The 143,585-nt window shown below is 43.0% G+C and overlaps 7 protein-coding genes, 1 long non-coding RNA gene, 1 other non-coding gene and 2 pseudogenes across 12 annotated transcripts; 5 read left to right on the top strand and 6 right to left on the bottom strand.

Annotated features, from left to right (window-relative positions):
* Positions 1-28,263: 28,263 nt before the first annotated feature.
* Positions 28,264-37,628, bottom strand: LOC113007011 (uncharacterized). 2 transcript variants are annotated; one of them, XM_026143314.1, is made up of 5 exons: positions 37,584-37,628; positions 35,981-36,020; positions 32,687-35,714; positions 31,127-31,270; positions 28,264-28,937 (listed from the first exon to the last, which is right to left on the bottom strand). In XM_026143314.1, exons 3-5 carry the CDS (start codon positions 35,691-35,693, stop codon positions 28,819-28,821), a joined length of 3,270 nt encoding a protein of 1,089 aa, XP_025999099.1. In that variant the 5' UTR covers positions 35,694-35,714; positions 35,981-36,020; positions 37,584-37,628; the 3' UTR covers positions 28,264-28,818. The 2 variants fall into 2 exon arrangements, with proteins under 2 accessions (XP_025999099.1, XP_025999097.1); XM_026143312.1 differs by lacking the exon at positions 37,584-37,628 and adding an exon at positions 37,370-37,561.
* Positions 37,629-37,718: 90 nt separating this feature from the next.
* vsnl1a (visinin-like 1a) lies at positions 37,719-73,672 on the top strand. The gene is made up of 4 exons (XM_026143315.1): positions 37,719-38,000; positions 45,804-45,970; positions 69,525-69,740; positions 71,617-73,672. The coding sequence occupies exons 2-4, from the start codon at positions 45,809-45,811 to the stop codon at positions 71,812-71,814; spliced, it is 576 nt and encodes a 191-aa protein (XP_025999100.1). The 5' UTR covers positions 37,719-38,000; positions 45,804-45,808; the 3' UTR covers positions 71,815-73,672.
* On the bottom strand, positions 51,217-62,806 carry LOC113007013 (uncharacterized). 2 transcript variants are annotated; one of them, XR_003269838.1, is made up of 3 exons: positions 61,635-62,806; positions 53,224-55,913; positions 51,217-52,230 (listed from the first exon to the last, which is right to left on the bottom strand). It is a non-coding gene; the product is annotated as an uncharacterized LOC113007013 (long non-coding RNA). The 2 variants fall into 2 exon arrangements; XR_003269837.1 differs by lacking the exon at positions 61,635-62,806 and having other exon boundaries at positions 53,224-57,639.
* A 4,650-nt stretch (positions 73,673-78,322) lies between the features above and the next one.
* sf3b6 (splicing factor 3b, subunit 6) lies at positions 78,323-83,141 on the bottom strand. The gene is made up of 4 exons (XM_026143191.1): positions 82,965-83,141; positions 82,358-82,476; positions 79,463-79,601; positions 78,323-78,794 (listed from the first exon to the last, which is right to left on the bottom strand). Exons 1-4 carry the CDS (start codon positions 82,992-82,994, stop codon positions 78,705-78,707), a joined length of 378 nt encoding a protein of 125 aa, XP_025998976.1. The 5' UTR covers positions 82,995-83,141; the 3' UTR covers positions 78,323-78,704.
* A 2,828-nt stretch (positions 83,142-85,969) lies between these two features.
* LOC113037243 (tudor domain-containing protein 6-like) lies at positions 85,970-115,407 on the top strand. 2 transcript variants are annotated; one of them, XM_026194121.1, is made up of 16 exons: positions 85,970-86,292; positions 100,995-106,666; positions 106,910-106,989; positions 107,826-107,888; positions 107,967-108,021; positions 108,454-108,533; positions 108,719-108,773; positions 109,491-109,546; positions 110,092-110,155; positions 110,277-110,338; positions 110,951-111,005; positions 111,089-111,144; positions 111,230-111,293; positions 111,776-111,849; positions 113,271-113,325; positions 114,929-115,407. In XM_026194121.1, exons 2-15 carry the CDS (start codon positions 101,071-101,073, stop codon positions 113,313-113,315), a joined length of 6,405 nt encoding a protein of 2,134 aa, XP_026049906.1. In that variant the 5' UTR covers positions 85,970-86,292; positions 100,995-101,070; the 3' UTR covers positions 113,316-113,325; positions 114,929-115,407. The 2 variants fall into 2 exon arrangements, with proteins under 2 accessions (XP_026049906.1, XP_026049905.1); XM_026194120.1 differs by having other exon boundaries at positions 111,776-111,858.
* An 885-nt stretch (positions 115,408-116,292) lies between these two features.
* On the bottom strand, positions 116,293-123,204 carry LOC113037247 (platelet-activating factor acetylhydrolase-like; annotated as a pseudogene).
* Positions 123,205-123,751: 547 nt separating this feature from the next.
* Positions 123,752-132,122, top strand: LOC113037246 (integrator complex subunit 9-like; annotated as a pseudogene).
* A 1,999-nt stretch (positions 132,123-134,121) lies between these two features.
* On the bottom strand, positions 134,122-136,846 carry LOC113037245 (glutaredoxin-related protein 5, mitochondrial-like). Its single transcript, XM_026194124.1, has 2 exons — positions 136,431-136,846; positions 134,122-135,444 (listed from the first exon to the last, which is right to left on the bottom strand). Exons 1-2 carry the CDS (start codon positions 136,726-136,728, stop codon positions 135,272-135,274), a joined length of 471 nt encoding a protein of 156 aa, XP_026049909.1. The 5' UTR covers positions 136,729-136,846; the 3' UTR covers positions 134,122-135,271.
* A 28-nt stretch (positions 136,847-136,874) lies between these two features.
* On the top strand, positions 136,875-138,162 carry LOC113037244 (PRKR-interacting protein 1 homolog). The gene is made up of 2 exons (XM_026194122.1): positions 136,875-136,936; positions 137,092-138,162. The coding sequence occupies exon 2, from the start codon at positions 137,162-137,164 to the stop codon at positions 137,741-137,743; it is 582 nt and encodes a 193-aa protein (XP_026049907.1). The 5' UTR covers positions 136,875-136,936; positions 137,092-137,161; the 3' UTR covers positions 137,744-138,162.
* Positions 138,163-138,246: 84 nt separating this feature from the next.
* Positions 138,247-138,521, top strand: LOC113007208 (small Cajal body-specific RNA 13). The gene has a single exon (XR_003269886.1).
* Positions 138,522-139,323: 802 nt separating this feature from the next.
* Positions 139,324-140,766, bottom strand: LOC113007076 (high choriolytic enzyme 1-like). The gene has a single exon (XM_026143437.1). The coding sequence runs from the start codon at positions 140,640-140,642 to the stop codon at positions 139,845-139,847; it is 798 nt and encodes a 265-aa protein (XP_025999222.1). The 5' UTR covers positions 140,643-140,766; the 3' UTR covers positions 139,324-139,844.
* Positions 140,767-143,585: the final 2,819 nt, after the last annotated feature.

Genomic DNA, 143,585 nt, shown 5'->3' with positions numbered 1-143,585 from the left:
CATAGTTTCATCCTGTCAGAGATGATTTCAGTCCATTTAAAACTGAACCTGATGAGCTGCGATGGGTCTGGAGCCACAAAAAGACCAAATAAACGGTTTGCTTAATGCTAAGGATGCTTAAGCTTCAAAATGAATAGAACCAAAAACATTGCTATTAGGGGTGCAGCGATACACAAAATTCACGGTTCGGTTCGATACTTTGGTGTCACGGTTCGATATTTTTTCGATACAAAAAATGTTCATGCCTTTTTAATTTGTCATTTATTAAAATTATAAATATATATTTAACTCAAAAGTACAGTTTTTAAATTGAATGTTGCTGAAACAACAAAGTAATAAATAAATCTATCTGATGGAGAAATCTCTCATCTTTGAAAAAGAGAGTTTATTACAGAGAAATGGCTCTTTCCAAAATAAAAGCTCTACTATAGCTTCTTCTGGGCTATATTCTCAGCAGCATATTAAACATATCAGGTCCCCATAAGGAGAATCCTGTGCTAACGGCTGTAAATGACTCGGGTAAAGTTTGTAGCATGTGTGCTTGTTGTTTTGTCTGCTTCCACTTGTCTTTGCACTAGGATGCTGTCGGAGTAAATGTGCAGTCATATTCGTTGAGTTCCCACTAGTGCTGTCAGCGTTAATCTGAAATGACGTTAACGCCACAACACGGCAAATCTCCGTTAACGAGCTACCGCGGATCGCCCCGTGCATGGGGCTGGACGGCCAACACGTTAACGAGCTAACTGCGCTAACACACTAGCTCCTACCATGTAATTGAGCATTGCATGGCACATCCAACATACTGTTTTACTTTAGTCCATGACTCGCTTACCTTCAGGGTCATACGTCACATGAAAACCAAAATAATTCCAAAGACCAGATCTGAATGAGGGTGGGGGAGGTTCAATTTGCCATGTTGCAAGGAGAGCTTAGCTTCTGTCTCGCTAGCTTGCCCTGCGCTCAGTGAATCTGCGTTCGACTACTCCGCCTAGGCTGCACTGTCGAGCGCAGATCCACTGAGCGCTCAACACAGACAGCATCGTCAGAAGGAAAGTTGATCAAATAAATAAAAAATGTTGTATTGTTCCATACATATGCGTACCGAACCGAAAGCACTGTATGAACGGTTCAATATCGATACGAGTATCGTTGCACCCCTAATTGCTATGTGAGAAGAGTTTGATAGAAAGGAGCCAGGAAACAAGTTACCTCTGACTCTTCCGCCTCGACTTCTGGCCGAAGATCAAACCCTAAAGATTCCAGGTGATTGTGTTTCTTTAGCTCTGAGCTGACTGACAAGTCTCTTCAGGTCCAAAGGGGATGATGGGAGAGAGTGAGGAGGAGAGAGGAAGCAGCAGAGGGACAGATCAATGGTTAGTCGACCCTGACAAAAAGATCAAGGGCTGACCTCTGAGTACAAGATGACTATCTGGGCAGAACAAGAGTGAAGCAAGGGTGAGAGGGAAAAGGCTGACAAGGCTCTGTAGACACTGCAGTCTTCCCAGTGGTGCCTTGGGCTAAAGGGGAAACACTTCTATGTTCTAGATCCTTTCATAATGATTTCATTAAATGTCAGCAATATGATGGGAGAAGACGTCACAGCAGCCAGTATGTCTCCGAAACGTTTCAAAAGATCTCATTGCCTGCAAGTTTTCCAATTTTCCACCTGTTTGATTAACAAGTGATGAGGTTTAAATTTAAAGTACTTGATCAGGACCTGTTTATCAGGCTCTTTGCTCTTTTTAGCAATTTAGATTAATTCGTATCATAGAAACATGCAAAATAATCTAAATAAAAACTGATAGGGATATGAAAGGTAGTGAAGCAATATATTTATTTAAACAGTTACAGAATATTTTCAACATTTTTTTAGGAGGGTTAGTACTGTCACTCTCCTGGGTTTCAATCCCCAAACCAGCTATAATCCAAAGACCGACGTCTCAGGTTAATTAGTCATTACAGTGGTTTGCAAAAGTATTGGGCCCCTTGAACTTTTCCACATTTTGTCACATTACAGCCACAAACATGAATCAATGTTATTGGAATTCCAGGTGAAAGACCAACACAAAGTGGTGCACACGTGAGAAGTGGAACCAAAATCATTCATGATTCCAAACATTTGTTACAAATAAATAACTGCAAAGTGGGGTGTGTGTAATTATTCAGCCCCTGAGTCAACACTTTGTAGAACCACCTTTTGCTGCAGTTCCAGCTGCCAGTCTTTTAGGGTCCGTCTCTACCAGCTTTGCACATCTACAGACTGAAATCTTTGCCCATTCTTCTTTGCAAAACAGCTCCAGCTCAGTCAGATTAGATGGACAGCGTTTGTGAACAGCAGTTTTCAGATCTTGCCACAGATTCTGGATTGGATTTAGATCTGGACTTTGACTGGGCCAGTCTAACACATGGATATGTTTTGTTTTAAACCATCCCATCGTTGCCCTGGCTTTATGTTTAGGGTCGTTGTCCTGCTGGAAGGTGAACCTCCGCCCCAGTCTCAAGTCTTTTGCAGACTCCAAGAGGTTTTCTTCCAAGATTGTCCTGTATTTGGCTCCATCCATCTTCCCATCAACTCAGACCAGCTTCCCTGTCCCTGCTGAAGAGAAGCCCCCCCAGAGCATGATGCTGCCACCACCATATCTGACAGTGGGGATGGTTCAGAGTGATGTGCAGTGTTAGTTTTCCACACATAGCGTTTTGCATTTTGGTCTCATCTGACCAGAGCAGCTTCTTCCACATGTTTGCTGTGTCCCCACATGGCTTGTGGCAAACTGCAAACGGGACTTCTTCTGGTTTTCTGTTAACAATGGCGTTCTTCTTGCCGCTCTTCCATAAAGGCCAACTTTGTGCAGTGCACGACTAATAGTTGTCCTGTGGACAGATTCCCCCACCTGAGCTGTAGATCTCTGCAGCTCGTCCAGAGTCACCATGGGCCTCTTGGCTGCATTTCTGATCAGCTGCTTGTTCGGCCTGTGAGTTTAGGTGGACGGCCTTGTCTTGGTAGCTTTACAGTTGTGCCATACTCCTTCCATTTCTGAATGATGGCTTGAACAGTGCTCCGTGGGATGTTCAAGGCTTGGGAAATCTTTTTGTAGCCTCAGCCTGCTTTAAATTTCTCAATAACTTTATCCCTGACCTGTCTGCTGTGTTCTTTGGACTTCATGGTGTTGTTGCTCCCAATATTCTCTTAGACAACCTCTGAGGCCGTCACAGAGCAGCTGTAGTTGTACTGACATTAGGTTACACACAGGTGCACTCTATTTAGTCATTAGCACTCATCAGGCAACGTCTATGGGCAACTGACTGCACTCAGACCAAAGGGGGCTGAATAATTACGCACACCCCACTTTGCAGTTATTTATTTGTAAAAAATGTTTGGAATCATGTCTGATTTTCATTCCCCTTCTCACGTGTGCACCACTTTGTGTTGGTCTGTCACCTGGAATTCCAATAACATTGGATCATGTTTGTGGCTGTAATGTGACAAAATGTGGGAAAGTTCAAGGGGGCCGAATACTTTTGCAAGCCACTGTATAAATTGGCTGTAGGTACACATGATTGTGTCTCTTTGTGGTATCCCTACAACAGATTGGCAACCCGTCCAGTGTACCCTGCCTCTTACACTGAGAGCTGGGATATGCATTGGAAGAGTATAAAGAAAACGAATGGATCCTTTCCTATAATGACAGCCTGCAGTGATAACGTCCACAACCTGTAGCTACAAGTGAGACAAGGGGGGGTTTGGTTCTTATGTAGCACTTTGCCACTTGAGCACTCGTTTTGCTTTTTCTAACACATATATGTTCATGCTCTGTTTCTATCGAACATGCTCGCTCTGACGAATGCATCAAGAGCAACTCAAAGTTGTTGCCCAAGGATGCTTTGGCATTGAGACTGGAGCAGCCCGGGATCAAACCCCCAACCTTCCAACCTGCTTTCCTCCCTGAGCCACAACCGCAGCAGTTTCTCCAAATGCTGCAGGTCAGCACTTTAAAATGTTGATATTACCTCACAGAAGAGAAACGAAGACATGTTTGAGCTCGTCTGATGTGCAAACATCTCCCGACGTTTGGATGGCACATTTCCCCTCTTGGTTGATGCAAACGAAAAACTCTCTCTCTCCTTTTCTCTGTGACTCCTAAGCCCTCTCACTCATCCTCTGTGACTGTTTAAAAGGTTCCTGCTCACCACTCAAGGAGCTTTTCAGAGGTTAACAGCACACTGCCCGTCCTCCCCCTCCATCACTAAATAATTTAACCAGCACTCGACGAGCTCATCGGTTAAATCTGGTCGGGGGACAAATCTGACACAACACGCTCATCCTTGACCTCCACAGAAAGTGAAATCTAGACCCTCACGTGGACGACTGATGGGAATCACTTTTAATCCATATGACCAGGGATCACTGCTTTGCTGTTTCTCCACGTTTACCTGAGTGACAGTTGAAACACGCACCTCAGGGCATGCTCCAGCCAATCCTTATCTCCAAGGCGCCTGAGCCTGCACATCGCTGTGCTGCAGCAGCATAACTTCATTAAAGTCTCATTGTGTCTTGGAGCAGGCTTGACGGGAGCTCTAAGCTGCCCGTCTGCGAGCCACCGCTGACTTCAAGAACAAGCGTTCCACTCTCTTCTCACCCTCAGATCCTTGCTTCCTCCTTCCTCACTTCTTCGCTGGTCAGACTGAGCGCTTGTTAAATAACACGAGGGCCCCTCGAGATTTGCTGATAAGCCTGTTGTTGAGCGGATGGACCAGAAGAATCCCTTACTCACTTGTAGCTGTCTCTCCTGGTTTTTCAGCTGCCACTGAGACTCAGGAGAGAACTGTAACAAGTGCATGAGGCAGGCCGTTCATACTGAGAGAGCATATGTGCTGAGCCCTTTTTTGTCTTTAGAAACATTTCTGTCTTATTGCATTTATCTGATGCTTCTATTTACAGCGACTTTCACTGAGTGCATTATTACCTGCAGCTTTTTCTGCTTCCCAGCACTCGGTCAATCTGTCGATGGACTTGAAAGGATCCTTTGGTAAATGCAATCTGGAATCAATTGGACTTGCTTGTGGTTGGATTTGTATCAGAGGATTTATAAAGCTGCTCACTCTCTCTCTGTTTGCCTTTGTTTCAGCTGCAGAATATCTGAGTCAACAGCAGCTCGCGGCAGATTTTCGGCTCAAAGCAGAAGGGCATCCTAGCCCAGCCATATTTCAGCAAACAGTTTTATGAAATCACGTTTATTGTTTGCAGAAATTCTGAACCAGGTGTCAGTGTTTTTCCCAGCTGAGTGTTTTTGTTTGACTTGCTTCGAGCTTCTTAAGCTGCAGTAAGTCGTGGATCAAGAGACCCACTGCTCTATTTTTGACTGTTCAGAAACGGTGCTCGCTGCATATACTTTCACCTGGTGTCTGCAGAATATTAGATGTCAGTTAAACTAATAAAATACATGTTTGCATGGAACGAACTAGTTTTACTTTATTTATTGATGAAAAAACACATTTTCATTTGTTTAGTTTTTTCAAATATGGTATTTAGAACACATACAAACTAAAATAAAGACCTTTCTGAAAAACTGGCAAAACAATAAATTTTGCCATTTTTGAATGTTTAACCCTCTGAACTCTTGGTGATGACCCAACGCCAGACCCAAGCAATCAAAACACTTCTGTTGCACCGTCTCGTGTCGTATCGTTCGGTTCTCTCTGGTGTTGCACTGCTTTTTGCAATTTTTACACACTTTGTACTTTATGCAGTCCTGTGTTGATCGTTACATGTAGCACCGTGGTCCTGGAGGACCGTCGTCTCGTCTCACTGTGTCTCACTGTGTACTGTCCCACTGCACATGGCTGGAATGACAATAAAGCCACTTGACTTGAGACCACAGGGCTCTGGTAAAAGTTATCTTAAGGTTTCCACCTATGGTAACTCAGAACAGGGAGTGCAGAATTATTAGGCAAATGAGTATTTTGTCCACATCATCCTCTTCATGCATGTTGTCTTACTCCAAGCTGTATAGGCTCGAAAGCCTACTACCAATTAAGCATATTAGGTGATGTGCATCTCTGTAATGAGAAGGGGTGTGGTCTAATGACATCAACACCCTATATCAGGTGTGCATAATTATTAGGCAACTTCCTTTCCTTTGGCAAAATGGGTCAAAAGAAGGACTTGACAGGCTCAGAAAAGTCAAAAATAGTGAGATATCTTGCAGAGGGATGCAGCAGTCTCAAAATTGCAAAGCTTCTGAAGCGTGATCATCGAACAATCAAGCGTTTCATTCAAAATGGTCAACAGGGTCGCAAGAAGCGTGTGGAAAAACCAAGGCGCAAAATAACTGCCCATGAACTGAGAAAAGTCAAGCGTGCAGCTGCCAAGATGCCACTTGCCACCAGTTTGGCCATATTTCAGAGCTGCAACATCACTGGAGTGCCCAAAAGCACAAGGTGTGCAATACTCAGAGACATGGCCAAGGTAAGAAAGGCTGAAAGACGACCACCACTGAACAAGACACACAAGCTGAAACGTCAAGACTGGGCCAAGAAATATCTCAAGACTGGTTTTTCTAAGGTTTTATGGACTGATGAAATGAGAGTGAGTCTTGATGGGCCAGATGGATGGGCCCGTGGCTGGATTGGTAAAGGGCAGAGAGCTCCAGTCCCACTCAGACGCCAGCAAGGTGGAGGTGGAGTACTGGTTTGGGCTGGTATCATCAAAGATGAGCTTGTGGGGCCTTTTCGGGTTGAGGATGGAGTCAAGCTCAACTCCCAGTCCTACTGCCAGTTTCTGGAAGACACCTTCTTCAAGCAGTGGTACAGGAAGAAGTCTGCATCCTTCAAGAAAAACATGATTTTCATGCAGGACAATGCTCCATCACACGCGTCCAAGTACTCCACAGCGTGGCTGGCAAGAAAGGGTATAAAAGAAGAAAAACTAATGACATGGCCTCCTTGTTCACCTGATCTGAACCCCATTGAGAACCTGTGGTCCATCATCAAATGTGAGATTTACAAGGAGGGAAAACAGTACACCTCTCTGAACAGTGTCTGGGAGGCTGTGGTTGCTGCTGCACGCAATGTTGATGGTGAACAGATCAAAACACTGACAGAATCCATGGATGGCAGGCTTTTGAGTGTCCTTGCAAAGAAAGGTGGCTATATTGGTCGCTGATTTGTTTTTGTTTTGTTTTTGAATGTCAGAAATGTATATTTGTGAATGTGGAGATGTTATATTGGTTTCACTGGTAAAAATAAATAATTGAAATGGGTATATATTTGTTTGTTGTTAAGTTGCCTAATAATTATGCACAGTAATAGTCACCTGCACACACAGATATCCCCCTAAAATAGCTCAAACTAAAAACAAACTAAAAACTACTTCCACAAACATTCAGCTTTGATATTAATGAGTTTTTTGGGTTCATTGAGAACATGGTTGTTGTTCAATAATAACATTATTCCTCAGAAATACAACTTGCCTAATAATTCTGCACTCCCTGTAGTAATGAAGTACAAACAGACAGGCACATGTCAGTGTTGGCCCAATCCTTTTCTAATCCAAAGCCTAACTCGTACTTTCCACTAAAGGGGATCTCATTCACGTCACATGGTTCATGTTTAGGCCACGTAAACCCCACTGGGGCTTTTTAAAGCTCAGACACAAAAAACCCCAATATTGTTCTCGGGGGTTTTCTGCTATAAATATCCACAAAGATTTCTTTTTGGAAAAACGCAGTGACTCCTGTGAGTGTCCATGCAGAATACAGGTGGAGCATGCTTAACCCTCATGCAAACTTACCTCACAAATGAGATTAGCTTCATTATGTGTCAGAATCGTCTGCTAGCTCTGCCTACACGTTTGGAGATTAACATTATTGATAGTATTGATTGCTGATTTAATTTGTCACAGACAAACAAAAAGCATGTTTCTCCTTTCAAGCCAAGACATCCGGGAATCTGCTGCATTATTTTTTGACTATTTTAAAGGATGTTCTGACATCGTTAGGAAGCTGATTTGTTAATTCTAAGGATGTCGCTTTAAATTAAGCGCTCCATACAACAGCTCCAGTATACGGCGGTCCTGAGGGGGCGAAAGCACAAAAAACACAACAGAAGTGTTATTACGAGACGATAATGTGACGGAACAGCAGCAGAAGTGACCAATAGAAACCAAAGCATGGCGAGGACGCTGAGCCATGCTTAACAGAAGGTTTAATCACATGAGTGATATGGTAGTCGAATACCCCGAGCTGCACCTTTAAAGAAGACACAAGCAAAACACAACAATGCCAACGGGGCTTCCTGGAAGTCCCACAGTTCATTAGAAACTCAGTCCATAAACGGCCGGTTTACTCTGGTCACCAAAATATGAAAATGATTATAATTACAAGTGATTATCCTGAGCCCTCATTAGCTGGAGTGGTTTCTGTGAACCACATCCTATTAAATTCATCCAGCTGAAATTAAAGACAGTCCCACAGGAAGTTTCGACTTCAGAGACAAACAGGCCAAATAAGCAACAAACCGCAGCGAGCTCATTTGGATGCGGCCGCTTATTAGGTGGGGAAATAAGCATCGAGCTGCGCTAACTTCTCTGTTTGTTTTCACCGAAAGCAGGTGAGAAGGAGAGTAATACCGCGGGAGATGGACAGGAAGCGATAAATAGAAGGCAGTTATTTAAAGGGTGTGATGTGCTGGTGGGTGGATGGAGATCTGTCACCTCGTGGTTATTCAGCATCCAAACGAGCGAATTCTCAGGCAGCGGCGGCGACACGCAGAAGGAGCCAGTGTCATCTTCCTGTGGGAGGCGAGGAAAGAAAGAGGGAGAAAGCCGAGATGGGAGGTGGCGAGGCACGTGGCCTGTTACCATAGCGATGAGTCTCAAGTCAACCTGCAGATTTTTTTATTTCTTTCGTTTCCACATGAAAACTCCTCTCTCCTCCTTTCACTTACGAAACTTTGCGATCCTCCACCTCTCAGCCACTTTGGGAAGGTGGAATTATTCTGCCAAATAACCCAACGGCGCTCTGAGATCTGCTGTTTACTGTAGCCCGACAGCCAGATAACGCTTAGTCATGACGCTCATTTATATTCATGCTGCTGTAACTTATGCTCAGAGACACAAAGCAGGATCCGTTTGGAGAGGCTCGTGTTTTTGTGTGAAACGCGATATGCGTTGCGTAACGCGCCTTGATGTGTCTGACACACGCGCACGCACGCGCACACGCGCTGAGGGCGGCTGTGATTTATGGCGGTGAAAAATTGATGCTGATGTTTAGTAGATGAAAGAGTAGCGCAGGTGTGCAGGAACAGAGGAGAGAGAGGGACGCTGTGGGAACAGCTTCTGTCACTGTGCTGAATACTGCTCATCAGGACATGCGCAGGTCTGAACGCGTATACAGCAAAATAATTCCTATTTATAAACGTGGCGTTCAAATAAAACTAGTGTTGCTTGTTGAAACGCAGCGCTGCTGCTTCTCCACATGGAAACAACAAGAACGAGGCGACAGGGATGCAGTCCGTGTTTAATCAAACAAGCGTCCGGTTTTATTTTTAGCACTTATGAGTTCAGGATGTTTGTAATGCTTGGCCTCACATTCCAAGGGTCAGTCATGGATTTGTTGCATCACACTGACCCTCCTGGCAACCATTAGCTGGCTTTAACAGAGCTATTGATCAGCAGCATGAAATCTAATAATGTTCTCTGAGGCAATCACATCAGCTGGGTCTGTATAACGAAGTCTGGGGAGATTGCGTGATCTCCGTGGGTCTGTGTGGTTTCTCTCCAGGTAGCCGGGCTTCCCCCCAAATGCAAAGGCATGTGTGTCCAGTTAATTCTTAATCGGTTGTGGTTAATGATGAGAAAGTGTTAAAATGTGACTTGTTAAGACCTCAGTTACACCCGCCGGTGCTCATCTGGCAACCACCTGTCACAAATAACAAGCGTGTATTCAGGAGGAATTAGGAAGAATTGGGAATCTTGGAAGTCGTCCTTTTAGAAAGTGTGTGTCTTCATGCAAAATGTTAAATAAGCAGTATGTTGAGTTTATACTGCCTTAGTCAAGGTAATAAGAGCATCCTGCCCACAGCAGAGCAGAAACATACTGCACAGCAGAGATGCTGAGATAATGGATGGTAACGAATTTTAATAGGCGGCTGTCGTGGAGAAGCCACGCAGGAGACTCAGATGCTGTGACAGCCACAGGAAGCAGCCCAGTCCTCGCGGGAACACCGAGAGAAGTTGGAAGCAGCTGGAGTTGAGTGAGATCCAGCTGTTAGCTGTGGTGGCTCAGCATTCAGCATTTCGAGTTGGCAGCCAGCCCCACAGCAGTGTGGTCACTGAGGTAATCTGCTAGAGACCAGCAGCCTCCAACAACCACCTCCCAGCTGCTCAGGCAACACCTTTTTCCCTGGATACCAGAGGTTGCCATGGGGTCACCGACTGTGTGACTGAGTGGTCAGTAAGGCTATAAAAGCAAGTATGTTACAGCACACATATTTGGGTTTTAGTGCGGTTTTGAGGGATTCGGCAAAATATTCCCTGAAACAGTGAGTTACAGTCATTTTACTCAGAGCGCCCTCAGGGACGTATATACATGCTGTGGTTTTTAATCATCCTCGGCAAAATATCCTTTACAGACGACTGAAGTCTGGAAAACATAAACATCAAAAATGAAATAGTTTCCATCTTTTAATGCTTTGCCATTCACTGGCTCAAGACTCAGGGCAACGATGGAAACAATAATCATAACTCTCTAAGTGGAGAAATAACAAACGGGACTGCAAAGTTAACATGAAACAAGCCTTTATTGTGCTGCTCCAACAAGAACAGGAGAAACCAACAAACACAGAAAGGACAAAGGCTGGGGCCATGATTACAGATGAGAAACAGGAAGGAGAGGAACAGGTAATAAAGACAATCGAGGATCAGGAGAAGACAAGTAGTGGAAGTAAAACTGCCATGGACACAGCAGAAGACTAAGCTTCAGAGTAAAACAACCAGAGACCAACCTGCATACTAACACTCACGAGGACGAACAGAACAAGAAGGTAAAAGCGACCTGAAAGCCAACATTTAATTCACGGGTCCTTTCACTGCCGCTAAGCTCAGCTGACTGACTCGGCCTCACAGACTCTTTCACTTCTCTGCCTCCAAAAGCTCGCAGATCAGATTCATGAAGCACCTGAGGCGACTTCTGTTGTGATTTGGATCTATAGAAATAAAATTGAATTCAGTGGTTTGTGTCCTGAGATGCTGAATGTCATCAGCTTTCCTTCTAGTGGCCTGGTCAAAGTAACACCAGGATCCAAGGTTGCTCTTTGCTGACACGACCAGTTTGTTTCCTTCGCCGGTCACTTGTTTTAATGTTGCTGCTGATCAGCGTAGAATCAATAACTGAATAAAGGGCCTTAATGTCTGCTTACATGTTAACTGCCACACCAGTACGCTTCTAAAATCTAATATAATTATAAGAACTATATAGATATACAGTAGAAGGGGTTGGACATATTGGACTGTAAACGTTGCATTATAGAAACTAACCTTTGTTATTTACAGTTTTTGCCCGTTGCTTGAACACTATAAACCCATGCCTAGACTAAAGTAACACAACTTGAAGCTTTTGTTACCATACCTCAAACACATGTACCCCTACCTTAAACAAAAGCGCTGCTTTGCACCCCAGTTCCAATTATGCAACACACCTACTCCTTTATGCAACACACATGGTCCTGCATGCTACACTCTATTTCATACATAAGACACTTCGTTCACAAAATGAAATCTCAGGGTGCCATTCGGAAAACACATGTATCCAAAATACAAAACACATCGGGTAATTGCAACCACTCAAATACACACCTGAAGGCACTTACTTGCAAAACCAAACACCAATTAGCCAACTACAAAAAGCCCTCAGCGTAGCCATTTCAAGAACTTTGCAAGCATGGATGGAGGGAGAGCAAGAGGAAGAGGAAGAGGAGGAGGAGGCCGAAGAGGCCATGCACGGACCCATATTTCTGATGAAATAAGAGCAACTTTGGTGGACCATGTCATCAACCACGGCCTGACTATGAGGGAAGCTGGGCAGAGAGTCCACCCACATCTAAGCCGCTTCACAGTGGCATCTGTAATACGAACATTCCGACTAGAAAACAGGTCTGTCTTCACCTCCATACCTTCTGCTCTACTCAGATGGTTTTATAGCACTGTTCTACAGTATATCACATTACCATATCAAGTGTACGGGGTGCTAATGCTCCTTTTGCAGCCAAAGTGGCTGATTCCTTATATTGAAGTGCAGTGTTGTACAGTGGATGATACAGTACGTACAGTAAAGTACTGTAAGAAAAATAAGCAAACCGATGACAGTATGTGGTTGTATTTCTCTAGAATGACTCGAAGACCTTCTGGGGGAGGACGGCAACGCCTGTTCACACAACAGCAGGAACTTGCCGTTGTGGACCTAGTGAGGGCAGACAATGCCATCCGTCTCCACCAGCTACGACGGAAAATACTTGCAGACAGGCGAGTGTTCAGCAACATAGACCATGTGAGCATCACCACCATCAGACGCATCTTGGGTAAACACAGCATCACCATGAAGCAGCTCTACAGAGTCCCATTCGAGAGGAACAGTGACAGGGTCAAAGGACTTCGAGCTGAATATGTACAGGTACGTGTAACTGTCCCTTACATTTACAATAGAGTATTGGTGAAGTCCAGTAGCAGCTGAATATGTACCATATCAGTACCACATGGATCCATTCTGAGAGCTACACAGGTACCTGTGTGATGGGGTGAGGGTGCTGTATGTGTAGCACTGTAGTACAGTGACATGTTCCCCTTTTTTTCAGAGAATCTTGGCCATGGATGGAGCTGCACAGCCTCATGAATTCATTTTCATTGATGAAGCTGGATTCGACCTGAGCAAAACAAGATGAAGGGGTCGTAATGTAATTGGCCAAAGGGCAATTGTGCACGTCCCAGGGCAGCGCGGGGGAAATATCACATTATGTGCCGCCATATGCCTTCGAGGGCTTCTGCACCATCATGCAATACTAGGTCCATACAATAGCCAACACATACTCACATTTCTAGATGCTCTCCATGATATAGTTGTACAGAACAGAGCAGATCAGCCCAGGTTTGTGGTGATATGGGATAATGTCAGTTTCCATCGGGCTGCTCTGGTCCAGGCCTGGTTCTCCAACCACAATCAATTTGAAGTGGTATACTTGCCCCCTTACTCACCATTTTTAAACCCTATAGAGGAATTTTTTTCGGCTTGGAGATGGCGTGTATATGACCGCCAACTACATGCCTGCATGCCTCTTCTGCAGGCAATGGAACAGGCCTGCGGTGACATTCAGGTGACAGCGATCCATGGATGGTTTCGACATGCAAGAGGATATTTTCCCCGGTGCCTAGCGGGAGAGGACATTGCTTGCGATGTTGATGAGGTCCTGTGGCCAGACCCCAACAGACGGCGGGATCCATGAGCCCACTTATGCACAATTGTCATGGTTTTTTGTGTTTACAGTATAGTGTTTTTTCTATTGCAGTATTATTGTGTTGTTGTTGTTTTTTTTGCTTTATCTGAATTCATGGTACTGCAATGTACAACATTGGGTAGGTCTATTTGCGTTTTTGGTTGTTTGGAAATGTGTCTCCTGTAAATGTGCCTTCTGAATAAACAATGGAAATCAAGGACTGCAGTGTTTTATGTACAGCAGACTAGTGTGTTCCCCCTGATCTGTAAGTGTTTGCATATGACGCAAGTATGTGTCATTTTGTCAACAGAGTTACATTTTGACAAAGGACTGTCAGGTTTTGACAGCAGAGTTTAGGTTTTGGGAGTAGAGTTTCAATTTGGCACAGATGTGACTGGTATATTTCCCAGTGTTGTGTCATGTGTACTTGTGTGTACAGTTTTGGCACAGAGAGCAGAGTTTTGCAAAATGTGTTCAAGCAGTGGGCAAAAACTGTAAATACATAGAATTTAAGAAAAGATCAAACTTCCCAGTGAAATTGTATTTTTCATAAATCTGTGTTCCACAGTGGAGAGCAGTGCCTGTACCCCAACTCTGAAAGTGAAAACTGCAGGACGGAGAAGGAAAGGTACTTTGTTCAATCATGGATGGACCTGCTGCTTAATGCACACATCTAATCAGCCAATCACATGGCAGCGACTCAAAGCCTGCAGACATGGTACAGACGACCTGCTGAAGTCACCATGTGAGAAAAGCGTCAATCATCTCAAACTGGATTCTTGAACATTACAGTGTTCACTCCAATCAAATGACCTCCACAGTCACCAGATTTCAGTCCAACAGAGCCGCTTTGGCATCTGGTGGAGTGGGAGATTTGGGTGATGCTATCATATCCATGAACCCATGAATCCATGAATCCATGCTCAAAAGAATTAAGGCAGTTCTGCAGCATCGGGAGGTGAAAGTGACCAGTGAGTGTGTACGTATTGCATGTATGTATATGCATAAAATTTGATATCCATGCACATCAAACAATATTCCTTCTACAAATTCAAACAGCTGATTGAGATTATTTCCATTAGTATCACCGTATTCGAGGCCCAGCAGCCTTCCAGGTCTCACTTGCTCCCCATCCCTCGCTCATCCTTCGAATGGAAAACCAAAAGATGAGATCACCAAAGGCACCAAACGTGACTGTAACTCTGTGAGAACTCATACAGCTGTGAAAGTTGATGCAATATTATATAATCATCAGTTTTCTTATCTGATGCACTCTGTACGAAATGTTGCAAATACGCTTTGTTTGGACGACAGTTCCAGTTTTCAGGGTTGATGCACTTTCTTTGAACACCAGTTTATTTGTGCGTGTGTGTGTGTGTGTGTGTGTGTGTGCGTGTGTGTGCGTGTGTGTGTGTGTGTGTGCGTGTGTGTGTGTGTGTGTGTGTGTGTGTGTGTGTGTGTGTGTGTGTGTGTGTGTGTGTGTGTGTGTGTGTGTGCGTGTGTGTGTGTGTGTGTGCGTGTGTGTGTGTGTGTGTGTGTGTGTGCGTGTGTGTGTGTGTGTGTGTGTGTGCGTGTGTGTGTGTGTGTGTGTGTGTGTGAGGAGAAGGCTGGGTTTCACAGTAACAAACACTTCATAGATTCCTGTGATTTGCTTTGCTGCATTGCAGCAGTGGTTCTTCTCCGAATAGGAGGGAGAGTTGAAAAAAGCTCCACAGCTGTCTAAACCTCACTTCACGTCCTGGACTTAAAGCGTGACACACTGCTTTATAACCTGTTGTTCTCATTGTGAAGAACTGTTGAGAAGATCCAGGACTCGTTTGTGTCTTGCTCCGACTCTCTATCTATTAACTCTGACGTCCTCGTATCTTTTTAAGGTCCCTCTGTCGAATCCATAATACTTTGAAATTCCTCCGATCTCTCCATCATTTCATTCGAAACACTAATGGCATTATTTTCCCAGGCGTTGCATTTTCTCTGACCAGATCAAAGCTATTTATTAGCCTCTGTGCCAACACAGACATCAGTTCCAAAACATCAATATCATACTGTGAGAGGTGCTGCCTGCCTCGTGATGCTTCGGACAGATTTGCCAATCTTCTGTTTTTCTCTGTGGTAAATCAGCTAATCTCTACAGAGATGTGCAAGACAGCTGAGTGAAGAGGTGCGATGCTGGCTCACAGTATTGACAAACAGTCCAGCAGAGGTAAAACCTTTTCGCACAGCAGTGCAGTCGTAATGATGGGGCACTTTGCAGGAGGCTGTGTTGATGGCAGCGAGAGAGAGGGGGGTGAAAAGTAAAGCAGAGCTCTTTATTCTATTTTTAAGGCCAGTGGACAAAACGATTCCCTGTTTTAATGAATAGCTGTGCAGACTGGGTTGGATTAACATGATTTTCTTTATATTTCTGCTTCCAAGGAGCCAGATTTTCTTGGACTTTTGTTAAAGTGGTCTTCGGGAATACGTCTCGTGACTTGGCTGCTTCTTCAAGCATGTTCAGTCTGGTCCTTGTATCCAAACATTTCCAAAGGAATGTTTTTTATTTGTTAGGCGACTTATCGCTGAGTTATGAATCATTCAAGGAGAACAAATAACAGATAAGTTGTCAAAGAAGCGATTGTATTGTTTTAAATTGTATCTTTAGCCACTTTGTTACCAGCAGCCTGTTGTTTCGTTTGTCAAAGCTACAAAAAGCCAAAGATGAGAGTGTGACAGGCTTAAAACAGCACTGTTGTGCCAACAAGCCGAAAATGTAAAAACTTCAAAACACATCTCAACCCCCCCCCCGACAGAGGACTTGAGGGATGCATTTGGCTTTTAGTTGATTCGTCTACACTTTGCTGAAGCCTCATCAGAAATGCTGTTAGTGGATGGTGTCTGTCAAGAAGCCGTTCTCAGGAAAGGAACACGGGGAGAAAAGGGTGACGTGTCGGAGCTCAGCTAAATGTTGGAGATCTTAAAACTGATGGAAACATGAAAGCAGAAACACACCATCAGAATTTGATGCGATGCCATCTTCATTTTCCAGCATGACACTGATCTCAAACACGAGCAGAGCAGTAAAGTCGTACCTCGATTGAAAAAGACTACGTGGAGTAATTTGTTTGGTAATATGTGGTTATTCAAACTGTGTTTTTCCCTTATATGTGTTGTATTTCTGTGTTTGTTTGCACCTGTTTCCCATTTTTCCAGCACAATGTAAAGGCATGAGGGGCTTTTGAGACTTTTCCACAGTATTGTTGTTAGCATGGTAGCATCACAGCTACTTAATTTCTCTTCAGCTCCATAATCACAGACGTCAGGATGGTATTTATCCTGTAAGATGCCAGACTGTCTCCTAGTTGATTATGACCCCAAAATAGTTAATTCACCTACAGTTCTGTACTTCACACTGTACCAACCCATTGGATTCAGCATGTCTTCATGTTGAACCAGAGGGATCAGTCTGTACTTTGTACACATCAAAAGAGGATGATACAAACGCAGCAGCAGAAAAAAGATCAAAACCACTCAACACTTTCTGAAACAGTCGTCGTGATGCAGCAGAGCGCCCTGTCATTAAGTTGGACTCAAGACGCTGCCAGTTAGAGCAGCTCAGACCCTTTGGGGGTATCGTGAAATAGCCTGGCTGTATAGCAGAGGAGTATTTCCCAGTGGCCTTGCCCAAGAGAAGAAGAGTTTGTCCCCCAAATAAAAGGCTAAATCGGTTTCTGCAGAAGCCAGTGATAACACTTCAGATATAAATTGTGTCAAATCATCCACTCTGCATAGATTTATCCTTGGAGGCCCATGAAAATATCTCACTGGCATCATCAGAGCGCCTCGACTGACGCGGTGACACAGCAGCAATGTTCCTGTTCCTCCATCAGTCATTTCCACCTCTCTGTACCGCCTCATCTGTCTCCGCGCTGCCAACAATCACCTGACAGTTTACTCTGAAGCATTGCAGCAGCCTGTACATTCATCGAGCAGCAGAGTCCAGCGGTGTTTGGTCATGGCTGATGTGCAACAGCGCCCTGGAGATCAATGATCAGTGTAGTGAAGCAGTGAATCAGGGGCTTTGTGTGGAATGAGAATTCGCCTGCAGGATCGATCCACTATAAACAGTTTCACCGCCAGCTGAGATAAATACACCTTATTAAGTATCGAAGAAGAACGCTGCATCCGGGACCGCACACAGCAAAACAGAGCAACAGATGCAGTATCAAAGATCAGATGTGCCGCTGCGTCTCTTTGTTGCATTCACCTCAGCACCTCTGCATAAGCGCTGCTGTTACTGAAAACAACTATTGTTTAACGTGACCCAGACGTGACCCAGACGGCGTCAGCTTCTGCTGTCAGTCGCCCCGTTTAGACTCAGACATTTCGACTGATGCGTGTCCCTTCAGGTTTAGAGTTTCTTACACTTGTGTTTTTTCGTACATACGCCATCATTTGGGGGGTTTTGCTCTGTTTACTGACAGAAACATTCTGCCTCTGACTGCATTTTCACAGCATTTTGTGTTGTCAATAGACGGAGAGGACAGCTGCTTTTAATGACATAACGATGGCTTGTATGGTAGCAGTGAACACAAACTGCACCAGGAAGGAACTGGTGTTTTTCCCACTGCTGGGTTTACTGGTTAACGTGCTTATGTGGATTTGGCTTTGCACTAAACCATTTGATCATATCATGTGAGCTCTGACGCACGGCCTCATGTACCCAGTGCACAGTGTGCCTGCATAACCACAGTATCAAACATGGGTTTATTGGGATTCGCCATTCATCATTTTCCCTAGTGACATTTTCCACTTCACGTCTTCAATGAGTTTTACAAAAGGATTCCTCCCAGCTGCATATACGCAAAAGAAATCTCCAATGTCGTGCTCTGCTTTCCCATCTTTCTCCTTCAAACCAGTGGGAGCGGTCCACCATATCTGTCAGTATTTTGCGTTTATTATGTTTTGGTTTCATTTTGCATCATGGATTGTTTTCTTGTTCTCTTGTTGTGCTGATGATGATGATGATGATGATGATGTTTATTATTAGAGTTTCATGTTTCTGTTTATCCATGTTTTAGGAATTGTGGTCTCATGTATTGTTTGAGTTTCATGTATTATTTTCTGTCTGCCTCTCTGTGTCGAGTCCGTGTCTTTGAGTAGTGTTTCATGTTTCCTGTTTTATTGTGAAAGTCTTTGTCTTGTGTTAGTATGTGCAGCTTTGTTCCCCTGTCTCGTCAGCCCTGATCTCTCCCAGCTGTGTCTCCCTCCTGTTGCCCATTCCCTCATTACTACCCTGTGTATATAAGCCCTGTGTGTTCCTGTGCTCGGTGTCGCGTCGCACCCTCAGATTATACCTGTGTGTTTTTGGTTTCTGCATTCACGGCATGTTTAGTTTTCATGTCAGCAATAAAGCCGAGGTTTTGAATTACAATTCTGTGTTCGAGTCCTGTGCTTGGATCCTCCTCTCCGCCTGCCCGCACACAGAGCCCTGACAATATCCAGGAAACCACGGCCTCAGCCTTGGACGTGCTGATTCACACCACAGCCACCTAACAGCCAGGTCATGTTTCGGTGAAGCCAACAGAACGACATATCTGCAATAAGCAGGGATGTACTTCTGAGGTTCCCACATCACAAACCCTTTATTATCCAGCTCTTGATATCCAGCTATGCTTTGATATCTTATGCATGAATATCATAAAGAGAACTGGAGACGAGGGACCACCTTGGAAAAGTCCAACACCCCCTTTGAAGATGATGATGCTCGACTTTGTGCAAAGGATGTAGATACAGCCGATGAGCCGATGGCTCATTATGATCGCCCTGCTGGGTGTAAGACTTCTCCAACACCACAAAACACATGTAAGTGGGATGGTCACACACGTATGACGTACTCCAGGAGTCCTGTAAGAGTAAAGATTCAGATCTGGTCCACTGGTCAGACTAGATTAAAAGATCAGATGTATCACGCCACAACCAGTAAAACTGGTCAAAGTGCAACAACGATGGACTTTGTGAAATCCAAATTCCACATTTGTTTCATGATCTGATTTTTTTTAGCATTTTGTGAAAATCGTGGACATTTTTCTAATTTATTAAACGGAAACTTGAAAACTGATTTACAGTCGGTCACCAAATACACGCGGCTGCTTCTGTGTCTCAGACAAACCCAGCACGAATGACGCAACCTGCTCAGCGTCATCAGAGATCGTCTTTAAAATGAAAACGATAATGATGCTTGATGTGTGACCTACTTCTGTATAAACACACATGAATTAATGCTCATATATTTAGAATTTAGATGAATTACTGTAATTTCCACACAGGCCTCTGTGATGGTCACAAGCACAGAGTGCCCACATCATTCACCCGAAATGAGGTGTGTGCGTGGCATATTTATGAGGCAAAGCCATTCAAAGACGATCCACTTGGAAAAATAATGTTTCACAGTGTCTGAAGAGAAAAATCATAAATCTGATCAAAAGCTGAGAAGAAAAGGACATGTCTTCTGTCTTTTCCTCGCACCCCTAAGCTCCCGCCTAGCAGCATCCCCTCGCTGCTGAACCGAGCAACAGAACCACAATAAACAGATTAACTGTCATTTGACCGCTGAAGTGAAAAGTCAGCCGTGAAATAGTCGATAGTAATGTTTTGGAAATGTTCGTTGCACGCAGTGTGTCAGATCCAAACAGCTGGCACGACAGCTTTAAAAAATGCGTGCTTTATGTTGCAGTCTGTGCAGAAGATGCAAAGCTAGATTAGAAAGAATTCACTTCTACGGCGGTCATTCTGCAGGAAACACGCCGACTCTGCAGGATGTGCCCTGACTTCTTACTTCTGGCTTCCCTTTTAATTTCATTTAACATTAGCAGCTTATTAAAGTAGTTGATGCTTTTAAACAGATTAACGGCACAAACTGCAGTCATCTAAGATGAGGGAACGAATTCTCCTGCTCGTCCCTGCAGATTAATGCCCTCTCCCATCACGCCTGTGGGGTTAGCTAAGAAGCTGACAGCGATTAGTCACTGGGTGCGGTGAATTTATGACAGCCCCTCATTTTCATGTCAGCTCAGTGACTGTGCTTCAGCACCAACACTCTGAATATTTTCTTATTCAATCAGCCCAATGAGAACATGTTATGAAATCTGTGTTGATTTTGCAGACCTTGTTTGCCAGTCAGAGGCACGATTTCCTTCTTGCGCTCTCAGTTCTTGGTGTATAAGCGTGTGAATACTTTCATTTTTGCATATCTGAATAGCAATGCATGAAATGTAGCTTGAAACCTAAACACTGGAGACAGCTGGGATACAAAAGGCCAGTGTTCACAGTGTGGGTGGACTAAAATGGTACTGCGGTATGTACGTAATGAAGTACCATAATGGAATTATGAGAGATTTTGGCACTTGTTAATTCAGGCCATTACTAAATGGCCCCACCTACGTTCTTTTAGCTGATAGGCCCTGGCCCTAATTCAGCCACCACACACTCATCTGGACTTTGCCTCTCTAAAATAACCATCCGCCTCATCACTCAGCAGCAGGTTTTACCAATGCCCACAACAGCACTTGTAGTTATGGACCCTAATGATGATTTACTGTATGGCTGTCCAAAACTCTGTGAAATGACTCATAATGCTGTCTTTTTAAAAACACCTCTGAGGTGCAGTCTATGACCTACCAGCAGTTACAGCTGAGCTGTAAGTAAATCTGAGGAAGAAGCTGGAAAAGTGAAGACTGAAATATTGGGTTTAAAAGCAGGTAAGTAAGTGAAATCTACGAATAATAAATAAAGAAATGCAAGATTGGAAGTTTTGCTGTAATAGATCTTCCTAAGCTGCCTTGGGGATGATGCTTGTGAGTGGTTTAATATGTATGCAACGATATCTGATAATTACATCCTGAGTAAATGAAGCTGACAGCTCGGTATCCAGAACCCTCACTGGGCTCATCCTCATCCTGGACCCTCGGCTCCACAAGCTCGGCCTGAGCGAGCGCATGGGTCCTCGTGTGGGTCCAAAACCTGCAGGAAGAGCTGTGGGAGTCCAGTGCCTTGACATTCGTGCAGCAGTCAAAAGCTGAAGGCTTTGGCAGTCTGATGCCCAGCTGACCCAACTGGCTTCATGGAACATCATTAGAAAATGAGGAGCGAGGAACACCGGGTGGGTTTTACCCTCTAAAGCATCCAGTTTACATGTGTTGTGTGGACTTGGAGAAGGCAGTCAGCTGCATCCTTTCAGATGTCCTGTGGGGATATTTTAGGAGGACAGAATGTCGGACCTGTGGTCACGGATTCTGTTCATCATTTTTAGAGACAGAATGATCGTTTCTCTTAAGATACAATCTTCTTCCCTCAGTTACCCTCCAAGATCAGCGGCTATCTTATGTTGACAGGAGTCTCCTGTAACCTGGCCCTGGATTGGGATTGATGGATGGATCCACAATGTGATTATCACAGTGACTACAGCTCATAAAAGTGTGCCCCTAAAGGACTTCTGGAACAAGCTGACCGCACTGTCCCCGTGTTAGAGCAGAGTTTCACAAAATGCCTTCTTTGTAAATCTATGTCAAGCAGCAGTGACCGAGGTGGCGAGCTCCCAGCAAGCTTTGAGAAAACTTTTCTCTTTACCACAAAACAATGTAGACTTTCACAATTTCATTATGATTTAAGATGAAACTCTTTGTCAATTTACGGTTAACCTGAACAATCCCAAAACATTAACGTTTCCACCAGATGAGCTTGGTTTAAGTCTCACAGCATGGAAGATGGAGCCAACACAAACCTTACAATATGGATTTGGTCTCAGAACTGCCACGGCTTTCTTTACAAAAACATTCGTCTTAGACGTCACAGCTGTGAGCAGCCGGAGAGGAAACTCAAAGCAGAAACTACCAGCCAGAGGAAGTGCAGTGGCATTTTGAATGTTCACAGAGCCACGTTGTTGACCATGCTGTTTGCAAACCTTAAATAAAATGTCAGGACAACTGCCCCATTTGGCAACTCATCCCTCCTCCACCGTGGGTCGAGCTGATCTGCGCTCTGCAGTGAATCAGCGACGAACCTGTTTATTAGACCGACGCTGCTGTTTGTCGCACTCGGACGAGTCTCCCGTCCGGTCAACGCCAATTTAATCAGAGCTTTTCAGAGGCGGCGAAACAATAACGCAGCGCCGTGTCATAACAGCAGACTGTGAAATCCTCTTATTGTGCTTTCTCTCGGCCTGCTACGCTTCATCCCGTTCCACACCAAACACAGATTACAGTGCTGAGAGACTGTGTGAAGACACTTTTCACCAATATTGCACGTTCACTTTTGATTTAGCAGCTTTGAGCTTATGAAACGTCCACTGAACACTGTTTGTGTCCCGGTCTACTCCCAGGTGACATCGCATCAGGTTCAAAATGAAGAGCAGCACACTTTTATTAAAAGTAACCATCACGTGAAATTTCTACAATCAAAATCACTTTCATGCTACTACAGTCCAGCAGTGAATTGCAGTAGAGTGCATTACTGCTGGTGCAAGCGTGTGAATGAGCATGGATCCAGATGACACATGTTAGAAACATACTCTGCTGTAAACAAGCTTTTAATAATAATAATGGATTGGATTTATAAAGCGCTTTACAATACCACTATTCATTCACTCACTGGTGGAGGCAGCTACAGGTGTAGCCACAGCTGCCCTGGGGCAGACTGACAGAAGCGAGGCTGCCATATCGCGCCATCGGCCCCTCTGGCCAACACCAGTAGGGTAAAGTGTCTTGCCCAAGGACACAACGACCAGGACAGAGAGCCCGGGGATCGAACTGGCGACCTTCCGGTTACAGATGCGATTCCCACCCCCCTGAGCCACGGTGGAACCAGTGTCTTCATATAAAGGTAAAAAGAATAAGATGCTACACTTTCCTGGAGAATCCTTAATTGCATATTTAGTGCTCCCATTTTGCTTATGTCCTGGCCCAAAGAAAAAGTCGAAATTGAAAGCCGCCTCATAACTGCTCTTGCTAGCTGATGAAATATTGAACACATATCAGCTGATTCCTCATTAATTATCGCCTAAATTTCCAGTAATAAGCTTTCTAAGTATAGGCCTTGGTAGTTCTTCCTACGCAGTGGAGTCACGTAGATGATTCAAAGGGCATAAAGCAAGGGAGGAAACACGTCTACTCTGCATCTTCAGGGTCTCTCCGTGTACATAATAACATTACTTGGACCCTCATGCTGGGATAATGCCGTCCTCCATTCTGCCAATGAAATAAACAAATGTGTGCATGTCTAATCCCTTTCATTTTAGTGGTGGGGACGAAATTAACAAACACAGGATTAAATCCCTGCCAGGTTTCACTTCTTGTATTGTTTTACATCTCGGGTCCTCGCGTTGCTAGGAGCTCATAATTTGTGCTAAGTGAAATATACAATGAAGCTTTTGATATGGGGGAGGAGTCATTTTGTAAGAACATGAAAAGAAAAAAGTGATAAATTCTGGCTTCACTGGAGCCTTTGAAGTCTTTTTACTGTTTCTAAAGCTGGGATGTTTCTTTCATGCTACATGGAGAAGAAGCAGATAAGCATTTAAAGAAACCTTGTATCACATCCAACATAAAAGGGAAAGGAAAGCTCTGCTGTTTGAGTTATTTTATTCAGAAGAAGAAATCCAAGTTTGAAACTTCGTCCCACTTGAGCTGTTTCTAAGTCTGTTCATTATTCCCAGTTAGTATTACTGGGTAGCTAGAACACTGACAGAGGTGGTAGTGTTACACATAATTACACATCTTTATCATTGTGCAAAGCATTGCACTAATCATGACAGTGTTTTTAATCTAAAACATTAGTCATTTAGGTCTTTTTAGTCAGATGAAACGACAGCTGTGGTTAGCAGATTGGTAGGGATGGAGTCAACCCAAGACGTCGAGGAAGCTTCGGATTCCTCCACGACAAGCGGCGCCTTAAATCCTCTCAGCTATTAAAGGACTAAACCATTATTTACTCACAGGTGAGCTCACCAAATTCTTTTTCGTTTGAAAACGCATCGTTTTCTCTCCGTTTTGGCCTCCCGTCCACACTGAGACGTAGCGTCAGTGTGGACAGTGAAAACGATGAGTTTCTAAAACGACGACACATGTCAGTCATATGATGCAGTCATGTGACCAATTAACCCAAGATAGCAGAGTGGTTTTGTTTCGTTTCACGTAAATGGCCTCCTTGACTCGGCGCTTCCATCCTCAGAGTCCAGGCCTGACGAGGTGGCTCTTCTGTGTTGTGCCATCCGCCTGTTTGGTTTCCCCGATGCATAAATGCTGGCAATCTTCTTGGCATTTACCAGCAGAGACTATGTTACTCCGTTTGTGCTGCGGGACCGGATTCTTGGGGTGAACCAATATTTTTTGCACAGCATGTTTTGGGGTTTGAAAGCCCGAACCACTGATCGTCAGTGGTGCTAGTTTCAGCAGAATCAACTTTTTGGGATATGCATTTGACCGTTTTCTAATAATTGTTAAATATTTTATATTTTAATCTTACATCTCAGCACCATCATGAACAAAAAAATCCATGTAGAGAAATTCCCCACACTCCCTTAACCCATGGCCTATCCTGGGACCTGGTCTCCCGACCCAGGGGAAGCATTTCCCCAAACACCCTGAGAGGACACTGCAAACATGTAAGTAATCACATTTCAACAAGAAACTTCTTTACACCAACACTTTTTCCTCAAGACTTTACACACAAACATCTGTCTTGTTTTTGCTAACCAGTAGACCTTATTTGCTCCCAGTAAACATTTTTTCCTCCACACTTCCTAATGAGGAGCAGCTGTGCAGGTCCTAGAACAAAAGGCCTACTCGCTAATTATTATTAATTAGATCATTCATAAATACCCAATAAATATTCAATAAATAATTAAACTTCTTGTATGCAAATGGTCATATATATATATATATATATGTATATATATAGAGAGAGGGAGAGATAGATATGTACATATGTATATATAATGTAAGTGCTGTACCAGTTACCACAATGAAAATACATATGTAAGGGAGACCTCTTCATTACAGAGCTACTGACTGGGGATATTTACAGGTGGTGGGAAAAACTAGTATTCCATATAGTCCTGCTTAGAATAACATCCATCCATCCATTCGCTTCTGCTTCTCCTTTTCAGGGTTGCGGGGGGCGCTGGAGCCTATCCCAGCTGTCTTAGGGCGAGAGGCGGGGTACACCCTGGACAGGTCGCCAGTCTGTCGCAGGGCTAACACACAGGGACAGACAACCAACCGCACTCACATTCACACCTGTGGGCAATTTAGATCAATTAACCTATGCTTAGAATACGTGGAAGACAGATGGTTAATTGATTAGCCAACTGTAACTGTACTTGGTTGTCAAACTAACACTTGAGTGTGGAGGCATTTTATATTATTTGGACAAAAGTACCAGGCTACATATAGATTACAACTACAGAACCTGGATGGCCATGGAAATCCATGCTACTTACCTTGGTTAAGTTTTTATACTAATGTTAATGCCAGCTCGGATAGCGAGGAGAGAGAACCTCACAAACCGATTTATCGCAACAGCATCATCCTATTACAGTATCATGCAGACTCTGTCAGCTCTTTGGAACAACCTGTTCTTCTACAGCTGTAAAAGCAGACATAGGACTTTATGCACATGTGACAATGAGACTGAAAATACCTGCATTCAAAGTTTACATGTGTCACATCTCCATATGATCTTAATCTGTGTGGACTGCTCTCTGCCTGCTAGGCTTTATTTGTTTAAATGAATTCTACATACACATAAAAAGCTAGTATTTGAAGCACATTAAGTCATTTTACCCTCATTATTTTCATTTTAATCCATGTCCTCATTACCATGTGATTAGTGATTACTCTTTTAAAAAAGCAGCAAATGCAGAATCAAATTTTCAAACTGCTTTCGCAGAAACTCTGACACAGCCAGCAGATATAGCACCACTACTGCGTATTTCAGCAATTTAAAGGACATTTAAAATCAAGTTCTTGTGCAATTTTACAAACACGTACACAAAATATATAGCAGGCAAAAGTCGTTCTAGACTTTGTATCTCAATCTCTCCCCACAAGAACAGCACAGAAACATTTGTAAAGATCTGAGAACAGAGACACAGTTACTGGAACCGTTGGTGACCACAGATAACAAGCTAAGGCTGACCAGTATTCTTACTGGATACCATTATGCATCACAAGTGCATCACTTTGCCAAATGTGTTTTACAAAGTGTGAATGTGTTTCATTTCTTAATAAATAATAAAATCATCTTAATAAAGTTAATAAAGCTACTTATTCACAAGGAGTCATCGCAGCGGGTCGCTCAGACAACTTCCTGTCAAAGCACCCAATCTGCAAAAAGAGTTCCTGAGATCTACACACTGAGAGCAGTGTAAGAGTTCGTGCACTTCTGTTTCTATGTATGGTAAGTATAGTTCATCAACTGGAAAACTGTCTGGAATGAACTTCTCATCCCCATTATGTGCAAAAAAGGCTCATCATTCCTTTATTCAGAAATGTGACCATTATGTAACAGTTGCTAACACACGCGACTGCACGTCTAGTTAAGTGTTACTAAAACATGACGATTACAGGCTGGTGTGTAATCAATAAGAAATGATTAAAGATGAAATAGCAGCAGTTGGAGATGGAAATATGGTATCATTAAACACAATGATGGAACATTAAGCTATTAGAATAATCGCTATTGATAAATGAATAATGTATTAAGAAATTAGCAGTTTGTAGGAGTCATAAAAAAAATCTGTCATTAAAAAGAAAGTGAGCTGAAAATGTCTCCGAGAGGGGAAATATCCACACGAAGAAAGGAGCGGCAACAAATCAGCAAACTGGGCAAACATGGCGCAGACACAACTAGCACTGACAAAATCATTACCAACAAACCCAAAAGGAGAGAAATCTAATTCTACACCCACAGCCTTCACAGACTGGGCCTGATTAAAAAGGCAGATTGAATGTTTAGCGTCTGAATCCAATTATTTTTGGAAAGCCATGCCGTGGCATTGTTTCTCTTTGATTTGTACTTGCCCGTCTGCCAGCTGAGGCACCTTGCTCACTGAGACAAAGAAAAGTTCCACCGTTTCGATTCTGAGATGTGATGAAAACATTAAATAAAAAATCTCGTTCCAAAATCTCGAAAAACAGGCGTGAATACAACACTGCTCAAACTGGGGGACACCAGTTAATAAAAGGACCAAATGGAGCCAATTTGAAGAGAAATGTCCTGATTACGAAACAAAATGTGTCATGTGACTTGTACTTTTTCATGTGTCTCCTGTTTAAAAAGAACTTGTAATATGTATAAAATTCTGACATAATAATGGCAATGCTATGATACAAATCCCCAATGTGGAGCAAACTCCTCCAATTTTAATAAAATGTCTGAATTGAGAATAAAAACAGTCCCATTCACTTTACAAACGAGGAGCTGTGAATGTAAGCGAACCTTAAAAGCACTTCTGATACTGTTGCTAGAACTTAAACTGAGGTGTCCCTTCCACTGCCTGCAGCCAGCATAACCACTGCTGACTCAGAGTTCAGATCAGCTCAGCTCAGTTCTGAAAGAGGAGCTTACATTGTTTTAAGACTAGAAGGTTTTAAATACACGAGTGGAGTAAATTTGTATTCATTTCATTAATATTTGCTGGTATTTTGTGCTTCAGTAGTTTGTCTGAAAGCTGCTTGAGGACGCTACAGTCGCCCAGCTGCTGAGAAAAAGTAAACGTAAAGAATGTAACGCAAGAAAAAGCAACAATCTGATCAAGTTTTTAATAACACTGCAGGAAACTGCCACTAATGATGGAATAACATTAAAACAAGGAAAACTGCACAAGAGATCAGAGTTTTCCAACAGATACAGCCACGCATAGTGTGGACATCAGAAACATATTTGAATAAATAAAGCAGTTTCAGTACTGAACTCCAGCTAACAGGACAACAGTAACAGCAGAATGCAAAGATAACACACCACACCCATACAGCTAGAAAGAAGCAGATAAATACAGTATATCAATAAGTTAATAAATACATAAAGATCTAAATGTTTTGCCATTAAAAACCTGAATATTTTTCCGGCTTAGACAATGTGGAGAAATACTAAGAACGGATCCTTGTCAGGATATTTTATGGACCCAAACATCTTTGGATAACGGGGGAACTAAAATGTACGGAAACCTCAACAACTCAGGAAAAGATAACAGGAACGCTGTAAATCCGATAATAACCCTCGAGGTCGTGAACACTGCATCACAAAGCTTCACACGAGGTTGTTTACACTCGCACACCTCACCCTTGATTGCATGTCCAACGCTCACTTATAGGGGCGGGGCCGGTGCAGGTGTTTGGTCTTGGCTCTCTTTGAAAGTCCAACCCGGATCGGCCGTGCACATGTTTTCAGCGGCTCTAGTCTCCTGGGCTGCTCAGGGGCTCCTGCACACAACACACACCATAAACACATCCTTGGTGACTCATGTGTCTTCTGTCTCAGAGCGTGACACTATATGCAGTCCATTTCCTACTAAACATTCTGCTCTCTATATTTTTAAAAGTTCAATCACTCCTAACCAGCTATTCCTGCACCTTCCTGTTTCTCTATGGCTCCAGAGAGGTGTGTGTGTGTGACGAGTCAACAAGACATTTAATGTTCTCTGCCTGCGTTAGCTGGCACCAGAAATACTAATCAGTAAAACAGATAGTATTTGATTAACATGCAAAGACATTTACCTGTAGGTGTTACTACCTGGCTATCCTACATTAGCTGTGCCACTCTGTCTTTGAATTAAACAAATTAGGTGAAATGTAAGACATGTGACAGCTGCATGTGTTAAAGTAAATTGGCATATAACTACACAACATAACCACATTGTGCAGCTGCATGTGGACATTAAAATGCAAGAAAACAGGCTGCTTCCCCAAGTGCTGCTAATGTTGGCCACAATCATCAACCTGAGATGACACTGTGTGCGTGTTTGCAGTATTATACACAGCAAAAATAAGAGCCACACATTTCATATACTAACGCTGAAAAGATTAACATGACAGAGTAGCGCTGCTATTAGACTTATTCTGTCCTGCATAGGGCTGTGCGATATGACCAAAATCTCAGGTCCCGATATCAGACATCTATCGTCCCGGTAACGATATAAATCACAAAAATGTAACATTTTTCTGTAAATTCTGTGAATCTCGGGCAGCTCGACTTGCGTGAAGTGTTTCCAGCTGCGCGTCCTTTACCCGGAGTCGAGTGTTTTAACGATGCATGAAAATACATTTTTAGACATAAGTTGTAACGGCCGCCGTTTTCTTTGTGAGTATTTATTACACGGCGTGCTGCGGGGAAAAGCCTGCTCTAACGTTTGAGTCTAAGCTTTATTTTTTAGCACCTGACGGCTCTTTTTTTACTTCTCATCCGTAAATACTCTGCATCTTTCACGTGATTCAGTTTATTTTGAAAAGTCTCAACAGGATCTTGAGCTTTATTGTGAAAGGTTTATGTGGAACATAAACAAGCAGACATGCGAAGGCGTTACCGTCGCTGTTGCTAACAACAACGCATAAAAACAGGCGCTTGTCCGTCCGTAGTGCGGTTCTATTAAATATAAGAGAAAGAGAGAACTTTAAGAAATGAATACAGCCACTACAATGACCATCAGAACCATGTAAAAATATTGCCGTAAACAGTTTTTGTGACACCACGAAACAAACGATAGCGTAAAATGAAACGATAGATGTTTTTATATCGTTATATCGAACAGCCCTAGTCCTGCATACAGAAAACGAGAAAACATTGCATCTCCAGAAAGGCAGGTGGTAAGATTCCTCTCCTGTTTAAACACTCAGAGGCACACTTGGGGTTATAAATGCAGTACAAACCCATTCTGTTCAAATGTCTATTTTTGACAAAGCGATTAGTCTAAAATATTACTGAATGAGCTACACTATTCCCCTCTGGCCCCTCTTTAAATCCTGGAAAAAATATGAATCCCATCCCAAGTGTTTTATCCATGAGCTGTTTTTAAGTATAAGCTCAGCCTTTACATATAACTCACTGTGGCTCAGTTGTTCCATAAGAGTCAAACACATAAAGGATGGAGACCACACTTCCTGTTTGTGCTCCATCTCCCGGGGCTCTGAAAGCAGCATATTGACAGGCAGAGAAGAAGCACTCGCTAATTCTGTCCTACTGTATTTGCTGCTCTGTTTACCCTTCAGCCCATGTTTCTGCATTCGTGGAGCGTGTTATCGTTCCACCGCAGCATATTGTGGAAGGGGAGGGAACATTAATGAGAGTACGCTGTGTCAGGTTGAAATGACAAATCAATAAAAGTAATTATATTTCCACAGTGAATTAACCCAGCTGACCTTTTAATCACCCGCTGCTCTGTAAAAACACTGTTAACTGAAAACAATGGAATAAAAGAGCACTTAACTCTAATTAAACAACTCTCATGAAATGTTTTTTTCAAGCCTGTCATTTTTCCTTCTGACGTTTTCAACCATGTTATTTATGTTAATCACAGAGACACTTTGTTGCTCCTTTTCTTCATAAATATATTCATCTTTGTTGTGTATTTCTTTTTAACAGAGGCCAGAAATATTGAATTAAATCAGCTGTGAACCTCTGTGTTTCTCTGCAACAGGAGCTTCCCGGCACAGGTGTCCGCTAAGAGGCACTTCCTGCTCTCTGTCACTACTGACAGCAGTCCGAGAAACCACCGGATCACCTTCACACATGTCCAGGCTGTGGTCCTCGGCAACATCATCTAAAAATTTGAAAACAATAAACAGAAAACAATATATTTTTCCACTGAGCAGTCAAAATCAGAACAAACTGGCAGAATTATCAGGATATCCAAGAAGAATCAGTTGAGCTCCTAATTGAACCAATATATAGTTATATACAGTGGATTATGGACAGTATATACATGATGAAAGTCATCCATTGGTTTATAAAGCACTGTTAGGAAGCCTCTTGACCACTGTCACCTTTATCTGTTGAAAGTAACTTTAGGAAGGATGACTGAGAACCCTTGCTTCATTTTTCAGACGCTGGACTGAAACAGCTGAAGTTCATCAAACTTTTAATTCCATGTGAGTCAGTTCTACTTATTATTTTTGATAATGTTAACTATTTTGCATATCAAGTACCAGCTAATTTAAAAATATAATTTAATTTGCTTTATTTGCTTAAATTATATGACAGACATCTTTGGAAGCTTTTGATTCCTGGGGTCAATCTGACCCAAACGTAAAAGATATTAGTTTTTAGTTTTTGATATAACAGCTGGGATGATTTAACTTAAATGGAGTAAAAATAAAATTTGCTTGTCTTTTATCAATTTTTCAGGTTCTTGCACTTATATCATGAACCAAGTTTAACAAATTGTTTTGGATTTTATTTCGCTTTGGGGTTTTTTTTTGGTTGCTTTTACATCTTTTTGTAACATTACATAAAAACTAAGGTACAATAATGAATGCTATCATGTCATAGTCTGACCACAGAGTCTAATCATCTCTGTTAGTCATGAGAAACAAATACGTGTATTTCTGCAAACTATTCATTGATGATTTATTCGTCTGAGCATGCTAGCTTGGATTTGGACATCTAAATAAGGACAGTGTACATGAGGGCTGTCACAGTACTAGAACTTCAAACGTAATACCGATACCCAGGAAACTACTCGTCACTTGAAAAACAACTAAGAGGCTCTTATTATTGACCACAGCTGTGAGGTGGTCCTTTAATAACATGAGATGACTAATGTGGTTATTTAACTGCTAACAGTTCAGTGGGTGACATTAAAGTATGCACTCGTAAGGTTAACGTTGTAGTAACAGGAACTTTACTGACCTCTTTAATACTTCACAAAGTGTTTTTCAGTGTTTTGAAAGTCAGTAACAGGAAGTGCCGTGTGCCTGTCTGGGTGAAGTTAGGTCAACTGGAGGAGGTGAAGACAGCACTGCTGGTATTGATGCAGTTGCAAATTAATGCATACACTTAAATAGAATTTTAAGTATCGATTAGAGCTTAAGTATTAGTATTTTTAACAACCCTAGTTTAAACTGTGCAGCTGAAGTATCTTATTTGAACAGTCAATGGAAATGCCTGGGGTGCTTACTGCTGTATCTCACGGGCGCTGTCAGTATTACTGTGTTTGCTCTATCCTACGTATAACTACCTGATGCAGCGCCTCTGTGGCGTCCCACGTCTGGACTGGTGAGACACTCTGTCCGTTCTGAAGCGCTGCCTTCCAAGACTTTAGTTCTGTCAGTGCACTGCTCAGGCGAGATGAAGTTTGCTTTGCAGTCGCTTTCAAAGTCATTTCTACTGATCTCAAAAAACAAATTCAGCTCTTTCAAGACCGAGTCGAACTGGTTTTTTATTTCAAACTCAGCACAGCTGTTCACACCAGAGGCAGGGCTGTCACTCTCAGCGGAAACAGTAGGGGACATTAACTCTGGGTTTAATTCACCCTGAATGCGCTCAGAGGAATCACGGACCGATTCACAGTTAGGCTCTCGCTCGGGCCATTCGAGAGCAATGGCATCTGCTCCTAAGATGAAGTTTGGGAGTTCATTACAGGCAGAATCGCTGCTAAGAAGCCTGTTTGCCATGTTCTCAGTGATACACTCCTCCTCTTCTGGTATCCTCTCACGCATGTTGCTTTCTGCCACTGACATAAAGTGGTATAGCAGCTGCCCAGGCGAGCTGACGAGGACAGGGATGTTGCCCACTCCAGTGGCGTCATCATCATCTAGTGAGAGTTGGATCTTTTCGAAAGTGTCAAACCCCTCCGGCACTAGGTTACAGAGAGCAGATGGCAATGGGGAAAATCTGTCAATGCAGTTTATGGAAGTGGGATTACTGTGAGCCTTCTGTGAATGGCTTAAATTGCCCTGACACGGTACGACTGCATCGCTTGTTGAAGGCAAACTGAAGGCTGAAAAGTCAGCTTTATTTTCAGCTTTGTCTTGGCAATCAGAGACACAACTAAGCTTGTGTTCTTGTCCATCTTCGCTTCCCAAGGGCAATGTGCTCCACTCTGTCCATTCATCAGCGCCATCACCAGATGACAGTTGAGTCACGTCTGCTTTGTGGTCATTTTGCTGCTGAACATAATCCTCAGATTGCACCAGTGTTGCTGAGTTTTCAGGCCCATCAGTTTTCATTTCGTCTCCAACTTCTGTCATGGAAATATCAGCACTGAATGGTTGGTCAGACAAACGCTCGAGCTTGCTTCTTTGTTCAGTTTCAGTGAGCTTTAATTCACTGTCCCATTCATGTGCTTCACCCTCGCTGCATTCTGCCTTGCAATCACAAGTAAGTAGTTCAGTTGTGTTATCCTTGTGCTGTCCATTCTGCAGTAGCGGTTTTTCCTCCAACTCCACTGTCCTCTTCGGGTTCATATAGTCATTCATCTCCAATTCTTTCACAAAACAGATTTCTTTGCTTTCTTTTATCACAGCTGTCATGTCCACGCTGTCAATTTCTCTCTGTGAATGTTCGACTTCCGACGTCTCCAGGGGGTCAAGCCTGACAGAAAAACAGCTGGAGCGACTCTGCTCTTTGAACTCGTGTCCCATGGAACCGTGGCTTCCTTGTATTGCATGATCCCCAGGAGGGAGAGGCTTTGTAGGGCTCCTGCTGAACCTGGATTTCCATTGACAGTCACATTCAGTGAAAGTCTTGTGCGTTTCATTGGTGGTGACGGAAGAAGACTGTAGTCCTGCCTGACAGAAGTCATCGTTTGCACCTTCCTGATGCCATGTCCTGCTTTCATTATTAAAGCACTCTGTCCGGTCGGGACATGAAACCTTTTCTGATGTCCTCATGTGGGAATGGAGTGGAAGAGGCATTTCCATCTTGTCGACTTCTACTGATGGAGATAATTTGGGACCTGCGGCGCTTGCTGAGTTACAGCAGTTTTCTTCAGCTTCCCTGTCAGTTTCACTACAGATCGCAGGGTCAATTACATGGAAAGGGCCTTCATCATTATCTCCTTCAGCCGGCTCTTGACTGATTCTAGCCGGCAACGTAGTCACTGTTGTGTGATCAGCTGTTTCACTCTGAGCTTTGGCTATTATCTTGCAAGCACCATCCGCTCTTTTTTCCCCACAGAGGTCATCAACATCGAGATTCGGGCTCTCATTTGCAGGATTTCTTTCTAACATCACATCATGAGAAAGAATTGATCCTTCACCGCATACAGCAGCAAAAAGGATGAGGGCTTTCTTATTAACTTGGCCTTCTGTTTTCCCATCACAGACAGAAACATTTTCCTTCTCACAGAACTGTAATCCTGAATCATTTTTTTCCTTTTTCCCAGCTTCTACCAAGTTCCCAGAGGGCTCTTCTACAGGGTCTGAACAGAGTGGTTTAGAATCTGCATAATCACTGGAAGATCTCTTACTCTCACTCTCTTCCTTAGTGAAAACAATATACTCATTAAACTCAGGTTCAGTCCTCTTCTGAGTCGTCTCTACAACTTCAGCAAATTGGCTCCTTGTGCTACAGTAACCTACGTCACAGACTGACTCTTTATTAGTACAATTAGGCTGACATCTGACCTCTTCATTTCTCGTCTGCATTTCATTGACATTTTTTTGTACCTGTCTCCCATATTTTTCATTTCCAGTGGAAGGACTGCAACCACCAGGGGTTTGATCTTTAATGGATGTCCCTGGTAGCCTGCCATCAGAATGACTGGATGTGTTAGTACTGGCTATGGTGGCAGACTCTCCTAATGAACCATCTGTATCATCTGACTGGTAAAAGCTGAGTTTGTCTGTTTCAGTAACTGGAAGCTGCTCCTCTTTCCCCAGGAGTAGGTAGCTCTCAGTGGGAATAAAACACACTTTAGATGATTCCACGTGTGTACTCTTATTGTATGAAGTCACCTCAGTATTAGGACTGACGTCAGACTTAGTGTCTTGTGGTCGCTCCTGAGATTTCTCATCTTCCAAACATTCAAATGTGCTAATCAGGCCTTCGGTTTTCTGCAGGGTACTTGCTGATGATGGGAAATGATTAGTTTTCCTAAATGTCAAAAGCTCTGGAAAGTCGAACTTGCTTAACCCACTGTGGTCATTCATCACTCTACACTCAGGTCTGGATCGTTTTGGGGAGGGTGGTGACGTGAGCTCCCTCTCTGTTTGTGAGATGTCATCATCTTGTGGGACTTTCATGTTCTCATCGAATTATAAAACCTAAAAAAAAGCCCACCACAGTGTGAGCTCTGCATCTGGAAGCTACACAGCTCAAATCCGAGTGTTACTCGTCAAATAAGCAATCATGTCCAGAATGTTGCTAATACAAAACTTACTGTTGGCAAATAACATTTTTAGGAAGAAAAAACACGATGCAGAGGCTGGATTACAAAGGCATCATTATAACAATGCTGGTGAACAATGAGCTACTTCATCATGTACAAGAGTGCACATTTCATTACACAACAGCACGTGCAGCATCTCACCTTATGACTCCAATCACATGGAAGTAATCCCCCAACAATCCTTTAAAGAAACAAAAGATAATATTGTGTTATTCTAGTATCAAGTACTGATGTGGTTTCTGACCATACCTGACGGTTACACACTATACACCTCAGTACCAGTACTTTGTGTACAATGAGCATGATAAGCCTCTTTTTATAAGATATTTTGACTGATCAAATAACATATTAACGAGTTTTACTAGCATCTTTTACATCAGCTCCCACAGCAACTGAGCCATGACCCTATAACCTAAAACAGAAACAGCTGAGTGGAAGTCAGTCAGCATTCATTTCATGATTTGTGCTCCTAACATCTCAAACTGCTGCCATTACCCACACAAAAGACAGAAGGAAGAATTTCAAGACAACAGGGTGCCTGGCATATCCTGTCACACATAAATGCTGTAACGGTCTACTACATGATATATACACTATATGGAGAGTATTGGGTCACATCCCTTAACGTTTGAATTCACGTGTTTTCAGTCCCATTGAAACAGGTGTATAAAACCAAGCACATAACCGTGCAGTCTGCCTTTATAAACATTTTTTAAAGAATGGATTGTCCTAAAGAGCTCAATGATTTCAGGTATGCTACTGTAATAGAATATCATCATTGCAACAAGCCAGTTTGTGATATTCTAATCAGCTGTGAGTAGAATTAATCCAAACTCAAAGCATTTAGACACCACAGCAGCTCAGCCACAAATGGCACACCAGCTAAACTTGGAGCAGGGCTGCTGAGGTGTATAGTGTGTCAAGGTCACTAAAGCTCTGCTGACTCAATTTTCTGTAAAGCTCCATTAACATCAGCACAAAACTATGCACCAGGAGCTTCATGACAGCTGCTGTAGGTGTAGCTTGTAGCTGGCTTAGTAAAACAACCACAAAAGAAATTCTCCAAAGACGGAAAACAGGTGTAGATGTTAATCACCACTGTCGTGAACAACGATCAAAAAACTAAAGAATGCCACGATGAAATATTTCATTACTGTACTCATGCTACTATAACAAGGTAGTGTCCTGTAGCTAGCAAAGGTAAAAAGAGACTTAGGTTTGCTAGCTGTTAGCCTTCATTTAGCCTTTACTTTCTAGCCATTGCAACAGAACTAACAGTTCATACAAAGTGCCTGCCTCTTCAGAGATCCCTAAATTACTCTTTAAAGTCACTTGTAATAGTGTAACTTGGTTTTTGTATGTTAGGCTTTATAGAGGTAATATTTACAAGTGAAGCTAGCTGGCTTCTCACTAGCTTAGTTCGTGATATTGCTATAATAATGAAAGAAAGACTGCGACTTTGTTTTACACTGTAAGCTACACTGACTCTCTAGATGCTGAGAGTTACGTTTTTTGCCCCACATTTGTTACCTTCTGAAGGAAAGCTTTTTCACCAGGCTGCTGTATTTACAATCGCTGGCCAACTGATGTCCCACATTTGGCGCGAAACTAACAGGGCTGATTAATATGACGTAACTAAGGCTTTAGCTAACATAAAGTCAACACCATCGATATTAGCCTCTGCTCTTTAACACATTGAAATGTGTATTTCTGACACTGGAAGGCAAAGAAAGGTTTGTATTACTTCACAAAATATTATTGGGGACACAAACGCTGGTGTTTGTCTGCTCCTCGCTGCCTTTATTGTCTGTATCGGTGATCCACAGCCACAGGCTGGCAGCGGGAGCGAGGCAGACGCACACTGCGCGCTCTCTCAGTATCTGTCTCCTCCTCTCAGCACATCAGCAGCAGTTTGTGTTGCGCAGCATCATCCTACGGACCTGCACAGCTTCCTCTCTGTAAAAGCCCGACTTCTCCCCAGCATTAAACTAAAATTAAATAAATCCAACAACCCAAAAGGCACCGCTAATCTTCAGCTCGACAGAAGAGCATTTCTTGCTGTTTGCCGTGCTCGCAGGTGTTTTCTTTCTCTTTTCTTTCTTTTGGACCACTCCAGACACCAGACCGGACTCCACACTCGTTGACTCCACACTCTCGCAAGGTAGGATGAAGGCTTTGCGTAAAATCTTGACAGATGCAGGAAAATCTAATTATTATTGTACTGCTCGGCATCATCTCAGTTTATATTTATTTATATTTATATCAGCATGATGCAACTCAGTGCGTCATCCTTTCGGTATCATAAGGCTAATGTATCGATGTATTGTGGTTGAAGTCCATTTTAATAAGGACACACACACACACACACATATATATATATATATATCAGTACAGCCTTCTGATCATATCGCATTAGATAAACATGGTTGTTTCTTACCTGGGTTTACTCTTGCTGCTTACGCACACACACACACACACACACACACACACACACACACACACACACACACACACACACACACACACACACACACAAGGCTTGTGGATTTAACAACAAAAGTGAGGAGAGCGAGGCTGTTCTGTGTAACAGTGGGGACTGTGTGAAATTTGACGATTTGTACTTGTGACTTGCGTGGGGTGGGCTGCTATGACATGGCACCGTGTGGTGTGATGTGCTGTAGTTTGTCACTGGTGCTGATGTTGCGCAAGGTGTGTGTGTGTGTGTGTGTGTGTGCGTGCGTGCGTGCGTGCGTGCGTGCGTGCGTGCGTGCGTGTGTGTGTGTGTGTGTGTGTGTGTGTGTGTGTGTGTGTGTGCGTGCAAGAAGAAGACGGGGTGTGGTGTGTGTCCTTAACCCCAATCATCCTCAGTGGGAAGCGCCTGGTTGTTGTTTTTTTTCTTTTGCAAATCAATCTTGCATGACCACATCACATCCACCAGCCCCATCCAATCATTGCTGCCCCCCCCCCCCCCCCTCTCTACAGACACACATTAATCTCTCCTGTAATATTTGCCCAAATTAAAGCCTCAGATTGCTTTGCTCCTATCCTTGCTCGTCTTAGCCCGGACTCTGCCCGCCTCTCAAGGTCATCCATGTTGGCAAATGATGGCAAAGGGATAGTGTTATGTAACAGCCCACAGCCTGGCTCTGGGGCAGGTCTGTTGTGTCAGACCATACCTGTGTGCTGATGTGTAATTACATGATGTGTAATTACTATCTGTTGAACCCTCAGTGGACTGTGAGACAAAGGGCTATGACTCAGGTTTGGAGTCAGCATGGCGCTCTGCTCTGCATCGCACTGCAGAGTGACCCCTCGTCCCAGACTCAGCCCCACTCAACTCTCTTGCTAAAACAAACCACTGGCTGATGATGCACTAGCTGCCCCCCTTGGCCCTTTGTAGATGTGATTAACCGCCTCAATACATTACAGTGCATATAACTAAGTGTCATCAGGCGTATTTCTTTGGGGGGGGTGTCTCCAGTCACCTCCCTGATTGCTTTCCTTGCCTTCATCCCATTTCTTGCAGTGCGCCTTCTCTCTGGTGTTGACAGTGTAACAAAGTAAGAATGGAAACGAGTTTAGTCATTATTGCATTTGTTAGCCGAGAGGCGACGTTCATGTAAAAAGATACTTTTGATTCCATTTCTCATTTTATTGCAATTCAGTAAACATCAACAACAGGGGGAAGGTGACAGGGAGTTACCGGGCTCGTAGGCAGCTCGCAAGAATGACAGTCAGTGGAACAGCAATGTTTTCAGATACACAGACCATGTGGGTTGCTTTGATACAGCCGATAAATACGTCACTCAAATCATCAGCTGCAGACATAAATGAAAGGTCTCAGAAAAAATGCTTTTAAAAAATGTGTAGGTTGAATAGGTTTTGAAATTGTGCCACCTGCCATGTTGCCTCGCGCGTCACTCTAAAGGCTGTGCAGGTTTTATATGAAGCGAGATGGGGTGGGAGGTATCAAGACGATGTGTGACTTGTCATTTTCACTCCTTGAGAAAGGATATATTTGCATTCTCTTATAAAAACACGATATTCATTTATAAGTCCAACTGAGGGTGTAACAGTGTGTGTGCGCGCTCGGTGTACATGCAGTTTTTATTCAGCCGAGAAGGTGTCGACATGTTTGCCTTGCCAGAAGAAAAAATTCTAAAAAGCTGTTGGCAATGATAATATATCAATTATATTTCTGAGATCTATGTGTTAACTCGAACTACACATGGAGTTAATGCTGTAAATGGTCTCACTGCACCAGCATATGCATCGGTCAGCCGTGTTAAACTGTGAGCACCAAGCTTGTCTTGGACGTCTCCTGTCCCAGTGTTGTTAAAGCTGAACATCCTTCTGCTGACTTTGAAGCCCGTCAGCCTTTTTTCTGATGTTACACAACATTTAAGTGTCTCAGCTGTTTCAGTAAAAATTACAGTCATTTACTTCCAGAAACCCAAGAGCCGCACCATGAAGCTGAGCCCATGAATTTTGCGTACCCCCCCTCCTGAAGGCTCAGCTATAGCACCGTGTGCTGTAAAGCTGGATCCTAGCAGCACGCTGGCACACTGCAGATGCAGATTCAGCCCTTGTTCAATGACTGGTGAGAGCAACACTTGCATTGTGATGCGACGCTATTGTTAAGCAGGTTTTGAATGTTTTAGAGGAGAATTACCATTAACAGCGCAGAAGATGTTTGTGTCTTTTATCAAAAGTGCATTCAGTCCCTGGAGGTTCTGACGGGTAGCGTGCGCTGCCGCAGCGCTGCATATGCTGCTGCTTGCTCTTACTGTGCTCAGGGTGCTTTGAGATGTTCCTCAAATGTTTATGAGCTCCATTATCTTTGGGATGCAAAGTGCACTACAATTCATTCTCAATCAGCGAGCGTCTGTGACAGACCTGCGCTCCTAAACACATAAGTAATGCCTTCGTACATGCACACGTGCTTTATAAATACAAATGCATTTACTTTGTCTCTCTGTCACACAGTCACTTACTCACATATGCACTGACAGTAAGTGAGACCGTCTTCTGCTCACATCTCTTCCAGGGCACGGTGGCCTCCTGCTGCACTCAGGCTCCTCAGTTTCACTGCAACACTGAGGAGCTTTAACCTGCTGCTGCCCGTTACAGGGAAACGCTCGTTTACAGTCAATGTTTCACATCAAGCCTGTGCTACTTACCTTAAAGGGACCCTCGTTTCTACACATTTTTACTCTTGGACTAAAAATTGCTTTGTATGATTCACAGTTCCGAATATTTATTTATGCGCCTCATAAACAGAAAGCTTGAACAGCAGGTGGGAGGGGCTTGTTTCCTTAGAACGGCCTTATTAGTGATAATTGCTCTCAGTGACATCATACAGAGCCGAGCGTAGATTATCTTCAATATGAGCCAAATGCCTGAGCACTCGTACATACGCCAACGTCGTTATTTTCAATTTTTTTAATCAGCCATGTGCTGATGTTTCCTTTTCTCTTTTTTCTCATTTGTAATTAAAAAACATTTTCACAAAGGAGCCTTATTTCATAATATAGCAGCGCGGTAGCTGTATAGCTGATTCACTTCTGTTGAATAATTGCAATTGCTGCCAAAAATCTTAGAAAGCCAGTTTAGTAGATTCTCACACTGACAGCACAGTGGAAGGATGACAGGCTGAGTTATGAATGAGGAAACTGTTCAGCTGCTTCTTTACAGAATGAGCTGAAAGCATTTAGGATGCCCAGCAGGTCACAGTAACACAGGCGTGCTTTTCTGCGCTCTTCAAAAGCTACTGTTTGAAGGATGCAAGGTTTGTTTTTAACTGAACATTTTTGAGTGTTCAGGTTGTATAATCTGTGTTATAACTACAAGCCAAGTACGTCTGCATTTACAGGTCATGGCTGGTGTAATCAGTGAGATGTTATTCTGCTGTAGCTTTATGTCCCAAAGCTCAGGTAATGATTAGCTCCAATAATATCCATGTATCTGAGTGTCTGGTTAATTTGTTGGTTTGAATGAATGAAGATGATTAAAACAAATTATGAACACACTGATGACACGCAGCAGTCCTGCCGCAGCTCCTCCCTCTGCGTTGTTCTTGTTCAGTGAGCAGCACACAGTAGTGGTGGGATGCGTCCAGTGTACTGCATCTGTTGCATCTGTTGCATCTGTTGGGCTGCTGTGATATCAGGGTTTTTCTGGAGTTTTTGGCTCCCTGAAAAGTCAGATCCAAAGTAAAATTGGAAACATTAAACAAAATCTTTAGTACATTTTCTAAAAGCAGTTTTTCTGTTTGTTTGTTTTTCTTTGAACAGTTTGGCTCATTTCAGCTTCATTTCGTTTTCTTTCACGAGGCAGTTGTTTGAGTGGATATGTGTTCGTGGTATGTGTGGCTTAGAGTCTGACTGATATCAGGTGATTGATCTGTTTTTCTTCTGATCGTGTTTTTAAAAAGTAACTAAGGAATAAAGTAACTAATTAGTTTTGAAAATAAGTAATCATTAAAGTAATAGGATTATTTTCTTGGAGACGTAATCACTAATTAGTAACTAATTACTATTTTCAGGTAAACTGACCAACTGTTTATAGCTAACTGTTGTATTTGTGACGTTCAGACTGAGGAAGTTGCAGAGTGCCCCCTGCTGGACAAACTGTGCAACGTCAACACCTAATATGGTTGAAGGGTGTTTCTCCTTTCTCTTCTTTACTGTTTAATTTTCATTTATCGACCGTTATATATTCTGACACTGATGAGTGATCAGCAAACAGCTATAACAACAGCCTGTTGCTAATATTGGCCTGCTGATAAATCAGTCAGGCTCTAGTACAACTAAATTGAGTGCCGTAGGAGTACTGGACTCGCGAAAGTCGCTAAGTGTAAATTACTCTACACGATGAGCACTTGTTATCTTAGCACAAAGGTTTTAGGCCAGCAGTAGAAGGATACAACATTGGTATTAAAGTTGATACCAGCGCTAGCTAGCTAACAGTTGCAGAGTTTACTCAGGCTTGCAGGCCAGCCCACAGTGTTAATGTTAAATTAGCGTATTTACTGTAGAGTAATTTCACTATGTGTGCACAGACACATGAAACTTTGGTAAGTGCATTCGGGTTCGTTCACAGCTTGCTGTTAAACATCATATACACACAGTAAACATGCAGAATACATAGTTAGTGTAACGCTGTGTCCACAGCAGCAGTTTACTTGTTGTGCGTCACATTGAAGCTAACGGTTGGTCATGAGCAGACATTCCAAGCTCGAAAGCAGCATCCTGCAATTTCATCCCCGGTCCTTCCCTCAGAGTTGGGAAAAGTTCGCATTACGTCCTCACCGTGACTGTCGTTGTCTTTCTACAGTCTCTTACTGAGCATTAGGAAAAAGCTCAGACATTCTCCATCTGTATTCTCCTCTCTCTTCGTTCCTCTCTGCTTCCATCTTTGTCCCAGTTTTGGCTGGATTCCCACCTCCACCTCCCATCAGGTATTGAAGCTAATGGCTCTGTGTCACACTGTTTCTCTGATTTAATTGGATTTTTGTTCACTGTTATCAAAATTTCATATTTTCAGTACAGTCTGTGTCATAGTGCACCTGCAGCACTTTCATTCATTATGAGTTCATTTATTTGTTGAAATTTCCATGTAGCTTGCAGACAACGTGGTATCACACTTAGTCATTGCATAACTCAAATTTCCGTTTGGTAAACCGTCCCTGTGAACTCGGGTCACGCTGAGCCGAGCTGGAAAAACCTTTTGAAATTGGCTTTCAGGACAAAGTATATCTATCTCCCGTAGAGAGATTTTGGTGCAGGGAGTGTCTGAGCTGTTGAAAAGTCTGCTTCATGCGGTCTTCATGAACTGAAGAACTTTTCATTTTTCCCCATTTGCTAAGAATAACTTTTCTGATCTGATGTGTGGCTTTTTCCACTGTTGGAGTTCTCCATCAACAATCCTGCAGATAGATTAGATGAAGCAACTGAGATGTCCACACACACACACACACACACACACACACACACACACACACACACACACACACACACACACACACACACACACACACACACACCATCCGTATCATTTCACGATGTATTATAATAGCCTGACCTGTGGTTCAGGGCTCATAAAAAAGAGCTGCTCTGCTCTTCATCATAGTGAAACAATACAAACCTATTTTAAACTTCTAGGAAGACGTTTGAGTGAAATGGAGTTTGCTGATAACTAGATGGGACTGAAACTCTTTCATGTTTGTGACCATATTAACCAAAATGTTATCACTTTCAAATACCATAAAAATGCGTTTTTCTCCTTATTATATTTTCCCGTTACGATACAGTGTCACGTATGGCTGCAGGTAGCACTGCACGCTTCAGATCGCTGCTTATGTGTTTGTTTTAATTTGGGGGTTCACATGTAAAAACTCTTTGAGCTTGGGGAGCTGACATCTCTCTGACTCACAGCTGTTATGCTTCATTTCACCTCCTCGTGGCCGACCGAGCACCTTTCGTAGCCCTTTATTGACTTTGCTTTTGTGAACAGTGCTGCTTCATGAAATGAAGGTCTTGCTCTGCTGCTGCCCTCTCTTCTGTTCAGCGAGTGAGCAGCAGGGCTTCAAACATCGGGGCGGGCGCCACTGCTGTGGAAAAGCTCCACCGTATAACCTGGCAGCTAGTTAGCGAGTGCTTGCAGATATGTCAGCGTCTTCCATATAAACTTGTCTTCTAGCAGCCAAGAAGGTTTTTGGATCTGCAACAAGGGTATAGCAGCGGTGCACTGGGACAAAATCAGCTCCAATAGATGATCAATAAGCAAACTTGGCAACTGTAAACTTGTTAATTTAATAACTTCTCACAGTGCGCGGCTGCTGTTTGGCAGATGTGAGAGGATCTTTAACACAGGGACACTTTTCTAAACCAGTCCCTGCGCTGCCTCTGCCACACAGTCACAGTGTAACCCTGCCAATACAAACAATCATCTTTCTAAAGTTTGAGCTCTTTTGATTTTCTCCACATATTGAAGCCTCGACATGCCAAGAAAGGTGCTCACGCAGAGACACACGTCACACTGTTGCTGCCTCACGTGCTCCCTGGTTTTTGAGCTGAAGAGATCTAATAAAACATCTCAGGAGAGCGAGCGGAAATGTTCCAAAACTCGAAACCATCTTTTTCACATTAGGATAATTATGAGTTGGTTAATGCGCTAATCAAGGCCATAAAGTGGCAGCATCAGCATCACGCAGATGCAGGCAGCTCGATGCAGGAGAGGCGGCTGGGGGGCAGACGGAGAAATTAAGGCACTTTAAAGCAAAACATGCTTGAGTGTTTCAGTGGGTCACAGTCACAGTGGGTTAACTACTTTAGGAGCCTAACATGTCATTGGGACCCTTTCCAAAAGCCAGAGATTCATTTTTAGGATTTTAGGATGAGATTCTCTCTGTTTAGGAGGAACTAAAGGCCAGAACAGGAAATGTGGTTAAAGGTTTAACTGGAAGAACAAGATTTTAATGTAACGTGGTCTTAAAAATAATTCAAAGAAGGACAGGACAGGCACACACCTACGTAAAAAAGATTTTATATGTTGTTTCCCTAGACTGGTAGTCCGCACACATTGTAGTCGTCTAGGATGATTTTCTTATTTATGCTAATCTGGGCTAATCTTCTTTAATGAATGTAATTCAGAAGCTCTGATGATTTCAGTGGTTGAGTTTTCCTTTAAAAACAAAGTAAACAAAAGTGGGCCAAGCAGCTGCTCAAAGGCAGCGAGTCTGACAAACTGACCCTGTTGTCCAAGAGGTGCAAACAGCATTTCACTCCATTTGTTTCAAAGCTTATTTTTAGACGCAGCTCTGCTGTCGACTTCTCTGCTTTCCGATGAATCGCTCTCCAGACTTTTCCTGCAGATTCACACAAGGAGACGTTCTTCTCTGTGCTCTGTATTAATTTAAAGATGCTGTGTGCCCCTCCCCCTTTTTGTGCTTTGCTTGTCACAGGAAAAATGGGGAAACAGAACAGCAAGCTGACCCCTGAAGTGATGGAGGATCTGGTGAAGAACACGGAGTTTAACGAGCACGAGCTGAAGCAGTGGTACAAGGGATTCCTGAAGGACTGTCCCACCGGCCGGCTCAACCTGGAGGAGTTCCAGCAGCTCTACGTCAAGGTGAGGCTCCACTGGCTCACTTTCATTGTGATGGACTGCACACGTGTTATGTGCTACTACACGACACACTGACTCTCCTGTAGCTCAGCGAGCAGGCGTTCACAGAGCAGCTGTTGGTGTGGCTGCTAACAGCGAGGGCAGATTACAGTAGAGGGACGTGACGCTGTGTGAACTGGATGAGGAGAATAAAGAGGCAGCGGCACAGTTTGCTGCAGAGAGTGACGCTCGACTCGCTGTGTGAAGAAGAACCAACGATTTCAGCCAACAGGCTTAATCGTCTTAAAACATCTGAAATATTTAACACATATTTTCACCTATGAATGCTGCAATTACACTTCGGTTGCAGTTCACTGGAGGGTTGATGACATAAACCAGTTATAAAACTGCTATTTCTAATCATCCCGACGACACCACAAAGCTTCTGGTTAACATTACCAGGCGAGAGGAAACAACAGAAGTGAGAAGAGGAGAAGGAAGGGGAGGATCCGTGCGGTCTAAATACCGCCGGCTGTTGTTTCCACAAATCAGAGACAGCTAAAGACAAACTGGATTTAAGAAATGGGAGAGTTGGGAAACGTTAGGTGCTCCCCTGCTTGGCAGTAAACCATCCGCTGTCTCCTCTGAGACCAGTTCAGTGAGCTCGGGAGTTCCCCCACAAAGACCAGTAATAAACCAAAGACCAGTAAATACACTTTGTTTTTGTGTTTTTGTCAGTCGAGGCGAAACAAACCTGGATAAAAAAAACTACATCATGAAGTTACAGTTGCTTGAATATGTTGGACCAGAAACAGCTGATGACAGAAGCAACGCTCTCAAACGCTCCTCCTCTCAGCCGCCGGGGCCCCGCCCACTCTCACCGCCTCACCTCTGTGAACTCTGCGTCTTCGTATTGATGCACGTTTTGTTTCGCCGTGTTTTCCTCCGCGGTCACGTTAAGTTCGGGTTCAAGTTGAAAATCAGAACACGGTCCAGCCGTGTGATGTCACGTCGTGGTACAGGAGGGTTGTATCATATTTATAACACAAAAAAACAAGCAAACAAACTATTTAAGTGTCATATACAAGCAAACAATAAGCTCGTGTGCTGATTTTAGCATTTTCATACATCTCAGGGTAGTTTTGAAACTGAAGGAACAAGCTGTGATGAAAAATGAAGCTACACGAACCTGCAGAGTTTACTTAGTGTTTTGAGCCCTTATGACAACACAAATGTATTACATACAGCTGGATCTTACTGGGCACTTCATCCAGCCCAGTTTAACCAGTCCAGTTAATGAGTAATTCTATCTGATGGGAACCTTAAAACATAAAACTCCCCAAAAAGTTTATTTTTGTGTTCTTGAGCTGAATACGTGCTTCGTATGCAGCAGCAGGAACATCTGGAGACCAGAAGCAGTATGAAGCTTTATAAAGGTGGAGCTCACTGAATCGAATCAGCATCATCAGCTTAAATCTAAATAGATGTGTGCTACCCTTGATGTAACCTAACATGATGTCCACCACAGATGCTCTGCACCAGCACAGCACATTACTGTAAACTCCACCACAGTGCTGCAGGCTAATCGCTTTAGCTGCACACACTCCCCAGTTTTTTCCGGCAATCTTTGGATAACAAAACGTTAATATACTTCGGTTTGCACGGCAGGATGTTTCCCGCTGTGAGAAAGCATCACCTCAGCAGCACAGCTTCTCAAAAGCCTCAAAAATGAGGCTTTGCACACAAGCTTTACGTTTCCAGTCCTTACCTTTGAATATCACCTCCGTCTTTTTCTTTTCTCTCCCTGGGAAAGAGCAGCTGGACCTGCAGCTAGCAGACACACTGTGCCACAGACTGTACACGTATGTATGTTTGCTGATATTTGTGGTAGCGCAACCGAAACATATAGACATCTGCATCCAAAACGCTGTTCTGGATCATCCCGGCTCACCTCGACCCCTCAGCGTGGCTCCATAGACGATGCATCGATGATGTGTTTTTTCCCAGCGGCGTGTGGAGGGTCTTCTGTGTAACAAGCCTGTTTTTGAAAACTCGGGGACGTGAACAGTAGAGATATTTGTGTAAAAAGCACAAATACTCAAGAATAGTACAGATACATGAAAATTCTACTGAAGTACAAAGTAATTGTGCATCTTCACCTTGGCCAGAAGTCGCCGTCATTAGTTGGAGATAAAGTATTTTTTTATTTTATTAGCGGGACCACGCCTCCAAATGCTCCTTCCAGCTCTCATCTACACATGTTCCCCCTCAGTTCTACAAGCTGTTTGTTCTCGTTTTCGTGCTCCACCCTCCCTCCCACTTCTATTTAGTACATGGGGCTCTGCTGGGCCGGGAGCCGCCGCAGTCCCCTTTGAGGCGTTCCCCAAACCGCAGCTCAGCTCGTACGTTTAGCTACTAAAACGCTGTCAAACCTAAAATGAGGACGTGAGCCCAGCGAGTGAATTTCTATTTAAGCTATTTAAGCTTGCCAAATTCCACCTTCATACGAGCTCTACGCTTGTAGCATCATAGCTCGTGTAACAGGAGCTAATATGTTTGGCTTAATCCACAAAGATCAGGCGTGATCACCGCCTTCCCACAGAGAAAACAGACATCAGTCTGGGAGGAGCTTCTCTGAGGGGAAATATTTTCCTTGCTGCTATGCTAGCGGTGTGGATTTTCAGGTTTCCCCACACACTAAATCGGACTTTGAGTCCTGTGCTCACCGGATCTGGTCTGAAATGACCAAAGTTTCCTGTCACAGGCTGGATTTTCTAAAGATTGAAGAGTCTAACGCCTTCCCAGATCAGCCTTATCGTCGAAGGCTTCTTTTAGTCCACCAGTCCCAGCTCTGAATACAGGAAAGTTGACTGGGTGCCTTTGGTTCGGTTTAGCAGAGATTTAGCATGCGAGCAGGTTTGCAGTATAATGACAGTAAAACTACCAGCAGTCAGAGAAGTAGGGTGGGCTGATATTGTGGCATCAGTGTTAGTCATTAAAGATGTGTTAATTTTAAAACCACTATGATGTGCACTTAGTGAGTTTTCCCACAGTTGGTGTGAGCAGGGCTGATTGGAGGCTCACTTGAGTGTACTCTGAATCGCCACAAGAACCACTGAGGCAAATTACGCTGCCATTAAAAACCCTTCTGGGTTTGAGCCGGCATGCTGCCACGTTCCCATTCGCCTCTTTTGTATCTGGGCAGAAAACCATCGTAGAGGCTGATATCAGAGATGATATCACAGATGATTACCTTCTAATGCTAATATCCCACCGTATCGCATTACCTCTGACCCAGCAGTGCGAATTTATCCCCTGATTTCTTCATTTAGTCTTACAAAACAAGGATGAACGCATGATGATCCAAGAACAAACAAACTGCAATAAAATAGCAAAAAGTGGCTAAAAATATCAACTTTAACAATTATTCTCTATTAGCAGGAGTGCTGCTACTGACAGGAAAAGGAAGGTTTTCATGACTCGAAGTGATCCAGCAGATCTAAACTTATTTATTCACACGTGTGGCAGATCATAAGCAGTCCCGGCAGCTCCCTGTGAGAGGAGCAGCCACTTCTGAATCGCACAGCCCTAAAAACACTGAGTACATGAAAGTGCAGCCGAGTGCTTCCGTACTATCTTGCTGTTACATCAGGCTTATCTCAGCATCTCGTCCTCGTTCACTGCGTGTTTTAACTTTAGTTCTCATGGAAGAAAGCACTCTGAGCCAGAGTAAGAAGCTTTCATCAGGAGTACCAGGAAATGCTTCTTAACCTGAGGGAGTTACCGTTATGTAAGACACGCCTTGCCAGTGAGGTCATCGGCGCACTTCCTCTAAATGCCGTCGGAAGTCATGCATCAGCTGAGACCAGCTGTTATAAAGAAAAGAACTGAGGAAGAAAACATTGGAGATGAGTGAAGGTATTCTTGGAGAAAAGAACCCGAACAAAGAACGTCTGTCAGGGCCAGAAATGACATTTTCCATTTGGATCAGTTGTTCCATTAAAGTCTCCTGAAAGGCACCGAAAATCTTTTAAAATGACGGCGCAGAAATAACCCGAGCTGCTGAAGGACGGAAACAGGCACAAAAGAAACCCACGGAAAAAGAAAGAAGCCTCTTTACCTCTCAGTGCGACAGAGGAACAGTTTGGGGCAACGTGGCCCCCGTTTAAAGGGTCCTGCAGGCTTTGGGGGTAAAATGCTGTTATTATTATTACTGCATCGTATTGTGTTTCCAGGCAACAGAGTATCAGCGGTACGGCTGTATTTAAATCCAGAGGGCTGATAAGTGTGGGAAAACAGGGCCGCACATTAACAGGACAGATTGTTCCTGGGTGGCTCGTGGTGGGTGGGAGTGCTGGGGTGGGGGGGTCATGTGTTTAGCAGGAGGGGGGCGGGACAGCATGTTTGCGTTGGCTGAAAGCGAGAAGCAGAGAGGGGCAGAGATGAGAAAAGTAAAAGCAAGCGAAAGGAAGCCCGCGTGCATTATTTATTAGTCATTAGGCCTCGTTGGAGTCGAGCTTCCTACGTTTACAAGCAGGAGACATCCTGCCCGTCCCCACACGGGCCTGCGACAGCCGTCCACAAGCCCTCCCTGTCAGGGTGCTAAACACTCGGCTGCCAGCCTGGAGGTAATGCACTGTTTTGGTTGGACACGCACTTTGTCTCTCGCTCTTGTAGGAGGATGCAGGCACTGCGATAGAGCGCAGGTGCAGAGTGTCAGCTGGAAATAACAGTGTCTGTGTGTGAGGGCACACGTGTGGCGAGTCAGTATTCCTCTGTACATGTTAACGCTGTGATTGCTCCCTCTGCTTATTAGATTTGATTGGAGCTGGAGGGTTATGAACGAGCTGCATTATCATTAGAGAACGTCTCATTAAATGTGCTGAATTATGCTTCTTTGAAGCCGTCGCTTTTATACGTTTGAAAGATAGGAAATCACATTGAGTCACGTTTAGATTTTAGATTGTAAAATTGGATGAAATGTCCAAATGATAATGGCACAATGCAAATGTGCATTAGTGCGGTAAATGAAATGGAATTTATCCATTTAAATGGAGTTTATATGAAGAGTGAATGAAGTCAGAGTTATTCAGAAAACACCCACTATGTTAATCCACAAACCAACTGCTTGTGGATTAAATAAAAGGGAACCTTCTTCTGATTGGCAGAAAGTTTGAACCACAGGTGGTGACTAAGCTTCTATTTGGCTGAAATGACCGTATTAGGGTTATCCTGTCTGTGTGATGTCATACAGAGCCAACAGTATGGAGGACTGTCTAACACAAAGCGTTTAGATTGTAGCTCGCAGGGATTCAGTACAAGCATCCAGCACTGTAACAATATACATGACAGAAAACAGGGAAACCATCATATGTTCTCTTATATCCACATATTTGATCTTTCTTATAAATCACACTCGCTAGGATGATGTGAAACTGAGGCTGGTTGTTTTCTGTACGTAAAAGTTAGTTTAGCTGTAAGGAAAAGTTTACCCAACAACGTGCAGCCATTGGAGGCCAGTTGTAAAGGCAACTATAGGAAAGCATTTTTATAATGTGAGTCATTGCCACAGTAAACACATTCTGTCAGCTGTTCATTTCATGACTTATTAAATTCAACATGATGTTTAGTTTGTTCCAGTTGCAGCCAAGCAGGACACAAAGCAGAGTCTGAGTCACAAAGAGCCGGAGATCATACGGAGCCTGTGGAATCCACAGATCCTGTCAAACTGTCCCAGGTCGCTGAAATGACTCGTTGCAGCCATCGCGTCCCAGCGGATCTTCACGTTTAGCGGCACTGCCAACACCAGACAGCGACATAAAAATTGATCGCAGGCTTCTGTGCCAACTCGCACTCGAGTGCGTCCATGCCACAGTGTGTGAAATTTGTTATCCATGACATGCCAGCTGCTCCGTGAGCCATTTGTAACAGGATAATGACACTCGCAGAAACAAAGAGGTGATAGATTTTTGTCACTGCAAAATTTTTTGTTTTTGTGCTTGAAGCATGCACACACACATGCACACACACACACATGCACACACACATGCACACACATGCACAGAAATGCGCACGTTTAACAGTGATCCAAACACTTGCAAAACAGGATTCATACCTTCTTGGTGTTGTGTGTCTGTGTGTTATTGTGTTGTTTGCCAAGTAACATCCAGTGAGCATCAATAGACTTATTGTGATAAGGCAGCATCAGTATAATGGCCTTCATTGTGGTTTCTGCTGCAAACAGAAACTCTGTCTTTTCCCTTCCAGTCGTCTGTGGCTGACTCCTGCATTAAAACAGCAAAAAGACAGAAAGCGAAACCAGTTTGAGTGTTTGCTAAATGCATTTAACGAGGTCCTCATAATCCCTAAAACCAGGGAAATATACACGGAGACATCATACGTGTGCTTTGTGGCTGCGCGGGAGGCGATTGATGCATTGTTGTAACGCTGGCCCACGCTCAGCCAGATGCTGACCTGAATATGCAGCAGATGTATGGATGGATTCTGCTCAGTCGCGTCACGCTTTCATAGCCTCAAGGCTTTTCCTGTCGACGGGTGTGATGCGCGCGCATGTGTGTTTGTGTGCACCGTTCAGCAGACTGCGAGGCTCCCCGTGTTCCCCACAAACAGACAGAAAGACGGATCGGAGGGCTGAATGCGAGGAAGGTAAATGGAGTGACAGAAGGACACTGACATCATCTGGCCAACAGCCCGTCTCTGCGAGGAAACATATGTCCCCTAATCACAGGAGACAAAGACTGAAACGACCGTGCTGCAGCCTCAGATTGACATGGAAAATTAGCTATAGGAGATCGTTTGGCATAGATGTGACAGCGCACACTTGTACAAAAACAAATAAAAGTCTTGGGCGTATACATATTTAATAATTCTGTGACAGCCAAGCAGCTTGGAGCTGAGAGATCTCTGTACTGCACAACAAAATGTGAATATTTTAAGAGGCTGCTACATCACTAATTGTTGGGATGTGTCAGCGTGGACCAGTATCAACCTTAGTCACAGTGAAGATTTTTTGTTTTTCTAGCTACAAAAATGGAAAATAAATGACACAAAAACAAATCACCACGTTTTGGACGAAGGGTGCAAAATCAGGAACAACCAAAATGGAAACAGTAATCCAGCTACTGATAGGCAGTAACTCGTTAGAGTGGGTGATGGTGGATATTAACACATTGGATTTTAATCAGACAATTTGGAATTTCATTAAATAATTGAAAATAATAATAATGATAATTAGACTTGACTGTGACGATGCTTACCAGTGTCTCTCTGTCTGGCTGCAAACAGCTCGGGGAAGCACTATCTACTCGCTGTGCCACAAACTGTAGACAACGGCACACAGCTGTGTAGCGTAGGCTCAATGCACTGCTGCTGCTGCTGCTGCTGCAAGGAGAAAGCAGTGCATGATTTAGCCTGCTGTGATTACCCATACATAACTCACTAAGTAACTCTTTAAGACACCCCATGAGGAGACGGTGCAGCCCACACCCATCGCAGTGTTGCAAACAAACTATTTAAGATTTACATCTACACAGGACGGCCCGGTGAAGGCCACACCAGATGCAAAAGGCAAAGCCGTCTGCCAGACGCAATCCTGGCCTCAAGTCCTGCAACAGAGCCAGCCGCTATGGTCTGACCGCAAAACACTAGGCTGACCATTTAGATGTAGGCTGTCGCTGAGGGGCACCCGGCACCTGCTACCCGAAAGAGGGTCTGGCTGCGCATTCAAGCTGTAAAACCAGGCGACCGCTGCACAAATGAGAGGAAGGCTCCCCTCAACAAGCCCCACGATGTGGCCACCCTTCGAGTCGAGTGCACCCACGCTCCAGAAACTCCTGAAGACACTTACGCCTGCCGAATGGCCTCCACGACCCAGCGGGACAACAGCAACTTAGACAGGGCTCTGCCCAGGATTCGGGAATGGAAGGTGACAAACAGCTGGTCTGTCCTGCTAATCGGCCCGATACGCCTGACGTACGCCACCAAAGCACACACAGGGCAGCCTGGCACCGAGCCGCCTCCGCGCCCTGAGTGCGAGCTGTCCGAGGCTCAGCGGGGACAGTAATCCAGGACTGGGCCGCAGGACCACCGCTTTCCCATCCAGCAACTACCTGCAGCAATCCCGACAGAGCATGGAGTTCACAACAAGGCTGTTTTCTGGTCCAGTTACTTAATGAAATAATCAATAGAATACTCGATTACTAAAATAATCAAACGCTGCAGCCCTACACACTTGTACAGGCTTTTGTGTAACGGTTCATAATGTCGTCTTTGTGTTTTGTCTTTTATTTGCACGTGTTACATTTTTACGGATCGTTCTCGCGCTATTTTCTGTAAATTCTTTGATGTTCTGTTATTCTGGTTTAGAAAGATTGAAAAAATGTGTTACTATAATTTTACTGTAAAATAATAAATGTAACAAAACGATACACGGAGCAGGACAACACCAAAGCTCTTACAGCCCCTCGAACATGCACAAAGAATATCAAATTATTATAATTTCCTATTTGATTCCCATGTCGATTCCTGCCATTCTCCCTCCTTCCTTTCTGCATCTTCCCCTTTGTTATTTCCTCCATCTTTGCCCACTTCCTCTCTCACCTCCCTTCCAAGGAGGCTTGTGGCTGCCATGCACTAAAAATAGCTTTTGTCATCTCAGAAGCGCTCATGCCATTCTCCATCGTTGTCACAACAAAGCGCACACACACACAGTGCTGAATGCTACACACTGCGGCTCCTGAAAGGCAGAGATTCCATCGACAGCATGAAATACTTCGTGTCGACTTCAGTTCACGAGTTGCACAAATATAGAAACAATCCCGATGCTCTCGAAGCTGCTCAGGAACTGCGAAGCAGACAAATGACGATGATAAACTGGAGACTAAATGACTCACTCATTATGAACACGAGTAGTTTACAATGTTTGGAAAGCACACAGGGAGGAGAATCTGACACTGAGTAAGCAGACTGTAATTTTCACAAAGACAAACAGTGGTTTCTACACCGCGAGTCCTTCAGAACAGAAAATTGGTGTTAATTGCTCCGAGTGTTGCAGATCAGATGCACTAGAAGCTGTAGAGCTGTAACGGACACGTGAATGTGCTTGCAGAGGCACGTCGAAACAGAGAGAGCGAAAAGGCCGACGCACAGATGGCGACTCGGAATAATGAATTGCTTTTAAGCCTTCCGACTGCTCTCTGGCCTCTTTGCGGCGCCTCGGTCCGGACTGTAAAAATGTAATTGAATTATTCAGTAACTTTGAGGGCACCTCACTGCTGCTGCTGAGGTGTGGGAGCAAGAGAAGAGGAAGTAAGTGAGGGCCTTTAGATGCACAGAGAGCGATAATGGGGTCCGTTCAGCAGGGGAAATTATATTCAGACTGAGCCGCACACTGGCACATCCTCTATCACAGACGAGTGGTGAACAAGGCTATTAGTGTCACGGTGCAGGCTAAATCCCGCCGTGGCAGCCAGAGTGACCTTCAGCTGGTTAACAAGAGTGCAAACCACCATGTCAGCAAGCTCCACCCAAGAGAGAGACGCCGCAGCCCCATCGTTCTGACCCCTGACTTTCATGTGGAAGAAGTCAAGATTTTATACACACATATTATATTTACCAGTTTTCAAAAGGCATGCACATTCTCAAACACATGGACCTTTAAAAATAGGATAAGATGTGCATCGTGAGCTTTTCAGGCTTTAAAACTGTTCAAGAAAAAATATAATTATTGTTGGAGAGGATCTATTACACTCACGTCTACCTCTATGCTTGGACTTGGACTCAGTGAAATCCAGGTTTATCCTGATGACCCCCTCACAAACACAAATCCTGCACTCACTGTGGTGCTGTAGAACCTGCTGTTCGAGTCCACTGTTTCAGATTTTACTCACTGCCATCTTTTTATCTGTCCTCGCTGACCCAGCTGTCCAGTCTGGTTTACTTGTCATGACTGCAAGAGAGAAACTATCGTCAGACCGTTACAAAAGTGAAGCCATTACAGCGATGAGACCTTTGTTCTGTCACAAAATGATCCCAACCACACAACAGCTCGTGTCATGCTTCAGTTTGTGCCATAATTGCATCGATATGATTTGAGCAGTAAGATAAACACATTAGTAAATTGGTGGTTATGCAGTGAGGGTCTCTCAATCAGCAGCATCTGAATTTCCTTCCCCGTGGGTATGCCATGTCAGATAATAAAGCCAACAGATTCCCAGAATGAAGTTTGTTTTTCCAAAAGCATTTAATTATGGAGGCAAATCTGGACCAATTCAAACTGCTGTGACTGACGTGATAAGTGCTGCAGAACATCACGTATAAGCACCCATAAAGCCTACGCCTCAGTACTTACATAGAACGTGACATATAGCCTAGCCTACATGTGGCCACTATGCATCAGTAAGTGCGTTAGCTTCTCTTTTAGTCTGAAGAATTGGAGAAAGTTTAGATATTTATGTCCCTGAGCTGTAAAGTAAGACTTTATAATGACGATGATAATAATCAACAGACTTGGATATAAAACATGAATACAACTGCAGAATTATAAAGGGATCTGCTATGTTTTTCCAGATTCTCTGTACTGTTCTGATGGTAGGTACGCAAACTGATCAACGTGTCAGATACTGAGGCCGATGTAAGTACGCCTATGAGCCAAACAAGTTATGTCACGTATGATGTCAGGTAGAGCAGATCAGGCATACACCTGCTCCACAGTGTAAGGTGAATAAGGATTCATTTGAACCATTGTCATGCAAAGCTACTGTAGTGGAGCGCGTGTGATGTCTGTACGCTTTTGAAATATCAGAACTGCGCACATGCACTCAGGGGCTCTTCATTAGATACTCTTGGCTGGTACCAGGTTGGAAGCTCGTTTGTCTTCATTTTATATGGCACAGATTTAACAAGGTGCTGGAAACATTCCTTCGAGATCTTGGTCCATATTGAAATGACAGGATCACACTGTTGCTGCAGATTTGTTTGGTGCATGTGATGCAAATCTTCCGTTCCATCACATCCAACAACGGTGCTCTGCTGGATTGAGATCTGGTGACTGTGGAGGCCATTTGAACGAACTACAGTGAAGTACAGCGTCATGTTCAAGAAAGTGGAATGATCTCCTGGAAGCAGCCATCGGAAGATGTGGTCGTAAAGGGATGAACACGATCCGCAGCAATACTCAGGTAGGCTGTGGTGTTGAAATGATCCTCAGCTGGTACTGTGGGCCCAAAGTGTGCAAGGAAAATATCTCAACACTGTTACGCTACCTGCAGCAGCCTGCACCATTAATACAAGACAGGATGGACCCATGAAACGGCTTCATGTTGTTAAAATTCTGGCCTATGGGCAAGAGATGTTTGCAAAGGTGCTACCTTGTACCTCCATCTCAATACTCACCACGAGGATGGTGTGATGCATCACGGAGGACGCCTCGCCGCTCTTCCATGACTCCCAAAGTTGAGTCACGAGAGGTGGGAAGTTGTCATGCTCTGGGATTTTAGACCTGTGGTTTCTTACGAGGGCCGTGAGATTGTTACTGACCTGCAATCGTACTGTTGTAATGTTTACATCCACAGCAAGTGAAAAATACCAAGCGATACAACAAAGAGTCAGTTTGTTAGAAGTATAAGGGGCGATCGTGGCTCAAGAGTTTGAACTTGTAATCGGAAGGTTGCCGGTTCGAGCCCCTGCTTGGACAGTCTTGGTCGTTGTGTCCTTGGGCAAGACACTTCACCCGTTGCCTACTGGTGGTGGTCAGAGGGCCCGGTGGCGCCAGTGTCCGGCAGCCTCGCCTCTGTCAGTGCGCCCCAGGGTGGCTGTGGCTACAATGTAGCTGCCATCACCATCACCAATGGGTGGATGACTGGATGTGTAAAGCGCTATACAAATACAGGCCTTTTACCATTTATAAGGTTTGACATGTTGTGCAATCAGAGATGCTCTTCTGCATACCTCGGTTTGAGTTACTGTTGCCTGTTTCCCTCTGACCACTGACATCAACAAGGCATTTTTGCTGGACGTGTTGTCTTTGTTTTTTTCTGCCGGACAGACTAGTTACCCTCCGAGCAAACTCAGAGAGCAGGCAGGACGCCCGTACCTGTGAGAAGTGGATCGAGAGAGGAGAAGGTTGCTGCTGTTCATGTAATTGCGACACCACAGCACGCAACACATCAAATCAGAGCACTACTGATTACTTAAAATTAGAGCAGTCAGCTGGCAGCACTTCAGTGCGTGTAAGGCAGGTGCTCCTAAAGTAGGTTACAGACGTGTAGCCTCCAGAGTGCAGCTAGCTGTACGTTGGCATGCACCTCAGGGTGAGAACGAGCACACGTCAAAATTACATCCCTGACTTTTATAAATAGGCTCATACGGGGGAGATGATAGAAGCCATTAAGACATCGTGTGGGTGTGTTAGCCCTCTCTAAGTCAGATGGAAACAACACCGTGGCAGCAGAGGCGACAGAGCCGTGAACGTGCAGAGTCAGGACCGGGCTTTTCCATGTGTGCACGCACGCACAGACTCAAACATGACTGAGCAGTCATGAATAATGAATTCATGCTCGAGGAGGAAGAAGCCCAGGATGTTTGATGAGTCGTGTAAAATGGAAGCACAATGCAAGTAATGAAGCGTGCTGCAGACATCCAGAGAGAACTCAGAGGAGGTCGTGTGTTGTTGTTGTGTTGTTGTTGGGGCTTTTCCCCGTTGTGTGGTATTTCCTCACCGCCTCAAGTCCGGCCTTAAGAACAGGAACTTCTATGTGTCAATTAGCCAATTTTCATCACAAAATATAGAAATCACATGCGGGGTCCCCCAGGGCTCCGTCCTAGGGCCCCTCTTATTTAGCATTTACATGCTCCCGTTAAGCCAGATTATAACCACCAATAATATTAACTACCACAATTATGCAGACGATACTTAACTTTATATCTCAATGTCACCAGGTGATGTTGAACCTATCCAAATTAATAACTGGATGTCTCATAAGTTCCTTCAACTGAACAATAACAAAACTGAAGTACTTCTCTTTGGACCCAAAAAAGAGCGATTAAATATCAGTAATCAGCTCAAGCTGGTCCAACTAGAAACTACCGACCAGGCCAGAACTTTAGGTGTAATAATGGACTCAGACCTGAACCTCCAGGGCCACATCAAAGTCATAACAAAGTCAGCCTCCTATCACCTGAGGAACATTTCTAGGATTAAAGGACTGATGGCACAATTAGACCTAGAAAAACTCATCCATGCATTTATCTCCTTGATTACTGTAACAGTATCTTCACAGGTTTACCCAGAAAACCAATCAGACAACTGCAGCTGATCCAGAACGCTGCTGCTCGTGTTCTCACTAGAACCAAGAAAATAGAGCAAATTATTCCAGTTCTAAAGCCATTACACTAGCTCCCTGCAGCTCACAGAATAGACCTTAAAGTGCTTTTATTAGTTTATAAATGCTTGAATGGGTTAGCGCCAGAGTACATTAGGGATCTGCTGTCATGGTACAAACCATCCAGATCAGTCGGGTGCTCCAGCTCTCGTTTACTGACCGTCCCCAGAACCAGAACTAAACCTGGAGAAGCAGCTTTTAGTTTCTATGCCCCTCACATCTGGAACTATCAGGAGACTGCACAGCTGCAGAGACACTGAACTCTTTTAACTCTAAAATTAAAACTTACTTATTTAGACTTGCTTATGAGTAACTGATCCTATTATGGCTCTCTACCGGTTTGTTTTAATTTTTCATATAAATTATTGTCTTGATTATTGTTTTATTGTAAATGTTTTCTTGTATTTTACTTTTATAATGTTTCATGTTTTATTTTAATCATGTAACGCACCTTGAATTGCCTTGTGCTGAAAGTGTGCTACACCAATAAAATTGCCGTGCCTCTCCCCCTCCCTGCCTCTCCCCCTCCCTCCCTCTCAAACGCTATATCTCTTTCTTCCCTCGCCTCCTTTCTTCTTCTCGCCCCGGCTAAGCAGGAGAAGCTCGATCGTGAGCTTTTGTTTAAAAGACGCCTTCAAAAAAGCACAAGCTGCTGTGGATTTATCTGCCAAGCTCTTAAAAGACCATTTTAGACTCACCACTGGCAAAGGGAAGATAAAACAGTCGTCCTTTTATTTCTGCCCTGTTGTTCTGCTTCGCTTTGAACTACGTCACACGGAGCAGAGGGTAGCCCTCAGGTCCACCTGCCAAAGCTGGCAGTGACTCACTCCTGCACCTCTTACTAGCTTTTCTGTGTCTGATGAGAGACACGGAGGAATAATGGTGGATAAGACCGACTAATACACACACATATATGTATATCTGATATTTATGTATCAGAATGAAGAGTTTTAATCTGGATTATTGTTTAGGAATTTTGCTATGGAAGCAACATGATGCGTTTATTCATTCTTTCCTCGTTGCCAATAGCTGTTCTCCTCACTCGCTCCCTCGGGCATTAAATATGCTTCCACACCTCAACAGTGCCATCTGCTGTTGTGCTGTCATTTATGCTCCTAATGCAGAGTTGCTGCTGCCAGATGGGTGTTTTGTAACCACTGATAACCAGGGTTGGAGACAGGTTAGTGCCAAATTCCTCTCAATGCACAAGCAGCCCAGGAACGGGCTTTTCAGGCCGATTTCTGGACTGCAGCGGGACATCTCGCCAGCTTCTCAAAGCAGGCTTTCATATCGTTTGTATGTGGTGTCGTAACAGACACTGGTGGGACTGGTTTATGGCTCTGTGAAGTGGCTTCTCTTGCTCAAGGCCCAATATTTAGTCCTTATTTTAAAATCCTCCCCCTCTAATCAAAGCAAACTTGCTTACTTAAAATCGTCATCTTAAAAAAACTGCACTCCTGGCTACTATGGTAACAGCACGTGTGGTTTAAGACGACAGCAAACACATGTTGTTTTACAGGTCAGCATAAAGTGACAGCAGGAGGGCGCAGAGCAGAGCGCTGACGTGTTTTCAGTAAGCTTTAGTACATTTCTCCCCGATGGTACCGTAGAGAAAAATCTAGTAATGTCTGAAGGCTGTGGGAGTTTTTCCTTCCCACTGTCGCCAAGAGCTTCCAGGATAAAGGCTGTGATTTGGTGCTGTATAAACTGGGATACAGGACAAAAAGAAGAACATCTGCACCATCTAAGATTACAGTTGTACAGTAATGATCCTTCCGCAGGTTCACCTACGGAAACCTTGTTACGACTTGTCACAGTTTTATTGACTGTGAAGCACTATGGTCAACACTGTTGTTTTAATATGTGCTATATAAATAAATTTTGATTTGATTTGATTTACATTTATGAGAAAAGAAAAAATATGGATGTTCTCTGAGATACATTTGCAAGACTCAGAAGATTTTGTATGTTTGATGTTAAAGTCTAACCTAAGCTCAGGTTATTATTCCCAAAAGTTTCAAACATCTCTCAAGTTTTTTCAGAACAATTTTTCCAGTTTGTTTCATAAGACGTTATAATATCAGAGAAAATCGGATTGTGTTCTTATTCTTGTAATAAATAAGTGACTTTGACCTCAGAAATTAGTTTTTTAATCTTTCCATTTACCTGCGCTCCCTAAGATGCTAGTGTAGAAGAAAGAAACAGATGTTTGACTGTGTGAGGACGGAGGTTTCATCAATCAACAAAATGAAAAGCAGCTTTGATTTCACAAAAATAATTCTACTTACTATGAAAACGACACTCGCGTCTTAGGTGAGCTCTTCTTGTTCACTGACTGTTCTTCACACACTGCTCCCTTGCTACAAAGCTGATATCGCAGCCGGCACTCACCTGAGCGGATGACTAAAAATGCATTTTCCAGAGCAAAGTGTGTGTTTGTATTTGTGTTGTCTGTTTGAACCCCGGGGCCTTGGACGCAGGAGCAGCCACAGATTTGCGCGGCTCAGTGTCTGTATCTGGCACGTCACTGAGCGTTTTATGTAAGAGCGCACGCACACGCAAGCAGACACGCTGCAACCTCCCCACCCCCCCGATTGATTATGCATGTTTTCTCCTCTCCTGCTCTCGAGCTCAATGAAGCAGGACCTCCAGTGGCGTGGTGATGTAAACAGCCGTAGAGCAAAGCGAGGCTAGGGTATCTTTGCTTACATCTCACGCTGTTGGCGAAGGAATGCATGAAAGGTGAGGCCCCCCCCCGGTGCCAGAGCGATGGAAACTGTATGAAACACGTCAAAGCTAAAGCCTTGTTGTTACAGACCTCGAGCGCTTTGAAGGGCGGATCACAGGCTCAGACTGACCTCTGCACCCTGTGCTCATGTACTGGAGAGATGCACAGCCAATAGCAAATGTGCCTTTGATAACAACAGAGAGGCAGAACAGAGTGTCCTGCAGGGCTCTTATGCAAGGAGACCTTGACCTCGGGGGGGCTGTGTGGATGCATCACCAAGAGATCATAAATTATTACTATATTTATCAGTCTGATTTATTGTTATTGTCTCCCTGTTGGGTTTAGTTCCCTGACAAAAGAATATTGAACCGTCCATATTAAGGGAAGCGATGACCAGCAAACTGAGTGTCGAGTATGTTCACTGTGTGCAGCTCTATCGAAGCAGCAAGTAGAATCATTTGGAAAGGGATAGATTTCAAATGATTCCCAATCCATGAAAAACAGTTAGAGTGACGGAGCACGGCATCGACAGGGCAGCGGTTCAGAGCGGGCGCTGTGGGACTCTGAGTGCATGGATGGTAATAGGTCATGTGGTTTGACATTTGCAGAGGTCTGCAGCATGTAAAGCAGCTCATCTACTGGCTTTGTTTGGTAAGATTATAAGCACAATGCATGATAAGGCTGGTTTGCATCTGTTATTATTTTTAACCTCCTCAGACCTGAACTCTTCCACAGCAGCATTTTTAATTTCTCTTTGATATTTAAGCTGATTGGGACCTGATGAATGTAAAAACAAAGAATCACCAGATTATTTTTTTTACCTTATTTTTGTTTTTAAGAAAAATGAGAGCCACTTATGAGGATATTCGATAGAACAGTAGCAGGATAACGTCCTCGTAAGTGGATATCAGGCCCTTGTTGAGCAAAATTGAGTATTTTTGTCTAAATAACCCAAAATGTGACGTCCACATATGTGGACGCAGGTCCTAGGAGGTTAAAGCAAAGCAGTGATGCTTGCATTTAAAAACAAAATACATTCAGCACTAAATTTACTGATGGATTCTTATAATTTGCTTCCAGGAAAAGCCATCGAATGTATTTACACTTCAGATTACCTCACTGTACAGGAGAGTCTCCTGTCTCTGTTTAAAAGCAGCTTTCCATGTATGACCAGTTTTATCCAGGTGACCTCCAACAACCAGTTGTTTAATACTTACTTTTCCATAGTAACTTGGAGTTGCTGGAGGGGGTGGGCACTGACCCATGTGTGAGTAGGGCTGTAGCAGCCAGTTTTACACCAATCACTCACTCGCTGGTCATTCTCATTTTTCCCTAGCAACCAGTGCCACCCCAACGATCACAGATGGTCTCTAGGTCTGGGTTGGTTGGAGCCTAGATTGTAGTCAGAGTCATGATGATGTCACGATAACATCATAATAGGGTCATTGTGTGATGGTGGCTTGTTAGGATAATCCTGTCACATCACCTGCATGTATTTATATTTTAATTTGCATTTGGCGCCATATCGCCTTCAGAAACTACGATATCTTTTGTCTCACCTTCACTGTGGACGTTTGAGTGGATAAAACTTGATCTTTCTCGTGTTCCACAGCTTTCACTCATATCTGGCAGTGCTGCCCACTTTCATTAGCAAGATGAGCTCGAAAGCTCAGCGAGAGGTAACAGAAACTTGGCAGCGCTGGTCAAAATGAAAATACTTCCTGGTTAAAGGTCCGGGGATTTGGATTGACTGCAGAGTTCGTCATGGGTGGCGAGTTTAGCTCAAACTGCAGAGAAATGCCAAACAGCTCGTCCTTATCTGCTGCTTCTCATCAGTCTCTCACACACACACATTACAGTGCAGCAGTTTTAGTATTAGCAGCTTCCAAACTGTATCAGAAACTGTGGATAGTAAATATAATGTCTTTAAATGCTGACCCTTGTGATGTCATCACTCAAAGCTTTTAAGCTGCAGTTTCAGCCGAACGCTTATCTGAAGAGCCGGCAGAGTTCAGCTAAAGAGAAATGCAGATCAGACACTTCCTGGAAGTTATTTTGGAGTCAAAGTCATTGTGCTGGTTGTTACTGATGAGCTCGTTTGAGTCACTTGCAGTTTCACGGCACTTTGGAGCTGCAATATTCATCTGCTCCATGATCCTGCAGTCGTTCTGTCAGTGTGAAATGGCCTTCAGTTAAGTGTGACGATTGAGTGTCTTTCTCTCCCACACGCGTTTCCTGTCCTCTCTCGCCCAGTCTCCCTGCCTCCCAGCGTTTGGATCAGCACCAGTACCAGCTTGCAGGCTGATTATAAAGGCTTTAATGTTCCATTTACCAGCAGCATGTTTCAGGTGGTGTGTGCTTGTTGACAGAATCAGCCTTGACACACACACACACGCATGCAAACCTTGCGACATTAGCCTTTATTAGAGCAGCTGCGCCTGTGCGCCTGGCCCTTGGCTGAGCGGTCTGGCACTGAGCCCATCCTTTGATGGCCGGCTGCAAACAGCTGCCAGACCAGCAGGAGAGAACGACTTAATGGAGACGTTAACGGCCTAATATCTGTAAGTGTAAAGTCGAGGACACGGTCCCTTCAAGTGGTGACGAGCTCATTTTTGGTTGTTAAACTGTGATTGCGTGCCATCGAGTGAACGTTTTGTTGTTGCCTGTTTGCTCTTTCTTCATTTTTACGTAACTGTTTCATAACTTATCAGATTGTTGGGGAACTGCAGTGGCGTTCTCTCTCGCTCCCCTCCCACCCCTTAAACATCCTTCCCGCATCCCTTCCTTGGCACCTTTCCTCTCCCCTCTCACTTAGCCTCCTCCTCCCTCTCCTCAACTCTTCCCGCGTCGTCCCGTAGGTCCACGTGCCTCCTCCCGTTCCTCCGGGGTTGGGGGATGATCTGAGGCAGAACCGTGCGGGGGAAGGAGGGAAGGAAGCCACTTTGCATTGATGCACAAAGCGTCCCGTGCATGCAAGCTGGCTCGCGCTGGCTGTCCCTGCCCTAAAGGGACTTCCAGCCTCGCATTAGTGTGGCTTCTCTGAAAGGGCAGATAAGGACCTGGATCATGGGTGTAAGCTCTGTCGTTCTCCCTCTCACACTTTGTCTGCCTTGCTCCTTTTTTCCTTTCGTTCTTTTGAAATTCTTCTGTCTCTTCTCATCTCTGTGCCCGCTGACACCCTCCTCCCCCGCATATCTTTTCTCTTCTGAACTTCTCTAAACTTCCCACTGCAGTCTGATCGGCTCGCACTGCAGCAGAATTTACATGGGTGGGACCTCATTGTGGCTTTTATAACCTGAGCTAACACGGTCTAACCCTTACTCTCTGTGGTTTCATCCCTCATCTCCAAGTCACTGCAATCCATTTTCCCATTAGGATTCATGGCCTTGTCTCCTCCCCCAGTCTTAGTGCAGGATGGGGCAGCATCCTTGTTTCTGAGTGTGACGAGACTGTCTGCTGCACACATGGGCTTTGGCTTGCTGTAGTTGATCAGTATACAGACACGTGTATACATGCATGTATAGGTCCTGTAGCAGAGGCCTAGGAGTTTGAGGTTTCTGTGCATCTTAGCTGTTCCTCAAACTTCTGATGTTGTGCCTGGAACCTGCTGGAGTCACTGTTCCAGGTTCGGGGTTACAGGGCCTGATGCTCCTAATGGCACCGAGTATGTCTTTATTTTGTTGTTTGTCTGCTGGGATTCTCTCATCTATCGTTGTCAGTCACCACTGCGTGTGGTTGGTCGGCCAGCAGCTGCTTGTCTGTGTGGAACACTGGAAGCTCCTATGGGAGCTTGGAGACTTCATACGTGGCACAGATGTTCCTGTACGCTAGCACAGCCACTTGGTTGTGCCTCCCACTGTACACCATCCCAGCTTGCTTCTAACATCTCGCTGCTCTGTGCTGAGTCTCTGGGGCACTTTTGGACAGTCTGCATGGGTGATACAGTCAGTGGACTCCTGCCTCTGTGGTGCTTAGAGGATGCTCTTGTGCTGCTGTGATCAGAGCTTCTGTGCTGTCCTGTAACCTACACAAACACCTAACGAATGTTTCTGGATGTGCAAACAAGCAACTATATGCTGCATAAGTCATGTCACTTTAGCATGTGAGAGTCAATGAGAGTCATTACACTTCCAGTTCATCTGCTGTGTATTCCAGTATCGTTACATTGGCTTTTAAACAACAGAACATTACATGTCTCAGTCCTCATTGGCCCGAAGCTATACAACCAAGGGACAGCCAGCGGCTCTGGGAACTAGCTGAAAACAGATTCAACAACGGTGCGAACACTGAAAAACACCTTGGACTGCACTTCATTTGGGAATAAAGCAGAAAATTTGTCATGCAGGGTTTGGTTTAAGTAGAGAGGCTATGTGAGGTTTCCATCAAAACATGTGCTGCTGGTGTGTGACGTAACAGGATGTCAGAGAGGGACAGAACCTGTGGTTGCCCCTCAAGAGTCCAGTGCTGGGAAGCGTCCTTAAATGCCCCTGTGTGCATGTGCTAATAACGAATAATGATTGACGGGTGCTCTCCTCTGGCTGCAGCCTTTGAAACTGATGAGTTCGGTCACCAAGCTGTCATCGGCTGCTATCCTTTTTAAAATATCACCGTTTAAACCAAAGCTGTGAAGGTTGTTGTGGTCAGCTTGTAGGGAGTTATCCTCTGACTCTGGAGTTATAGTCAGCTTTGCAGAGCTCTGTTGTGTGACTAAGTTCATTGTTACCTTGTCTGGGACACAATTTCACTCTTTCGCTTCAGGTGCACTGTATGGACACGAGTACTGGGCTACCTGCACACAACAGCTACAGGATCTGCTCAGCCCTGGAAATCCATGCTATGAAGCTTGAGGCGTACAGTTTTTGTGTTAGCGCCGGAGGAATAACCGCTGAATAACTCTGTAGTTACTCAGTCAGCAGAGAGTCTGGGTGTTTGATTTTATCGACCTGTGGAAACACAGGAATTCACAGAACAGGTGGTGTGACCCCACACTTCTGACCAGATACATTTTTCATCTAAATGAAGGCTCTGCTGTAAACTACGTGTCCAACACTGAACAGCAAACCTGCTGGTGAACATGGGGGAGCATGAGGCTTCTACACAAACCCGAGTCTAACACTGATGTTGGCCAGAACGGAGCTGGGTGACTTTAGCAATTCAAATAACTGCTAATGTTGCTTTAACTCCACTGGTTGTGAAAACCAGCCAGATTTAACTGCTGCCTGTTACCCATCTGCAGGCTTTTTTCAACACTTTGAAGTTACAGCTTCAACTGTTCACGCTTTTAATGCTTTTCACAGCTTAATCGATGCCATATCTTTGTCATTGATTCCCGCTCTGTGCTGTGCCGGGGTCTTGCTTGTGCTTTTTATGTGTGCAAGGCTGGTAAGGTCCAAGAACAAATCCATGCTGTCAAAGATTACTGCACAAGGAAATATCAGTCTTCTTTTGACGACAGCGTTTCTTTCTGAGTGAAATCTGATAGTGGAAATGTGACGTTCACTGAAAAGAAAAAGAAAAATTGTGTTTCAACTCAGCTGCTCATTGTGTAGTTCTGCAAATGTCAGTACAAGCAGGATGCCTTGACATTTCCAGATATATTAAATGGGGAAGGTACCCGCATGCCTGCTGTGGTTCCTGAATGTGAGCCTGTGAACACGCAGAGATTACACAAAGTTTAAGAGGGCCTGACTTTCTTCTTTTGCACAGACTCCTTTGCTCATATTTTACACGTTCACTCTGTGGCATGGCTGCGCCTGACCTTGAACGAGTTATGGTGAAATCAGGTGCAAAAGTAATAAAACAACATGGAATATCTTTCTCTTTGTTCCATTTGCTCGATGAAGATTGAAGCAGCCCGCCCAAGTCCTCAGGGAGCAGCTTCGCTCAAGCTAAGATTAACCATCGACCCAGACTTTTTACCAGGGAGGTCAAACGGAAGGTTATGTCTAATGAATGGCTCAGCTTCTCGCAGCCGCCCACAGGGTTCGTGCTGTACGGTAGATGACAAAGAGCTGAGCGGGGGCTTGGTGGCCTTCCACGCAGTTACAGCATTAATCTCTGCCCTTGTGTTCATATGCTGCTGGCGTGCAGTAATGATATGGATTGCTTCGACTGTCAACACACTTTTTGTGCTTCAAGTACTTTACTGGGGGTAAAACCCAGTGGATCCTGTGCCTTTACTGAACTGTCGAGAGCAGAGATGGGCTGTGTAATTAGGCATCAGTGGACAAAAACAGAGGAAAGCTGAGTGAAATAAAAACATCTGCAACATTCAACAAATGAAATTATGTTGCACATGGTTACACCTTCAACTGGTTTGTTTTTAGTTACATAATTCAGGTATTATCTACAGAACTGCCTTAAAGGTAGCATCTATGCTACAAATACACCTTCAGCCAATCAGAATGCTAATGTGGTCCTGCTGAGAAGGCCGATGATGATAATTATCGGCATTTTTCACTAGCAATCGGGCTAAAGTGCTAAATTAAAGTGAGTTAATCACTAAAGTAATTACAAAACATTGATTTAATTAGGTTTGATGAAATGACAAAAGTATGGGCTCTACCGCGCTTGCAGGTGAATATCATCACCCTCACGTTAGCAGCCGCATAGCCAACAGATGCACATGTATCAGACATCAGATCAGCATCAGCAGGAAGTCCGGCGAAACAAAGCTGTGAGGGAAAAGGTCATGTAACTTGGAACATTAAAGTCACACGTGTCAGGATAAAACAGCCGTGTGAATATCTCTTGGAGCTAAAGTGTAAAGTAGTTCTAGCTGCGACTTGTGTCAGAGATCCTGACGTTCATTACTCATGGGAAAGCCTGGGGTCACCTTCAGGGACTCGTGAACACGGTAAACCAGAGTTGCCTGTTTTGGAACTAGAATTTAAGAAAGACTGCAGGCTCTGGGCGTTTGGAAGCGACAGCTATCCAGGACATCTTTACAGTATGGATGGTTGCACATGAATACACAGCAACAGCCACGTGAGACTGAAAACCTCGACCAAGGCTGGGTCCACAAGGATATCGAGTCTTTTGTTAGTTCAGTTCATCCATCTCAGATTAGCTTCAGACGTTCAGCCAACACTTCTGCTAAATCTTTGTGCACATTTGTCCACAACTTTGAGTAATCCTACTGCCAAACAGACCACCTGGAACAATTACTGTCATTGGTGAATCTAATGAGAACAAAGCTACAGCCTACAAAAGTTGCAATAGGAAATCGAAGTTCATTTAGCCACCCAAGATAATCAGTGTTCACTGATTGCAAATGCTTTGCTTTCTCAGGAGACGTCATGTTTGTACATTATTTGGCCACTCATGTGAAAAACACTAGAGGTTGTATTTCTGAAACATTATCTAAAGGCTCTTGTGCCCAATGACTTCAAATGACTGAATCATAGAAACATACCCGAGTACATACCCACCCCTTTCTCTTTCTTTGTAGTTCTTCCCTTATGGCGATGCGTCCAAGTTTGCCCAGCACGCCTTCAGGACCTTCGACAAGAACGGCGATGGCACAATCGACTTCAGAGAGTTCATCTGCGCACTGTCCATCACATCACGGGGCAGTTTCGAGCAGAAGCTTAACTGGGCTTTCAACATGTACGACCTGGATGGAGACGGCAAAATCACACGGGTGGAGATGCTGGAGATCATCGAGGTATAATGTGGTTAGAAACTTTCTGAAGGGGTTTGATTATTTTTACTTGGACAGCCTTATACTAGCTTTGTAACTTGCTGAGTCACCAGGACAACTATTTTTGTACTTTGGTTACTGAGCGCTGAGCTGAGGCTGTCGAGTCTGAGACAGGCTGTTCAAACAATTTGCAGCTAAAGACAAACGTCCTCATCTGTAATTCAGGCCACTCCTGCCCCTCGACCTGTTTGCACTGAGGCATCCATTAATTTATCATTCTTTCGTGATCCTTGTTTAAGGATCAATAAAATGCCATTTGGAGAAACATGGAATTGATGCCTCTTCATATTCAGCATTCAGTTCATTTTCATGCTTCCCAAAGGCATTTCCCACTGTTTCATGCAGGCAAACATTAGCAACAAAATCCACAGTGAAGTTGTTCTGAACGGTAACGTCACATCCGAAGACACCCGAAAACATTAGAACGTGACAGCTGAAGGAAAATATGCAGTGTTCGTTCTCCGCCTGCAGGCGATCTGAAACATATAGAATTTAATGTCTCTCTGACTACAAAAGACATAATTAAAAAGCTTTGTGTCAGCAGCAATAGAAGAGAGGCGGTGTTCATGCTTTTTCAGAGGAAACTTGCACAGATTTGTATTTCACCCTGTCGGTCGTGCGGGTGAACAACACTAACAACATCTGTAGTCGGCGCAGGTTGCAGATATTGTGTTGTCCTTGTTTTATTTGATCAGCATATCCAATTATACCGACAAATAGAACCTCCTAATAGACATTACAGCAAACTTTACTATCAAAGTCACCACTTTTAAGCAGCTTCATACTTCAGCATCCTTGATAGGTTTAGCTAAAGCACACGAGAAAGCTCTGCAGCCGACTGGCTATAACTGCAGTGGAGTTTCTCTCTTTGAAGAAGCTACTGGAAATGCTTAGTAGGAAACAACAGTAAAGAGCATGTTTGTCATAGTTGTTGTTGTCAGACTACACAATAAGTTACTGTGTAGAGTTTGTGATTACAGTATTTTTATCACGTAGATCGAACTCAGAAGCTTAAATTCCACGTAAAGGTACAGTAAGTAATTTATTGAGGGTATTTATAGAAAAATAAGAATATTGTAAATATACATCGATTAGTGATTAATTCTGTATTTTCATAAACTCATAATTAATCCATAGAGAATACGGAGGAGCAGACACAGTTTGTGGAACTTGCCATGTTGTCCCACCATCTTAAATAGAGGTGTTGGACTGTGGCTGGAGAGCCGCCACATGTGTGGTCCACTTATGATAGAAGTTGCTTTGAATTTTAAGATCACAAATAGCTCTTTCAAACTATAAATGTGCAACAGTTGAACATGTACATCTTTCACAGTCTCCCTCCTTCCTCATTTCCATGTCATCCTCTTCCTCCTCACCTCAAGCCTCGCCTCTAACACACAAAACTGTCAATTTATTCCCAATATTGTCGCAATTACTTATTGTCAGCAGTTCAGACTTGCAGCCCTCACATCTCCAGACAGCTGACAACAAGCCAGCTAATATAAGCTAATATTATGCCAGCCAGTACCAGGAAAAACTATCCCAAAAATCTCACTTTCATATTGTGTGAGAATGATTATGTAAGTGTCCGAGCTCAACAATGTAAAGCATCTTTAACGTGTGCTAGCGTCTGCTAACAGCAGCTAATAGTATCTAACAGGCTAACAGCAGCTAACAGCAGCTAACAGCTAACACAAGTGCTAGTTTCACAACGTTTTACAGCCTCCTCAGGACTAAATAGACAGGAACATATATTTAGAGAACAGATTTAGAGACTGGCAGCTGAAGGAAACTTTGCAGCGTGCTCTAAAAGTCTTCTGCCCTCTTCCTCCCCCTGCAGGCCATCTACAAGATGGTGGGCACGGTGATCATGATGAAGATGAACGAGGACGGCCTGACGCCCGAGCAGAGGGTGGACAAGATCTTCTCCAAGATGGATAAGAACAACGACGATCAGATCTCGCTGGAGGAGTTCAAAGAGGCGGCCAAGAGCGACCCGTCCATCGTATTACTGCTGCAGTGTGACCTCCAGAAATAGGCCGGAGGGCGAGCGGAGCGCTCCACCAGCCGCCACGGACTGCACAGAAAGAATTTCATGTTCCATTCAGTTTGCAGCTATTTCCACTGAAAAAAAATCTCTATATATGCTTGGACTACCTTTCAATGGATCTGCTTCTTGTGTTTGAAACACTCGTGTGCATGAGAATGTTATTTGCTATAAAAGATCTACACACAACATACAACTAGTGTGCAGGTGCGCACTCACAGTACAAACACACACACACACGCACACACAACTCTCGCTACATATAAACACCTCGCACAATTAATATATATAAATATATATATATAGATCTATAAATATGAATATATATTTAAATTATTTAAAGATCAACTGCCAAAATGTGAAGTGTGCAAAGTATTTTCCATACAGGTTCATTCTACTGGAGCTTGCGCATCAGTGATGTGCTACGTTGAATTTGCCGCTACTCTATTTATTGTTCCGAGTTTACTGGCGCTAGCTGTGTGTGTTTCATTATACCGAGTAACGTCAACCGAACCAAATTCCTATGATAATGTATCTGCCTCCAATAAGACACTCTATCCATCGTCTCAAGTACCAATAGCTCTAGAAGAGATGGACTTTGTCCAACTTTTCCTTCCGAAAACATGCTCGTGCTGTCGGTAAATACTGTAAATGTAGTTAATTTGCATGCCTTTAGGTTCTGCCTTAAAAAAAAGCTCCTCATTTTGCATCCTATGATCGATGACAGGAAGCCTTATCGGAGCAGCGCAATGACACTTTGGTGGTGGGAGAACCGGGAGAGATCATTTTTACTGACTAGGGAGGAAAAAGTTGACCGCAGTCAGTCCGTCGTATGGGATGTAGGTTTTTTGTGATTTGTCGAGACGTTTTCTTTTGACTGCTTTAAGTGTGGGAGCATGTTTCCTTGTAGATTAGGTGTGGTACATGTTGCTAAGAACTAAACCCCTGCTCCACGCGCACTGAAACACAACAATCCAGTCATCATACAAATTAACAGATGTTGAACATGGAGGATTTTTGAAATGAAGTGGAAGCACTGGAGCTAAACACTTCAGCAGGAGTTAGATTGTTCTATGTTACCATCGCATCCACTTCGTTCGCGTTCGCCCACGGGTTGCATATCATCACGATGGATTCAGAGGAGTTGTTTTCTTGTTTGTTTCTTAGGCTGTTGGAGTGTCTTGTTTGTCTTTTTCAGTGGAAGTAAATGAGTGCTAAAGCAGCAAAAGGAGCAGTGAATGACGTTTCATTACTACCAGAGGACGGCCCTTTCCGTAAAGCCGTGTGTTTAGTAGATCGGACGATTTTTGCCCCCCTCCTCAACCCCTCAAAGTCTTTCTCTCTAACCAGTCAGTCAGACTTTTTGTACTTTTTTACTCCTTTTCTCTCACAAATTGTACACGTACTGATGCATACCAAGTGTAGAGAAGTTCAGTGAAGCGCAGTGCCCCGCCCAAGAATGCTTTGGAAATCACCTGTTTGCCCATTTTCCAGCCTGCGTAAAACCACCGGTATTTTACGAGCTAGCGGAGGATAGAGGAGACGTGACGTGTCATAATATACACAGTACTGCAATAAAGATATATCATAGCAGTCCATCGTCATCTTACAGCAGTGTGACTTGTCCCCCTGTCGAGTTTCTAATCTGAACTTCTTTACATGAACATCTTTGGCCAGATAATGTTTCTAATTACAACTCTGTTATTATTCTTACTGCTATCAAGATACCAAATGTAAGCAATGGCAACCGTGTACGAGGATTCTTTTGTAGCATGTATTGTGTCCCTGACGACATGGCTGCACTACTCCCTGTGTTGTGGTTTAATCTAATAAAAGGAGTTCAATGGGCTGTTGTCTGCTCAGTTACTTAAAGGTCAATCATGGAGGCACGCTCGTGGTCCCCAACCTTCGGTCTCATGTGGCCCCTCATAGTTACCTATGCTGATGTCGTTGTTTAAGCTTAGAGCTAGCGAGACAAAAAGGTGTCACTGATACGATTGGACACATATTAGCATTAGCTGTTCTTCTGGCTAATACATTTATTTCTCAATTACCTTAAAGTAATAATTATTACAAACCCAATTTCAAATACACAATGCTAAGATTTTTTATTCTCAGTGGAACATAGAAAACATACCAAAGGTTTAAACTGAGACATTTTACTATTTCATTCAAAATATTAGCTCTTTAAGTGGAACTGAAAAATATAACATTTTGCAAATAATGTGGTGAACTTCGTCACATGACTGACGCAGGCAGCGTTTCTCAGAAGTGTCGGCAGAGGTTCACCAATCTGCAAAAAACATTCAAATTCAAAATGAGCTAATGTTTCTCTTAAAGCTTTTCTCAGTGATTGTTATTAAACTTTTTAGTTTTCACCTGTCTAAGCTTTATTTTCATCACTTTTAATAGTTTAACTAATACTCCTACCATCTCCTCTTTGGTTACTTGTTCTCTTTTTCCATTATTCTACTTATTTCAGATGAATTACACGTCGTGCAGCCGTGATGACAGAGAACATTTTCACAGTCCTATAAAACATATCATACTTTCTTACTGTTTCTATGGGAAGGAAGACAGTAAGGAGCACCGACACTGACAAAACAAAACAATGTCGTTAGTAGGCAGCCTTTGTATCGTGCTGCTATTCGACCGCTCAAGTCACACCATCATTAAGGGTTTACATATTAAGCCAAACTAAATCAATACTATAGAAATAACAACTATTAAATAAGATGTTTCAGCACTTTTCATACAACCAATAATTTAAAAAGAACACTGATGTGGTTATTCGGTCTCTGCAGTCACTTGGTGCTAACTGAGAGTTTTAAACAGCACTCAGGACTCTTGGCCCAAGAAACACGACCGTGTACTCAAAATGTTCATTTATCACAGTGTATGTGTGGGTTCTCCTACACACTGCGATACACATCTGTTGGCTTAAGCAAACTGGCCACATTGATCAAGTTTTCTGTTCGTAGGCAGATGTTCAGCAGAAACAGCTGGAAGGTCGTCAACAAGAAAAAAACCCTACGAACAAATAATAAAATAATAAAAATAATAAAATAAATAATAAATAATAAAATAAATAATAAATAATAATAATAATAATAATAGAATAATATTAATAATAAAATAATAAAATAAATAATAATAATAATAAATAATAATAATAATAATAATAAATAAAAATAATAAAAAATAAAAATAATAAAACGTGAGCGTATTCGCTCACACAAATGGTGACGGAATTACCCAAAATAAACTACACAAAAACAAAGAGTGAAAACGTTCCATTGAACACAAATGTGTAAAATCAAGTACATTTCCTCACAGCTACACTCAAGGTAGGTTGGTAGGTTTTAGCCGACATTAATTATTTCCAATTCAATCCCAATTATTTCCTGTTTCACTACATTTCAACTTCCATTCTATACTTTTACACAAGGGCGTAGATTTGGTTTTGGCGTCGGTGGGGACGGACGATCCGACCACTGAACCTGCCCTGTTTCTTTTTTTGTCCTTTTTGTCTTTGCTTCTTGATAAAAAAGGAGAAGTATACTTGCCTACATATGCTATTCTACCTGCTTTTAAACCATTTAAAATTACAATTCATAGTTTTATATGTGAATTATATAATGTTAAATTACTATTAAACAAGTGACTGACTAAGTATTTCAGGCTTTAGTTTACTTCAGCCATATTCCATATAAATCAGGTATCATACAAAAATAAAAATGGCTTCAAATACAGTCATGACAATAAAAGAATATGACTTTAAGGACTTAACAACATTACTTCAGTTATACTACACCAACATCTGTTATATTTTGGCACTAAGGGAACACTGAATGACCTGCTGGGTTTTGTCCATAAAACTACTCGTCTAAGATGACCTCAGAGTCAAAGATCTCTCAGCAACATTATCCAACAGTTTAGGCACTATTGCCCCGATCAAGTCAGTGAGCTTTTTATTCTAAACATGAACTACGGTTACAGCAACAGACATGGGCTACATGCCCCCACACAACAACTCAATGTCCACTATGTGAAGCAGCCAAACACAGGCCTGCTCCTCTCACTAACTGAGATAAACTGCTGGCATGTTTGTTTTACATCTATACTGTCCAGTCTGTCCTGGTGGACATACAGCAGCATTGTTTACCGTAATCTCATTTGAGTCATTGTTGACCTTAGCATGTTTTTAGTCTTCTGAGAGCACTGAAGCTTCTTTCAGCCTCAGTAATGAATCAATTTACATCAGCAGCCTAACAATTGTCATGATAATAAAAATATATTACAAGTTAATCTATAGCATCAAATCATCAGTCAGTCACCTGTGACCTTGCCTCTTCACCTCTGAGCTACAACATGGCAGAGCTGCCTCTGTCACCTGATGAATGACAGTGAGACACTCCACATACATGCAGTCACACATGTGCTTCAAATACAGTCACAAACCACCAGGTCATCATCCAGTTTCACCTGTGATCTTGAGTCACCATTGCTCTCTGAGCTTTGTGTTGGTTCTGCTGTCACCTGACAAACAGGACAAACATGACAATAAGAATAAAATGTGCAGCTGCTTCAGTGTTTCTGTCACTTTGTGCAGATCTTGACTCATCAGTGATGTTTGTAGGCTGAATGCATTTTTAAAATAATTTCTGCAAACTGCACTACCAGGTGGAATATTTGCAAAATCATGACGACCTCGTGATATTTTGTCTCAAAGATTAACCCTATGAATACGTCAGTGCCGTTAGGATGAAATTATTGTGTCACCAACATGTTAATGTTAGACATATAATTCTAACAGCCTCTGTAAACTAATATCATGGCTGCTCAAAGCTGCAGTTTTCTCTGACAGTTTCAATCAAAATTAGAAACGCTGCTCTGAGACTGAGAGAACTAACAGTGCTGCCTGCTGTGCAGGTAGTTTCCCAAACACGTTATTCATAGTTACATACAGTTTTAGACAGATGTGGGCCAAAGCCTAGCATACCCTTCCGTCCATGCTTTTACAAAGGAAATATATAAAGTGTACATTAAAGATTCCACTTTACATTTGTGAGTCCTCCGAGACTGGGATCGTTCGCTTCTAAAGAACCACGGCAATAAAACAAGATGTTTCTGTGAAGGTTCTCAGTCATCCAGGTCATCGTAGTCAAAGGAGCTTGCAATGACCTCCACACCTCCACAGGACAAGACTCAGCAGTCCATCTGCATCTAAAGGTCAAAGGTCACTCTTTCGAGGATGCCAATGTTCACATTTTGGACAGAGAGGACAGATGGTTTGAAAGAGGAGTGAAAGAAGCATCTATGTCCACTGTGAGCGACCATCTTTGAACAGAGGCGGGGCTTACGACACCAACTCTCTGCCATCTATAATCCAGTTTTGAGATCCTTCCCAGACGCCTTAACGCCCACTCACATCCTGGGCCATCTGACCTCAGGAAATCACATGATAAGGTGGGGCCAGGTTTCACAATGAACACACCCGAAACTCTGGCTGATTGGGACCCACACCCAGTTTCCCACCTTGGCTCAGGCGATTAGAGGATCATCAGGGGGTCCTTTTGTCCCTCTGTGGGGGGAAACTCCCACTAGGTTTATATCTGGGACTCTCCACCATGTGACCTTAGAACTGAAGAAGCTTCTCGGATGAAGGTGAAACGTCTTCAAGTAACTTAAAGAAGTCCAAAACAAGATGTTATCAATCCACTGAATGTCAGAAGTGATGTGTTTAGTCTTGTTTACTGTACTTAACAGTCCAGTTAAGCATAATTAAGGAAAAGCGATTAATCCGGTTCCTGTAAGTGTTGAGCTGGTAGTTATTATTAGATAATTACAGTACGTCCTACTGTCAAGCAATAAAAAACAAGTACTGTTGGAATTGTTTTGGATTTGCACTCCTTGCTGTGATCTTCAGCCACACATCTGTCAGCTCTAACAGGTACTTGATGTAAAATTCAAATGTGGGTCCTTATTTCAGATTTACTGGTATACATAAAAATAATGCCCTAATTTACTAAAAGGCCATAGAAAACCTTGTAATGACGCAGCTAATAAAATCATCTGAAATGTCCTTGTACAACCACTAGGTGTCACTATTAAGGAATGATTTAATGTTAATATTAAAATTGTGATCGTCTTTTCTTTCTCTGGAAATCCTGCATTTTCCTGGTAATACTTTGGAATGCAAACACTGTTCAGAGGAAGTGACTGAGAAAGCCTGTGGTGTTTACCCATGACTCTGCACACCACTGACTGCACAGAGGTCACCATGCGGCTCTCGTCTCCACACTCATCATCCCACTGAAACCCCAGGGATGCATCACAAGCCATTTAAAACCTGAGGCAAACTAAGAATCGGCCGACCCCTAACCCTTGTGCAAATGTGGAAAATGCACAGTCTATTGATCTAAATGGGTTCACGCAGAGGACAGCATTTCCACTAAATTACATCTACAGTATGTTAAAAACACAAGGAGATGGCAGCTTTTAGAAAAAAGATTTATTTTATAGAAATGAAAATCCATGGTCAGCTTTAAATTAAAAGTATGGAGAGAAAAGCAATGTGCTCTAGCAGACTTTAACATGTTGCCCTGGGTGAAAACTAGGACGTGTCTCCTGCTAAAGAGGTTGTCTCGCTTGTCAATCACTTTGACAGGAACACAACAAAAATTTAAAGTTAAACTGACAAGCAGATTTTGCCCTGGTCTGAACTCAAATACTGACGGTGTAACCAGGTTCATACAGATTTGATCATGAAAATCAGAAAACCAAAATAAGGATGTATAAGCAACAACTGTACTAGAACAAACCAGTCCAAACAGAGCAACATGTCACATCTAGAACTGAAAAGAAATGCTTTATGAAGACTACTTTGGAGGGTCTGTGTTGATGCCGTATTTCTCTTTTAGCAACTTCAGCTGTTCTTCTTTCTTTTTTGTGTCCATTTTCTGGAAAGCCTGCGAAAAGAGTTGATTAAAAAAAAAGTACATGAATATTCTGTTCATTTTATAGAAATGCAAAACTATATATTATTTAATATTAAAGCACAGACTAAGCCCTGTTCTGTGAGAGCACTTTGTCCTCATTTGCGTGTCGGCACTGCAGGGATAGTTTGGGGAACTTTAAGTCTTTATACATGTTTAGAAGTAGCTGAGGAAATACAACAAAATGCTGATTCATTAAAGCACAATTACACGTGATTTTCTGCCTTTGGCATCTAAACACTGAAAAAGTGAAGACTGAAAACAAAGGATTACAACAAAGTTTTTAAAAAAGCCATACCGGCTGTATTTACACCCTCTGTTTCTTCTCAATGTAGCATAAAAGCATTTAAGTGACGGAGGGGGTGGTGCTACAGCTACCCTGTTCCTCGCGTGCTGGCCAAAGACTCGAGCTCTGCTATCATCAGGAAAGCAATGACACAGCAATGACATGTTTTGCTGTGTCATTCACCAGCTGGCTGTTAGGTCATGTTAGCAGTTATACTGTCAGCTCAAACGCAAACATTGAGAAGCCCTGAAGCTATCTATGTAGCTTGGAGGAACAGAGTTACTTTCAGGGACCTCCAAGAACCATGTGGTCCAAAAGACCTTTGTGCCTGCAGTGATGTAATGCTCATACGTACTCTGTTTGCATTGTAGTAGAGGACCACGAGGTAACGATTGCAGACATTGAAGCCTGACAGGTGGTCACAGGCGTTCTTGGCATCAAAGATGTCTTCATATACGACATAAGCGGTTCCTCTTGTTTCAGGCGTGTTCCCTCTACGAAAAACATCAGACACAGGAAATCATTACCAGACCTACTGATGGTGGGTGACAGTGGGGCATTTTCCTGTTTTCTTAGCCCTCTCTTATTTCCTGTGTTATTATTGTATACACATGACAGCGGGGTGTTTTTTTTAATTAAATGTTAGACCTCCTCTGAGCTGAATAAAGTGGACTTTTTAAAAAATTATTACTTTACTGGCCAGGACATCCAGGAGCTCTCTCACTGCAATGCAGGGAATACACGACCTTTGGGACATGCCAGTATAGTAACCTTATAGTTCTGGGACCGTGCATGTGCAGCTGGTGCCATTGCACTGAACAATCACATGGACTAGTCTGTATAAAGGCAAATAAGAGTCCACACAGGTCTGTTGGATTTTATGTTCTTGAAGAACGCTGGCAGAGTCAGAGCTCTGGTCAGGACCATCTTTCTTCTCATCAGCAGTGGAACTTTTAGCAACCTCATCGTCACTAACCTTAGACTGAGTGAATTTAAAAACACTGTGATTTTAGCCATTATTTACTTGTTTGAGGTTATGGTCCGGCTAGCTTTGGATTTACACTGTTTGTGACTTTTTGTGGAGATTTTACTGGAACATTCGCTTAAATTTGCCCACTGCCTGCATGCTGAAAACACAACTTTAAGAAAGCGTGCTACATTTGCTAAATATCTCACCTGTTTATCCCCTGATTGGGGATAGTGGCTTTGTTAGCGACATTTGTGGATCAAATTCAAACCTCGAGCAATCTTCACCCAGTACAAACACCTAAAACTACATTTATTAAGACTAATTTAAAACATGGAGCCCTACTTTTAAAAAACTGTCATGTCAACTATCAAACAGGTGTTTAAAGCCTCTGTCAGTGCGCCCCAGGGCAGCTGTGGCTACAATGTAGCTGCCATCACCAGTGTGTGAATGGGTAAATCGTTTTGGGGTTCATGGGGACTAAGTAAAGCGCTATACAAATACAGGCCATTTACCATTTAAAGCATTAGTTTTCAGCTAGTTATCCATCCGGATACTGTCCACAGTGAGGGGGGGGGGGGGGGGGGGGGGGGGGAATTTCCATCCATTACATTTTGGCTTTGCTTTTTCTCACTTCAACTTTGAAGTGATGCACTCAATGAGATAATGTGAAAGAAGTATTTCTTTGTCCTTTTTTGCAAGATTTTCAAGTTGAAGAAGCAGCAAAAACAAGAGAAGTCAATGCTTGACTCTGATAACTATAAGTTTATGTATTCTATCAACCTTTGTATAGGATTCTATGCAGAGTGGTTTTGTTTTTGTTACAACATTTGTAAAGTTTCTTAATAAACATATTTGAGGATCTAATGGAGAGGGTAACTAAAGGTTTTGACATAATGTTGGAAAAGTTTTGCCAGAATGTACCTTTGTGCAAAACCACATACTGTGCAGTAATGAACCCTCCTCAAGGCTACATCTAAAGCACAGCCTACATAACGCTGGTTTATATTTATGCAAATTTTTTGCCGAATTGTACGTTTGATGGAGAAAGTCATAATGGGTCAGTCTGTATCTGCAATTAATGGTTGCACTTAAACATTTCTGACATAATTGCGACCCTCGTTTTGCATCACTTGTTACATGCAAATCACAGCCCCACATCTCCCTTGACCTGTGACCCCGGTTCTGGAACAGCACACATTAAGACAGAATACACTTTTGAAATAAGACCAGGCGAGTTTCCTTCATGGAGCAGTTTTTAACCAAGTGGCTTTAAGAAAAGATCTTAACTGGAGATATAAAACAAAGTTTCTTCAGGACAGATTCTTCTTCCTCAGGTCATCAAAGGACATCAGGGATCCATTCTCATAGCAGTCCTCCACATAATGTCATTATGTCATTTGCTAGAAGATTGATTTTTATGCACCATCTACCCCACTTTGTACTGTTTATCTCTGAATCCAGTCTTATTATCTTGGCTAGAAGCTCCGGGCTAATACAAAGTTTAGAGGAAATGCTTCAGAAATTCAGTCGTGATGGTCATAGCTTGTGGTTTCTTGCAGTCAGTGCTCTAACGCAATAAAATTACCACCAAATTCAAATTTAGATCAGACTTTGAACAAATAATGTGACATAATACAAAACTATTAGATGAGGAAGGACAATTTGTTTAGCAAAATAGCATAATTTGTTTGCACCTCTTCCTCTGAGGCTGCCATTTTTTGTTTTTGGTCTGTCTATTCTCATTGTGAACACACCAATGAATGCTAAGATTCCTGATCATGCATCAGTAAGGAACTTAGCTATGTTTCAGATCTGATACACATGTCGTAACTCATTATGGTGTAACCTGGTTGGAAACGCTTGGGAAAAGAAAGACTATTTTATTGCATACAACAGTGCTTGCCGCAGCCTGTGGGGCATCTGCTCTGCCAGCCCTTCTGTCTGCTCACCCAAGGTACCCTGGAGCTAGCTAACAATGCTTAGTCCTACAGTGGTGGACAGTATGTCCTTGGTTTTTTAACATGGAGAAAAGTGACCTCCTTAGACTGCTTTTAAGTTTCAATGTACCTGTTTTTTACAGAGTTATCAGTTCTGTGACTAGTTAGCTAATGTACAGTAAAGTAGCAGAAAGATGTATTGCTTTTATGTCCACTTTAAATAATTGAGAGATTTGAATAACATCAAAGATAGAGAAAGACAGATAAACGTGGAGTCCAACTCCAAAATATGACTTCATGCACTTCAACTGCTATTTCTGAAAATCTACAGTGAAACACTTACGTTCTGATTTGTCGTATTGGTCCATATTTCCCAAAGATATCATACATTTCCTCTGCTGTGATCTTATAAGGAAGATTCCTGACATACAGGATTCTGTTCACCTCAGGAGGTAATCGGATCTGCAGCACAAAAAAACAATAAAACAGTTCGGATAAATAAACACTGTTGAAGTTACGACTACTGACGAGCATTCAACACAAAGCTACCGCGGAAACGTAGCTTGTAGACATTTAACTCAAACCTTGCCGGAGTTAAGTTAAATCAGTAGTAAACCGTTTTATTTTCTTCCTTTTATTTTACCCACCAGCCCCTTCAACCCTCTCCTGCCCTTACGTATACAACTCAGACATTTAAACTAACGACCAAAGCCCGAACAGCATCAATCATCTCAAACAGAAGACGACTTTAACCGTGTGCTCAAGATAGACATCATAAAAAGCACCAACGAGAAATGTTACGATACAATGTTGTTGTTTTCATTTTGCTAACGTGCTAAGCGGCTAACCGTGCGCTAACACAAGCTAAGGCTAGCTTCGAAGCTAACTGAGCTAATGTTTCTGAAGCTCTATTTATCACAAAATTCACAGTCCCACTTTCTCACACTTACATTAGCGCGTTTTGCTGCTTGCATAGCCATTGTGACGGGTTGTTTCGTTCAAATTAAACCCACGAACGATAAACACGCAGTCCCACCAGGCGCTCGGCTCTTCTCGTCAAAATGGCAACGGAAGCTGACTGGTGACGTACTTCCGATTTCCGATTGAACCCAAACACAGAGCTTTCCACCAAACCACTCTGTCTCATTTTCCTAACCTTTAAAGGTGGATAGGTGTTTCTCTCTCACGCTCCCCCAGTCTGTCTACTGGTTTTTGAGACATATATACTAAAAATTTTAGTATAGTCACTGGGACTTCTTGTTTTAGGTTTTTAGGTGCTTCCCTGCTCCACAACACTTGATTCAAATCACTATCTTGTTACCAGGCAGTTGTTGCATTTAATACCAAGCTGACCACTGGAACACAAAGTTGTACTAACTTACAGGTAATGGGAACAATAATGTTTTATAGAGGGAAAGATTGTGATTGTACAGCTCAGCTCATTCCCTCAGGAAGGATCATGAACTTGACTGACAGTAAGAGAGTGGACCCCAGACTTTGATGTGAGAAACAGTTAAGAGGTCATGGGCATCAGTTAAGAGTCATGCATATGGGGCGAGTAATATTGGGTCTGCAAATTATATATGTACGTGTGTGTGTGTGTGTGTGTGTGTGTGTGTGTGTGTGTGTGTGTGTGTGTGTGTGTGTGTGTGTCAGGAACTTGTAGAACACTTTGTAAAGGGAGATGTCTCAGTTTCGTTAGGTTCTACACCAATAGTGAAGTCAAGAATAGTCAACAGATAGAACCACATGGGCCTATAACTGTGCTTACAGACTAACTCATTCATGCATGAGCACAGCCGCACACACTTATTTGGTTGTTGGATTAAATGTTCAAATGAAAATTACTTTCGTGTTTGCTAAAAAAAAAAAAAAGAGCTTTGGGACGAAGCCAGAGTTTTGACACTTTGCTTACAGCTTTGAGCATCCATGCATCCATGTGGCCATTACGCACTGGTTCTGATGACATCTCGCCCTTCTAAAGACAACACTGCTTGTAGCAACTATCACAGCCACAACAGGCGCAAGATATGATTTTTTTAGATATTAGATTTCGTGCCACAGACTTTCTTCGTCACATTTGCGTGACTTATTTAAATATTCTGCCCCTTGCAGGATGACTACTCAAATCACAAGAAAATGTACCTTTTGAATACAGCACTAAAAAAAACAAATACTATGGCTGTGAGCAATAAAGCATAATTATCATATATCCTTATCTTTTATATAATTATAATAAAAACTTTGGTTAGGGAGGGGGTGTTCACTCTGATTTCCCAGATATCATAAGCACTTTTACTCTTTTGAGATGACAGTCTCTGCTACATGAAAAATGCAACATTAGCATCCTTGCTCTTCTTATTACATGACACAACTGTGTGGCAGGTTGCACACACATTATTAAAGGTCTGTGGTACCTTTATTACTGTTCTTACACTGGTTTTGTAAGATAAGAGAGCAGCTGTGTGATGTTAAATAAAAACACGTGCTCACATTTAATGACGCTGAAGTTCTGTAATCATACCAGTGCTTAACTCTGCAAATGTCTATGTCCGAATATGAGTACTCATACTGCTAGTAGCTTTTGAACTTTATCTGCATAGAGTGGCACATTTCCTTTTGTCCTGTTTGTGTGGAGGAAGGATTCTGGTGAAATAACTCCTGAGGCAACCTTTCCTCTTTCCTCCACCCACTTCTGCAAAAACAGGAGCTCTTAAACATAATTAAGCTTTCTTTCTTTTGGCATTTATTTACTTCAAGACAAATATGAGTCACAGCTAATTCATAGAAAATGCATTTCTCACCACCCTATTTTTGTCTTATTTTCTCATTGTGAGTTCTTGAAAATATTTTTTTCTTATGGAAAGTTCCAGCTCATATCAATTCTGAGGAAATAGCAGGATTTTGTTTTTACACATTATAGTTTCCTGAGCATGTGCAGTTTTCAAAAAGTACAAGGTATTTTGCGGTCTGCGCATTTCTTACTGTAAGGTCAGGTCAGCTGGCAAGATGATTCAAATGGTCTTTTTAATTGATAAACAGACAATAACTGCATACGTTAATATTTTTATATATAAAAGTTGCTAAAGCAAATATTTTACTTTCAAAATAAATATTTATTGCCATTAAAATTAAACTAAAACTAAGTGGGTGTATTTCTGCTCTGTGTGTTTTGGCCAGTTTTACCCCTAACAAATACCTCATGTCTGTTCCTTATATATATATATATATATATATATACACACCTCATATATATCTAACCTCACCCAAACTATTTATACTGTCAGAGTGCTTGGTTACAGCATTGGTACAACCTGTTTTATTTTTGCACCTGTTAACAACAACAATTGGCAAGTGAACAATATTAAGTAAGTAAAATTTTATTTGTATAGCACCTTTCAAGATAAAAATCACAAAGTGCTTCACAGAAAAGCTAAAACATAAAAACATAAATCAACCAAAGGCAAGTTTAAAAAGATGAGTTTTTAGCTGTTTTTTAAATATTGTATGGCAAAACCTTACAATAGCCTACAAAGAGAACCCTGTGATATGTTGATGCACTATGAACAAAAACTTGGTGACAGTAGCAAGGAAGAACAGCCTTTACAGGAAAGGAACCAAAACCAGTTCTATGGACGGAAACCAGCAGCATAACTAATAAATAGTTTAGGCTCTTTCTCTGATTCTACTTTTGGTAACTTAAAAAAAACCAAAACAACCCCCACTCACTAGAGTGTGACCTCTCTAGTGAGTGTTCCTACTTTAACTGAATGCTTTTCAGATAACTTTTAAAAAAACGTGACAGATGGGTCATTAACAAATTAATTTAAAAAAATCTAATAAATCTAATTGTGGAATTGTATTTCATTTTATATTGCACCATATACTAATATGAGCACGGGACAAAAAAGGAAAAAGAAAAAAAAGCGCGAATAACAGTTCCGGGTGGGGAGGAGGGAAACGACTTTGGGCACGCGCGTGGTTGGGAGTTGGACGTGTTAACGGTAATCGGTCGTCGAGTTCGATTATTTTGTTACCACGAAAATCAGTCTTTAAAAGTGGTAGACAAATTACACGAAACGATAAAAACACCGAGCCTGGACTAACATTTAGCTCACTGGGTTAAATCTGCAAAGTTTAGGTGAGGAGAAGTTTAGCGCCGCTGGGGCTACGGGCGGTTTTTTTTCTTTTTGGCTAGGCTAACGGTGGCAGGTCTTCAAGGAGCTAACGTCGACGGTACTTCCAGAACACTCGGCAGGATTTCAAGGTGTAAAAACGGTAAGTTATGTACTAAATCCTGCATGGTTCGCTACTATAATTCTGTGTGCTTTTAAACTGAGGGACAATCATCATAATGAGCCCTCGCCTATTAACTTAGTACCTGATATGATGCTAGCTTTTGCGTTATTGAAGTAACGTGTGATAATAGGTAATTAGTTAGCATTAAAATAAGTTCTTAACATGAAAGGTTTGGAATAATGTTGTTTTCTGACACTAGACTGGACTGTCAGAAAAGACAATAACTAAACGATAGGGTTGTGCTAATTTTCAAGATGATGTCAAACATTTCTGTGATAACATGTGTCCCGTTTTTCGCCTCGTTTAAAATATTTAAAATAATTGAAAAGTATATTTAAAATTTCGAAGTTTAATCTTGTCGTGGAAAAAAAAGAAGAAAAAGTTCCTGCTATTTAGACGGTTGAGGCTTTACTTGACCCCACTGTTAGACACATTTACTTATCATCACTGCAACCCAGTAATTTAATGTATGCCTGTGAAGTTCTCTGCAGAGCGGGTCTACGGGCTCAAAATGTAGTCATAAATATTTTGTACTTGTAAATCAGTTTCGTATGTGTAAAAAGAATTTGTGCGTGCGTAAAAAAGATTTGTGTGTGGACTTGTGTGTCAAAAAAAACCCTGCAAGTTACAAGTACGAATTTTGACCCTATTTTTCTTCCTTTCATCTGATTGGGCCAATGTCATGTCAATCACAAATGTAACAATCCAATCAGAGAGCAGAGATGGGTTTGGCTGTCGGAGGGGCGCTTTTTTTTGAACTGCAGGTCCTTGAAGGGTAATACAGTTTGAAGCTGGAGGATCTCTATATAAATATCCGATAGCAGCTAGGTCCCCTAACTTTCAGTAGCTGTTGAAAGGAAAAAGTTGTGGTATATCAGTGGTTAGAAATACCGTTATTACTTTAGGATTAGTTTAACACAAAGTCAGGGCTGACCTGGGACCATTGCTGTGAGTCACAGTGCGCAGCATAAAAGTCCTTTCACATCAGAGCAGGATGTGCTGCTAATGCTAACTGCTAACTAAAAGCAAAGGATCCAGAATTTGTTGCGCTGGCTGCTGGGCTCTGTGGGTTTTTGCAGCAGCTCTACCTGTACTAGATGCACCTGCTCCTTGTCGTTTCTATCTCTGACTTTATGTCCTCTACAAGAGTTTGGTTTTTTTGCTAGTTCTTCAAATGTAAAAACATGTATGCTAATTCATAACGAAGAAAGCTTTGTAATGAAGACTGTCATTTACAAAACACTGCCCGCCCCCACCCTGCGTTCCGCAGCGCTGTTGAAAAGGCTGTGGTAGTCCCTATATTAAACACGTAGACCTGTGACACAAAAATCACCAAACTCGGACGACCACAGACTGTTTTCCTTTGTGGTGATGAAGGAAAACGCTGGGTTGGCATGTAAAAGGGCATTTATTTCCTTCAAAGACCTGCAGTTCAAAAAAAGCGGCCTTCCGACGGCCAAACCCATCTGTTCTCTGATTGGATTGTTACATTTGTGATTGACATGACATTGACCAATCAGATGAAAGGAAGAAAAATAGGGTCAAAATTCGTACTTGTAACTTGCAGGGGTTTTTTTTTTTTTTTTAGCCAAAAGAACCCCTGCAAATCTTTTATACTCACGCACAAATCTTTTTTACACATACAAATCTTTTTTACGCACACACAATTTTTTTTTTTTTTTTTACACATACAAATCTTTTTTACGCACGCACAAATTTTTTTACACATACAAATCCTGATTTACAAGTACAAAACCGATTTACAAGTACAAAATATTTATGACCACATTTTGAGCCCATACGGGTCTTTGCGGGTCACACAAACGAATGTAATTACAGTAGCTACCAAGATAAATGTGCTTATAATACGACCGCAGTTTTTTTTCTACTGCATCATTGAGAGTTTTTACAGGTATTACTAACGGTTTTCTTTGAGATTGGCGCTCATACGTTCCTTGGTGGTTGGTAAGGAGCAGTCGTGTCCAAATTCATGGGCTGCATCCTCCTGAGGCCGCATTTGTAGACCGATTACGTCACAGCGACGTGCCGAAGGCTGTCCAAATTCGTAGACTCCTCCGAATGCAGCCGGCAAATGCGTCCTTTTCCTCGAATTTGAAGGATGGGTTGGGTGTGTCCTTCGTGGCCCACCATATCCCAGAATTCATAGCGCGGCCCAGCCAAACTCCAGTTTCCGGCAATGGCGGCCGCTACTAAGTTTTAAAATTACTCTTTTTAATCTTTCTGGGTCACAAAATAAACTTTTAACATATTTTCAGGCGAGAATGTGGGTGTGTAAACTTCAAATATCTGCTCAGGTTATCAAGATATCGCATATTTGCAAAAGTGCTCCGACGTTTTCGGAGACGTCTGTTACCCACCAGCTCGATAGCTAGCCGAGAGCTTGAGGGTCACTAGAGCCGCTGAGAACGACACAACTCCCGGCACATCATTTTCAGATCACCGACTTTCGCTACTCAGGTTAAACGTAATATATAAGTCACTTAGACAACCTAAAAATGTTATTGTCTGGCTTTTTTCAGTGTTTTATTTGTTCGCGAGTAAATCGGTTTGGCTGAGATTAAAGTTATTAGATTAGATAAAATAAAACTTTATTAATCCCCCTGGTGGGTTCCTCCTTGGTTTTCACACAGCTGAATAAACGTCAAACAGAAAACTGATTAAACAGAAGTGTGAGATGGTCGAGAATTTACGCCAGTGTCCTGTTATATTTTAGATAGCAAGGAGCAGACAGCCGAGTTTATTAAACTCCACCGAGACAGCGGTGACGCTACTCAGAAGGCTAGACTGTCCAATTTCACAGCTGTTTACTTCCGGCCTACCCGACCTTCTGAGGACCTGGCCCACGTAGACTGCGAAGGCCGGGTCCTCGGGAGGATGCAGCCCATGAATTTGGACACGACTACTGTATTTTTACATAAACGCTACTCAAATGGGGCTTGAAACTCTACACGTAAAGCTTAATTTACATCATTAAGCTTTGCTTTCAAAAACTAACATAAGTACAAGTACAAGTGCTTAAAGTCTTATGTTTTGCGCCATCTTCCGTCAGTATGGAATGTGACCTCATGTGGTTGGTTGAGGTTAATAGAATTACATTAGTTTATGTTAGCTAACTAGTGACTGAATCGCTAAGGAAAACAACGACACTAAAAGTCAGTTTAAGTGTTCACTTTTGTGCTGTCACTGGCTGCAAAATGGTTTTAAGAAACTGAGAATATTCTTTGGCTGTTTGACCAGCTGCACTCAAACTGGAAAATCCATCGGTTACCTAATGTTAGAGTTTGTAAAAAACACTTTATAAATAATTATAATAGGGCTGTGCGATATGACCAAATCTCATATCCCGATATAAGGTCAAGGTCAAATTTATTTATATAGCACATTTCAAACAGCCGATGCTGCACAAAGTGCTTAACAATATGAAAATGGTATTAAAAAGCAACAATGTAATACAATAATAACAATAAAAAAACAATAAAAGGACAGTAAAAGAATTAAAACAATAACTAAACTAATTCAAATAAGACCAAAATGCTTGGGTCATAGTGTGTTAAAAGCCAGGGCATAGAAATGTGTCTTTAGTAAAGATTTAAATTGCTCAAGCAGGGCTCTAGAGTGCGACCAAATTTTTCAGTGGTGCGACTAAAAAAAAAAAAATTGGTTGCACCTGTGCGACCAACTGTTCGCTGTGATTACGTCTTTTTGCGCTGATTCTGAGCTGCAGGTTTTTCTCTCTCCAGCCAAAATTCACAGAGCCAGCAGCAAAAGAAGCAGCAAACTGCGCTTCACATTTGATCAATGTCGTCATGAATTTTGCTGTTTTGCAAATCACACTTCATGCACAGCTAGCTCTCTCTCTCTCTCTCTCTGTACTTCAAGAACAGTTTCCCGTCTCCAATCTCTGTTTTCTGTATTATTCATTCGCTTATTACCCACCAGTCTACCGTTGTTTACAGCGCTGTCGGCTGCTGTCTTTTTCTTTTCTTTTTTTCACCTAAATGACCTCGGACAAGAAAGCCTATTTTTTTCTGTTGTTCAATACTGAAGAAATTTAAGCTTTATATGCAGAACATTGTAGAATATTTTTAAGGTTATCTGCTATAAAAAGCCAGACCAGGAAAATCTCCTTCATGTTTTTCTGTGTTGTATTCTCAGTTACTTTCACACAAAGGCATCTGCTGTGATGTTCACAATTCTGATGAAGTCAGTACTGATAAACAGTGGCGTGTCTAGAAAATTTTTGTTGGGGGGGCCAGGTAGGGGCACAGATTTGGAGAAGGGTGGCAGATGTAATTGGCAGATAATGTTTAAAAAAAATTCTACCAACCGTTAACCATAATTCAATAATCCTATAAACCTAATAACCGAATGCACTTTTAACTCTTATTAGAATAAGATTTTAACCACTACGGTGCAAAGTTTTTAGATACTGCGTTGATAAAGTACAAGAGATACAGTGGGGCAAAAAAGTATTTAGTCAGCCACCGATTGTGCAAGTTCCCCCACTTAAAATGATGACAGAGGTCAGTAATTTGCACCAGAGGTACACTTCAACTGTGAGAGACAGAATGTGAAAAAAAAATCCATGAATTCACATGGTAGGATTTGTAAAGAATTCATTCCTAAATTAGGGTGGAAAATAAGTATTTGGTCACCTCAAACAAGGAAAATCTCTGGCTCTCACAGACCTGTAACGTCTTCTGTAAGAAGCTTTTCTGTCCCCCACTCGTTACCTGTATGAATGGCACCTGTTTAAACTCATCATCTGTATAAAAGACACCTGTCCACAGCCTCAAACAGTCAGACTCCAAACTCCGCCATGGCCAAGACCAAAGAGCTTTCAAAGGACACCAGGAAAAGTATTGTAGACCTGCACCAGACTGGGTAGAGTGAATCTACAATAGGCAAGCAGCTTGGTGTGAAAAAATCAACTGTGGGAGCAATCATCAGAAAATGGAAGACATACAAGACCACTGATAATCTCCCTCGATCTGGGGCTCCACGCAAGATCTCATCCCGTGGGGTCAAAATGATCATGAGAACGGTGAGCAAAGATCCCAGAACCACACGGGGGGACCTGGTGAATGACCTGCAGAGAGCTGGGACCAAAGTAACAAAGGTCACCATCAGTAACACACTACAATGGCAGGGAATCAAATCCCGCAGTGCCAGACGTGTTCCGCTGCTGAAGCCAGTGCATGTCCAGGCCCGTCTGAAGTTTGCCAGAGAGCACATGGATGATACAGCAGAGGATTGGGAGAATGTCATGTGGTCAGATGAAACCAAAGTAGAACTTTTTGGTATAAACTCAACTCGTCGTGTTTGGAGGAAGAAGAATACTGAGTTGCATCCCAAGAACACCATACCTACTGTGAAGCATGGGGGTGGAAACATCATGCTATGGGGCTGTTTTTCTGCCAAGGGGACAGGACGACTGATCCGTGTTAAGGACAGAATGAATGGGGCCACGTATCGTGAGATTTTGAGCCAAAACCTCCTTCCATCAGTGAGAACTTTGAAGATGAAACGAGGCTGGGTCTTCCAACATGACAATGATCCAAAACACACCGCCCGGGCAACAAAGGAGTGGCTCCGTAAGAAGCATTTGAAAGTCCTGGAGTGGCCTAGCCAGTCTCCAGACCTCAACCCCATAGAAAATCTGTGGCGGGAGTTGAAAGTCCGCGTTGCTCGGCGACAGCCCCAAAACATCACTGCTCTCGAGAAGATCTGCATGGAGGAATGGGCCAAAATACCAGCTACTGTGTGTGCAAACCTGGTAAAGACCTATAGTAAACGTTTGACCTCTGTTATTGCCAACAAAGGTTATGTTACAAAGTATTGAGTTGTATTTTTGTTATTGACCAAATACTTATTTTCCACCCTGATTTACGAATAAATTCTTTACAAATCCTACCATGTGGATTCATGGATTTTTTTTTTTCACATTCTGTCTCTCACAGTTGAAGTGTACCTCTGGTGCAAATTACTGACCTCTGTCATCATTTTAGGTGGGGGAACTTGCACAATCGGTGGCTGACTAAATACTTTTTTGCCCCACTGTACAATCAGTGTTTTGTCAGTGTTTACTCAGCATTCAAGGACAGCAATATTTGCATAGTATTTTTACTGCCATGTAGTGCACATATGTTTTGGGCAAAAACATTTTTTAATATTAAAATACGAACATTTGTAACAAACAATTGACAAATTCCAATGTAAAACTTTATCTGCCTATTAAAAAAAGAAGATAATCTTCTCACAAACTGGTGTTTGATTTTGAAACAGAAAAAAAGTGGGGAAACAACTGAAAAGACTAACATTTGAATAAAACCTGAAAGCAAGTAAATACTTTCTATGCTGCCTTATGGTAAACTGTGGTAATATTGATAAAGAACAACACTGGCTGATGATGAAATCCAGTCAGCTGGCATGGTGACACTGCCAGTATTAACCTGCAGGGCTGGACTGGGACAGAAAATTGGGCATTTTGACTACAGACTGGCCCACCAGGTATTAAAGCCATAAAGACTTTGAATGAAAACAAATGCTGTTGTGACAGTGATGTACAGTCTTGTTGGTATATGTATGATTTCTATACATTTTACGTCAGATAAAAACTTTGGTTGTAAGATTTAGATAATTATTTAATAAAAGCTAGATATTTTAAATGAAAATAAGAAAGAAAAGTATTTCTTTGTGCCCCACCTTTCCCTGTTAATGCCCTACCTGGCCCCCTGGCAACACTTTGCTAGATCCACCCCTGCACAGTTACCAGCTGTCGGCTACCTAAAAAAGGATCCTGGTGTTATTTGTCTCTCAGAAACAGTTCATAACTTCAACTCATTCATGTCACCTAAAAGGTAAACCTTTTTCTCCATCACAGCTCTGATGATTCAGTAAGGACATCTCCTGGTTTCATCTTCATGTTTCCCTCTCACCACATATCCAAACCGACATCATGACCAGCAGCTTTACAGCTGTGGCTCCAGCAAACATCAGCTGATACTAGAAATTAATATTAAATAAATTCTAACAACAGCTGATCAAGCTTAAACGTGCTGCTGTTGTTTAGCGCGACATCCGCTGGTTTCCTCTTTCTGGCGCAAAGTGGGCGATAAACAAACAAGAGAGAAAAGCCGATCAGCTGATCATTGATCAGTTTCATGATTGAAGTAGCAACAGGAGAGGCAGGGGGAGAGAATGAGAGAAGAAGAGGCAGCTGTGCAGCGTTACGACAGAATAACTCCAGCTTTGTGTCTTTTTTTCATTATAGCGAAAGTCCGGGACAAACCGCGTCTCTTCTCAGCTCAATACAAAACGTGTAATATTTTCTCTGAATGACGGACCATTCCATTTTTTTAAGGAGCTGTTGGCAACTCTACTAACTAACCTTATGAATAAAATAAAGTTCACTATCAGTAACATCATAGCACCCACCCAGCTGTATAAAAACTCCGTCAAACTGGCTAGAACGCAGTATGAGTTATTGCAACTGAGGGTAAAAAGTCAGCAACATGAAAATAAACTCCACCTAAACTTGGTTTATATCTGACCCAGATAGACTGCAGCTCATAACTTCTTACCTGAAGTTCAGTTCACCTGACACTCGGACTGGTGGCTGCCTCGGGGCTCTCCTACTGCCTCCCCTTCCCTCATCCACCTGCTGGCCTCTGTGGAAGCTCTGCGATAGCCACCAACCAACAACTGAGTTATTTTTACACATCGACCTGCATCTTATAACTCATAACTCTTATGTTAGCTGCCCTCAGTAGCATACTGTCTGAAATATTCGACAGCTGCAATAATTCTTTAAGTGTTATTTTTTTCCTTGGTATTCTAATTTCACCGAAGTTTACTAAACTCAACAAACTTAATATTACTTACCGGGATATTTATTCTGTCCTCATTTTCTTTCACCGAAAAATTGTTTCCTGCAGTGCCGTCTTTCGCGCTTGGCTCTCCTACCTTTGCTAACGTGATGCGCATAGCGCAGAAGCCGATGCTGCATTCACTTACACTCGGATATCTGAGCTTCACCGTGAAAACATAATCGTACATTTGATATTTGATTGAATTTTATTGTTTTGCCTTTGGGGTGGCACCTGGGGTGGCCAGTCTGGTTGGGGGGGTGGCTTGTGCCCCCCCAGGCCACCCCGCTGGACACGCCACTGCTGATAAATGATCAGAATTATAATATTTCTAACTGTTTGAGGCTAAGTTGAATCGAATCGGGACTTTGAAAACCGGAATCGAATGGATTATAGAAATCGGTGATGATACCCAGCCCTAGTGAGCAGCCTAGGCACGACAGAAGTGGATGTAGCTGTAATAGGAAAGGAACTATTGCTAACTTTTCTGTTAAGTTAAGGCCTGATCCTTCTGAAATTCATAGCCAGTGCTCTGACACGGTGTCATCAATCTTTGAATGCTGAAAAAGCACAGTGTATCCAGAAAAACACATTATAATATATAAATTATTAGAAAATTTGTGTGCGCCTAACTTTTGTGCCGGTACGCCTAACTTTTTAAAGTTAGGCGTACCGGTACGCCCATGGCAAAAAGTTAGTCTAGAGCCCTGTCAAGTATTTGTGCAGATCTAATATTTAAGGGGAGACTATTCCAAAGTCTGGGACCTGCCACAGAGAAGGATCTATCACCACGGGATTTGAGGTTAGGCAGGCAGCATAGGCAGAGAGGAGCTCAGACAGGTAAGGAGGGGCTCGGGCATTAAGTGACTTAAAAACAAAAAGTAGAAGTTTAAATTGGATCCTGTAGGAGACAGGAAGCCAGTGTAAAGAAGCTAAAACTGAGGTTATATGCTCTCTCCGTTTGGTACCAGTTAGCAGGTGAGCAGCAGCATTTTGAACCATCTGAAGACGATGGATGGTGGCCTGATCCAGACCATAATACAATGAATTGCAGTAGTCCAATCTGCAAGTAAGAAAAAGGTGAATAACACGCTCAAAGATGTTAGCTGGAAGGTATGGCTTTACCTTGGCTAGCTGTCTTAACTGAAAAAAACAGGACTGAACTACTGCACTCACCTGCTTATTCAATTTAAAAGAACCATCAATGTAGACACCGAGGTTTTTTACATGTTTTACAATACGAGGAAAGGGTGCCCAGAGTGCTGTCGATACGATTAAAGTTGCCAAAAATGACAACCTCAGTTTTATTTTCATTTAGCTTTAAAAAATTTAATGACAACCACTGTTTGACATCATCAAGGCAGCGTAATAAGAGCTGCGGATGGTCTGACCCTGCTTTTAAAGGTAGATAAATCTGCAAATCATCAGCAAAACAATGAAATGAAATGCTGTACCGCGAGAAGATGGAGCCCAATGGCAACAAATAGAGTGCGAACAGGGCAGGACCCAAAATAGAGCCTTGAGGTACACCGTATTTAAGAGGGGCTATTTTGGAGTTGTGGGGGCCCATATTGACATAAAAAAAACCTTTCTGACAAATAGGAATGAAACCACTGTAGGGCAGATCCTTTCAGGCCAGCATGAAATTCTCGCCGTGATAACAGGATGTCACGGTCGACCGTGTCAAAAGCTGCTGACAAGTCCAACAATAAAAGGGCAGCAGGGCTGCCAGAGTCCAGAGTTAAAAGAATATCGTTAAAAATCCTTAAAAGTGCCGTCTCAGTGCTATGTAGTGATTTAAAACCAGATTGAAATTTTTCAGAGATCATATTAAAATCAAGGTGTGCCTGCAACTGTAGGTAGACCACTTTCTCCAAGACTTTAGATAGAAAAGGAAGCTTTGAGATAGGCCTGTAGTTGGACAGAACAGTTGGGTCCAGGTTTTGTTTTTTAAGAAGAGGCTGAACTACAGCTTGTTTAAACAACTTCAGACCTATCCACTGATATAAAGTTTTTCATAATTTTCTTAATATTTTTTATGTTTTTATAGCTTTATTTTATTTTTATTTTTTTTGGGGGGGGACCCATAATATATATTATAAATATATTCTCAATCACATTCACACCACTCTCTTATATCAGCTCCACTACATCGAGACTATTTTATGGTGGTTAGCTGTTTTATTGTCATGTATTTTGCATAATAAGATAACCATGTCCTGCATTCAAAACCACTGAAAATGTCTATGGTGGTGCTGTACCTAATATTGTGCTCATTGGATCCAAAACATATTTTTCCTTTATTTTGAAGGCTGAGGCTTAGATCCATTAGATATTCACGAGAAAAAAATTATCACATGTCAGGATTACAGTATATCGAAAATATGTGATTATAATGGGAGTCAATGGGACCCAAAATGGTACGATAAACACAGGTGGTAACACTTATGTGAATCTCCTTTACTATACACAACACCATAGAGGGGATCATTGAATTTTAAAAATAATCCTAAAATGCGCCTCCTGGCCAAGTTTCATGCAACTAGTCTTTAAAATGACTGATATATTGAGAATCAAAAATCCAAAGGGACCCAAAAGGGTCCCTTTTTTGACTTAAAGCCTCTGAGGGTTAAAGCATGATGGGACGTAGCCTGTAGCAAGGGACGTATTAATTAATCTCAGGATAAAAGGCCCAACAGTATTAAAAGTGCTTTTAAGCAAGCTCGGGGGGAGACAATCAGAGGGGCAGTGTGATGATCTTAGGTTACTAACTACCGCGGTCAAGTCCTTAAGGGAGACGGGATCAAACTGCTCTAAGACAGCTGAGCACACAGGAGAAGGACTCTGATCTGAGGCAGCAGACAACGAGACAAGGGCCCTAATCAATAGGATCTTGTCATTAAAAAATGCTTTAAAAAATCATCGCACATACTTGGTGAAGAAGTGACTCCAGAATTATCACATAAACTAACAAAGCCACAAGTTTGCCTCTCTTTCGTCCACTTTTGTCTCTACGCAACGTTACTCGGCCTCGCCTCTCTCCTTCACTGAAGACAACTCCCCCTCCTCCCCCATCGCTTCACGTGCAGGCAGCGACAAGATGGACACGGCAAATCTCCGTTAACGAGTTACTGCGCATCGCCCCATGCGTGGGGCTGGACGGCGTCAACGTGTTAACGAGCTAACCATGCTAACGAGCTAACCATGCTAACGAGCTAACGAGCTAACCGCGCTAACCCTAAAATCCTTTCATTCTCTCAAAAGTTAATAGCGCGCCTTATGTATGAATTCTGGTTGTGCTTGATGGCCGCGAACCGATTTTATGTGGTACACGGCGCTCAGCAGTCTGTCAAAAATGTTTTAGTTCGACTTTGGTAAGTTACGGAGCTGCACTGCTTGATAGATTGTCGGCTACTGAGGAGCTTCGCGGAGTGATACGTACTGTGCTTCAACGTAATATTACCGTACTGTGTGTGTATAAGGACCATAAATAGCACCTGTAAGAGACGTGGTTATGAAGCGGATTTCAAACTCCAGGCTGTCAGTCATGCAGTAGAACTTGGGAACAGAGCAGATGTGAAATCTGTCTGTCTTTGTTATTACGCTCAGCGTCTTTTAGTTTACATTTTGACTGCACAATTGTGAGCTCTTTGTTTAGCACAAAAACAACATTGTTTTCTTTTATTTATGGAGCATTATTATTTAATGAATGCTCATAATTTAATTTTCAGTAATTTTTCATGTACATCTGCGCTGTATGTCAATAAAAGTGCCTGTGTGACATCTGGGACACAGCTTTGACTAAGAACTCTCTTTTTGTTCTTACTTTATGGCTTAAAAAAAATATCGAGATATATATCTTATATCGCCATCCAGCTAAAAAATATCGAGATATGAATTTTGGGTCATATCGCCCAGCCCTACGTGGGACCAGTAACCCACTGGATCAAGTTAAGAGTCAATAATATTTAAAAAGTCCTTGACCAAAAGTTTAGTCACAGCAGACATAGATGTTACAATCACCAAGGATTAAAAAACTGTCAAATTTAAGAACGATTCCAGCCATAAAACCTTTTTTTTTTTTTTCTAAATGACATCAGAAACAGCAGTATGCGACATTACGTGATGGCAGAGCTTCAGTTCATCCTTTGTCTTTTTTTTTTTTTTTTTTTTTTTTTTTTTAAATAAATAGGACAGGGGGAATGAATGAGAGAAAGAGGGGGAGAGAAAGAAAGAAAACCAAAGGGGAGAAGAGACGGTGAGAAGGGGGGGGAAGAGAGACAAAAAAAAAAAAAAAACTCCTGGGTCACCTGTATGGAGAAAAAAAACAAACAAACAAACAAAAACAAACAGAGGAGACAGCAAACAACAAAGAGCAACATAATAATAGAGAAAACAAAGCACCATCACAATAAACTAGCTAGTCATAGATATCAGTATTTACTAAGTAATAAACGATATTGTGCAGCACGCAAGATAGACAGCGCACAGTGTGCTTTGAGGCAGCAGCCAAGAAAGCTTTAGTCCGCGTCTGTGAATACCCATGTGTGCATACCTGTGTGGATCAGCATGTTTGCATTCCAAAGGTTTCTCCATGTAATGATCTGCTAGGGAGTGTGGGGGGGCCACAGCCCCGTCCTCCAGGGTGTGAAGCGGGTATGGAGGAGATCAAAACTCCAGACATCCAGAGGCCCCCAGAACACAAGAGACCATGGAAGACCAACAGAGGGGCAGCCGCGCCACTGTCCCAGTAAGAGCTGAGGAGAGTCCCAGATGAGGGCTCGCCCAGCAGCCGCGGAGCAGAAGTCAGGGGGAGTTGCAGTGACGCGCCCGTGAGCTCCGCCGGCCCCCAGCTGCGCCTGAGTGACCGAGCCCTAGGCCGAGAGGCCATAAAACCTGAAAACTCTTTGATAAAATCCTTGTTAAACTTGGGAGGGCGATATATGAGGGCACACAGTAAAGGCGCAGCAGAATTCAGGTGTAACTCAAACAGCTGGAGTTCAAAACTAGAAAATGAGTCGTGCTGTAATGTTTGATGGCAATGAAATCGAGCGTTGAACACAGTGGCTAAGCCTCCCCCCCTACCAGAGGACCGAGGGAGGCTGAAGAATGAGAAATTAGGAGGGACCAGCCCCGAAAAAGCTACAGACTCAGAAAGTCCAACTGTTGTGACTTTAGGAAGTCATTTAATTCAAACGTCTTGTTTGCTAATGATCTTACATTTAGTAAAGCCATTTGGAGTGTGTAGATCCTAACGTCAGATGTTCCAGCTCGGTTAAGTGTGCGAAGATTTCCGTGGTCCACGCCGCATCCACGGGTCCCAGGCCACTCAGGGAAATAAAAAGCTGAGAGCGGGGGATCAAGTGTCGTGGGAGCTCCAGGGACAACAGGCAGGATTCATCTAAAGACGCACTCTGCTGGTCCAGTAGTTCCACGAGAAGCACGGAGAAGAGCTCGGACTTTGATGAGTGTACCAGCCCGCTTTCCCCGTTTCCTCGGGCGCTTCTTCCAGGAAGTGGTGTATGTGTGTTGGCACAGATAAACCGGGATACAGGGCTCAAAAAGTGGTGGAGGAGGCCCATAATCATCTCCAATTTCGTTGTACTCTGTACAATGACAATAAAGGCTATTCTATTCTATCTCCTGTCTCAGTTTGCTTAAGAGCCAGGGTATACGATGCTTTGATTTCTAAGAGTAACTGGCGATTGTACACACGCAGAGCGAGGGCATTTTGGGATAAGATAGAGAAGGATAAGGCTAGCGAAAGCCAAAGCAAAGCTAGCAGAGTTGACGGACGTGTCGCCGTGCATACTGCTGGTGCCATCTAGATATAAGACATCTATCGTCCCGATAACGATATAAATCACAAAAATTTAACATTTTCTGTAAATTCTGTGAATCTCGGGGAGCTCGACTTGCGTGAAGTGTTTCCAGCTGGTCGTCATGTAGCTGGAGTAGAGTGTTTTAACCGATGTATGAAACTATACATTTTTAGACATAAGTTGTAACGGCCGCCGTTTTCTTGGTAAGTATTTATTTCACAGCGTGCTGCGGGGAAAAGCCTGTTCCAGGGCTCGCAAAATTTCAAAATCCCTGGTAGCCCTTCGGGCAGGGGCTCTTCAGTTTTTGGTAGCCCAAAATAAATTTAAGTAGCCCGAATAAAAAAGAGCAATTTTTTGATTGATGTTTTGTTTCTTGTTTTGTTTCCTTTGATTGAGGGAAAACCTATTAACCTATTACTATAGTGACCAGAGAGCATTAAGGGGCAGAGAGGAGGATGTTACTCCTAATGTTGTTGGCGCCTTTTAGGAGGACGCTGCTAATGAAATTACACAGTGAATTTGCGTTTATTATTATATTTACAAAATACCAGAGTTTTTGTCTTGGTTGTATAATTTTATTTTGTTTTATTTATCCGCCACACCTTAAAGGCCCTTCCGTGAAAATATTATCGGACATTAAACCGTTCATGGGGCAAAAAAGGTTGGGAACTGCTGCTCTACTACATAAATTAGGGGTAGGTGATATAACCACGCCGTGGACACAAGTTTGTGAATGCAGTAACTCAAGAATGGGGCTTCTGAATTCAGTTTCAGGATTCTGAAACTCATACCATGTATGTATCTGCTAAAAAATCTTGGAGAAGTTCAAATCTCAGTGGCAAATCTCAAGGTCAGAGGTCAAGTTTTCTAAGAATCTTGTGAATGTGATAACTCAAATGAGGCAACGTCAAATTTATACCACTGGTTGTTACATTTAGTGTGTGTGTGTGTGCGCTCTTGTGTTTTCCAGATAAGATCCAGATCCTCATGCAGCGGTGTTGAGAGGTGACAAATCATGGGTAGCTAGATTTGATAAAACTGCCAAAATGTCGTCAATCTTAGGACTCCCTACACGAGGATCAGATGTAACTGTTCTCATATCCAGGGTCCATGTGCATCCCTATTGTGTACTTGTGGAATTCTGGGGAAAATTTAGCCTGGAGAGGACTGCAGAGTATGAACGTCTAGCCAAAGACATCCAGTCCCCTGGGGACTCTTTGCAAGAACTGGAAGGAAAACCTGGTGACCAGTGCTTGGTTCAGATTGAGAGTATTTGGTATAGGGCTCGCATAGTCTCAAGTAATGGCTCGAAATACACAGTGTTCCTCATTGACAAAGGAACAACATGCCGTGCCAACACAAGTAGGCTTGCATGGAGTAAAAAGGAGCATTTCCAACTGCCTCCTGAAGTGGAGTTTTGTGTGCTAGCTAATGTGCTACCACTGTCACTTGAGAACAAATGGTCCCCAATGGCGCTTGAATTTCTGAAATCTCTAACTGGGAAGTGTGTTTCAGCACATGTGCAGCAAGTACTAGACCTGAACAGAACATTCCTCCTACACATACCTTGCATATCCAAACAAATGTATGAGATGGGATTTGCTAAGAAACTATCCCCAAACATCTTCCAGGACTTTGTCCTGAAGTCAGTGCAGCCCCATAGTGGAGCTGAAGTTTTTCCAGAGATCAAACGGCTGTCCGTGGGACCTGTTGAACAACTGCGCAAGCAAGAGGTGTTCATGTACCCAGAGCTACAGGGAGGAACTGTAGAGACAGTCGTTGTAACAGAAGTGACAAACCCACAGAGGATTTTTTGCCAGTTAAAGGTCTTCTCTCAAGAACTGAAGAAACTGTCAGATCAGCTTACACAGAGCTGCGAAGGGAGAATGCCCAATTGCATTATAGGCCCAGATATGATTGGGTCTCCATGTTCTGCAAGAGGAAGTGATGGCAAATGGTACCGCTCTATTCTACAGCAGGTATTTCCAACCAGTAACATGGTGGAAGTATTGAATGTTGACAGTGGAACCAAAGAGTTTGTTAAAGTGGAGAATGTAAGGTCACTGGCTGCAGAGTTCTTTAGGATGCCAGTTGTCACCTACATCTGCTCTCTCCATGGAGTTATTGACAAAGGGGTAGGATGGACAACCACCCAAATTGACTACCTCAAGTCTCTCCTGCTGTACAAGACGATGATTGCCAAATTTGAGTACCAAAGCATCTCAGAGGGTGTTCACTATGTCACTCTTTATGGAGATGACAATACAAACATGAACATCTTGTTTGGTTCCAAAGAGGGCTGTTTGCTGGACTGTGAAAAAACACTGGAAGATTATGCTATTCGCAACACAGCACACAGGCAACCGCATCCAGCCCAGCAAGAAAGAACGATGCTAACTCCTGGAGAAGTTGTGGAAGAAAAAGAAGGGAAAGCAGTTGCAGAGAGGGTGCCTGCTGAAGTTCTCCTGCTAAACTCCTCACATGTGGCAGTTGTTCAGCATGTAACAAACCCATCAGAGTTTTACATCCAAACGCAAAACTATACAAAGCAGTTGAATGAATTAATGGATACTATCTACCATCTCTACAAAGATTCTCTGAATAAAGGATCTGTTAGAATTCCAACTGTTGGACTCTACTGTGCAGTCAAAGCAGCAGATGGTGATTTCTACAGAGCAACTGTGACTGAAGTTGGTGAGACACAGGTCGAGGTATTCTTTGTTGATTATGGAAATACAGAAGTGGTCAATAGGAGAAACCTCAGGATACTTCCTGCTGAGTTCAAAAAGCTGCCACGATTGGCACTAAAATGTACTCTGGCTGGTGTCAGACCTAAAGATGGGAGATGGAGTCAGAGTGCCTCTGCCTTTTTCAGAAAAGCAGTAACTGATAAAGAACTAAAAGTACATGTACTGGCCAAATATGATAGTGGCTATGTTGTCCATCTGACAGATCCCAAAGCAGAGGGAGAACAACAAGTCAGTACACTGTTGTGTAGTTCTGGTCTTGCTGAAAAGGCTGACAAACCAGGGCAGTGCAAAGACACAATGCATCCTGCTATTACGCCTCCCACACAATATCCAGTTGCCAGCCCACTATGTGGGAATAAGAACACTGGATTGGCTCTCCAAGTCCAAAACATATTTGGCCTTAGCCAGAAAAAAGGAAGAATGGCTACCTTTAAGGAACACATGTTTCCTATCGGAAGTGTCCTTGATGTCAATGTGTCCTTCATTGAGAGCCCAAGCGACTTTTGGTGCCAGCTAGTTTATAATGCAGGACTCTTGAAATTGCTCATGGATGACATACAGGCACACTATGCAGGCAGTGAGTTTCAGCCAAATGTTGAAACGGCTTGTGTTGCTCGTCACCCTGGTAACGGATTGTGGTACAGGGCCCTTGCGATTCATAAACATGAAACTGCTCATGTGGATGTGTTGTTTGTTGACTATGGCCAGACAGAGACAGTCTCCTTCCAAGACCTGAGGAGAATCAGCCCAGAATTTCTTACTCTGCATGGTCAGGCTTTTCGATGCAGTTTGTGGAATCCCAATGACCCTACATCTGCTGTAACTGAGTGGAGCGAAGAGGCAGTAGAAAGGTTTAAAAACTTTGTGGACTCGGCTGCTTCCAACTTTGTGATTCTGAAATGCACCATATATGCTGTCATGTGCAGTGAGCAGAAGATTGTTTTCAACATTGTGGATCTAGAAACTCCATTTGAGAGTATTTGCACTAGTATGGTAAATGTCATGAAAGGTACACCTCCCAAAAAAGCTATGGGACCATCTTTTCATCTGGATACATACTACTACTCAACACACAGTGTCAAAACTGGGATGGAGGAAGAGGTCACAGTGACATGTGTGAACAATGTCAATCAGTTCTACTGCCAGCTTGAAAAGAATGCTGATGTGATTAATGACCTCAAGATGAAAGTGAGCAGTTTTTGTCGTCAGCTTGAGAATGTGAAGCTTCCAGCAGTCTTTGGAACTCTGTGCTTTGCAAGGTATACTGATGGGCAGTGGTACAGAGGGCAGATCAAGGCCACAAAGCCAGCACTCCTGGTTCACTTTGTGGATTACGGGGACACTATTGAAGTAGATAAATCTGACTTGCTCCCAGTTCCCAGAGAGGCAAACGACATCATGTCTGTACCTGTGCAAGCAGTGGTGTGTGGTCTTTCTGATGTCCCTGCGAATGTTTCCAGTGAGGTGAACAGCTGGTTTGAGACAACTGCAACAGAATGCAAATTCCGAGCGCTAGTAGTGGCCAGAGAACCTGATGGGAAAGTGCTAGTTGAGCTCTATCTTGGAAACACTCAGATCAATTCAAAGCTCAAGAAAAAGTTTCAGATTGAGATGCACACAGAAAGCCAGGTTGTTTGCCATGGTCGGAGAGCTTTTGAGGCTTCACCGAGTTATTTGCAAAAGACGACAAAACGGACCACAAAAATGGAAGATGACACACAATTCCTGAAGAAAAACAGTTTCTCTGCTTCAAAACCTCCTTTTACTTTAAGGGATGACAGGAAATCTAATGAAATGAAACTTTGGAACAAAACAAAGTCAGTTCATGAAAATGGTCAAAGGATCAAGAGTCCACAACTAGAGTTGTACACACCTCCACAGCAAAGGCAGTCATCTGCTGGTGGCAATGTCAGATCTTCAGATCTTCCAACAGATACCAAGAAACTCAAGTCAACAGTAAATGGCACAGAATCCCAAAAGGAAAGTATTGCTGAAAAGCTTCCTAAACTTTCAGACTTGCCCTCAAATTCTGTCACACCTGGTATGGTAGCAGATGTCTACATGTCACATTGCAACAGCCCATTAAGTTTCTATGTGCACTGTGTAAGGGATGAGGATCATATATTTTCCCTGGTAGAAAAACTCAATGACCCCAATTCAACTCCAGAAACCAACAGGCTCAAAGAATTGCTACCAGGTGACCTTGTTCAAGCACAGTTCGCAGATGATTCCTCATGGTACCGAGCAGTTGTAAGAGAACTCCATGGTGATGCAATGGCTCTCATTGAGTTTGTTGATTTTGGCAATACAGTCATGACTCCACTTTCCAAGATGGGCAGACTCCACGAGAAATTCTTGCAGCTGCCAATGTACAGCACACACTGTATGCTGAGTGATGCTGCTGGTCTTGGGGAAGAGGTTGTAGTTGATCCAGATGTGGTGTCTGCTTTCAAAGAAAAGATTTCTAGCAGTGGAGAAAAAGTGTTCAAGTGCCAGTTTGTCAGGAAAATTGGGTCTGTGTGGGAAGTTAACCTTGAAGACAATGGTGTGAAGGTTACGTATAAAGTGCCTACTGTAGATCCTGAAATCACTTCAGAGAAACTTGAGCAAGTAAAGGAAAGGAAGGAGCCATCCCAGGTATCTGATATCAGAGAAGTGCCAGAGAGATCAGTGCTGAGCCACTGCTCCCCACATAACTTTCTGGAAGACCTTTTTGAGGGGCAGAAATTGGAAGCCTATGTCACAGTCATAAATGATGATCAGACTTTCTGGTGTCAGTCTGCTAGTTCAGAAGAACATGATGAGATCTTATTAGGTCTCTCAGAAGTTGAGAATTCAGCAGGTCAGAACCATATTGATCCAGATGCTCTTGTTCCTGGAAGTCTATGTATTGCTCGCTTTTTAGACGATGAGTTTTGGTATCGTGCAGAGGTCATTGACAAAAATGAGGGTGAGCTCTCTGTTTTCTTTTTAGACTATGGAAACAAGACTAGAGTCAGCATAACAGATGTGAGAGAAATGCCACCTTGCTTGTTGAAGATTCCACCACAGGCATTTTTGTGCGAGCTTGAAGGCTTTGATGTTTTGTGTGGATATTGGGAAAGTGTAGCAAAGGTTGAATTGTCTGCACTCATAGATGTTAAACTGTTGCAGTTGACTGTCACAAAACTAGCAAGAGCTACAGGAACAATCTTTGTGCAGGTGGAATGCGAAGGTCAGGTGATAAACGAGTTGATGAAAACCTGGTGGAAGAGCTTCATAACCGAAAATAAAGCCAAAGCAGATGAACTGCCTGATTCAGATGAAGCTTCAGTGCAGACTGACTCATCTGTAAATGAGTCTGTGGTACCTGACGATCAAGTAGAGAATCCCAAAACCCAAGAAGCAGACAAATCTCATATCCACTTTGAGAAAGACAACAGTGACGAGCTCAGCACTGATCAGTTTGAGCCTTGCACAGAAGATGAGGTACAAAAATTAAGTACTCCAAAGTCCTCTAAAGATTCAGTTCATCTTGAGTTTTTTGGGATCCAAGAAGAAAGTGTTTCCACAGAGAAGATCGAAGTCCAAGCCTCTGCAATATTGATCAAGGACAGATTTCCTGGTGATAGTGGTATAGATGAAAGTATATTGTCACCACTTGATAACCAAGATGACAAAGACCAAAAGGTTTTGACTATGAACTTTAACATGGAGGACACTAACAAAGAACCTGAAGAGGAGCAAGCCTTGGTAATGGACGCTTTTGGGCCCAACGTCTCAAGTTCTCCAGTGGATGAGAACCTTTTAGAGACAACAGATGACCTAGAGGGAACTGCAAGAACTGACAAGGTATCTCTACTTGAAGAGATGAACGCAGTTTCCTACAGCTTTGACATCATGAATGTTTCTGGTAAGAAAGAGCTTAATTTCTCTTTTTAAAAAATGTTTTTCTCCTTGTTAGCACACAATATGGTTGAGTTCAAATCTGCTCAAATCATAATGAATGCCATGTCATTCTGGAAAAATACCTGTGTAATAATATTACATTTGCTTGCTGGAGTCTGATGGACTCAGAGTTGAGTCTCACATGTTGTCAGTTATTATGCAAGTTAATGATTTCATATGTGTTGCATTTTCCTTTTTCTATTTCCAGATCTAGCCCAAAACCAAGATGGAATAACAGCTTCTGTAGGAAGTGGTACTTCCCTGAACCGTAGGACAACTGTGAAATTGGTAGATTTAAACTTCATTATGTCGAAATAAACTGATGATCTTTTTAAAAGCCTTAAAAGTAGGACTGTGCGATATGATGAAATATATCGGATGATAAAATTAAAACATCTATAATTTCATATTATACACTATCATTTGTTTCATGGTGTCGCAAAATAAACCGTTTACGGCAATATTTTTTCATCGTTTGGATGGCCACCATGCAGGCACAGAGAATACCAGCATGGCCGTTGATGAGGCAGAACCAGTTAGCTCCAAACAGAAGGACCAGTCAAAACAAATCGAGGACCTTATTTCTAAACGAGGGGCATAGACATGTAGCATAGACATGGTTTGGTTAGGAAAAGTCTGACGCGGACCAGAAAACTGTACGATGCAAATTATGCTGCAAACTGGTCCCCAGTTCAGACTCAAACACGACAAACCTCTTCTACCACCTACGCACGAATCACGTGAAAGAGTACGGTGAGAGTTTATGGACGAGAACCAAAAAGAACCGCCAGATGCTCAAAATACACCTCAAACGTTAGAACAGGCTTTTCCCCGCACTACGCCATGTAATAAATACTCACAAAGAAAATGGCGTCCGTTACAACTTGTAACTAAAAATATATATTTTCATGCATGAAAACACTTCACACAAGTCGAGTTGCCCAAGATTCACGGAATTTACAGAAAATGCACTATATTGTGATATATATCATTATCGGGATGAGAAATGTCATATCAGGATATGAGATTTTAGTCATATCGCACAGCCCTACTTTAAAGCGTCATTCTGTAATTTAAAATTGTTGATCACATACGTACATATTGGTATCTTCCATTTTCTCAAGGTTCCGCGGAACGCTGTTAGTCTCATGGAAAGTACTGATCTAGGAACTGAAGTCTCAAAACGGGTACAAGAAATTTGATTGGATTCAACTATTAGAACATTGACAAGGACATCATTTTGTTTACTTTGTTCTTTTCTTCAGATTCCGACTGAATTAGTGCTGCCCTCCCTTGTGCCTCCTGAGGAGCAGTTGTGCAGTGAGTGCTTCTTATTTTGTCATCCAACTCTTGATACGGTGATTTTTCATTTTGAAAGGCTTAAAGTGAAAGGGAATGAAAAAACAACAGGGTTACTTTCTGTAGTTTGGCCAGCTGACGGCCACAGTTACAGCGTTGATTTAGTTTAAGTCATAGTCTTTTGAAACATTAAGTTTTAGACATAATTTAAGGATCTAAATGCTTTTAGTTTTAGTCTAGTTTTAGTTGACTACATTTCATAAGACTATAGAAGACTAAATCTGAAATTGATTCAGTTTAGTATAAGGTGTGAAAGTTTGTCATGGTTTTTACTGATGAGAGAAAACACAACTGATGATGTTTCAAAAGAACACAAGTACTCACAAGTACTCGTATTGAGAAATGTCTCAGGCTGATGATATGGGGTATAAATGGGTGCAATTGTCCACAAAGGTGCTCCCAAAGAACCGGAAAGTGAGGCCGGAGATGGGATGAGTCAGCAAGAGGTTCCATGTGCTACCACACAAGCGGAGGTATGCTGGGGACGAGGATATACCGTAATATTGGTATAGATGTTAAGCAGTTCTGCTTTTGTCATGATTAGTAAATATCAGATTGATTATTTACTGTTGTGACTAAGGGTAAAATGCTCTTACTACACTGATATAGTCCCACCTGGAACTCTCAGGTGAGTAAAGATTAATCTGCTCTATTTCAGAGTGACTCTGTGAGCGATGAGGAGTCCTTGGTTCATCTCAACATTCCAAATTCAGGTTTGATAAGATTTTGCCAGGTTTGATATTTACATGTTAAGTTCAAATGCAAGGCTGCAAGCATGAACCTCGCATGAAAATAACAGTACACCATATTGCCAAAAGTATTCACTCACCCATCCAAATCGGTGAATTTCAGTGTTCCAATCACTTCCATGGTCACATGCAAATAGAATTAAGTATCTAGGCTGGCAGACTGCTACTGCAAATATTTGTAAAGGAATGGGTCGCTCTCAGGAGCTCAGTGAATTCCAGTGTGTTACTGTGTTAGCATGCCACCTGTGGAACAAGTTCAGTTGTGAAATGTCCTCGTTACTAAGTATTAATACGAAGTAGTGATTGGAAATGACAGCAGCTCAGCTTGCAGCTCAGTGGAAGGTCATGTAAAATCGCATAGCAGGGCCAGCAGATGCTGAGGTGCAGAGGTCCTTGGATGCAGTGGTGTAAAGCATGCTGCCACTAGACTCTAGACCTTGTGGTGGAAGAGATGGAAGAGCTGTTTTAGCTGCAAGCAAAGGGTAGCCGGACATTATATTAAATCCTTTGGATTAAGATTGGAATGCAACTTAAGTTCATATGTTGGTGAAGGCAGATGAGTGAATACTTTTTGGCAATATAGTATAGATATGCCAATGATGTGGTTATTTTTTTTAAGCAAGTAAGCTATCATTCCCCATTTAAAACTCTTTCCGGCTTGTCTGTGTTTGGATCTCGCAGACGCTGACGAAGCTGCCAGTGAGCCCCTCACGTACACGGTGTCCTCGCTGGAGAAGGTAACTAGATAGTGGAGTGTGTCTGTATGTGCGCTGTCTTCTGACTGCCAATAACTGCCTTTTAAGTGGTGATGCATTGTCCCACCAGGGACATGTAACTGCTCATGTATTTAAAAAAATAAATAAAAAATGATATTGTGGTGACAGTGCGCAGAACACATTGACCAACAAGGCTAAAAACCAAACAAAATCTGCAATCAGTTCATGGGATGCATGGCTTGGGATATATTGCTCAGTAAATATTGTGTGATGTCCTCAGATCGGCTTTTTAAAATGTATTTATTTTTTTGCCGTGTGCAGTTCTTATATTGATTGTGTAGTCTCTAATTTGAAGTGTAAAACATAATTTCAACATTGTTCTGAATTTCTATTTTAAAAATATGTTAAAGCACAGATTTTGATTTGGGATTTGCTACGGAAAACAAGCAGAGGTTACAAAATATACTCGCATGCAGAAATGGATTTGAAGCTACAGAATTGTAAAATTAGACTACAAATACTTTAATCACCAAGATTTATTTTTGTTATTTATTTATTTTTTTTAGGGTGATGAGATTGAAGAAGTGACCTGTTGTGCTGAAGAGGCTTGCGTAACAGATGTCTGCACAGGTATCAGACTTCAGATCAGGGAGTGTACAGTTCACTGCTTCTGAGTAATATTCAGTTTCTCTGTGAAGTCCTCTTTTTAGATATGCATGCAGTTTTGTTTTTTTTTTTGTTTTTACTGCAGAGCAAAAAAAGCCGAGTGGTGATGGTGAAGACTGTTTGAGCTGTGTGACAGCAGAGGAAACGGTAATTTGTTTGTTGATTTTTCAGAGTAACTAAACAATGTCTTGCAGCTGTATAGCTCATACGTGATCAGGCTTTTCACAGGTAAATTTATCTGACACATACTGACCCTGTAGAACACTTTATTTCTCTTGTCTCTCTATTTCCTGACAGTAAAGTAGTACAACTTCTTCAGCGGGAGACCCCTTAATGAGATTATCCTGGTGAACAAAGAGCAGAACCATCACAATTTGCATAAATTTAGTTGCACACACATCAAAATCGTAGACCAGTTTAGTAGAGGCAATATAAATGAAAATAAAACAGAAACCAATACAATTTTAAACTTTGGTGTCAATTAAAAAAAAAAAAAGAAAAACAGTAAAAGTGCTTGTCTGCTATCAGGAAGCAACTGGATCCAGATCATTTAAAATTGCCCTAAATTCATTAAATAAGACCAGGCCCTTAAGGCTTAACGACTTGCACATATAAAATGTACTTGGCCAGGAAACTTCTTATCACTTGAAACGAAACTAAAAGAATCAGTGAAAATGTAGCAGATGTTAATCTGAACACGAGCTGCTTATGTTTGTTGGAGCGGGCTTTAAAGTGATGAGTGTGATCTTTTTGTTTCAGGACGACTCGATAACCGAAGATGAGACGTCGTGTCTTTGTGAGGATACACTTTCTGGTGTGTCATCTTGGCTTTTTAAATATCAGATCTGATTACATAACACGCATAGGGCTACATTTCCTGTATATTTTCTGTTGCAGCTTTACAATCTGATGCTGAGCCACAGACCTCCACAGCTATTAAATCTCCAGATTTGGTAATGCATATTTTTCCAATTTGAGGTTTAAATGTAACATTGTATCTCTGCAGAGACTATACACACTGTTTGTATCCCTGTGCAGAATAGCCTTGTTGAAGAGGTGACCTGTCTTGTTGGAGAGATCTGTTTGACAGACGTCTGTAGAGGTACTGTTTAAATTAAAGAGCTCATTTACAGCTTTGTATTTTAATTCTGGGCTACTACAGTAGCTTGGTGTGATTCACAGTTCAGCTAAAGGTTGTGTAACCTGCACTGAGCCAAGCCACTGTAGCTACTACAGCTGCTCATTTCAAACAGGTTTCATCAGCAGGTGGGTGGACCCTCTGTACCCACAGCAAGGGCTGTGTGTCTGAGGTGACCACAGCATGGATGCCCCCTCTCAATAACATTGTATGGAGCCAAGAAGAGAAAGTACAGTCTGACACAGAGCATTGAGAGGAGTCTGAAGCTTTAGCTGTACATACACTGACCTTATTCATTTAAACTAGGACCATGCTTGTTGTAAGCCTTCATTTGCAGTGTGTATGCATTTTTGTCATTTAGAAATGAAAAGCATTTTTATTTCACAAACATAAATGTGCATCAAGAAACACGTTTCATTATATACTCATGTATTCTTGTTTTTCAGATCTAAAAGAGGAAGCTGAAATGTTGACGGAGGAGTGTGAGCTGCAGGAGCGTCCACCTTCCCAACAAAATGAGGTAAGAAAGGTAAAAATGAATGAATTCAGTTTAAAGTCTAAATCTAAATATGGAGACTTGATATTTTATGTTTTAGGACTGTCCCTAAAAGACATCTGTCATAAATATCACATGGTTGATGATTCACTGACCTTAGGCTATGCGGGGCGATCGTGGCTCAAGAGTTGGGAGTTCGCCTTGTAATCGGAAGGTTGCTGGTTCGAGCCCCAGCTCAGACAGTCCCGGTCGTTGTGTCCTTGGGCAAGACACTTCACCCGTTGCCTGCTGGTGGTGGTCAGAGGGCCCGGCACTGACAGAGCCTCGCCTCTGTCAGTGCGCCCCAGGGTGGCTGTGGCTACAATGTAGCTGCCATCACCAGTGTGTGAATGTGTGTGTATAGTGTAAAGCGCTTTGGGGTCCTTAGGGACTAGTAAATCTATACAAATACAGGCCATTTACCATTTTTAGGCTATGAATGTTCCTGGAAAGTTGTTTTTTTGGTTTGGGTTTTTTTTTTAAGTTTATGATGCTTTTAACATAGCAGTGTAATATCTTAAACACAAAATGTATTTTTTGGCACTGAAAAGTACTAATATGGCCAGCTAACAGGGGGAGCAACAGTCAAGCATCTAACTTGTCGTGTATTTCTACACTCCTGCAGTCATGTGGAAGAGTTTTCACAGGACTACACATTTCTAAGAACACTATTACTGCTTCCTTATTAATTAAGTAGCAGCCAGGTGCTAATGTGCAAATGCATTTCATTAACTCATTCACTGCCATTGACGTCTATAGCCGTCAATTGCAGTGAATGAATCAATGGGTTTAACTCATTCACTGCCAATGGCTGGCAGTGAATGAGTTAACTGATTATCTTCAGGTGTGAGCACCTCTGTAAAAGCAGGAGTTTTGGCACTTCTCTGTATATAAAAATATTCTAAAGCCAAATGTGAGGCCGTCTGTCCACCAGCTGAAGCTTGGTTTAATTAGATCATGCAACAGAACAATGATCCCTACGCACAGCAGCAGATCTGCAAAAGAAATGGAACAGCCAGAGTCCAGACTCAGCCCAGTTACAATGCTGTGCTGAGAGAAAAACCTCAGTGAACTGAAGCAAAGACGAGTGGATCCTTCTCCGATACTGAGACTGACACTCATACAGAAAATTATTTGCTGCTCATGATAACTGTTGTTCTACAAGATGTCCAATCATGAGGTGTGCTTCATTTTTCTGCACGAGTGCTGTGAATGTTTTGTTTTTTTTTCCACATGACTGCAAGTGCTTACATTTTCTGTTGGGTATTTAACAGTATGTTCAGTGCACACTGCTTATGCACGTGCTCTTCATTGTACCACCGACGTATCTAGAAGGCACTCACGTTAGCCTAAAAAATACCAAACACACATTACTGTTTTTTCATTCAACCTTTTAACATTTCCAGAGTTTTGATGACAGTGTGCTGACAGATGAACTGCCTTCTCCTTAGGACAGTTTTGGTAAGTTTTGTTCTCCAGAATAATCCGGTCATTCATACAATGTTACCATTGGAGTAGGAAGTAGTAATAGAAATGAAGAGCCTGCCATTGGGTGCTTCTTATTCTGCAAACATGTCTAATCACTTTCTTGTGCCTCAACTTCTTTGATGCTCATATTAAAATATAATAAATAACCACGAGTGTGGAGCTGAGTGATGTTTCAGAAAGCAGGTGTAACAAACTCTGAGTCTAACTGAACTCTGATGGTGCAGTCAACTCAGTGCAGCTCGATACCAGAATTTCCAACAGACAAAAAACCAGGAGAGCTAAAATATCAATATATGATCGATGAATAGAAAAGAGGTTTTATTCAGCCTCGTCAGTCAACTTTTACACTTGGCTTTTGTGTGTGTTGGTAGATGAGGTGTTCAGCAGTAACCCGATGGGAGTGTACATGACAGCAAGCTTATGTGGCCCAAACTGGAGGGTGTTTTTCTTTTCCTTTAAAGAATGATTGTTCTGTGATATCAGACATTAATCTCGGTGATCTGCAGCGGCAAAGTTGTTGAGATTCAAACTTTCAAATAAGGCAGCATTAAAACTGCAGAACTCAGCCAGAGCAGCTTGTTGAAGCAGTGGTCAGCAGCAGTTACTTGAAGCAATCATTTGTCTGTGACACACTGTGGCAGAAATGTTGGATCAGTCTTCTTCACAACAAAGCTTCAGTTCATTGAGGTTTGCAGCTGTGTTGAGGTCTGGCCATTGCAACACTGATTCTTTTCTTTTTCTGCCGTTCTGTTGGAGGTTTGCTGCTGTGCTTGAATTCTAGTCGAGCTTAAGTTTGGTTGACTCAGTGAGTACAAAGTGTGCAAGTCATGTGGCTGCAAAACAAATCTGTCCTCAGCCTTCCACCTCTGTGACAGTTTGTACGGGGTGTTTGTGATGTAACAGCCCAAAGTCAGATGTAACTTTGCAAACCTAAGTTGTGCTGCCAGAGGCTTTCCCCCGGCAGCCGTTCCAAGTAATTCCTACTTATTCAGTGTTTCTGTAGTTTTACTGTCATGAACTCCAACTGAGGCTGAGATGTAGCTCAAACCTTTGCTCTTATAGACATGTGACAGTGGATTTAGGGTTTCTCAGGTTTGTAAGAGTCCTGTGACGACTTTGTTTTTCACACAGCTGTAGATTCTAGATTTTGTTTCTGTGATAGTGGGTCTGCAGTGTTGAGTGATTGCTCTCAGTCCCTGAGCCATGTTAAAAGAAACCTTGAGTCTTTCAAAAGATATCAAATCTTTATCAACTGTATGAATGAAGAATTAAAACTGTCAGCTGCTTCAGGCACAGAAACTCGGGGCGTGTTGAAGAAAACCTGTCACGGTGCAGGTTAGCATCACGCGCTGCTGCTCTTGTAACTGACTCGGAGCTGAAGTTGGCGTTCTGTCAGAGCTTCTTCATCTCAGAGTTTCCACTAAACCTGCTTTCTGGAACATGGGCAGATACAGATACCTGTCTGTTTGTTCTGAATGAGTTATGATGTTGATGTATGACGTTACCATTGAAAGTAGGAGGAGACAAAAAGCCGTTTTTGCTGACTGTTGCTTTGTTGCTGCTAACTTCCTTTTAGGAATCCAGCTGTCAAAGCTGTTCTGCTGAGCAGCAGCCGGCAGAGTGACTGCCTCTTCTTTTCGTTTTGGACATTAAATAGAAGATTAGTGTAACTGCATATTGTTTTGTGTTGTTTCAGATAGGTGCAGTTCATTTTCTGTGTTCATTTTAAGTGCCCAATGCCAGTGTTGTCATTGTTTTGGCTTCTTTGTGTGTTATCGTCCTATCGCTCATAGCCTTTGATCTGCTTATTTCATTGTTCCTCTAAAAACAAACAGCCACGAAGCTAAAAGTCTTTATATGGTAATAGTTGATAAAACATGAGGAGTTTGTTTTGATAAACTGCCAAACAATTCTTTAGATGTTTGAGTCTTGAGTTTATTTGCTCTGGTTTCAGTGGCTGTTGTGAAATGCATGAAAAAAAAAATCTGTATTTGGTGTTAATCCACGAGTTGAAGCAAATTTGTGTTGGCACAATAAATATTAACATTCAGTGCACACGAGTCATGGTTTTGCTTCCCCGTTTCATTAGTTCCATTTTGGTGTTTCTGTAACATTTTATTAAAAAGGAACACGTCTTGGAAATGTTTCATGTTTGTCCCTGTAAAACATTTAGATCATCGTCCTCGTGGTGTTGGAAACAGTTGCTTTATGAACATACCCAGTGTTTAAAAACCACTTTTACAAGCTACAGATGGATATCTTTACTTTTTATAGAGATATCTAGATATAGAATGGGACACTGATTAATATCAGTAAGGTGATGTGCAACGAGATGACTGTGGCTTCATATAAACAAACATAACAGTTCTGTTGTCACACATTAGTGGAGACCCAGCTGTGCAGGGATATCAAACTAATTTGACATCGTAGCCACATACAGCGGGTGGGACAGGTGAAACTACATGATACACCTGTAAAGTTACAGAAAAGGTTTCATTGCTCACACTGTCCTGTAATTATACATTTAGAATGTAAAGTTTCCATGAGTTCACAGAAAATGTCCTTATGCTTCGGTGTGGTACGGATGGCAATGACCAACAGGAAAAGCTGTAAGACACATGAAAAGACAGAAGTTCAAACTCTATGCAGTCCTTCGTGTTTCTAAAGCTCTCCAGTGGGTTGAATTGGAGTCTTTGCTAGGGCAGTTTTGGCCCTCGGGCCTTATATTTGACACCTTGTTGCTTGTCAGTTTTCTCCTTTCTCCCATTCACAGAGCGCCCGGAGCAAGCTTCATAACCGAGACAGGTTTAATTCACTGCCTGTTTCTGTCGTCTTGTTGCCTTAGTATTTTCATTTGTGGACTCCCTTTAAAGATTGAATTTTACAGCCTTACTGCCACAAACTGATCAGTGAAGTGTCTTTAAAAATGAGTGCTAAACATTTGTAAAGAAACCAGATTTATTGGATTTCTGTTGTGTATAAATGAAGTGTATAAAAGTTACATAGCACTGACCAAGGAAAGAACTGTACGGTGGCTTATGACCAATGGGATATTTAAAGCAGCTTTTTAGTGTTTACAATATTCATTGAAAGATGTTCTTGAAGTTACTGGATGCCTTTTACATGCTAGCTTGTCTAATCTTTATCACATAATTCTATAATCATCTTTTTCTATTCTATAACTTAAGATTGTCATCATAGGCCGCATTACATAATCACACAGCAATCAGAGTACCTTGTCTTTGCTCAAAGGTCCAAAGAGGTACAGAAACATTTGGATTTATTTACACTAAAAGATAAAAACTGATTAAAGATTTGTTCAAGAAATTGCAGCTAATAGTAAAGATGTCACCAACAGTGAGAAGAAAGTTTCAAGCTGCTCGTATGCAACATTCAGGCCTCCTGAAACAAACACTACGCTGAGTGCTTGGTCCATCCAGAAAAAATAAATCCATCCTTTGATGAGGTAGAGATTAGATTTCCATCTGATTACTGCTTAAAAAATGCCAAGTAGGCCTGACTTGACATTTTAAACCCTTTGCACTGACTCCTGCGCCCAAGGCGAATGTGAGAGGCCACAGTATAAGAGGCACAGAGCCGGTTCAGATGGCGGACTGAAGCAAGTTGACATTAGTTCCTGGGATGAGGTTTTCATCTTCTCCGTTGATCAGAGGGTCCCACTGGTTAAAGTTCTTCTCCAGGCCTGCAAGAGTTTTGCACAGAGGAAAGGGGAGTAAGCAGAGTTCAGTCGATCTCTCAGCCAACTCCTCACAGCTCAGCTGATACTGTACACATATTACTATTAATCCTGTAAAAACGGCTTTAATGTGCCCACAGCTGTGTTCCCTGCATTACATGATTAAATCTGACGAACGACTAGCAGGAGCTCTTACAAGATGGCGTTGCAGAAACGCTAGTGTTGCTTTATTGCACAGGTCTATGGCGAGCTCTGGGTCGATCTCTCCTTTGAGTTTCATCAGCTTCCCAATCCAGTTGCCTGTGAGAAAGGTGAAGTCTGGGAAACTCTGGTGGACTGTACCTCTGAAAGAATGCAGGTGAAGAAGAGACATCATCACAAAATCAGCCCAAATTACCCCAAAGTCCTGAAAGTGCAGCAGACCAGTACTGGTACCTGATGGTGATCATTTTCCTCTGTATGACGGCCGAGTCGAGCTTCTTCATGCGGCTGATGTTTCCCGCCCACTGGAACTTCTCTGAGTTGATGAAAAAGATTGGCTGCTTCACCCGAGGAAAGATCTTCATCGTCTAAAGGAGTCATCCAGGAGTCTAGCGCTACTCCACACCTGTTATACGATAGCAGGCCAGGGTATTACTTTTAATAATCTGGGTCTGTTACTGCTGCCTGTAACACACGTTTCTAATTTATGCCTAAGCAAAGTGAAATGCCCTCATGCACACAGCTCTATGGACAATAAGTGATAAAAGAACTGGAAACCATAAAAACGTACTTGAATTTAACCTCTTTACACAGAGCCTCTATGACTGTTGCTCCTCCAAACGAATGGCCCATCACTGCTATCCTGCACAGGTCCATGGAGTTCTGTTACCAAGAACATGAGAGAGAATTAAGAAATCAGCACAAATTAAATTGTACTCCACTGCGTTTCACATTTTTCCTGATCACAGATTAAAGTCTGCTGATGTTCTTTATGCAAAACAGCATTTCATGAACTTTGGACTCTGCAGCTGATAAGCTGAGGCTAACACAGGTTTTTTCCTCAGTGCACTTTCAAAAGTCATCTGAACCTAGTTGATGTCATTTTATTGTTTATACACACACGGCAGCACAAAAAGTAAGAACTTTGTGTTTGATGCTTCTTGCCAATAATCTACAGCTGCAAAGTATATTTGGTGCCACGTTTGTAGGGAAACACATTTGTGCGTTGAGCAGCAGAGTTGAGTATGCGGGCCAATGCCAAACAGCTTATTCTGTGTCGACTCTTGTGTGGCGTTGAATGGGATGAGCAAAGTATGAAGAAACAAGACATATCGGCAGTTTAACAGTGTTTTCACAAGTCAGCCAACAAAACAAAAAGTAGTGGTTGAAGAATGGGAAGCTATACCACAGCCACTGCGTGACCAGCACGAGGAGCAGGTGCCATGCTGTTGTGGCCATGTATGGTTCTTCCACATGCTGTTGTTATGACTCTTATGTCTTCAGAGTTCAATAAATGACACCAAATAGAAGATTTGGCAACTTTTTCAAACTTGTGGCAAAATGTGGCACCATTAAAAGGGGAAATAAATAAGCCTGGTCTAAGACTTATTGCCAATCAAGTCAACTAAATGAAGACTTTCGGTGCCAAGCTCATATATAAAAACAAAAAGTGCTGGTAAATGAACTTTGGAAGCTCGAGACTTTAGGGAAAGTTGCAATAACCACAAAGATACAACACTGCTAGAAACACTCGTTGGTCTTCTAAGCATCACACAGCAGGATGCAACAAACCCTGAAACAGATGTTCCAAATGTACAAGTTGAATTTTTGTGAACTAAGAAATGATTAAGAAATTGAACAAGTGCGGGAATTGTGAAGTGGGCGTGTCCTACGTTAAGGATGTGCACACAGGAAGCAGTTCACTCATCAACCATTCATCGCTTTGGAGCTGATGTTTGTTGCAGACACTCCGTGCTGTACATACTTGGCACCTGCCCCATATGTCAATCAGCATCATCTTTGCAATACTTCACCTCAAAGCTTAGAAGAGTTGAGTGCTGGGGTTAGCCTACATCGCTTTGTCGGTGGTTTCTTCGCCCAGCTTGAAGTTGCACCACTCTGTGGTCTCTGGTCAAAACTTGCCGTTGGCTTCCTGATCTACTCTTTAAACTTTTCTCAGTTTCAAGTTGAGCAATCGAAGCAGTGAAGAATACCCCTGACTGACACACGACAGGAGTATAAATGGATTGGAAGTTGCTAGGTAACCAGAGGCTGGAATGTCTGCTTCCTACGACGGGGGTCCACACAGGATCGCTCAGAGCACCGCTTTGTTGCCGACGGCTGGTTGCTAGGTTAACCCTTTAATGTATGTACCACTCTGTCATGTGTCAGTAACCAGCACACTTTGCTCTCCCCAGGTATCAGCATCAGCTGTTCACCTCGAAGGTGAGAAGAGTTCAGCTTTAGCTTTAAACACTGTAAAGCTAAGAGGCTACAACTGTTGCCTTTTAGCTTTGATCAAACTTTGATCAACTTCAAAAGAGACTTCTGCGTTTCCTGGAGCCTTGTGACACTTGCCAACTTGCCCCATGCTCGTGTTACAACGACTTTCTGCGTCTTGTGACACATTTCCATTATTGTGTTTGCTACCACACACTGCATGCATGCATGCATGACAGCTGTCCTGCATGCATGTCACAGCCAGAGGTAACCAAAAGCTTACCTTCAGCGTTGACCAGTCAAAGTGCGTCTCCAGAACATTCTGCACTGAGATTCCTGAGTTGATTTCAGTGAGTTTATCCAGAGCCAGAATGCATTCATCTGCTCTTTGTTTCACCTGAAAGATGAACAAATGAATTCATTCTGTTTCTTTAAGGTGCCATTAATATTTACCTTTACATTCATGACATCTGTACAGATACGACAAACAAAACCATCTTTTTTCCCCTACTATGGGATTTATATACTCCCGGTCTCCCTAAACTTTTGTTTATGGTGGGCAGCCAATCAGAGGGAGCTTCTCTTAAAGGGAGGGGACAGGAAGTTATAGTGGAGCTGAGCTGCTGCACTTGGACCCAGTACAAGATAAACCAGGATTGTGTTGAACTGTGAGTTTTGCGAAGCTACTCTGATGAACAGAAAGAAAAAAAAAGAAATATCCCTCGCCTTAATCGTAGATTTAAAAAGCCAACTGCTATCTGCAGTCCCTCATTCCTTTCAGCTTTAAGATAAACGGGATGTGACCACACGCTTGCCGTTTAACGTGACGTGCCCAGATGAAAATAGAAGAATGTCAGCTAGAACAAACGAGGATGTGGTTTGATTTTAACATCAGTGCCAAGCTGCCTGTGAGTAAGCGGGTATGAAGTTCACATCTTATGCAATCAAGAGACTGAATTTTAAACCCACAGAGGGAGTCTGTGGGTAATCTCTGCGACAACATACTTGTTTGTTTCCTGAGGGGGAAATTCGCTCTCTCCGTGCTGCAGAGCTCTGTAGTACATCCACTCCTTTACCAAGTTCTGTTGGGTGGCACCGGATGATTTTGTCAAACTTGCATTTGACCTTTCTGACTCTGGCTTCTCACAAAATAATACGTAGCTGACGCCGACTGGTCTCTGTGGGAGAAAAATAAAACCATAACCTGTAGTTCCAGCCCTGGGAACAGATATTACTTCCTCATGTTACTTGGAACAATTAGGGTTTAGACACATGCAGAGGACACATCCTGTTTGAGGCAGCGTGTGGCCCTCTCTCTGTAAGAAGCAAAAGTCACTCTCATGTTGTTGCTCTCACACTGCAGCCGTGTGCTCTGTCTGCGGCTTTGTCAGCATGTCGCCGGCTGCTAAAATTCAGCAAAATAACACTTCCATCACCGTAAGTGACAGGCCAGCTGTGGCCATTATGTTCATCTCCATATGGTCCCCCTTGTCTGCATACTGAAAAGAATTGTGATGAGCTGGTTCATACCATTGTCTGCACACCCTTTCCACTCTTACTCCACACATAAACAGACAGCCAAGCAAACAATAGCAGAGGACAAACGTTCAGCTACGATTTCCTCCAAATGAAGATGACAAAGAACACCGATTTCAAACTCATTTTACATCGTGGGCCACATACGACCCACCTTAAGTGTGGGGACCACTTAAGGTCAGAAACTCCAATTTCTGCCAGTGTAAAGATGTTGAAACAATTAATCCCTGAGATATCTTCATATGAGGAAAAGAAGTGCAACTGCAACAGTTTGTCTTATTTTACACATGTAACATAAAACTAAGAGAAACACTGTTGCTAGCTCATTGTGCACACTGCATTTAGAATAATGTACTTTTCTATAGTAAAAACATCTATAGTAGATGCTCGAAAAATGGGAACTTTTCTGTCATTTAATTTTTTGTATCTATCAGTAACTTTCTGGTGTAGCATGGACACAATGGTCTGCAAAACTTTAAATACAGTTAAAAGTTCCAAAATCCATAGAGATGAGAAGAACAGAGCCTTTATTTGTCAGTTGCCCACAACCGAGATGACAGACTTGCCGACCGCACATACACAACATCACACGCTTTCCAGCGGGCCCGATTGGAGTCTCTGCCTGGCCGATTCTGGCCCCTGGGCCCTATGTTTGACAACCCTGCTATAGAACAGTTGGCGCTTAATGGCATGAAAATGACATATGAACTAAATTGGAAAATTACCTGTGTTCCACTGATGCCACGATGAAGCCCTGAGAGGCCATTTCTGCACATATCGCTGAATACAAGGTCCTGAGAAACAATCACAGCAGCCACAGTGTGAGCAGAACTTGTAACGGGTTATTGCTGCAGGAGTGATGAAATAAAAAAACAAATGCATTGTGTGTGTACCTAAAGGCTCCCAAGCCGTGGGAGAAGATGATCACGGGACATTTTTCATTCGATTTAAATGGAGCATCCAAATAGGCTGGGATCTTGAAGGACCCTGAAATAGATGAAAATGAGGAACATTCACTTTGCCTATTTTTTTAAACCACATTAGAAAATGAAAGAAACCAGCTTTCTATTTTTTTAGTGACTAAAGTCATATAATATTGCTGTCCTGACCAATACATTTGACTTTTACACCACAGAGAAATGGACTGTCAGGTTGGAGGTGGAAGCACAAGCACACAGACTTGAGAAAAAATAGTCAATTTTATGCCATGAAATCATTAGAAATCTGGATTTTCCTAATTTATTCACCAAAGAGGTAGTTGAAGATCCTTTCACTGAGGGCCCTGTTCATTTTCATGAAGTCAGCCAAACCATAAGTACTCCTTGTATGGGACCCAGTCAGGCTTCCCCTGCACTTTCCATCTCCTGACAGGGATAGTACAGCCGGAAGAAGGTGCCCTGTTGGAGAGACAGACAGTTCAAGCAACTCAGCAGAAGGCCATTTGCTCCGTGATGTCAGCAGCCTGTTTGGCCCAATACCTGCTTTCCATAATACCCGTGGGACCCAGCCCAGCATCTGCAGCACACTCAAGAATGTCAAATACAGATATGTGACCTCAGCTGTTACATGTCAGCACGAACAAAGGTTTTCTTTTGCTTGTACCTCTGCAGTGTGGTCCATCATGCAGTCAGTGCAGCCCACCAGCGTTTGGGCCGTTGCCTGGAGGGATCCCGAGGTGGTTACTGCAGCTGCTGCCCATGGTGAAGAAACTGAGCGCGGACCTCCTGTGGTCTGGCAAATAGAAACACACACACGTGTACTGCTGCTCTATAAACGGGAAAGATAACAGCACTAAAAGTCGGACTATTTCTGCACGGAAGCTACTGACTGCAATGAACATGTGTATACGCAGACTGTATCATTATATCGTTTATTAGTATCAAATGAAAGGCAAAAACTCATCACTGTGGTAACTGTAACCAGCCCTTGATCTAACCGCAGAGCCCCACACAATCGCACATTTAACTAAACGGGTCGAAGTGTTTGTGCTGTCAGTTAAAACAAAACCCAAAACGTGGCGTGTTAACTCCTACCTGTCCTCGCCACGCGTTAAATCTCTTGACTCCTAACTGAACAAACCTCCATAAGAAAACATCGACTAGCGCACTTTCGACAGCGACCTAACCAAACGTCCACTCTAGCCGCCGGTAACACTCGTTAAATAAAACAAAAAGCCTACCGGAGATACAGAAGTGCGAGCGCTGGCCCGCTGTTTCTGCATCGGTTTCGCAATAACACCGTGGACTGACAGAGCAGTCACCGGATAAATGTACAACTTTGGGAGTGGTTAATGTTTTTGTCAGCTAGCCGCTGCTAGCATAGGAGGGGGCTAAACCAGAGTAGTGGATGAACGGTGTTGAGTCACTGTGGCAGTCCTGCCTTTGCCGGCCTAATGGCGTCCCCCAACTGAAACCTTAATGACCTACATGTCATATTATTTAACAGTTGGCATCATGCTGCTATCATTACTGTAATTACGACATTGGCGGCTCTAAATATAAACTCAACCAGGCGTATGAAATTGTGTTAACTGCTCTGTATACGGCTCTGGTTTATCGCAGCGACTCTCAGCTCTGGGATCACTTGTTTACAACAATCATCGACCCTTTAATTCATATTTTCATTAATATCGTGTGAGCCAAGGTGCTGTTGCCAAAGCAGCTGCATGTAAGCGCTGGCTTCTCAGTGAAAATGGCATTTTAAAGTGTCTGTACTTTCGATGTGACTCCGCGTCTGTTGGGGGGCAGCAGAGGGCAGCCGAGCGGGAAACAAAGCGAGGAGGGAGCAGAAGAGCGGTGGAGAACGATGCTGCGTTAGGAAAGCTAACTGTTTTCAACTCATTTATCAGCAACTCCTTGTGTTAAAGATGAAATTGGTGAGTAAAAAGCAGATCAGTGAAGAGAACAATGAATGTAGGAATCGTCGAAAATGATTAACTTATACGCACCCAAAAGTGACTGTTAGCTGGAAGCTAATAGCGTTTTTTGGTACAGTTGAATAAAGTTTAATAAAGGCGAGCAGCGAACAGCAAGTCAGTACAGCGTGAAGTGTTAACTATGCATACGAAAAAACGGAAACACAATCCCCTGGTGTCGTGTTTATCCTGTTTTACTGTATCTTTGTACTCCTACACACACCTACACACACCTGTGGTTTTAACGGTGCATTCCTCCTTGCAGTACTGTCTGTCGGGTCATCCTACATTGCCTGCAATGTCCTCAAGTTCAGTCCACCACTATCATGTTGGACTGTGGATTGGACACCACCTCTGTCCTCAACTTCCTGCCCCTGCCTTTGGTGCACAGGTGAGTCACTGACAGGAATTCATTCACTCGTGGATAACAGATATGTTTTGCTTGATGATGATGATGATCCTTTTTTTTCAGTCCAAGACTTTCCAAGCTCCCTGGTTGGGTCTCTAAGGATGGAACAATAAATTTGGAAAAGGCACGAGAAGCTGTTTGTAATGTGCTTAGGTTACTTGGCGTGTATTTCAACTTACTGCAGTTTTTTTATGAAGATGTGCCGATTTATCTGTGGGGAAAAACTGTTTCGCCTTATGCTTGCAGGAGCTGAAGGAGTGCGCAGGGAGGGTGTTTGTTGACGCACAGCCAGAGTTCTGTCTCCCTGAGGTAGACATCCTGATACTTCGTTTCTGCATCAGTGTTATAGCTTGTGCTAGAATGTCTTTCTGCAAAACAGGGGGCCACTGTGAAGCATCAGAGTTGCAGCAAATCAACCTATTTTAAACAAATAATAAGAAAGAAAAAGAAACCTGATAGGCCTGCCACAATTGACAAGAATAGGGGAATCCTCTCCGAGAAATCAGTTACTATGATCAGAGCAGTGTGATTACCACGTCTTTTACCTTCACAGTAGACCTAAAACATAAATCTTAATAAATACCTGAAGTACCACAATGATATTTATTTAATCTGAATAACCCACAGAGAGAACTGTTGGACCTGTCCACCATCGATGTCATCCTAATCTCAAACTACCACTGCATGATGGCCCTGCCTTACATCACAGAGCACACCGGCTTCACCGGGACAGTGTACGCCACGGAGCCCACGCTGCAGATTGGCAGGTGACAGATGCAGGGGATGAATACCACATCTTACTATTTCTGTATTATTTTTGTGATATCATTATTATTTTATTTGGTAAAATGAGATACAGGTCACACGTCTTCGGTTGCGTTTACGCTCGTTCTTCCTCCTTCCTTCCTTAGGCTGCTGATGGAGGAGCTGGTGAACTTCATGGAGAGAGTTCCTAAAGCCCAGTCTGCCACGTCCTGGAAGAACAAGGAGATACAAAGGTAGTCTAGTTTTTGTAAAATATTCTGTGTTGTGTGCGTTTTGTCCGAGTTGACACATGAAATGCAGTTACTGACTTTGTTTAGTCATTTTTGAAGTTTCATTTTCCATTCACCTGTCTGGTGTTTTGTTACACCTCCACTAACAGGGTGGTGTAACTCCACCGTTCAAATGAATACTTGTGTTATTGCATTAGGATGCTCCCGGGGCCGCTGAAGGATGCAGTTGATGTGTGGATGTGGAAGCGATGCTACAGCATGCAGGAGGTAACTCTGCACTCAGCAAAGTGCAGCTTGTGGGTTATTCACAGAAAGTGGTGAGAATTGATTCCTGTCCAGGAGATATTTAGATTTCACATTTTTGCTTTCGTGCAGTGGTGACTTCTCGTCTTTTTTCTCGTTTGTTTTTCTTGCAGGAGTTGTTTGGAGCTGTACAAGTCTCCCCTTTAAGCTCCGGCTACTCGCTGGGAAGCTCCAACTGGATCATTCCAGTCTCACCATGAGAAGGTGTCCTATGTGTCTGGCTCATCTCTAACTCACCACACATCCTCAGGTAGGCCAGGCAGGCGTAATGCTTCACCATTTCAAGTCTCCTGGGTGCAACCCCTTGAAGCTTTTTCCTGAGCTGAGTGATTTCTGTCATATTTCGGGGCTGTTTACAGAACAAACTGCGTGTGCAGCAGTCAGGGAGGGGGGTCTCTGCTCGTGCAGCTAAATCACGTCGTTATTGATTTTTACTAAGGTGTCAAAACTTGTCATTGAGGGTCCAGCAGAGGTCATCACATGTCGTCTTTATGGGGGAGAAAGTTAAAGTTTGAAGGGATCGAGGACAAAACCGTCACGATCTAGAGTGGAAAGAGTGCAGTCCGATTATTTGTTAGTCACAGATTTCCCTTTTCCTGTGCTCAAGTTTCTTTTGGAAGCTAAATCTTTAGGCGAGTGTTTGTCAGTGCACGCTGTCATTGTTTGAATCCAGCCTGTTCTGTCCTATCACAACTACTCTGCAGTTTCTCTCTTCTCTGCTCCCAGCCCATGGACCAGAGTTCCCTAAAGAATAGTGACGTCCTCATTCTGACAGGCCTCACTCAGATGCCTACTGCCAACCCAGACGGCATGCTGGGAGAGTTCTGCAGTAACTTGGGTGGGTTTTAATGTAGCGCTCAGATTTCTGTGGCGTGTGAAAAGAACCAAACGTTGAAGTCATTCTTGTATCATTTAAGTGGAACTTGAATGATGTTGTCTGTGCTGTTCTTCTGCGTTCTGCAGCCATGACCATCCGGGCAGGAGGAAATGTGCTGGTGCCGTGCTACTCCTCGGGAGTGATCTACGACCTGCTCGAGTGTTTGTACCAGTTCATAGAGAGCGCCAACCTGGGGACCACGCCCTTCTACTTCATCTCACCCATAGCCAACAGCTCGCTGGAGTTCTCTCAGATCTTCGCCGAGTGGTGAGCGGCCGTTTATCGAAAGCTTCTCGATTCTGTGGTGAAAGTTTGTGATTTTAGGTTTTACTGTTTTTCTTCAGCATGTGCTCGGTTAGCTTGTCCTCATTTTTCCACGTCTTCCACAACAAGTCATGATGCAGTCACTCTGATAAGTAGGAACACAGTATCGATGTTTTGTTACTTGATAGGAGTGCAACAAACAGCAGAGAGACGGTAACGTGTGACTGTGGAATATTCCACGTGCTTTTTCTTTTTCTCCAATATTTCAGGCTTTGTCACAACAAGCAAACAAAGGTTTATCTCCCAGAGCCGCCTTCCCACACGCAGAGGTGAGTCAAGAACACTGGCTGTTAGGCCCTGGGCCATATCATACCGCTCACGGTAACACCAGTCAGGCAACGATAAGAAAATGAAACATGGCGATAGAATATGGGTAAAACGTGCATGCGCAGTACCTTTGTTTTCATACGCACATGGCGGCGACGCAGAACGAGAAGAGGAAAGCAGATCGTTGAATGAAACAGATGAACCTGAACTGGTTTGTAAAAATGCTGCAGCTTCACTGGTGTGGAACTGGTTTAGCTTTCGTCCGTCAGATACACAACAAAGCACTGTTTGTGGTAGCGCATGCTAGCGGGCCGTCGTTATTACTGAACCGATTTTAGTGCACGGCGCTCGAAATTCTGTCAAAAAAGGTTTCAGTACGACTTTGCTGAGCTACGAAGCCGCACCTCTTGATGGATTGTTGGAGCATTATGGCTATTGTAGGCGGAGCCTTGCGGAGCGATACGTGCTGTGCTTCAACATAATGTTACCGTATTGTGTGTGTATGACCTCTTTTTAAGTTTTGTGGATGTTATACATGGTTATGGTGAGGATGTGTCGGCCAGTTTCCACTGGAAATGTTTTTTGGGTTAAACTGTCAGCGAGGAGTTTGCACTGTTACATTTTATATAACTTTAATGCAAAAACAGCTGCTTGTTTAAGTGAAAATACTTTGGTGGGTGTTTTGCACTAATAAAGTATTTTGTCTCGCGTTAATTATATCGTCAGTTATATCGTTAGCACACATTTTCAAATATATATGGTGATAAATATTTTTGGCCATGTTGCCCTGCCCTACTGGCAGTGCACTTCTCCTTTATACTGAAAATAATCATTATCTTATAGGGAACCCACTTTTTTTTAGGTTTTTAACTTTTTAGGTTTTTAACCGTAACTCGATACAAAAAAATGTTCATGCATTTTTAATTTGTCATTTATTAAAATTATAAATATATATTTTAACTCAAAAGTACAGTTTTTAAATTTAACCCTAACCCTTGTGCGCGTTTTTTATTGTGACAGCGAATGCGCACCTGCGGACCACTTATGTGCAGCCCTGGTTATTTAGCTCGTCATATTGCAGCACAAGAAATTCTTTTGTCCATGAAACCATAAGCTGCACTTTCTTTTTGCCTTATAGTCTGATTTGTCATAACTTCTCCGTTTTTGTGGTAAGCTTTTCTTTGGCTGTCACTTCTTCACCCTGACCTGTCTTATTTGGCTCAGCAGAACTAAAATATATATCTGTCTGTGAAGGTCATCGTAGTCAAATATATATCCTGCTGCTTTTACACGCGCACTCACATAAGCTCAGCGATTCTCTGCGCGATCAACCTCTCACATGTGTAAGCTGCGGGAGATTTCACTTGTCATGTTTGCATAGTAAGCTAACGATTAATAAGACGATGTCAGAGGAATTGGTGCACAAATTATCATCACTCACAGATCAGTGCTGTCGCTCTCTATACACAGTTCACACGATTGCAAAGTGAAAGCAAAAAAACAAGCGCAAATTCAAACGCGACTTCAATATGTCACATATTGACAGTGGCTCACCGATGCCAATGACATAATTTACCCAGCTACATTTCTGAAAGAATGCAGAAGCATTGACATATATTTTTCCTACAATAGCCCGACGGGCAGGGCAGAGATAGATTTTGGTAGCCCGACTGAAAAAAATCGCTAGCCCCAGGAGGTCGGGCTAGCGATATTGCAGAGCCCTGTATCTGATTGAGGAATCACTCATCTTTGGAAAAGAGAGTTTATTACAGAGAAATGTCTCTTTCCAAAATAAAAGCTATACTATCCGCTTCTTCTGGGCTATATTCTCAGCAGCATATTAAACAATAAGGAGAATCACGTGCTAACAGCTGTCTAAATGACTCGGCTAAGTTAGTAGCATGCTTGTTGTTTTTGTCTTTGCACTAGGATGATGTCGGCGTAAATGTGCAGTCATATTCGTTGTGTTCCACTAGTGCTTTCAGGTTAATCTCGTTGAAATGACCTTAACGCCACAACACGGCAAATCTCCGTTAACGAGCTACCGCCGATCGCTCCGTGCGTGGGGCTAGACGGCCAACACGTTAACGAGCTAACTGCGCTAACACACTAGTTCCCACCCATGTAATTGAGCATTGCATGGCACATCCACATACTGTTTTACTTAGTCCATGACTCGCTTACCTTCAGGGTCATACGTCACATGAAAACCAAAATAATTCCAAACGCCAGATCTGAATGAGAGTGGGGGAGGTCCATGTTGTAAGGAGAGCTTAACTTCTGTCTCGCTAGCTTGCCCTGCGCTCTTCCTTCTGACTATGCTGTCTGTGTTGAGCGCTCAGCAGATCTGCGCTCGACAGTGCAGCCTAGGCGGAGTAGTCGAACGCAGATTCACTGAGCGCTCCACACAGACAGCATCGTCAGAAGGAAAGTTGATAAAATAAATTACAAATGTTGTATTGTTCGATACATATGCGTACCGAACCGAAAGCACTGTATCGAACGGTTCAATATCGATACGAATATCGTTGCACCCCTAGTATCTGTATCGGTCCCATACTGACCTAAATTATTGGATCGGATATCGGAGAGAAATAAAAAATGTAATCCGATCCGTTAAATATCACAAAAGCACCTCACAAAACTTGCGACACGGCGTAACTCGGCTCATAACCTCAGCACGTCGGAGCCGTGTGCATCACGCGATAGAGCGGCTGTGGCGTGCGAGACCTGTTGGCGCTCTGGTTGAGCGTTTGGAGCCTCGCTACCAAACCAGCATTTCATCTCTGAGGAAGTGTTTATGTTTTATGCAAAGTCATGTTTGGTTGGAGAAAACTTTGAATTGGAAAGCATTAGGCAAATAGTATGTTCGACCAGGCCAGTGCTGTCACAAGTCATTAATAACAGATGACATGTAGCCATGAGTTGCATCAAATGTGAGTGAGATGTGCTTTTGCCTGGAGCGCATCATACCTCTAACACACGTTTTAAAAAGCAGAGTCGACTGATACAAAGATACCAGGATGAAAACACAAGTACACCTGTGGAGCTGGTGACGAGGTCACGTTGATAAACTGGTGCTTGAATGTGCTGCTGATGTTTCAGCTCATCCAAACCAACAAGCTGAAGCACTACCCAGCATTCACGGAGACTTCAGCAGCGAGTTCCGTCAGCCCTGCGTGGTTTTCACCGGTCACCCCTCTCTGCGCTTCGGGGACGTCGTTCACTTCATGGAGCTCTGGGGCAAATCCAGCCTTAACACCATCATCTTTACTGGTAATTACAGCTATCGCTACATCTCTCACACGTGACTAAAACAAGGGAAAGCCTGAGGCTGGTAATGTCCTGAGTGCCTGATCTTTCTCACTCAGAGCCGGACTTCTCCTACCTGGATGCCCTGGCTCCGTACCAAGCCGTTAGCCATGAAGTGCGTTTACTGTCCCATTGACACACGGCTCAACTTCCACCAAGTATCAAAGCTGCTCAAGGAAGTCCAGGTATGCTGTTAGCACCTGATCTGATTATGAGAGAAATACACAGAAATAGAGCCGAGACTAAGGAACGATGATTCTACGATGAGGAGGGAAAGGCTGCATCATGATGCTAGAACTGTGCTGTGCCATAGTGACTGAGTCTGTGAGAGCGTTGTGGGTGAAACGGGAGAATGGAAAGCAGATTTCCAAGTTAACAGACAATATACAAATAAAATGGCAGAACAATGTGAGCGTTCAGGGCAGAGCTCAGGGAAGCAGCGGGTCTTGCTTAAGATTTGAGGGATTTGATCGAAGCATCCCTGTAGTTCCAGGATGGCCCATTCGCAGCACTAGTTCTCGTTTAGCTGTAGCCTTAATTTAAATGTTAACAAAGCCAGCTTCAGCCGCTCACATTTGTACTCTGTGTGTAAAAGCCGTGTCTTCTTCCTGCAGCCTCTCCACGTGGTGTGTCCCGAGCAGTACACCCAGCCTCCTCTGACCCAGTCCCACCGCTCCGACCTGATGTTGGAGCTGCAGCCTCCTCCTATGCCCTACAGACGCTGCTCTGTTCTCAACCTGCCCTTCAGACGCCGCTACGAACGCATCTACATCCTGCCTGAGGTGAGGCCCCGAAGAGAAGGAAGTCAAAACTCCTCAGAGATGGATCTGAGTTTCTGGCCACAGAGTATCTGGTGAATTCTCTGATCACTATGACAACGTGGCGTTGATCAGCTGTTTTTATTGAGAATCCTCTCGCTGTCAGAAAGCAGGCGGACGGTTTTAATTGCTGAGAGTCGTATTCTTCTCTTCCTAGCTGGCCAACTCCCTGGTGCCCTCTGAGATCAAACCCGGCGTCTCTGTGGCGACCGTGTCTGCGTTGCTGCACTCAAAGGACAACAAGCACACGTTACAGGTGAGCCCAGAATGCTTGCACTTCCATTAGAGAATCAGCTGATCAGAGCTCAGCTGCATTTGTCTTTCATTTGTTCCCAGTCGGTGCCCAAACCCCCTCCCATGCCCCCCAGCAAGAAGAGGAAGCGGGTGATTGAGGAGCCCCCCGTAGCGTTGGCCCCTAAACCCATGCTGAGTGGAGCTGTGGCCCTGGAGGCTTTTCTGGCCACTTTGCAGAAGGTGGGAAATGTGAGCGAGAGGGCTATCAGTGTGCTGTGATAGTAGCACTAACTTAATGCTAACTTATGTGCTCATTTGCAGCACGGGATCACAGAAGTTAAAGTGGAGGAAACTGCAGACGGGCACATCCTGCACCTGCAGGCGGAGGACACGCTCATTCAGCTGGAGGAGGACGGGACGCATATCGTCTGTGACAGTGAGCCACTGAGGACCACGCTCAGGGACCTGGTGCTGCGCTTCCTGCAGAAACTCTGAGCTGAATCCTGGCTGTTAGTTTCTAACAGTGTTTCTGCGTCACTGGATTATGGAGAGAAGCGGAGGGGAAGGTGTGGATGCTCAACGGCCATATTTACAGTCGTTTCACTGTACAGCATTGTTTGGTTTTATTTTATAAAACTCGCACATGTATTATTTTGTATTTAAGTTTTCCAGAATCGTACAGTGACTGTCGTTCATCACTTAGTCTTAGGAAAGCTTTAATAGTGGAAGCTGAGACGTTGCTCTCGAGCCCGGGCTTTGTGTAGCCGGTGTGTTCCTGCGTTGTGTCTGACAATGAAGGGTAAAAGAAACCAAGACCTCGCTCCAGCTCCTACAACCAAATGCAAACAGTAGGGAAGAGGGTCAGCTCCACCCACCACAACTCCCAAGCTAGCAAGAATGACCTGTTCATGCTAGCACTGACTGTGCCTATAACACATGTGACACACACGTACTGCACATTTACATTTACAGCATCTAGCAAAGACAGACACAATGACTGAACTAAAGACACACAATCAGAAATATCAGGGTGGCTAAATATACATTATGTGTTGCAGTGTTGGGGACGACACCGACCTCCCCCACAGGGGAATTGTAGAAAAGGGGAGAGGCCAAAGGGGAGCACTGTTTATAGGGGTGCACCAAAGAAGAAGAACAGTGAGGAGGGGCTCCAACTGATAATGAACAAAACTACAGGCTTGAAGGTCCTAACAGTCGGGTATAACAGGAAGGGTTTGGGGTCTAGAACACATTTTGTGTAATTATAACAATATGTCATTTATGACCCGGTTACATTTGCACAGGATAGAATGAGGAAAGCGCTTTACTCACATTCCTCAGAAGTGTTCCTTCCTGAAACTGAGTAACAGCAGGTGTGTTTTCCCAGCACACGCCGACATGACACAAGAGGAAATGCACAGTAAACATGTTCAACAGGAATGATGGCTGCATATTTAAGCTGGGCTCCCTGAACACACCAGGGCCTCTGTCAGTGTTCACAGTGGTTTGCTGTTTCCACACACACACACACACACACACACACACACACACACACACACACACTCTTCTGGAAATGCTCCGTTTCTCTGGTGAGGAAACAACCATTTCCTCCCGTTCTTAAACACAGTTGCACATTTTCCAGCGGGAGGAGTCGCCCCCTGCTGACCACTATGAAGAATACCAGTTTAAGGCACTTTGACAGCAGCTTCGTGTCTCAGAACCAGGTTCTGTGATATTCTTCCAACTACATAGACTCCAGATGTTTTACACTGAGTGTGTTTGGCATTTGAATTTGGCCTGGACTCAGACACAGTTTTTCAGCTTGATGTGCACTTACCGAGACACCGTGTGAAAGTTTTGCCTTTTAACATTTGCGTGTAACTTTTCCCAATCTCACAGTGATGAAGAGTCCTGTCAGAAATCCCTGAAGCCAGATTCAGATACTGAAAACGTTCATGTGTAGCACCTTTTTGTTTAGTTCACTTTTCCTTCACATGTGGAGCCAAAATGTCATATTTGATTTACGTCAGCATGTTGTGCAACGAATTCTTAAAAAATGAGTCCAAGTTAGACAAAAGAAGAAGTTTCTGACCTATAAACGCATTTATAGCAGATGAACGGTATCTGAGTCATGTTCACAAGAATTAGAAAAAACAAACTGTATTAAGCTGACACAGGAGCCGGGAAACACCTGCACAGAAAAACACACAGTGGGACACCAGCAGTCACGGACTGGCCTCCCCAGAGCCCCGACCTCAACATCATTGAAGCAATGTGGGATGATCCTGACAGAGAAAGCCAAGATCCAAAAAGATCTTTGAATGTTCTTCAAGAAGCCTGCAGAACTATTTTTGGAGGATACTTAGAGAAATGAGAAGAAAGCTGAAAAGTAAAGACGGTCACAACAAATATTCCAGCAGGTTCAAACTTGTACAAAGTCAGTTTGTCTTATAAACTGTTTTCTAGTGCATTTAAAAATGTTTAAAAAAATAATCAAAAAACTAAAAACACCCATTTCTCAAATTCTTAGTAAAACCCAAGGAAGTGATGTGGCTCATGACGTCTGCACATTACTGCAAGTCTGGCCCAGCTCACAGTAAAAACTACTGTGAGTAACCCCGCTGACAAAAGACCGACATGCATGAGGCACGACACCGACAACTCATTTGTGTCACAAAATATTTAATCAGTGCAGAATTGATTACACGCGTCAGAAGTACATCTAATAATAAGCTGTACAATATCTTACAGTGTACTACGTGTTGCTTTGATAATACAACTGTCTGCAGCAGGAGGATCACCTACGACTGATAAATGTGAGGTGTCTGGAAAAAACAACTAAAACAACACTTCACCTTCAGAGTGAAATACAGACAGATGCAACATTAACTGCTTCGGCTGGTACACGTGTGCAGTAATCTCATCTTCAGGGTGGTTTTAAAAAAAGAAAAAAGGACATAAGGTATCAGGTACGTTACGTTTCAGCGGATCCTGACATTGACGGTTTCCACGTGGTTCCAGGCAGGAAGAACAAACAGGGGACTGTCCAGTGATCGATTCTGCAGCTACGGCCACTAAAAAACTGCTAGATTATCAGTGGCTTCATTAAAGAGAAGATATTCATACCAGCACGAAGCCACGGTGTCCCCTCTTTGTTCTGTTTCCTGAAACTACAGGCAGTGCATTTAAGAGCGTGATGACATCATTAGCCGATGAGGCCCAGGCAGCATGAATAATGACCTTAACTTAGGCGTGGTACAGTTAGGCAAGTCTAAAGCTCATCTGGTCTTACACTGAGCGTGGAGGACAGCGGCGAGGGGAAGATCGCAGAGGACTGATGTAACCAGGTGAGAGCGCTCAGGTGGCAGCTTGAACACGGTGATCACAGCCGGCTCTGTCGCGGTCAGCTGGCAGTTTGAGGTGGGAGTGAGGGGGTGATGTCACCGTTCTTCTTGGAGGTGCAGAAGTATTAAAGCTTTTTATTACAACAGGATGGAAAGACTCATTGTAACGATGTTATCGTTCAGCTCTATGGAGCTTTCATTTGGCCCGCAGCTTTTGCTTTGGGGTTCGCTCTCATCATGGGAGCCATGGTGCCCTCAGCTGTGCTGGAAAAAACAAAGCTGTAATACCGAATGTACAATACCCAAGTCTATTTATCCCGCTGTGCACTCTGTGGCCGGTGTTTTTCACTCCTTTTAGTTCGGGGACTGAGTGTGTGTGTTTGTGTGGTGGCGGCGGCAGTGGGGAGGGGTTCAACCTGATAAATGCGCCTTTGGATGAGTCAGCCGCGTCACGCTTATACCCGTCCATTACTTGGACTCTTTCTCTGCGTCCAGCACTGCAGAGCGGATGCCCAGCTTCTTCAGCTCCTCCACCAGGTCTCCGTTCTGGTGCATCTGCAGAAAGATGTCGCAGCCTCCCACAAACTCGCCATTGAAGTACACCTGAGGGATCGTGGGCCAGTTGGAGAAGTCTTTGACTCCTGTGGAAGGCAGACAGCGTTAATACTACCAGTCCTGTTTCTCTGAACACCTCGTGGGTTTTAAAATTAGGCGTAGCAGTTTGGTTACATGCCTCATTAGCATTTTTAAGGAAAATCTGAGGGGTGGGGTTTTTTTTTCTACCCACTGAAACTGTAGCAAAAGCACAAACCTCCACACTCACAGCAAAGGGTCTCCAACCCAATTCAGATTTATTCATTTAGTGCAACAACAGTGGCCTCCAGGCACTTTATACTGTAAAGTAAATAATGGAGAGAAAAATCCCAACAATCAGGCGACCCTTATGAGCAAACCATAGATGGAAGAGGGAAAGATGAACTGCCTTTTAGCAGGAAGGCAGAACCAGGTTCAGTGAGGGGCCATCTGTGAGTGGTTGGGGGTGAGGGGAGGAAGCCAGGAGAAAACACGCTGGAAGAGCCTCTTCTCTTAACCCCCCCCCTTTAAGCCCTTTAACATCAGTATTATGTTTGTTAGTGTCCAGATGCGGCTGTAAAATACAACATTCAGACTATATAACAATATGTAAATTGATCCAATCGGCCATTATCAGGTATTTCACTCTAAACGTGGTTAAAGACACGTAGACAGGACAACAGGAGCACATATTGCTGATGTCATCTGTGAGGACGCTTCCCTGCTCTCCGACATGTCTCGTGTCATTATCGGAACAATGGGGATCGAGTCCTGACAGAGGCCGGGACTTTGATACCGATGCTAACGTTACCCCACCCTTTGGTGCTGCTGCACAACACTGATAAAAACTGGCCATGGAGTGCCGTTGACAGCTATCCTAACCGAATGCTGCTTTGAATGAGGTAACGATCAGGACCCGACACTTCAAGGATGTTTAAATGAGCTGCACCCAGCATGTGACGCTTTTTCTGCCGGTTACAAAGTAACCAAAACGGTACACGTTCACCTGAGAGGTGACAACCTGTTGCTGTCAGGCAGACTCCGGGTTACTGACCTTGTCTGAGGTCCTGGTCCTCCAACACGTTGTACGCTGCGTAGTTGTCCACGCCGTGCATCCGGAGGATCTGAACCACAGCGTTACTGAAGCCGCACATGGGCTGCGCCGGCGTGCCTTTCATAAACACCACCACTTTGTCCTTCTTCACCATCTCACCGAGGTCTTTCTGGAGATCCGCCGCCGAGCACAGGAGCCGGACTGAGGCCCACTGCGAGCGGCCGTCGGTTTGTCTGGGCAGGTAGACAGCCGGACCCGAGCGGAGACACCGAGCAGCGGATCGGAATAAACTGTTCATGGTTTGTGTTCAATTATCTCGTTACAAGAGGAGAAGAAACGTCCTACAGACGGGCCAGAGTCGGAGTAAAAACAGCCAGTCAAACTACTGTCGCCTCACTGTTACGATGAGGGGCGTTTACGTGAACGGTGATTGGACAGCTTCGCCCAGTCTTCGCCGAGTCTGATTTGCTAATGGTGGCGTCACACGTCATTCAACGCTGGCGAATGTAAGACGTTTAAAGTTATTGTGTTAGAAAATATAATAGTAACAATGTTACAATAAAAATAAGAATAATGTGGCATTCACATGGCATGTATATGAATATGGCATGTTTTCTTTGATAAAATAAAACATTATATATAAAATAAAATAAAATTTCAGGTCACAGAAGCAGAAAAGGACTTCCGGAGCATTTTACATTCACAGGAAGAAGAGGGTAACTGTTTGAAAGATGGCGGCGCCCACGCAGAAGAATAACAAACCGGGGAAACCTGGAGGGAAAGAGGCTCAGCCTCTCATTATCGCCAAAACACCGGCGGAGGAACAGCGTCTGAAACTGGAGAAGTTGATGCGAAACCCAGATAAGCTCGCTCCGATCCCGGACCGACCCAAAGAATGGAACCCGCGAGCCCCGCCGGAGTTCGTCCGGGACGTGATGGGCTCCAGCGCGGGTGCAGGCAGCGGAGAGTTCCACGTTTATCGCCACCTCCGCCGCAGAGAGTACCAGAGACAGGACTTTCTGGACAAGATATCAGAGAAGCAAACTAAGGACGAGGAGTACCTGGAAAAACTGGAGCGGAACAAAGAGGCCGCCGAAGAGAGGACAGCGAAGCGGCGGAAGAAGCGAGAGAAGATGAAGCAGAAGAAGCTCCTGGCGAAGAAAGCTAAACGTGAAACTAAAAGCAAGAAGGAGGGAGACGACAAGAGCTCCGAGAGCGAGGAGGAGGACGAAAGCAAGGATGAAGATGAGGAAGACGAAAGAGAAGCTGAGGATGACGCAGAAGCGCCCAGCTTCATCATGGGGAAGAAATGAACCCGTGAAACGTGGAAACTCCTCGCAGTTGGACACACCAGCGACACTTCAAGCCTTTGAAAATAGAGGAGATGATTTGGATCCTGTGGTGAGCCTGCAAACAGGAAGGTGGACCTGACCTGCTGCAAGGATTAAAAACATTGTCGCTCATCAGCAGAGACACTTGGACTGCCTCGTTTAGCAGGCAGGAGAATCCACCGAGGGACCGATGTTTGAAAGAGGAATTGTTCAGTGTAGTTATTCATTATGGCTTCCAGGATCACACCTGGAAGCCTTTGTCGTTGTTATATTTCAGTATGATTCAGGCTTATCTGCAGGGAAATCCAGCTTTGGTTTTAAGTTAGGAATGTTAACAGTATTTGGAAATAATCTATTTCAATGTGCTAAATGTTTTGAAATAAAACTGAATAATAAAAACACCCGGGTGTTGTGCAAGTTGCTCACAATGAAACCCAACAGCCAAGATGATACTTAGACATGTGATTGATGCTTCGATGTTCTCCTGTGCAGCCTTGTGAAGCTGCCCCTGGCCCAGCCTGTTGCCTGTGGGTACAACAAGCTGCAGAAAGCAACTCAAAGAATGAAAAGGCGTGGCTCCTGGAGGCTCGGGAGTGTCACGTGCGATGTTCTTTGCACAGACCCCTGCCTCCCACGGTGGTGACGACCTCCCCCGGTAGCCGTCACCTTTCTTGAGGCAGGTAGAGTAAAACCTGGCAGCCAGATATTGTCTGAAACAGGGGAAGCTCTTCCTGTCAGACACTGTTCAGCTGTCACACTGAAGCCTTTGGGAGGCTTTGCTGTTTAGTTTCAACTATTAAAAACACTCAGAACGTTTGTTTGCTTCAGTGTAATAGTTTGCCTGTGCCTACTTGTTAGTTTGCTCCTTTAATACAAATAAGAATATAGCTGGAAGCGAGTCACTGCTTTCCATCAGGTTTTGGGTTTCTTCATTTATACTTATTTAGTTAGAAAATGTTGTCATTCCTTCAACCTGAATCCTTGACCGATGCTGCAGATTAATGTTAGAAATGTATGTCATACTTTTACTTGTGCTCAGTATCACATGTTCCCCGTTGGATTAAAAAAAATGCACATTTCTCCTAATCATATTAAATTCAAATGATTTCCTTTAAATGTGATACCTGAACATGTTTTAAAACAACATTTGCTCTCTTCCTTCTTTGGTTTAAACTTTTTCTTTTATTTAACAAAATGGGCCAACGGGACTTAAATAAAATGTGTTTTTGGTCTTTTTATGGTCTGAAAGTCATTAAAAAATGTTTACCTAGATTCACAAAATATAAAAAGTGTTTCATTGAAAGAGCTGTTAATGTGCACGTGCTTTATGATTTTAAGTATCTCTTCAAAAATTCATCCTGTCAGCAAGAACAGAAAAAGGATGTTTGATGTACACGTGGCTTTCTGTTAGCTGTAGTGAAACACATTTAGGTCTTAGGAGTGTATCTTTAATATATTACTGGATATTTTTATTTATGATTTATTTTAATACCCGATGAAGATCAGTTACAATTTTTGACATTTGTTTTTTTCCTGCACAGCTGTTGTTCATTCAGGTGAGTTTTCAAACTAGCTGCTTATTATTTAACAAAAGATTCAACTTGAGAAAATGTATTTATTAGCTTTCAGCCCTCCTGCATGTGTATATGTTTGCTGAGTTGCACAGCTAAAGAAGACTCGCAACCTTTGATTTGACCTTCACAAAAGTAAAGGAGTATTAAAATGAATTATTTTCATGTATAATTAACACGAGAGCTCTCTGTGCATATTATCACACTGTATTTGCATCATATAGTTTTTTGAATAGCGATGCATTGAGGAGGACATTTCCACAAGCCTGACTGTAGATACGGATTGGTGGAAGAAAAAGTAGAAAGGATGAGGTAAGAAAAGACAAATCATAAAGAATGAAACAAGTATTGGCGAGGAAATGAATCACTAATATCCAGCGTACCATTTTAATGCACTTTATGTGTTTGACCTTACAGCTCATTATCTCCCTATAAAACACTTGTGAACACATAAGTGGAAGAACCTTTGGGAACAAATGAAAACTTCTAATCAGACAAGCTAACGTGTGTTTTCAGCAGCCGTACAGCAGGTTGATCCTCCTGATGTCCCAGTAGGACATGCCCTGCCTCTGGCCAATCTGGACGTTGGGGTTGGGGATGGGGGAGATGGTTTCCCTGCCATTGATGGAGAAGGCTGTTCTTTCATAGTGCATTATGGAGGAGTAGTCGTAGGGAGTGTTGAGGTTGTTGGTGTCCTGCTTGTCGAAGTTGTAGGCCATCTGCGGGTCGATGTTCTCCCAGTTGATCCTGACGTAGTAGTCGCGGTCGCTCCTGGTCTGCTCGTGCTGGAAGCCCAGAGCGTGGTTGACCTCGTGCTGGATGACGCCAAAGTAGACGCAGCCCTGCCTGTTGAGAGACAGGACCTGCTTCCCTCCCTGTCTGCCCAGAGGAGAGAAGCATCCGTTCTGGCTCTCGATGCTGATGTAGTCGTTCTGGTCCTTACGGTCGACAAAGCGGACACAGGTCTGGCTGTGGAAGGACTGCAAGGCATTTCTGATCAGCTGCCTTTCCCCGCTGCTGTACTCACTGCTGATGGTGAAGGGAACCGTCACCAGGCCGTTGTTGTCTTTCTGCCACAGGCAGCTCTGGTAACTCTGGCATTTAATGGCATTTCTGCTTTTTGGAAGCAGGATGTCTCCTTCCAGCAGGATCTCGTTGCTGCCATTGTTTGCGGTCAGAATCCTGGTGGTGATATCGACGGTGTGGTCTTCCTCCACCTGGCCCTCTCCTCCTCCTCTTTCCTCCATGAGAGGATGAGCCTGAGAGAGGCCGAGCAGGAGCAGGAGCAGCAGGCTGACAGAGGGACTCATCTTCAGAGTGGGTCTGGTAGCTGTGGAGCTTCTTTGCAGAGCTGCTGTGGAGAGACTCCTCGGAGCTTCGTGTCTGACACAGTTGAGTCGCAGGTCTTTATACTCTCCTCTACAGGTGTGTCTGCAGGAGTGTTATGGGCTGAGGTCAGTAGTAATAAGGGGGCATTAGTCCAAGATGGCAGCCAACCAAACCGGTTTCACAACCGGTTTGATGGTTTCATGCGTGTGCCCGTTCAGGTGTGCTCGGGGCATGCTAGTTCATGTGTGGAAACACACAGGGCGTCAGAGGGGTTATATGAGTTTATGTGTTTTTAACTGGGTTTTAATTTAATCAAACCATAGGGTTTTTTAATTAAACTATTTTTATCACTTAGGTGTGTCTCAACATTCAGTTATGCAGACATATGTCTTCTTAAAAGCAATTCTTTGTTTTGCGGGCGGAGTGGAAGCTGTTTTGGTTCCAGTGTTGGGAAGGTTACTTTTAAAATGTATTCCATTACAGATTACAGATTACATGCCCCAAAATGTATTCTGTAACGTATTCCGTTACGTTACTCAATGACAGTAACGTATTCTGAATACTTTGGATTACTTAATATATTATCATGCATTTTTACAACTACGTGAATGTACTATTGCTGTGATTTATTACTATTACTGAAGGTCCGCGGCTCTGAACCGTAGTTAAGGGACCTCTGGCTGATACGTCGGGTTCGTGTCGGCTCGTAGCCGAAAAATAGCTTTACTTTGTTGTGTGGGTCAACTTTGCTAGCAGAGACAGAGAGAGGCGTTGAAAGGCTGCTCCAACGGAACTTATTGTTTCGGAGGAAAACACGAACACGGTGTACAGTCGAGTCTTAATAGCTTACTTACAACTGGGCTCGTCAGGCTCTCTTCTTGGCTGCAGTGGTTATTATTATATTTACATGCTTCCAGCTCCCGTTTCTGCTCGATGCCAGCTCGTACCTTTCCTTTTTCTCCCTCCTCGCTCACAGACACATAACGTGTATGGCAGTCCATTCTCCCTGCAGCACGGACTACACTGCCTATGATGCTACATTCTTTAGAGCTATGCTTGTAGCATTCTGCCTGTTAGCTTAGCACAACAACAACAACAACAACAAAAAGGCGCTCTCTCACCCAGGAAACACAGAGAGAGAGAGCGTCACCCTGTAACCATGGCAACCATAACGCTGCCGCCTGGAACAACAGAACGTAGCTGTCAAACAAAACCCAAACAGTCCTGACCCGCGACAACATGAAACAGGAAAGTACCGCAGTGTAATCCATTTATTTCAACAAAGAAACTGTATTCTAAATACCACCTTTTTAAACGGTAACTGTAACGGAATACAGTTACTCATATTTTGTATTTTAAATACGTAACGGCGGTACATGTATTCCGTTACTCCCCAACACTGCTTGGTTCACAGTGCACCTTAACAAAGAGGGGCTGCTTTTCATTTACATCTAGTCAAAAGTGTTGTTGTTTTAGTCACACTAATTTTGTGATTCTGACAATATCTCAGCTTGCAGTGATGCCATTTCATTTCATCAAACCACTAGTTTTAATTTAACTAGTTTTTATGCATCTACTGGGGTTTCTTTCCAGGGTTGATGCGATCGTTTTATTTAAAAATCGGGATTTCAGAATGTTGAACTAAGAGTGAGACAAAGCCAGCTAGTTTTTAACACAGTAAATGGTCACAAATAACATTCAGTCCTTTAGAAAATAAATGCTATTGGGCTACTTCTAAAACACGTTGCACACCATGTCACCTTTCCCCCCAAAGCAACCAGTATCGCTCTTATCAAGCTAATCGTGTTTTAATCACACTCATTTTGTGATTCGGATGTCACACCTTGCAGCGATGCAAGCATTTTATTTATTTAAAAACGGATCAAACGGGCATTTCTCCTGTAAGGGGTTTCATGGTTTCAGAGTAGTTTTTAACACAACAGATGGTCGCAAATAACATTCAGCTCTTTAGAAAATAAACGCTGCAGTGATACTTCTAAAACCAGTCGCCCAGACCCGCTCCGTCTTTTCAGCAGCTGGCTAATTGTTTGAATGTGTTCAGGATTACAAAAGCCCACCGCGGGTATCATTTAATTGTTGGGATTCCTTAGGAAAAGGTAAAAGCCGGCAGGTGTACCAGTCGAGCAAGGTCTCGCCTACTTTCTGAAGTAAGGTTCAAGGTTCAAGGTTCTTTATTTGTCACATGCATAGTTATACAAGTATAACACACAGTGAAATGTAGCCTGACACGCTCCTCGACATGTGCAAAAAAATTGAGGGGGGGGTGGGAGTGTAGAGGAAGAACATTATATATATGTAGTATATACACGGGGTGAATGTGCAGTAGTAGCAGCAAGCAGGTGAATTCTGTACATTAATATGAATAGACATCTGACTATTTTACAGGATAGACAATATAAACATATTTAAAATTAAAGGAATTGAAATGTACATTGTGCCTTGGTTTAGTGTCTGGAAGAGTCCTGTCTCAGTCAATTATAGATGATGTGAGAGGGCGGGTGTGTGTGTTTAGGGCCCGGATGGCTTGGGGATAGAAGCTCCTCTTGAGTCTCTCTGTCCTTGCCCGGAAGATGCGGAACCTTCTACCAGTAGCCAGCAACAGCGGTCCCTTAGGCCTGTCTTGGCCAGTTACACCGGATCTGAGCAACTGCGTGCCCCACCCTCATTGTTTTAAACTTGCACAGCAAGGTGATGCCCTGCAGGTGTATAACCCCCCCCTCCCCAGACTTATAGGCAGGAAACAGGAAAGGTATCGTAGATTTAAAGACACATCTTCATTGAAGCAAAGGGAACTCACTAATTATGAGTAGCCACAGTTTAGGGACACTTTCTCAAATAAAGAGGATTTCATCATCTGCAGTTGGTGAAAAAAGTGCCACATTAAAAACAAATCAGCAGATCCA

This window comes from Astatotilapia calliptera, chromosome 15 (genome assembly GCF_900246225.1).
Source record: "Astatotilapia calliptera chromosome 15, fAstCal1.2, whole genome shotgun sequence".
Taxonomy (NCBI): domain Eukaryota; kingdom Metazoa; phylum Chordata; class Actinopteri; order Cichliformes; family Cichlidae; genus Astatotilapia; species Astatotilapia calliptera.
This window is presented reverse-complemented; position numbering and strand designations above follow the sequence as displayed.

Bases quoted from the DNA above. Each gene is read 5' to 3' on its own strand.
- LOC113007011 (XM_026143314.1), bottom strand. From the start codon at position 35,693: ATGAAAGTCCCACAAGATGATGACATCTCACAAACAGAGAGGGAGCTC. The intron at 31,271-32,686 runs GTAGTTATACGT...TCAAATTTTTAG, and splicing joins CCACAGAGGCGCTGCATCAG to ATGATGTTGCCGAGGACCAC. The intron at 28,938-31,126 runs GTTCACAGCTGA...TGTTGTGTGCAG, and splicing joins TGTTGCAGAGAAACACAGAG to GAGCCCCTGAGCAGCCCAGG.
- vsnl1a (XM_026143315.1), top strand. From the start codon at position 45,809: ATGGGGAAACAGAACAGCAAGCTGACCCCTGAAGTGATGGAGGATCTG. The intron at 45,971-69,524 runs GTGAGGCTCCAC...CTTTCTTTGTAG, and splicing joins TCCAGCAGCTCTACGTCAAG to TTCTTCCCTTATGGCGATGC. The intron at 69,741-71,616 runs GTATAATGTGGT...CTCCCCCTGCAG, and splicing joins AGATGCTGGAGATCATCGAG to GCCATCTACAAGATGGTGGG.
- sf3b6 (XM_026143191.1), bottom strand. From the start codon at position 82,994: ATGGCTATGCAAGCAGCAAAACGCGCTAAT. The intron at 82,477-82,964 runs GTAAGTGTGAGA...TTTGTGCTGCAG, and splicing joins AAGCAGCAAAACGCGCTAAT to ATCCGATTACCTCCTGAGGT. The intron at 79,602-82,357 runs GTAAGTGTTTCA...TGTTTTTCGTAG, and splicing joins CCAATACGACAAATCAGAAC to AGGGAACACGCCTGAAACAA.
- LOC113037243 (XM_026194120.1), top strand. From the start codon at position 101,071: ATGTCGTCAATCTTAGGACTCCCTACACGAGGATCAGATGTAACTGTT. The intron at 107,889-107,966 runs GTACAAGAAATT...TCTTTTCTTCAG, and splicing joins GAACTGAAGTCTCAAAACGG to ATTCCGACTGAATTAGTGCT. The intron at 108,534-108,718 runs GTATGCTGGGGA...GCTCTATTTCAG, and splicing joins GTGCTACCACACAAGCGGAG to AGTGACTCTGTGAGCGATGA.
- LOC113037245 (XM_026194124.1), bottom strand. From the start codon at position 136,728: ATGAACAGTTTATTCCGATCCGCTGCTCGGTGTCTCCGCTCGGGTCCG. The intron at 135,445-136,430 runs GTCAGTAACCCG...TGCCTTCCACAG, and splicing joins GGACCAGGACCTCAGACAAG to GAGTCAAAGACTTCTCCAAC.
- LOC113037244 (XM_026194122.1), top strand. From the start codon at position 137,162: ATGGCGGCGCCCACGCAGAAGAATAACAAACCGGGGAAACCTGGAGGG.
- LOC113007076 (XM_026143437.1), bottom strand. From the start codon at position 140,642: ATGAGTCCCTCTGTCAGCCTGCTGCTCCTGCTCCTGCTCGGCCTCTCT.